General features: G+C 44.4%; 3 protein-coding genes and 1 pseudogene across 6 annotated transcripts; 2 read left to right on the forward strand and 2 right to left on the reverse strand.

Annotated features, from left to right (window-relative positions):
* The first annotated feature begins 9,686 nt into the window (after nt 1-9,686).
* On the forward strand, nt 9,687-11,875 carry CXCR3 (C-X-C motif chemokine receptor 3). Its single transcript, XM_044235376.1, has 2 exons — nt 9,687-9,743; nt 10,781-11,875. The coding sequence occupies exons 1-2, from the start codon at nt 9,732-9,734 to the stop codon at nt 11,873-11,875; spliced, it is 1,107 nt and encodes a 368-aa protein (XP_044091311.1). The 5' UTR covers nt 9,687-9,731.
* Nucleotides 11,876-14,135: 2,260 nt separating this feature from the next.
* GCNA (germ cell nuclear acidic peptidase) lies at nt 14,136-37,164 on the reverse strand. Of its 2 annotated transcripts, XM_044235484.1 has the most exons (12): nt 37,044-37,164; nt 34,125-34,179; nt 26,898-26,944; nt 26,464-26,500; nt 26,182-26,217; nt 24,252-24,334; nt 22,154-22,501; nt 20,885-20,960; nt 17,546-17,690; nt 16,020-16,158; nt 15,095-15,299; nt 14,136-14,829 (listed from the first exon to the last, which is right to left on the reverse strand). In XM_044235484.1, exons 2-12 carry the CDS (start codon nt 34,175-34,177, stop codon nt 14,583-14,585), a joined length of 1,416 nt encoding a protein of 471 aa, XP_044091419.1. In that variant the 5' UTR covers nt 34,178-34,179; nt 37,044-37,164; the 3' UTR covers nt 14,136-14,582. The 2 variants fall into 2 exon arrangements, with proteins under 2 accessions (XP_044091419.1, XP_044091420.1); XM_044235485.1 differs by lacking the exons at nt 26,182-26,217; nt 26,464-26,500; nt 26,898-26,944; nt 34,125-34,179; nt 37,044-37,164 and adding an exon at nt 25,009-25,510.
* A 2,159-nt stretch (nt 37,165-39,323) lies between these two features.
* Nucleotides 39,324-73,727, reverse strand: OGT (O-linked N-acetylglucosamine (GlcNAc) transferase). Of its 3 annotated transcripts, none has more exons than XM_044235553.1 (22): nt 73,482-73,727; nt 70,532-70,682; nt 69,423-69,666; nt 63,118-63,186; nt 59,727-59,843; nt 57,067-57,146; nt 56,249-56,444; nt 55,857-55,997; nt 55,159-55,259; nt 54,840-54,993; nt 54,648-54,749; nt 54,052-54,231; nt 53,241-53,399; nt 52,410-52,499; nt 50,266-50,391; nt 49,698-49,868; nt 49,482-49,598; nt 49,219-49,389; nt 46,817-46,969; nt 44,865-45,117; nt 44,444-44,567; nt 39,324-41,614 (listed from the first exon to the last, which is right to left on the reverse strand). In XM_044235553.1, the coding sequence occupies exons 1-22, from the start codon at nt 73,516-73,518 to the stop codon at nt 41,440-41,442; spliced, it is 3,111 nt and encodes a 1,036-aa protein (XP_044091488.1). In that variant the 5' UTR covers nt 73,519-73,727; the 3' UTR covers nt 39,324-41,439. The 3 variants fall into 3 exon arrangements, with proteins under 3 accessions (XP_044091488.1, XP_044091487.1, XP_044091489.1); XM_044235552.1 differs by having other exon boundaries at nt 70,532-70,712; XM_044235554.1 differs by lacking the exon at nt 44,444-44,567 and having other exon boundaries at nt 41,532-41,614; nt 70,532-70,712.
* Nucleotides 73,728-75,924: 2,197 nt separating this feature from the next.
* On the forward strand, nt 75,925-78,200 carry LOC122896611 (annotated as a pseudogene).
* Nucleotides 78,201-110,961: the final 32,761 nt, after the last annotated feature.

A 110,961-nucleotide genomic window follows, 5' to 3' on the forward strand; every position in this document is an offset into this window, starting at 1 on the left:
GAGTCAGTGCTGTGGACTCCAGCTCTGGATCACCTTCTGTCCCCTCCCTGCCACCCCCACCACCCCCACCTCAGCCAGCAGTCTCCCCCCAACCTGTTTCCCTGCACCTACCTGCTCCCAAACTCTTCCAAATAGCTTCCGAACCCCACCACCTCCCTCCTCCCCCTCCTTCTTCTTCTCCTCCTCCTCTTCTTCCTCCTCCTGTGTCCCATCCATCCCGTCTGGGGCCTCTTCCTATGCAAGTGCTTCTCCAGCTGTATTAGAAGCTACAGTAACTTTTAGATACTCTAAGTGTGAAAGACCTCTATTCACTAGCAAATATGCTACAGATACATCTGCATTCTGCAGAGGGTTCATCCTAAGCCATCCTCCAGAACAATCTAGAATTTTTTTTTAAATATCATTTGCCTGCCTGGTTTTTGTTTTTTGTTTTTTGTTTTTTTTTAAGACCCAGACAGGCTCAGCTTTGAGTTTACTGCACCAGTTGGTTTCCATGGTAACCACCGACGGTTCCAGACTCCTGTGCTTCATTTTTCTGTGCTGGTACACAGCTGTGGCTTGCTCCCTTGTTCCAAGAAGGGGCCCTGCCTTGGTTTCTCCCGAGCCTTGCCCCAGTCCCTGCCCAGGCTCAGGCACTCTGGAACTCTGGCTGGGGATACGCTTCCTGAGCAACACACCCCTCCTGTCAGGCCCAGGTAGGGGGAGAGCTTCAGGCTCCTCTGCTCCTCTTAAATTCACATCATGGCCTCTTCAAACCTGAGACAGTAGAAGAGGGTGGTGGAAAGTGTGGACCTTAAAGCCAGACTGCTTGGTTTGAAATCCAGGCTCTGTCACTTATTGGTCGTTGAACCATGGGTCAGTTACTTAACTTAGTTGCATCTGTTTCCTCATCTTTAAAATGGGAATATAAATAGAACCTACGTAAAAGACTTGTTATGAGGATATGTATGCGTGATGGTGCTTTAAACAGTGCCTTGCGGGCTTCCCGGGTGGCTCAGAAAGTTAAGCATCTGCCTTCGGGTTGGGTCATGATTCTCGGGTCCTGGGATCAAGTCCCAAGGCAGGCTGCCTGTTGAGTGAGGAGTCTGCTTCTCCCTTTCCATCTGCTTCTCTCCCTGCTCATGCTCGCTCTCTCTTGCTCTGTCTCAAATAAATAAAAATTTTAAAAATAAAACTACACCTGGTATGCTCTGTTACCTAAGTGGACCTGATTAATATTGTTGGTGCCTGTCTGTGTCATCATCAACAGGCATTTTGGCTAAGGCAACAATTAATGTGGTACCGTGTGAGCGGGGAAACTATGGGTACCACAGAGAATATTTGGTGTCTCCTCAAGCTCCTTTAAAGGCTTGATCCCCAGAAGCCAGGCCCAGCGCGTGCTACCCCCCACAGCTTGGAGAACACCCCCCCCCAAGGCAGGCTCCTTGCTTCGAAGGGACCTCTCACCCATTACCCATGAAGACTTGGGTGTGGAGTTCAAAACTGGTACCCAGGACCCATAGTCAAAGGCAGCAGCACTTTGACCAATTCTGCAACTCAGGGCCCAGGCTCAGGCCTCCCCATCTAGGGCGTGGGGTACCTCCATGCAAATGAAGCTGCCCCCATGGGTGTGGGCTGCGGGGAGCTAACAAGTCACACCTAGCACTCACTGCGGCCAGGCTGGGGTCTGAGCGTCTGTACCCGGACAGCCCCCTTTCATCCGCAGAGGAGCCCAGAGAAGTGAAATGACCCACCCAGGCTCACACAGCCAGCAAATGGCAGAGCTAGGAATCCAGCCCAGTCTGTCCCATGGTCTCTGTGATCACTTGCTCTGCCACACTGCCTCGCACGGGGCCAGGTCAGCTCAGACCAGCAAGCACCGATGCTTGCCCTGCGTGTGCTACTCAATGCCCTGGGCGGAGAGCTAAGGGGCTCCACACTAAGACGAAGCAGGGCCCTGACCAGCCGCAGGCCAATGCCATATCCTGTTGGGATTTTAGGAGATCTGTTTGGGTAGTTGAGGAATTTTCCAGAAGGCCCAGGAGTCCAGGCAGGTAGAGTCCTCACGGGATGGCGCCCATCATCACCAAGGGGCCTCGTGCAGGCTCCCAGCAGGGCAGCTTCAGGCACAACTGGGTGCCCTCCAAGGTAAGGAACCAGGGAGAGACACCAGTCAGCTGTGTGAGCCTGGGTCAGCGGGCTACCTCTGGGCTGGGCGTACCGGGGTTTCCAGGTGCATCTCTTCTGAGCCCAGCAGCAGCGAAGAGCCCCAGCCCAGACTCCAGGGGGAGCAGAGTCTGCCTCCCTCAACTTGGCGGGCCTCTTTCTGCTTGGGAGAAAGAACTCCAGGCTCTTATCTAGGGACACCCTGTGAAGGACGCATATCTTAACCCCTTCTCTTCAGCCACTTGAGCCCAGGATGGGGTCACCCTGAAAGCTCCAGGCATAGCCACTGTTCTTTGAGGGACGCTGAGTGGCTTGGAGAGGGAGCTCAAGGACCTTAAAGCTTCCCACCTGGAGAGCAGGCTGCACTTTCCTTCCTGGTTCAAGAGGCTACAGGGAGAGGAAACACGAGAGATTACAGAGCGGAGCTGCAGGGAAACAAACAGGGTTTCAGAGGGGAGGGGGTGGGGAAGGGGATAACAGGGTGATGGGTATTGAGGAGGGCATGTGGGTGATGAGCACTGGGGATTACATGTAACTAATGAATCACTGAACACTACGTTAAAAACTAATGATGTATTTATTATACAGTGGCTAACAGAACATAATTTTAAAAATGCAAATAAATAAATAAAATCCAACAGAAAAAAAAAAGAGAGCGAGAGAGAGTGCAGGGAAACTGGGAAGGAGTCAGGCCTGAGAGGTCACATGTAGCCCGATAGAGGGAAAAGGCAAGAAGCAGCCCAGGGTTCCGGAAATAGCGCCTGCCAGGGAGAAGCAGTGGGGACACAACTGTGGGAGCAGACGGCACTTTGGGGGAGGAGGCCGCCAGCCACAGCCAGGGAGCCTTTATTCCCCCTCACTGTCTTCACGCAGGTTTCCCAGCTTCTCGTGGGAATAGCATCAGATGCCGACCCCACCCTGTTCGAGGAAGATTCCTTCAGTAAGTTTTATTTCAGTAGAATATCACCGAGGGGAAAGTTGCCAGGAGAGCAGAGAGCTCCCTGACGCCCACGTCAGCAACCATTGGCATCTTACCTGGTTTGCCTTATTCTCTGTGAACCTTCTCTCGCTCTGCGCATATGCTTTCCAAGTTATATGTAAGTAGGTTGCGGATGTGATGGCCCTTTACCCCTAAATATCTAAGTGTGTATTTTCTAGAACAGAGACTTTTTTTACATCGCTGAAATCAGCAAAAGAGCACATCTCCAGGCCATATTCAAGTTTCACCGACTGTCCCAGATATTTAGCTTAATTTTATTTTCCTTTTGGATGGCTTCTTAATCACTCAGCTAATATGTGAATACAGTCTCTGTGGAAAACCTTACAGATAGAGCCAAAGTAGTCTTCTTGGCCCACCACCCTCGATCCCAGTCCCTCAGACCTTAAAAGGTATTATAGTGTCTGTAATGGGTAAGAGCATGAGGTCTTGGGCGCCTGGGTGGCTCAGCTGGTTAAGCATCTGCCTTCAGCTCAGGTCATGATGTCAGGGTCCTGGGATCGAGTCCCATGTCGGGCTCCCTGCTCAGCAGACAGTCTGCTTCTCCCTCTGCCTCTGACCCCACCCACCCCTCGCCACTTGTGCTCTCTCACACTCTCTCAAATCAACAAATAAAATCTTTTTTTTTAAAGATTTTATTTATTTATTTGACAGACAGAGATCACAAGTAGGCAGAGAGGCAGGCAGAGAGGCCGATGCGGGGCTCGATCCCAGGACACTGGGATTATGACCTGAGCTGAAGGCAGAGGCTTTAACCCACTACGCCACCCAGGCGCCCCAACAAATAAAATCTTAAAAAAAAAAACCAAGAGCATGAAGTTTCTGCCACTTGTTGGCTGTGCGGCTTTGAGTGAGCTCCTTAAACTCTGTTTCTGTCGTCTGTAAAACAGGGTTGATAAGAGTAATAATGTCAAAGTCACTACGTGGTTATAGCAATCAAATTAATTTGTCCCAATAAAGCTCTTAGAGTAGTGCCTGGCACATAGTTACGTAATCAGTGCATTTCAGTTGTTCTTTTTCTCCTGTTTGACCTTACTCTGTGGGGCAACCCAAGGGAACCCAACAACCAAACGGTGGGCCTGCCAATAACTTTTTGTTTCCAAGGGGTAGCCCAGCTCACCAGCGTGGAGGACATCCCCCAACCGTTCACGATGGGAGCAACTGGGACTCAGTTCAGGCTTCCACAGTCAGATTTGTGTGCATTACAACAGAAGAGCATCGCCACCTGTATACCTCTAGAGAGCGTGGGCTGGCCTCACAGCTGAGGTGGGCGCCCCAGGTACGGGCCAGGATGGAAACAGAGGCACCCAGAGCCCACACATAGGGAAGTTTCCAAGCCAGGCCTTCCAGGGCTGACCTGCAATAGAATGGTGATTTCCGGGAGCAACACAGATTCTCCTGGGGGCATCGCAAAAGGCGTCTGACCCATGGCTGGTCTTTGCTGGGTCCTCCAGGCCTCTTGTCATGGAGATTCTGACGTTTCTTCTCCCTGGTAGGTGGGAAGGAACAGGGCGAGAAGAATGGGGCTGTGATGAGCTTTGGCAAAGCTCACTCTAGGACACAAGATGCCTGGTTGGGACCGTCTGGTGAGGAAGGCGTGGCTCTTAGAAGAACCAGTCCTTAGGCAGTAGTGTGCTTTGGGGGGTGGGGCGCAGGCAGGGGTCTCCAGCCTCAGCAGTCAGAACAGTCCATTAGAAAGCAGCGTGAATAGGAAGGCCTACTGGCCAACTAGCCTGGGACAAGTCACTTGACCTCTCTGAGTCACCACCTCCATCCCTCAGAGGAGGTCGTGTGGGGTTGCCTGGGTGGCTCAGTTGATAGAGAGTCCGACTCTTGGTTTTGGCTCAGGCCACGATCTCAGGGTCATAAGGTCGAGCCCCGTGTCGGGCTTTTAAGATTCTCTCTCCCTCTCCCTCTGTCCCAAAAAATAAAAATAAGAGATCACGTGTATGAAAGTACGGGTTTGCTGAATGGGAGCTATTTCCACATCTCAGTTTCCAGGCATAGCTGGGGACGGGATGATGACTTGACTTTCTTGCCTTGGCACCTGCTGTTCTCACCACCTGAATCATCTTGACAAATGGCAGCAACAACACCCTCCAGCCTTAGTCCCAAAAATGATGAGGGCCCCTGCAGCTTGGGAAATCACCCTCATGGGCCTGGACTGCATACACCCTGGCCCACGGCCCCAGCATGCAGAATGTTCTTGCGTCCGAAGAGGGCTCAGAGCTGCAGGAAACAGAGATGGGGTTGGTCCCCAGTCCCGGGGCCTCCCTGTGGCTTAAGCTGTACTTCTCTGAGAAGGGCCAGCAGAAGGAATCCCCAAGTCCCAGCCCCGAATGGGGCAAACTCACAGCCCTTCCTGGGGCTAGCTAAGACCCTTCTTAACCATCTGTAAGAAGAGTCCAGCCACAGCTGAGGCCGCCACCTGAGTCCCACAAGAAGCTCAGGCCCCAGCAGCCTGGCGCTTTTGGAGCAGGGCTCCAAGGGGCATGGCAAGGCTCCACGAGGGAGGTCTCGAGAGGCAGCAGACACTGAGGGGAAGGAGAAGGAAATGGCCCCCTTCCCTGATCGGCCCAACAGAGAGCTGTAGAGGCCCTCCTTCCTGTGAGAGCCTGGGCCCAGGGCTCAGACCTCTGAGCCTCCCATCTCCCCAAACCACAGCCCAGAGGTGTGAAAAAAAGAGAAAAAAAAACAGGGGGATGGGTGGCAGAGAAGAGACAGGTGCACATTTCACACCTTGACCACAGGTGGGGCCCGGAGCAGCTTCGCTCTGACTAACTTCCTCTTCAAGCTTCCCCCCTGGCTGCTCGGGAGGGCAGAGGCAGGAGAGGCACATCTAGCAGAACTCTGGGTGCGGGCCCCTGGTGTGGTGGGTTCTCCCCCTCCTGCCGCGTGAGGGCTGGCAGCTTGGGACAGGAGAGGACCAAAGCCAAGGGCCGCCGTGGAAAGTAACCAGAATGAGGAGAAGCCCGCCGCTCACCAGGCACCTCCTGGGTCGCGCACCTGTGGGTGTCACCGGCAGTCTCCACAGCAGCCCCGACTCTCACGCGCATCCTGGGCTTACCCCTACCTTTCAGACAAGGAACCTGAGGCAAAGAAGTGAAATGCCAGAGGATTAGGCAAGGGCCCACCCTTCTGGAGGCCACCCCAGCTCATGGCCCACAGGGCAGCACACCCTACCCCGGGGGTTCCTCTTGACCCGAAAGGCTCCTTGTCACTCCCATGTGTAGCCAACCTCCCTTGCTCAACGTTCTCTGCTGCGCTCCTACCATGTGCTGGGCCCTGGCAGGGGCCTCGCAGTCTCCGCAAGCTCAGTTCATCTCCTTAACAGCCCTGCCAAAGGGACAGGTGCGAAATGGGTATGGCATTTGTCTGAGGTCACCCTCAGGCATGGTATTATTCAAGGACATCCTCAAGTAAGGGGTGGGGGGAGCCTGAGCCAGACCCAGTCAAGTTCAGAGTTCTTCCCACCCCATCACGGCCACGCCGAAGGCTACAGCCCAACTCAGAAAAGCTCTCTGCAACTTTTCAAACCTCATGTCCGACCTTCTCTCATTTCTCCACGCCGGCAGCCTGGGAAGGTGGGGTGCATGATCGCCATGTGACCAATGGGGACCGGGGCACAGGAAGGGGACCAGGGATGCCTAGACTTTGACACTGTACACGGACCAGTGACTTCCCAACCTCTGTTTGGAGGCCCCAAAGGGAGTTATTTACCCACTTCAGCCAACACAAGTTGTTTCCAAATCTATTGCTATTTTTCTGCATAATTTCATATAGAAAAGATCCTTTTAACACCAAAAAGGGGGATGAATGACATCATTGCAGAATATAAGACCCTTCTTTAAGTCGAACAGAGATTTTTTTACTCTCACTTAAAAGCCCAGTTGGTGGGAGCTCCTCATGGGCCGGCAGCCGGAAACAGGGCTCCCAGCTCCAACCCTCTTCATCACCCCGCAGGCAGTCAACCGCCAAGTCTGACCCATCCTAACTGCGAGGCCCCTGGTATCACTGGTCCTGCCCACCTGTGCTCCTCCTCCCGACGTCCCCCGGGGTCCTCAGCTCCCTCTGGCCCGGACCTTGTGGGCAACAAGCTGTTTAGAGCCAGGACACTCACATCGTCTGTCCACAGAAGGTGGAGAGGGGCTTGCTGCCTTGCAAGCGTGTGTCTCATCAAGAAGTTTGAGGCAGGGCACCTGGGTGGCTCAGTGGGTTAAGCCTCTGCCTTCGGCTCAGGTCATGATCTCAGGGTCCTGGGATCAAGTCCTGCATGGGGCTCTCTGCTCAGCGGGGAGCCTGCTTCCCTCTCTCTCTCTCTCTGCCCGCCTCTCTGTCTACTGTGATCTCTCTCTGTCAAATAAATAAATAAAATCTTTAAAAAAAAAAAAAGAAGAAGAAGAAGTTTGAGGCAGGGGCGCCTGGGTGCCTCAGTGGGTTAAAGCCTCTGCCTTCAGCTCAGGTCATGATCCTAGGGTCCTGGGATGGAGCCCCACATCGGGCTCTCTGCTCAGCAGGGAGCCTGCTTCCTCCTCTCTCTCTGCCTGCCTCTCTGCCTACTTGTGATCTCTCTCTGTCAAATAAATAAAATCTTTAAAAAAAAAAAAAAGAAGTTTAAATTCCAGGCCTGAGCCTAGAGGCTCTGGCGAAGCCCTCTGCCTGAAAACTAGACCCCAATGGACCTGCTTTGCCTCAATGTCTCTGTCTCTGTGCATCTCCTTTTTGTCTCGGTGGGAGATAGGGAAAGAGGAAACTGCTTAGCAGACACAAGGTAGGGGCAGTCTTTCCCTACGGATAAGGAGAACAGGGCAATAGGGAGGGGAGAAGGGGGCAGAGGGCCAAGGGCCGGGGTTGGGGAGGAGAAACCAGTGTAGCATGCAACCATGAAAGGCCTGATCGGCTCCACAAATGTTTACAGCTTTTCCTCCAAATCGGGAGCGCCCCGTGTACCCTTCCCTAACCCTATCCTCCTCCCTCTAACCCCAGAAACGACTACTCTCACGAATTTTTAGTGTCTCCTGTCCCTGTCTTGTTTTATTTTTCGTTAAGATTTTTTTTAAGGAATTTCTCCACCCAACGTGGGGCTCAGACTCACGACCCCAAGATCAAGAGTCCCATGTCCCACCGACTGAGCCAGCCAGGCGTCCCTCCAGCCCGTCTTTCAAACTTCTGGGACAAATAGCTGCATCCCAAACAACAGGGTATAGTTTTTTGCGTGTGGTTTCTCGAATTTACATAAGTGGTGTCTGACTCCACGTGATGTGTTCTATAACTGGCCTTTTCCACTATGCAGTCATTAGATTTTTCTAGCTGCAGCCATGTCAAAACATACCATTTCAGGTTGTTTTAAAAAATATTTTGTTTATTTATTTGAGAGAGGGAGAGAAAATAAAGCAGGAGTGGGGGATGAGGAGAAGCAGACTCTCTGGAGTCCGTGGAACTCAATCCCACGATCCCGGGATCACTACCTGACCCAAAGGCTGATGCTTAATCAGCTGAGCCACCCAAGCGTCCCAGCAGGCCTTCTGTTTTTAACTGCATGGATATATCCTAGCTTATCCACTTAAAAAGACTGAAAGCAGTGGGATGAGTGATAAAGAGAGATAGCCATGGTTTCATTCCCAGCACCAAGCCTTACTTGCTGTGTCTGCGGAAGGACTTTCCCCCCTGCTCTGGATTGGCCTTGGGGATAACACCCCCGCCTCACAGGGGAGTTGTGTGGTTTGAATGAGGCCGTGTTGGAGAGAGCGCCTATAACATTGTCTAGCACATACCGAGTTCATTATTAGTAGTTCCCTTTCTTCGTCCCATTGATTAGCAGGGAGGAGCAATAGTGGAAGACTAGATTCAGTGTGATGGATTGCTTTAAAAGATTTTCATTTTTAGGGGCGCCTGGGTGGTTCAGTCGTTAAGCGTCGGCCTTTGGTTTGGGTCGTGATCTCGTAGTCCTGGGTTCGAGGCCCTCATCGGGCTCCCTGCTCAGTGGGAAACCTGATTCTTCCTCTGCCTCTGCCCCTGCCCCACTCCTTGTACGCGCACTCACTTGCTCTCTCTCCAATAAAAAAATAAAACCTTTAAAAATACATAAATATTTTCATTTTTCAAGGAGGCTCGTCTTTTACAGACCGAAGACCTTTAGCCACGCAGTCTATAGTCACGCACGATCCGCTCCAGCCCAGGGCCCACGAACGCAAGTTCGGAGCATCAAGCATTGACTATCACAAGGCAGGAACAACAGTTTGTGCCCCTGGCAGCAGGGGCTGCCCCCCACTTTCCAGACACGGTGCTTCTCTCTCCAATCCCTCCCCTCGGAGGCCCTGCCCTTTCCCAGGCCCCAGGCTGTCTGGTCCCAGACTCCAGGCCAGCACCTGCAGAGCAGCTTCCCCTGGCCAGGCAGAGAATGTCTGGAGTAGGAACTCCCGTGGCCCAGGGTCTGGGGAGGCCTGGTACGGACAACCCCATGGAAGAGGTTGCTGCTGAGAATCATGCGAAACCCTCACTTCCTCTGTGTAACACAAGTCCCGACCACAAGCACCAAGGCTGAAGGGCAGGCAGCACGCAGGCCGGCAGCCGGAGTACCAGCCCAGCGATGGTCTCTGAGGTAAGTGCCGCTGCCCAGCAGGCCAGGAGGGACACAGCTACGCCACTCAGAGCAGAGAGCCCAGGGTACTGGGGGAGAGTCAGGGCTGGGTAACCCCCACCTCCCCCTCCTGAAGCTGGGGCCACCTGAGGGTTGGGTGAGTAGAGAGACCATGCAGAGTTTGTGGTAAATGGAGCCCTGGGCCAGGGAACTGGGAACCCACCTTGGCCCCTGGCTTGTGTAGGACCACAGGGGAGTCCCCTGTCTTGTCTGGCTTCGGCGCCTCATCTGCGAAATGCAGCAGGTAGAGGCTCACCCCTGACGGCCTCCATGGCTGCCTTCAGCTCTTGACTTGGAGCTTACTCTTGCATGCGGGACTCAACTGGCACTGAGAAGGCTCGAGGCTCTGGGGTGGTTTGCAGGGTGATGGGGTAAGGAATAGTTCTATTAGAGTTTGATTGGGGGAACCCCCAGTGGGTGGCGGGTGGCCTCCACGTTTGGGAAAGGAAGATCAGGAGCCAAAAGCATGTGAGGGGGGGGTGCTTCAATGATTTGTGGAGAGGCCCCACGGGGGCAGGAAGTTGGGGTCCTTAGGCAAAGACTGAGGAGGGAACTTGACTAAGAGAGGGGACTGCGGGGAGGTGCCTGGGGAGGAAGGTGGTAGAACTAGGCGTGGCTGGGGCAACAGAAGGCAAGTCGTGAAGGAAGAGCCAGGAGAGAGGCGAGGGGGCAAGGAGGGTTCTTGGCATGGGAGGACGGCTCTCCCTTGGGCCCACGATACCCAGGCTGATGGGGTAGTCCAGAAGGGTGAGAGAGAAGCAACCTTTGGGATAAGAAGTTACCCCTGCCTCCCAGGGGTGTGCATGGTGGCAGCAGTGGTGGCCACGCCTGGGCAGATGGAGTTCTGAGTTCCATTGGCGAGGCCTCTGAAGAAAGGCAGGAGCAGTGGCAGGGCATGCCCCTGGCCTGGGTCCTGCCTGATGGAGGAGCCCCTCAGAGAAATGCTCCCATAGTGACTGCAAGGCCTCACCCGATCCGCTCCCTGCCTTCGTCCGCAGATGAGCGAGCGCCAAGTGTTCCAAGCCTCGGAGCTTGCCTTCCTCCTGGAAAACTGCAGCTCTTCCTATGACTATGGAGAAAATGAGAGTGACTCGTGCTGTGCCTCCCCGCCATGCCCGCAGGACTTCAGCCTGAACTTCGACCGCGCCTTCCAGCCGGCCCTGTACGGTCTCCTGTTCATGCTGGGGCTGCTGGGCAACGGTGCCGTGGCAGCTGTGTTGCTGGGCCAGCGGGCGGCCCGCAGTAGCACTGACACCTTCCTGCTCCACCTGGCCGTGGCCGACATTCTGCTGGTGCTGACCCTGCCCCTCTGGGCGGTTGACGCCGCCATGCAGTGGGTGTTCGGGTCCGGCCTATGCAAGGTGGCCGGGGCCCTCTTCAACATCAACTTCTATGCCGGGGCCCTCCTGCTGGCATGCATCAGCTTTGACCGCTACCTGAGCATCGTGCACGCCACCCAGCTCTACCGCCGGGGTCCCCCGGCCCGTGTGACCCTCACCTGTGGGGTCGTGTGGGGGCTCTGTCTGTTCTTCGCCATCCCCGACTTCATCTTCCTGTCAGCCCAACGAGACGAGCGCCTCAATGCCATCCACTGTCAGTACGACTTCCCACGGGTGGGCCGCACAGCCCTGCGCATCCTGCAGCTGGTGGCTGGCTTCCTGCTGCCCCTGCTCGTCATGGCCTACTGCTATGCACGCATCCTGGCCGTGCTGCTGGTTTCCAGGGGCCAGCGGCGGCTGCGAGCCATGAGGCTGGTCGTCGTGGTTGTGGTGGCCTTCGCCCTCTGCTGGACCCCCTACCACCTGGTGGTGCTGGTGGACACCCTCATGGAACTGGGCGCCTTGGGCCGCAACTGTGGCCGGGAGAGCCACGTGGATGTGGCCAAGTCGGTCACCGCGGGCCTGGGCTACATGCACTGCTGCCTCAACCCACTGCTCTACGCCTTCGTGGGCATCAAGTTCCGTGAGCATATGTGGAGGCTGCTGGCACGCTTGGGCTGCAGCAGCCAGAGAGCACACCAGCGGCAGCCGTCGTCCTCCCGCCGCGAGTCATCATGGTCCGAGACCACAGAGGCCTCCTACTCGGGCTTGTGAGGCCAGGTCGGGGCTCTCCTTTCAGCACGTGGCCCCAGTGCCCCTGGGCTCCAGGCTCCTTCCTCCCTCTCCTGGTAGCCTCCTGCCCCACGTGCACTCTGGGGATGCTCTGGCAGCAGCCCCAGCACCCCCAGGGTGTCCCGGGAAGGTACCCTTGCCCCAGCCCTGCCCTTGGCTGTGGGGTCTATGCCCATTGCTGCTCCTTAGTTGCAGCGCCCCACTTGGAAAGTGGCTGTCTCAGGGCCTTGTTCCCTTGGCTGCCCAGAGCCCCACTGCCCCTCTTATCCAGTAACTAGACCTTGGCCATCCCCAGGTTTGGGGAGCACATAGCAGAAAGCATGGTAGAGAATGCCCCCATGGGGCCCTGGCCCAGGCCTCCAACCCAGCATCTGTAGCTGTGGTCCCCCAGACCTGTGTATTTGCTCCTGGTTTATTTTTTTATGTCTACAATTCTGCTTACAATGCTTCAATAAACAAGATAAGCAGGCCCAGGGTGTGTTTGTCACACATCATTATCCCCAGCCCAGCCCAGGCTTCAGGGATGCGTTTCCCGCTCTCCTTGCTGGACCCCGGATCTATGCCAACCAGTGCTGCTTGCATGAACATCCATGTTGAGCCTCCTCTGGGACCCCTGGCGCTCCTGCCCCTCACAGGGAAGCACCCAGGTGCATGGGTGTGTGCCAACAGTTGCCTGGACCAGCCAGCTGCTCTGTGGACATAATTTGGGGAAGGGCCTTCAGACACGAAGACCTAGTCCCTGCACTCCAGAAGTTTAGGCTAGCAGGGATGACATGGTGAGAAATGACAATACCAAACTGTCTATGCCACGAGGCAAATGAGTGGCTTGTGGACTGTGACCCTGGCATTCAGAGCCCTGTGGCCGGAGCCATTTAGAAAGGCTTCCTGAAGACAGAAATGAGCAGACTTTAATGAACAAGTGGTATTGCCAAGGGCAAAAAGATGGGAGACAGTATTTCTGGGCAGAAGGGAAGGCGCTGGCAAAGCGTGGGAAGGCTGAAAACTGCAAAGCCTACCAGACCCAGAAGTGCTCCCAGCTGGCTAGAGTTAGGGGTTCAGATAGGGAAGGGTTGAAAACAGTGAGACTCAAAGTTGGTTTAGGATCAAGTGATGGTATCAGAAAGTCCTACTAGAAGGCGGTAGCCAGCTGTTCAATTGAGAGGGTACTCAGGCTCCTTCGAGGATGGGAGCCAAACACTGAGACGAGAGACTGAATGACTTGTTAATAGTCATTAGCACATAAGCCACCTGGAGGCATGGGGAGGGGGTGCTATGGCTGAGGTGGAAGCGAGTAGGGGAAATGACCGGGGCTCCCCAGAAAGGTAGGTGGCAGGACTACTGAGTGAAGACCGTCCCTTTGCAGGAGTGGACCCACTGTGCTGTCAGTTCCCCTTCATTAAGCCACCAACGTGCCATGATCCAGTTTCGCAGGTCAGCTGGGCCTCTGCCAAGACTGCAGATGCGACTGGAGGCAGGCCTGCTAAGGAGGAACCTGAAGATTTATCTAGCTGGGAAAGCTCCTATAACCCCAGTGCCCACACCCAAACCCTTAGACTTGTGGTTAGGCTTCAGTCCGCCACCACTGAAAAACAAAGCACCTATGAAATAAAGGAACGATGGAAGGAAGGAAAAGGACAAAATGAGACATCCTGCCCTATAAAAGATTATCAATGATGTCCCATGATGCTAGATTAGTAATGAGGTTTGTGGCAGGCTGAGCAGTGGGTCCCCCAAGATGTCCACCCTCAAATCCCCAGAACTCATGAAAAGGTTACCTTACATGGCAAAAAGGTTGCTGATAAGCTGCCCTTAAAATAAGATTCTCTTGGACTATCCAGGTGGGCCCAGTGGCTTCACAAGGGTCCTTAAAAGTGAAAGAAAAGGAGCAGAAGGAGGGAGAGGGTGGGGGAGAGTGATGGAGAGAGAGAGAGAGAGAGAGAGAGAAGAGAGAGACAGATGTTGCTGGCTTGAAGGATGGAAGGGGGCCACAAACCAAAGAATGCTGGTGACCTCTAGAAATTGGACAAGATGAGGAAATGGATCCCCAAACCCCAGGGCATCCACAGAGAGAAACATAGCCCTGCCCACCCCTTGATTTCAGGATCTTGGATGAAGGACCTGAGGGTTGGTTCTGCGCTAGGCACGGGGTGTCAATGAACTGACCCCATTTAACAAGCAAATTTCAGAAAACATTTTATTTATTTTTTTTGTCTTAATAACAATTACATTGGCTCAGCACAGGCTTATTCAATGTCAAGAGCAACTAAATTCATGAAATATGCTTGTCTTTTATGTCTATTTAAGTATAACATGTTCTACCTGCCAGCAGCCCTGGTCTTAGAGCGCGGCCTTTAAAACTCAATCACCTCCAGCATCCTTTTCTCTCCACCTGCCCCTCTTGAAAATGCAGTTTGTGTCTGAATTGTGTTCTACATGTTAAAACTATGTTAAGAGTAATACCCAGAGTGGATCTGATCCAAAGGGCTTATGAGTACCTCAAGGGCACAAAATTGCTTAGTAGCAGAATCCTTGCCCAAGAACAATCATCGTTAACTCTATGAGGCTATAAAGAAATGGTTTAAATCCTAATATTCCTAATATTCATCATTTATCAGAAACAGATATTTTTCTAAAACTTCTTAGCAGTTAAGGGGGGGCTCAGCCCACAGAAATATGCCCCCAGATAACCTCAACGATCCTGCCTTCGCTTATCGGCATAATCCTTGCTCAGCCGTCTCATCACATCCCCATGGCTTATCCCTTCCGTCTCATGCTTAATCGTTCTATAATTCTCCTGCACATACTTAGCAAAGGGCCTCACATGGGGTGCAATGGGGGTTCCATCCTTGCGAGTTAGCGGCAACATGACCAGAGGCCCCTTGCACTTGGCACAGATAAAGCGATCGGTGTTCAAGGATCTGGTATAGCGGCCAACCCTAATGAGGAAAGAGACACCACACAGCAAACTGATCAGTCAGCAGAACTCAGCATGTTCTCGGAGCTGCTGGCTGGGGGCCCAAAGCAAGGCTCTCAGGCCAGCTCCAAGTAGCAGAGCATGGAGGAAGAAGACGCGGAGAGGAGCAGAGGTTTACTCCACAGGCAGGCCAGCCATGGGCTTGCTAACGAAACCACAAAGGGCCAGTTAGCTGGAGGCCACAGCAGAAACATAACCGAAGAGAAGTCTAAGGCAGAGGGTCTTACCTGGTTTTGCACCGAGTACATTCATAATGGATTCTGTAGTTAATCTTATAGTTATGGCAGCGGGTGACCATGGGAAGCTCCGGGTGCACCATGTTCGATTTCTTGGCGTAATATTTCCATGCGTCCCCATGAGAGTCACGGATGCCGTCAAGCAACCACGAGGCTGCGTGGCATATCTCATGGATCAAAGTGTCCCGGAGACGGTCTTGGAAGAGGGATGGAAAGAAATCATGAGCACCTGAACCACTGCCCTCCAGTCTGCTACCCAACCACCTGAGACCCTCAACCCTGCCACACACACGCCCCAGGTGGCTTAGTAGGAAAGCGACGTGGTGGTGTGCTGGAAACTGAACGGAGTGAGATGAAGAGTGAGGGGACAGGGCCCCAGACCTGGGAAGAGGCAAAGGAACGAGGATAGAAGGGTCATTTTGAAGATCTGGTGATTGGCTAGCTACGGGGGTAAGACCTTGAACCTTAGTTACCGGGTGAATAGACACACCGCCGCTGGCAACATGGGAGCTACCTGCAGAGAGACAGTTAGCCTAATTGAAAGACAGCCAAGCCGATAATCATGTCCTCTGAGCAGAGGCACCTGGGTGGCACAGTCCATTGCTTGATTTTGGCTCAGATCTCGACCTCAGGGTAGTAGGACCGAGCCCCATGTCAAGCTCTGTGCTCAGCATGGTCTGCTTCAGATTCTCTCTCTCCCTCTTGCCCTGCTCATGCTCTCTCTTTCTAAAATAAATGAATAAATCTTTCCAGAAAATTCTAAAAATAAGAAGTTAATGCCCCTGGAGCAAGGTGTAGTAGGCCCAGCTACCCAGGAAGGACAGGTAAAGCTGTGGTACGGGCTGTCAGGAAACACCAGTATGTAAGAGTCACTACACAAGGAAAGGGCGCAGCCAGAAAGCTGCCTGTCTGTCACCTGCGGAGTCGCAGACTTTCAGGGAAATCTCGATCTTCGCATAACGCTGCTTCTTAGGGTAACGGGTCTCACCCGTGGTGCATAAGCCAGCGGTCCTCAGCATCTTTTTATTCCAGCCAATATCAATTTTCTCTGGTAGCTGAGAACAAATCAGCGAGCAAAGTGAGTCAGCAAGCAGTTTCAAGCAGACCAAAGACTATTCATTCAAGAGCCCTGCAAGGGGAGCGCCTGGGTGGCTCAGAGGGTTAAGCGTTTGCCTTCGGCTCAGGTCATGATCCCAGGGCCCTGGAATCGAGCCCCGCGTTCAAACTCTCCATGGAGAGCCTGCTTCTCTCTCTGCCTCCACCTCCTCCCCCTGCTTGTGATCTCTCTCTCAAATAAATAAATAAAATCTTAAAAAAGAAAGAAAGAAAAGTTCTGCACATCTAAACATTCTGGGGAGAGTAAAAGCCAGGCTGAAGCCCAGGTGAAAATGACGCACAAGCCATCAGGACACAAGAAAGATGGCTGAGGGTACACGCACAAAGGACTTGAGCTGCCCCACATGGGGACACAGGTCAGGGGCAGCCAAGGAGAGAAGGGCAAACCCCACTGAGGCAGGAGACGGAGCCCCTCCCCTCCCAGCATAAGAATGCAGAGGTGAAACTTCACATGCACCTCAGTCCCCTCATCAGCCATGTGATGTGACACCACTGTCATGAGGAGTGACTTCCCCAAAAGCTGGGGAACCTGGTTGTGTCAGCAGAAATAATAAAAGTCTGAAAATCCTAACAACTGCCAAGGCTCTGTTCTAGACACTTAAGGAGTATTACCTTCCCTAGGCCTAACAATAATTCTGTGGGGGCATCTGGGGGGCTCCATCAGTTACGTGTCTGCCTTCACCTTGGGTCATGATCCCAGGGTCCTGGGATCGAGCCCTGCATCAGGCTCCCTGCTCAGCAGGGGAGTCTGCTTCTCCCTCTCCCTGTGCCCCTCCTCCCCCTGCTCATGCACTCTCTCTCCGACAAATAATATCTTTAAAAAAGAACATTAATTCTGTGAAGTAGCAGGTACTATTATCGTTCCCATTTTACAGATGAGGACACTTAGGCAAAGAGTGGATAAGTAACTTGCCCAGGCTCACAGAGCTCCTTCCCATTATTCTTCAACATAAAGCCTCTCTTTCCAGATACTCAAGGATCAGCATACGCCCTCTCCACCCCCCCCCCCACACAACTGCTGCTCTCTCTGCCTACCATCCCTCAAGAACCAGAAGTCTTACTTCCTGCAGGCAACCTTATTTCCTGACCAGTTGGGGCTCTCAGTGATTTTTCTGCCTCTGCTGATCTCCTGTGCTGGCAACAGTCTACCATGGAGGATTAGCCACAAACATGTGTGATTTCTTTCACCTACAACTGCATCATCTCTCCACGTAAGCTGGCACTTCTCCAGAGCCGGAAATACACAGCTAACACATCCAAACACCTCACAGCTCCCGAGAGCACCAGGGGTCCAGCAGGTGTTATCGAGTGCTCATTCATCAATACCTTTTTATTAAACACCGAGCTGTTAAACAGGGTGTAGATTTTCTGAACCAGGCTATCCTTATTTTGCTTGAATTTCCTTCCAGAATACTGCTTCGCGTTTTCCAGGTCACGCAGGAAACATCCAGGTATTTTGCACGTCGCTTTCCTGCGAAGGTAAGTTCAACTGAGTTATGTACAGCTGGAGGAAGAAATGAGAGAAGTGCGCACATGCAGGTCATATCCAGAGAGACTGGGAAAAGGTGCCGGTTCCTCTTCCTTCCAGCTCCTTATAGGAGAGCAGTCCCCAAAGTTCCACGCATAGCCTTTTTCTTTTCGCTATCTGCATTCTCAGAGATGTGAAGCCCGTGGCTTCAACCTCAGCAGGAGTGATCCCACTCCTGTATCCGCAGTCTCAAGCTCTCTTCTGGGGGATCCAGTTCCAAGTTGACAAGGTCCCCAGGCGCACCGCCAACTGATTAACCGGAGTACGTCCCCTGCTCAGTGTGTTTTGTTAGCGGACTTCTGTTATACCAGGCTGAAAACCTCAGAGACAGCTTAAAATCCATTTTCTCCCTTGCCCCATATTCAAATAAGCTCAAAAACCACAATCTCCTTCACATCTCTTCCAGCCAGACTTCCTTTGCACCCCACGGTCGCCAGCCTAGTTCAAGTTCATCTCCCCTCTGGGCCTTGCTGCTACAGTGTTCCTCTATGTTCCTCCCCTCCAGGCCCTTTTTCTTTCTTTCTTCCTCCACTCCAACCCCCCCACACACTATTCCGTCCCTCCCCAGCTTGCCATGACTGTCAAGGCCCAGGTTAATTGGGCCCCAACCTCTGTCTCCAGCTACCATTTCCACCATGGCCAAGGTGGGCAAGTTAAATGTTCTCTGGACAGGAACTGTGATTTCCCAAAGTCTGTTCATGTCTGGGCACAACCGATTCGCCCCTGAGCCCTAGAATGACCATGTCTCCAGCTCTCCTGAGAACCCCCATCCATGTAGTGTTTTCTCCTTTGCAGAGAACTTCTTGTTGCCTTATCTTACTTAATCCTCACCAACACCCTTCAAAGAAGCGATTGCTATTCTCATCATCTCTACTTGGCGGACAAGAAACCGAAGGTCTGAGGTCAGGTGACTTCGCCCAAGTTCACAGAGACCCTGGATCTTTGGACCCAAATCTTGGGGTCTTTCCCATTAGACCCCTACTGCCACCCCATCTTTTGAGGTCTAATTGCACTGCACAAAGAATAGTGCTAAGTACATGGAGGACTCACACCTGTAATAACAATTCATTTCACCCTTTCATCCTGGCCACAACCGCCCACAGGTCCCAAGAGATGAGCCCACTGAGCGGCACAAATGAAAACAGGAGCAAACACACGTAAGCTGAGTCTCTGACTTAATGGAACTCCTGAGATGGGGATTTTGCCGGGACACTCATGAATCCTGAAGTCACAAAAGAAGCCATCTGGGAGGGGGCTGGGGTGGAGAGAGGAAATCAGAACAAAACCAGGCCAAGGCAGCTCAAGTCAGGGTCCTCATCCCCCAGAGTCCGAGACTGGTGACGAACATGGTCTGCCTCAAATTACCTTGTACTGAAAGCAAATTTGCATCCAAAAAGGTAGCAGATGAAAACCCAAACCATCTGCAGACCTCAGCAGAGAAGGGGGGACCCCCCCCCCGTTGGCACCTATGTCAAGCAGGCCTTGTGGCTTGGCCTGCCTTCCCCTCAATGCCTCTGCCACTTCACTTGCAGGCAGAATACCTCCACATCAGAGGAACCAGCAAGACCCCAAATGGGTACATCAGACGCCATGACCAGCGAGCAGCCTGCACAGGAACAAGGCGAGGCACAACAGGAAGCCCACAGACTACCACAGGAAGCGCCAAGGCAACCGTGAGGAGTCCAAACACACTAGCCTCCCTGGGCTGATGCGGAGGACGCCGCCGCCCAGGGGCAGCTGACGGCCTCCTTCTGTCACACCACAGCAAAGCAATCTGGGAGCAGCCCAAGACACGGGCACCTGGAAGCAAAGGTAGCTCATGGCTGTTATCTAGGAACCCAGAGAAGACCCTTGGCTGGCCACAGATCCACCCATGAGAGAACATGCCAAACGACGAGAGCTGCATCTCTGAGCGACAAGTGCAGAAGAAGAGAGCGCCTCTCAGCTCAGGTTCAAGTGGCCCTGCTGTGCCCGTGCCTGCCATGTCGTTCTTCTTCTCCCCTTAAGATGCATTTATTGTGGGGCGCCTGGGTGGCTCAGTCATTAAGCGTCTGCCTTCGGCTCAGGTCATGATCCCAGGGTCCTGGGGTCGAGCCCCGCATCAGGCCCCCTGCTCAGCAGGAAGCCTGCTTCTCTCTCTCTCCCACTCACCCTGCTTGTGTTCCCTCTCTCATTGTGTCTCTCCCTGTCAAATAATAAATAAAACCTTTTAAAAAAAAGATGCATTTATTGCTTCAAGATCCAGGTATAAACAAAACCAAAACCAAACAAGCAGAGTCCTTCAAACACATTTCTTGTCTTGTAAGATAATTCGGATGTAAGTATGTATGACTCCTGAACACGAGGAAGAACGAAGAAAATTATGCCTACTACACCGTCTTTTTAAGGGGAAAGGTGAGAACGTCCTGCAATCTGAATGAAAAAAAAAAAAGTGTCAGTTTTCGGCTTCCTTTAAAGTATTGACATGTCTTTGGTCTAAGTGACCTGCTGTTCTCAGGACCAATCCCACACAGCCTAATAAAAATAAAGGCACCATGAGCCATCAGTTTCACCCTGATGTTTAAGCTTTCGAAATGTTCAAGAACATCGACAAGCTGTAGGAGTAACTGGAGGCAGCCAAAGCACCGTGAAAACCCGAAAGGCAATCTTGACTGCCCCCTCCCAATTCCAATAGATGGGGACATGTCCACTCTGCCTTCCCACCATCTCCCCTGTGACTGCTTTGGTTTTGTGCCCACTGGTGGCAACAAGGCAGTATGTAGTCTGAAGAAAAGTCTCATGTTTGGCTACACATGAGTTTTTGACCGGAGTTTAAGGACCGAGGAAAGGCCAGCACTGATGTGGGGGCCAAAGGGCTCTGGACCCACCCAGGGGAGCACAGGAATTGTGGTGGGGCGCCCGTGCAGGGCTCTGCTGGGGACAGAAAGAGGTGGGGAGCAGTGCAGTGTCTCCTCCTCCTTTCCTCCGTCCTCCTCCCAATTTATGCCTCCCCAATTCAGGGAATGAAGCCTTGTCCCCTCCCCAACCAGACTCCTCCATCCCCTGGAAGACCCTCCCACAGGTGCGGTGGACCACTTCACATGGACGGGACAACGGTACCATTAATTCCCACGCAGCTGAACACGAACGGTACGTACCCGGGGGTGCGTTTTTCAATTTTCCCTGCACCGGGCTTCTTCTTTGTAGGTGCACGTCTTTTGGAGACTCTCACAGCTGTAAAGATAATAGCTCATCTGTACCCTGAAAGCTGGGCCCATCCAGAACTGGAAGAAAGGTGCACCCAGGAGCATCCCCCACAGCCACACCCAGAGCACCATCTAGAAAAGGTCTGAAGCCTGCATACTCTCCACTGGTTGCTGACAAAGTCTCCCTGAGGGAATCCCAGAGCTGTCAGCAGAGTAAGCTGGGTATGAGGCTGTCATAGGTACAAGGACTATATAATGAGGTGATGTGAGCCTGCCGCTAGAAGTCAGATCGTGTGGGCAACTGAGGCACAGGCAGCATAAGGAACAGTGTAGCACACCTCATGCACTTGCCCTAAGGAAGTGGCTTAGGGGCGCCTGGGTGGCTCAGCCAGTTAAGCGTCTGCCTTGGGCTCAGGTCATGATCTCAGGGTGCTCAGATCGAACCCCTCATCTGGCTCCCTGCTTGGCGGGGAGCCTGCTTCTCCCTCTCCCTCTGCCCCTGTTCCTGTCCCTTTCTCTCTTCTCAAATAAAATCTTTAAAAAAACAATACAAGGAAGCATCTCAGATTCTAGGGTAGACCTTCACTCAGCATACAAGCCCAGCCTGTGTGTCTTTGGTTAGCCCCCATTTACTGTTAACTGCTCTAGCCAGAGACTTCTGTAACAGCAGTGTCATTCATTCGTTTACTGAAAAAAATTAATTAACATCGACTATGTGCCGAAGACCAAGCTAGACCCTGGGAGAGACTTAAAACTGAAGAGTCCTCCCACCCAGAGGCTCATCATCCACTGGGGGGTGGGGGACAGATTCAGAAACACATCATAAGACAGCTGGGTAAGTGCTTTAGCAGGGACAGGCTCTGAGAACTTTGGGATCCCAGGAGGGAGGAGCCTCTCTGATGTCCGGCTCCCTACAGGAACTGACAATTGGGCTGGGTCCCAAGAAAAATGGCATCTCCTTAGGATGAAAAGCACAGAGAGAAAGTGTGCCAGATCGAGGGAACAACAGTTTCTAAGACACAGGTGTTCCTCTCCCACTTCCAGAAAAATCTTTTTGCCTGGGATGGCTATCTCCCTTAGCCACCAGGAAACTGCTGAAAGGCCTAAGGTCAGTAGGCAGGACAGACCTCTCAAGGGCAAAGCAGGCCTGGCTGGTGCACAGGGAGAGGGGAGAGCAGGGCGGATTCGGGAGGTCAGGTGTCCTTGAGGTGACTGGCTTACCAGGTGTCACACATATATTCTTGGTCTTACTCTTCCTCTTCCGTGGCTGCTCCACCACAGGTGCAGGCTTGTCATCTGCAATCTCCACCTCGGCTTCGGCACCGCGTGGTGGCTGGCCCAGATTTTCACCAAGATTCAGCTCCCCAGCATCATTAGAGGAACCACTTTGGGAGACATTGAAGACCTCCATCTCTTTTTCCTCTGAGGCAGTTTGGCCCTGATCACACGAATCCTCGTCTATTATGAGCACAGGGCCCTCAAAATCACTGTCATCATCAGTAATAACTATTGGTGGCTCCTTGGTGGCAGGGTGCTCCTCGGTGTCTGATAACACATCCAGAATCTCATCTGAAATTCATGAGACATGGTCACATATTCATATACTCCCTCTGCCCATCCTGCACACTCAACTTCAGATTATCGAGCACAAATGAAGCAAGCTGGAAAGAGGGACGTTCAGAATCACAGTTAAGAATCTGTTATCTGGTTGTTGAGTGTGCTATTACAAACATTGGGGTGCATGCACCCCCTCGGATCTGTATTTTTCTATCCTTTGGTAAATACCTAGGAGTGCAATTGCTGGATTGTGGGGTTGGTCTATTTTTAACTTTTTTTTTTAAAGATTTTATTTATCAGAGAGAGAGAGAGATTGACAGAGAACATAAACAGGTTCCCCACGGAGCTGGGAGCCCGAAGCAGGACTCGATCCTGGGACCCCAGGATCATGACCTGAGCCAAAGGCAGCCACTCAACCAACTGAGCCACCCAGGCACCCCTATTTTTAACTTTTTGAGGAACCTCCATACTGTTCTTTGACGTGGATGGAGCTAGAGTACATCATGCTAAGTGAAAACAAGTCAGTCAGAGAAAGACAAAAACCACAGGAAAAATCATTGAGAGGGGACAGCTAGCAGAACGGTAGCAGACTAGGGTTGCAAGCCACCTCTCCTTTCCCTGCTCTGATAACGCAGGTTAGCCAGGAAACTCTGGCCAATGGTAGCTCTTTGGTAGTTAACAAAGAAGCAGCCAGCACTTTAAGGGTGCAGGTACCTTAAGGAGAGGCCTATGGGTCATGCCCTATCTTTGTCAGAAGTGAACAAAGATCAATAAAGTACCATCCCTAAGGCCAAAGAGGCTCCTAGTCTTGGGGCACCTGGGTGGCTCAGTCTGTTAAGCATCTGACTCTTAATTTTGACTTAGGTCATCATCTCGGAGGTTGTGAGATCGAGCCCCACATCAGGCTCCACACTCAGTGAGAAGTCTGCTTGCCTCTCTCCCTCTGCTCCTCCCCTGCTCTCTCAGATAATTAAGTAAATAAATAAAATCTAAAATTAAAAAGAAAAAGCTCCTCATCTTTCTACTTTTCACCCCCCTCCCCCACTGAATAGGTTCCAAACTGCAGGTATAGCTCCCTGCCTCTGGAAAGGTTTTTAAAAGAGCCTCTGAAACCACAGGGGCAAAGAACTGCTGTGGGATATGGGCTCCAAGAAGGACAGAAATCCCCAGAAAATATACGCAGAATGGGGAAAGGCAAAGACAAAGAGCTAGCTGGAGAAAGTAAGGGTTCCCCCGAGAAGTCACAGTGGGCTGACTCAGCACCATCACCTAGCTAAGTCTCTCCCCAGCTGGAAAGAATGAGCCCACGCCTCTCCCCTTCCCTCTCTCTGTCATTCCCACACACAGAGGAGGAGGAAAAGAATGGCGGGGATGGGTGCGGGGGGAGGGTTGAGAGGGGAGCTGAGCAGCCTTCATACCTTCCTAGTGTCAGCTCCTTTCTTCCCCAGCCCTGGTCCCTATATATAGGTAGGAGAGGTACCCTGTATGTAGGTGGCCAGAACTCTATGGAGGGGGATGACCAAGGTCTAAAGAGCCTAGAACAGTTGCTGCTATGTTTGGAAATTCACCAGGGAGGGGGTGTGTGTAGGGAATCCAGCCATATCCACATCCAGCACCCACGAGGGAAGAAATGGTGGCACCTGCTACTAAGTGGGTGCCAGAATCGAACGTTTGCTGACGCATATCCTGACGCGTACCCTAAAACCACTGTGTGATGGGGATGCCGATCTCAGCTACTTCCCTCCATTACGAGTATACTTGCCTTCGCTGCTGATGTCAGATATGTGAGCTCTGACATTATCACTGAAGTATTCGTCTTCAGAGTCAGAGTCAATCACCACATAGCTGAGTGAGGAGACAAGGAAAAACAACAGTGAAACGTCAGCACTACGGTCTTCTTTTCACGGCCTTTCCTAACGCCTCCACCATGAACCTGAGCACCTGAAAATGTTCTGTTGCCGTTCCCCTTCTTCAGAACTACTCAATCATTATTCCTGATTTTCCATCTTTCAACCAAATCACTAAATCTGGCTCTATCCTTGCGAAAGGAGCTATCTGTCAAGTACTGAGTGAAATGGGCTGTCCGAAGGCATGTATGCCAACAGTTCTGGTGCAGGGCAAAAATGGACTAGGCAAATGTTAATTTCTATCAGTTAGTGGCCATTTTCCTTTATCTTTACCTGTTACAGTCACAAATCCACTAATCCACTTCTACCATATTCACATTTAAGCTGCCAGGTTGAGGGGCCTTGGCTCTACTGTTGGTCACTCCCTCCTTAAAACTCTTTTTGGGACTTCCAAGCTACTGTTCTGTTTTGGTTCTCTTCCTGCCCCTCTGTCCACTCCTTCTCACTAACCTCTCTTCCTCAGCTCACTCCCAGGCTTTTTCCACAGTGCCTTCACACCAAGCTAATCAATTCCTAAGGACTGCGTGGACGTCACCTATCCGCCAACACAAGCCATTATATCCAGCCCAACTGTGTGCCTGACTTCCAGCTCCACAATTTCTAACTTCCTACCTGGTATCCCGTGGGTAGGGCTGACTTGCAGTCCACACGTGCAGGAATAGCCTTGCCCAGTGTTTATTGATCGCGTCTGTTCTGACGGGTCTGGCAGTCATCCTGACTGATCCCCGTCTGTACTCAACCGGTCGTTAAATGTTTTGAGGATCGGCCCTGCCTACAGGCCCCTCCATTTACACGGGCCCAAAACTGAACTCAGTTCAAGGAAAACTGAAAAGCTGAAAGCCCCCTCCTTCCCCAGTTTCACCCTTCCTCCAATATCCCACTTATAGTAGCCTCCAGGGACTAGACCAAGAGCTGTGGGCATTCCCAGCAGGCCCATTAGAACAGATTTTCTCTACGTATTTGTTCAACATCTATCCCTTGGAGGCAGGAAGAAAGCAACTTTTCTATTTAAAAATTGGACATTTAAATGTATTATCAAGTAAGGAATTTATTATGTATAATACTGGAAGCCACAAAGAAACTACAATAAAGCATCTGAAACCTAAATGATGACCGTGATGAGCACCAGATGATGGATAGAAGTGCTGAATCACTTTATTGTACACCTGAAACTAATAGTACACTGCGCATTAACTATATTGGAATTAAAATAAAAAATTTTTACAATTACCAACAAAAATACTGTAGGGAGTGCCTGACTGGCTCAGTCAGAGGAGTGAGTGACTCTTGATCTTGGGGTTCAAAGTTCGAGTCCCATATTGTGTGTAGAGATTATTTAAAAACAAAACAAACGAACATAAAAAACAACAAAGTCTTCAGAAAGATAAAAATAAAAAATAAAAAAATAGGGCAACCCTGTTGGGACCCCTCTCATTCTTGAGAGCTTTTTCTATCTTCACTTAATAAACTTATATTGCTTTACTCACAAATAAATATATAAATAAATATAAAAATATTGTCAAAACACAGAAATTTCAAAATTAAAGAATAAAATAAAATGTTAATGGCAGTGATGAAAAGATCCTGCATCTCCTGTGATTGTGGAAATGTTTACACTACCACATAAATTTGTCAAATTTCACCGCACTATACACCCCAAAGGGTGAATTTTGCCATTATGTAAATCATGTTTCAGCACACCTGCTATGGCAATTCGAGGAGTCAATGTGGAAACATCAGTTACCTAGCATCCTATTTTGGATTTATTCCTGAAAATTTTCTTACCACCTCCTACAGTCTGGCACATGGGCCCATAAGGACCTGAGGAGTAGAGAGTGGAAATTAGCGGACAAATCAATCACAAAGACATTCCAAGAAAGAAAGTGACCAATTAGATAACAGGCCTGGCAAAAAGATCTAATACTCTGAACCCGGCTGTGAGATCAGATACCTACTATGACCCTGAACATAGTGCTCAGAGAGGAAATGTGTTGTTTATTTGTCAATCTTCTTACCCACAACATCATTCCTCAACAAATGTCAAATGTTGCTAATTTTCCTACTCACCTAAAGTTCCTTTTCTGCTCCTTCTTTTTGGTTCCAACTAAATCAGAGAAGGAAAGAGTGTGTCAGGAAGCATTTGAAAGAGGATAATTACCCACATCTTTAACTCTCTAAAGCCTACGTCCAGAAGTTAGGGCTGGTTAAAATCGTTGGGAGGCTTATATCCCCCCACCCTATGTGAGCTAGAGAGGAAATAAAAGTCAGGATGCCTAGAATGAAAAAGGTCAAGGTGGAAAACCAAGCCCAAAGAACTGCCTCTGCTCCTAATAGCAGGGAAATGACCTTCGTCTCACAAATGTGGAGAGAGACCCTAGAGGAGACAGACCCTGGACCAGCTCACACCAAATGTCCCAAACCACATTTCAGTCATCTTCACAAAGACAGGGTTAAGTTACACCTTGAAACGGAAATAACCACTTTGAAGGGAAGCTACTTACAGGGCTCAAACTCTTCATCACTGCCTGAGTCCACAGTAAGAATGCAACTGTGAAAAATGAGATACGCATTGTTATAAAGGAAGGCCAATGAACATCGTTCGCAAGTCCATGAGCAGAGGATCTCACATGGAGAGGACCACCCACCAGAGCTTCTGACATGCATGAAAAGTTTTAGGGAGTTAGGAAATTAAGATCACAGCAGGGGAGGTGAAGAAAAATTAGGAGCTACAAGTGGCTCAGTCTACCACAGAATCGAAAATAGGGGAAGGATGTTCGTTGAGTATCATCAGATACCAGCAAGAAGCCTGTTTTTTGCCAAATGATCTATTTCTATGAAAGACATGAAAGGGGGGGGCGCCCAGGAGGCTCAGTCCATTAAGCATCCAACTCTTGGTTTCGGCTCAGGTCATGATCTCAGGGTTGTGAGATTGAGCCCAAGGCGGTTGCCACACTCAGAGGGGAGTCTGCTTGAGGATTCACTCTCCCTCTCCCCACAACCACTCTCTCTGTTTCTAAAATAACTAAGTAAATCTAAGAAAAAGAGGAAAAGAAAGATATGAAAGTGATTTCTGAGACAAGGGCCACCCATGAAAGGACTCAAAGATGAAGAGATTACAGGTAAAAATCAAAAGGACCAAAGAGGGAGGAGGTCCGCCTTGTAGGGCTTTACTGGTTTGAAGAGAGCCTACTGGGGCGTCTGAGTGGCTCCGTGGGTTAAGCCTCTGCCTTCGGCTCAGGTCATGATCTCAGGATGCTGGGATCGAGCCCCACACATCAGGCTCTCTGCTGAGCCTGATTCCCCTGTCCCCCCCACCAGCAGGCAGAGCATACTGCTCTGCCTCCTTGTGATCTGTCAAATAAATAAGTCTTTTTTTTTTTTTTTTTTAAAAAAAAAGGGCCTACGTACTGGGACTGTGGTCTACCTACATTGGCAAACGCTGAAATCCATTTCTTGGGGGGCAAACGAAGGGGGATTGCCCCAGCTGTAGCTGCTCCCTGCAGTGAACAGTGATGCTGGGCCCCTTGCTTCTCTGCCCCCCCACCCCCGTAATGCGCCAGGCTGCTGCATAGGACCTAATCACAGGTTATCTTAGTGTGACACAGAGCTCAAAGAGGAAACCAAAAAGCACTAAAGGTGGACCTAATAGTTGCATCAAGCTAACCTTTGCTGCTTCTTGAGGGTGTTCATTTTAACCTTGAGATTGGTTATCGGATTAACAATATATTGGACGGATAATATTTTTATATTGAGTTATAATATTGCATTGAAAATATTTTTTTTTCTGTTTTTCAAGATACATGCTGGCTCACCCTCCTCGGTTCAATTTCCTGCTCATGTATCTGTCACTGTACACTGGACTTACTCAGGAGTAGACCTCAAATTTGTTTTCCATGTTTGTAATTTAAATTCAATTAACATATAATGTATTATTGGTTTCAGAGTCAATTTTTTTTTTTAATCAGAGAAAAAAAAAAACACCTCTTGCTGGGTGTATGGTTTCCCAGGTATGGGTCAAAAACATGACCTTGGTTCTCTTTTCTTAAAGATTTTTTTAAAAGATTTTATATATTTATTTGACAGACAGAGATCACAAGTAGGCAGAGAGAGAGAGAGGAGAGAGAGGAGGAAGCAGGCTCCCTGCCAAGCAGAGAGCCTGATGCGAGGCTCGATCCCAGGACACTGGGATCATGACCTGAGCCAAAGAGGCTTTAACCCACTGAGCCACCAGGTGCCCCAAGATTTTTTTTTAATTTATTTGAGAGGATGTGCAAATGGGGCAGAGGGGTTAGAGGGAGAAAAGAATCTTTTTTTTTTTTTAAGATTTTATTCATTTATTTGACAGACAGAGATCACAAGCAGGCAGAGACAGGAAGCAGGCTCCCTACTGAGCAGAGAGCCTGATGCAGGGCTCAATCCCAGGACCCTGGGATCATGACCTGAGCCGAAGGCAGAGGCTTTAACCCACTGAGCCACCCGGGTGCCCCAAGATTTCTTTTGAGAGTACATGCGAATGGGCCAGAGGAGTTAGAGGGAGAAGAGAATCTTAAGCTCGACTCCACACTGTGAGCACAGAGCCTGAAGTGGGGCTCGATCCCAGGACCCCGAGATCATGACCTGAGCTGTAAGAGTTGGAGGCTCAACTGACCAAGCCTCCCAGGCACCCCTGGTAATTTTTAAAATATAGTATTTCTGCTCCTCCATCTCGTAGTATTAAAAACAAAAAAGTATCTTGGGCTAAAAAAAGACTAGTCAGTGGCCAGGCCACCAGAACTACTAATTGGACTTTGGTTGATCAGTGAGAAACCAGTCCTCCGCCCCTCGCATTATGTATTTCAGGAGTCCTTCCGCCTTCAAACCTGGAAACCTCTTTCGCTCTGTTAATGACCTTGTCTCCTAAGTCACCGGGAAAATAAAGCCATCAGAAAGGAACTGCCTCATCCTCCCACCAGCAAATCTACCAGCCTATCAGCAACTACCCCCAACCCTCTTATTTCTTTATAGTTAACAATGAACACAGTGTTCCCACCACCGCCTCCGGCCAAACCCTCCCCTACACTTTGGATCTCATCCCCCTCCCGCCTTCTCAAGGATTTTATTCCTCCAATTTCCCATTCTGTGTTGCACTAGGGTCCCCTCTATCCTGGATCATTTGTTCTACTATCTTAAGACCCCCACATCCCCCAATTTTATATTTCCAGCCTCCAACTCTCCACTGAGCTCCAACTGTCTGAGTGACCTCTTGGACATTTAATACACATTTGAAATGTCACATAGCCAGTACATTATTCTCGATTTCTTCCCTCAACCCTGTTCCTAAAGCAGACTGACCAATCTCGGTCAATGGCACGACCATCTGCCCAGTAACACAGACTAAAAACTTAGGGGTCATCCTAATTCCTCTCCTGATCACACATCCAATCCATCAGCAAGATTTGCTGGCTCTACTTCTAGTATACATTTCTTTTATTTTTTTAAAGATTTTTATTGATTTATTTGACACAGAGAGAGACAGCAAGAGAGGGAATACAAGCAGCGGGAGTGGGAGAGGGAGAAGAAAGCTTCCCGCCAAGCAGAAAGCTCGACACAGAGCTCGATCCCAGTACCCTGGGATCATGACCTGAACAGAAGGCAGACGCTTAACAACTGAGCCTCCCAGGTGCCCCTGTAATACATTTCATCTCATCTAAGCACAAGTACCACTAAGAAAGAAAAAAAAAAAACACTACCAAATGATGCAAACTATCAAATGTATAATGGATCCCAGTTTCAAAACTGTGGGGGAAATAGTCTCAGAATTGGGGCACCTGGCTGGCTCAGTCATTAAGCATTTACCTTCGGCTCAGGTCATGATCCCAGGGTCCTGAGATCGAGTCCGCATCAGGCCCTCTGCTTGGCAGGGAGCCTGCTTCTCCTCCCTCTACCTGACACTCCCTTGCATGTGCTCTCTTTCTGTGTCAAATAAACAAAATCTTTTAAAAAAAAAGTCTCAGGGGCGCCTGGGTGGCTCCGTGGGTTAAGCCTCTGCCTTCAGCTCAGGTCATGATCTCAGAGTCCTGGGATCGAGCCCCACATTGGGCTCTCTGCTCAGTTGGGAGCCTGCTTCCCCGCTCTCTCTGCCTGCCTCTCTGACTACTTGAGATCTCTCTCTCTCTGTCAAATAAATAAATAAAATCTTACAACTTTACTATTACCACCCTCCTCTATGCCACCATTGCCTCTCACCTAGACTTCTGTAAATAAGTTTCTGGGCCTCAGTTGTAAAACACACACACACACACCACTCATTTTGGGGTGCCTGAGTGGTGCAGTCAGTGAAGCACTGGACTCTTGATTTCAGCTCAGGTCATGATCTCCAGGTCGTGAGATCAAGCCCCTGCCAGTATCTACACTCAGTGAGGAGTCTCCTTGAGATTCTTTCTCTCTTCCTCTCCCTCTGCCCCTTTTCCCTCACTTTCTCTCTCTAAAATAAATAGATTTTTTTTTAAAAAGAACCACTTACCTTATACAGCTACTATGAAAATTAAGTAAGATAATGTCTGCCCTCCTACAGGATCACGTACCTCTCCCACATTGCGGCATTTATCATACTATACCGTAATTGCTTCTTTACATGTTTCTATCTCCCATCCCAGACAGTAAACCATACAAGGATTCGGAAGTCAGTACTCAACTATCGGGCTGAATAAAAGAATGAATGAATCTCAAAAAGGGTCCCTTTTATTATTTTCCATCCTCCCACCCACACACCCATAGAACCTTATTTTTAAAAGACTTGGCCTGAAAGATCTCACCAATAAGGTTCTCCATTTAAAAAATTAATTACACATGCCATTTACACAAACCTTACATGAAGGTTATGTGAGGTACTGAGTGAGCCCAAAGAAAAAACAAACACACACACAAAAAAACAGTCATCTGCATTAATGAAAACACAGTGCCCAGGTCCTGAGACACAGTGGCCCTGACTTGCAGTGAGGGTGGGTGGGGAGACTGGCCAGTCAATAACCAGCCTCAAGGGCCACCTCCACCTAGAACTCCAGGATCTGCTCTATCCCAGCTGTGGCTTCCAGAACTTGGGTCTCTCAATTCTTCATCAAATGCTAGAGGAAGGACTCCTGTTAACCAGCTTTGCAAGGGGAGAACTAATAATGCAGACTGCCTGTTTACTTCTCAGGAGAACTAATGCCAACCACCCGCCCAGGTTATTATTTGGGGCAAGAGAATGAGAGTCAGCAGGAGAGCTGAGAATTTTACCCTGTGCATATTTGAAAACACACATTAATTATTCAGCTGAATCCTGCAACAAGCATCTTTGTCCATTTAATTACTTTTATAAAGTGGATTTATAAAGTTGATTCCCAAACGTCAAAGTCATCAAAAACATGACCAATTTTATGACTCTTGGTATATTTGCTTAATCATTTGCAAAGGGTTAGATCAGTGCACGGTTCAGGAGCATTACTATAACAGGATAATTTTTCTTCATTTGCTAATTTAGTAGGTAAATAACATTGAAATTTTCATTTCTTTTTATTACTTACGATGTGTATTTTCCAATGTTTATTTGCTGCATTCTTTTACTAATCCCCCCTTCCATTTTAATGACTATCAATGTTATAATGTTTACCAGATAGCTTTCTGAGTGATTAAAAAACACTGGAAAGAGGAGAGGGAGAGGAACACTTTGTCCCTGTTCCTCCAAGAGTCCCATTCACCAGGAATAAACAATGTGTCTTATTATTCTTCTAGAAAGTTCTTAAACATAAGCACATACCAGCACAAATCAAGTGCACACATCTTTTAAAATAAATAGTATTATGCTACACAGATTGTTCTGTCACTGGAAGTTTTTCACTTTACGTATGTTAGTAGTCTTTCCATTACCAGAACATACATTTCTTACCATTTTTTTTGGACGAACAATAATTCATTCAACTACACCCTTAGGTCACTTAAACTTTTTCCAAATTGGTGCTATTACACAATCCTGCAACGAACATCCTTGTGTGTATTTCTCTGTGGACGTGTAATTCAATCATACATCCTTCGTTCCCAGAACTGAACCAAGACAAAGTTTCAGCCTGTACATGTCTACATATGACGAAATAAATATGAGTTATAGGAAGAAAGGATATGGGAGAAGGGGAAAATGAGTCAAGAGCAACTAAATGTAAACACACAGAAAGGAGGGGCGCCTGGGTGGCTCAGTGGGTTAAGCCGCTGCCTTCGGCTCAGGTCATGATCTCGGGGTCCGGGGATCGAGTCCCGCATCGGGCTCTCTGCTCAGCAGGGAGCCTGCTTCCCTCTCTCTCTCTCTGTGCCCGCCTCTCTGTCTACTTGTGATCTCTCTCTGTCAAATAAATAAATAAAATCTTTTAAAAAAAACACACAGAAAGGAATGTTATGACATAACCACATTTACGCACTTTGGTGTATGTGAACATACACACAGAAATTAAATAAAATTCTTCTAACAGGGAAAGAAAAAGTCCTAGTAATTACTGGGTCAAAGGACATGGGCATTTACAATTTGGATATTTCCAGATTGCCCTGCAAAAATGTTGCACCAATTTATATTCCCACAATGACTGTAAGAAATTGCCTATTCTCCTACAAATTCACCAACTCCAGTTATTATCATTTTTTAAATTTTTGCCAACCTGATATATGAAAAAGTATAAGTATAAAAGTATAAGTATCTCATGAAAAATTTTTTCATTAAATATAAGTTAAGGTGAATAAATTTTAATGTCTATGGGCCAACACTATTTTTTCCCTAAGAACTATCTTCTGATATCTTTGGCACATTTTCCATATGTGTGTTCACCTTTTTTTAAATTGTTGACCTGTAAAAGTTCTTTGTACATGAAGAATAACAACACTTTATCATGGGTAATGTGAATACTTTTCCAGTTTGTCATTTTTATACTTCTGTTTGATATCAAACGGAGGCTTCCCCCACTCCAAAATTACTGGAAATGAAATCTACCTGTTTTCTAACATTTTTAATGATTTCCTTTATTTTTAAATATTTTACCCATGTGTAATTTATTTTGTCGTAAGGAGAGATGAAGAATCCAATTCTCATTTTTTCCCAAATGGTTAGCCAATTATCTTCAAATTATTTGTTGATAAATCCATCTTTTCCCCACTGATTTGAAATGTCATTATCATGAACTAAGTTTTCATATTTGGGTATTAGGGTCGATTTCCAGACTCTCTGTTCTATGGCTTCTGCTTTCTCCCATATTATAAGCTTACATGCTTATCTGTGAAGGAAATCAAGGCAGCGTCCCAGAGAGAAGACTTCAGAGATAAGACAATGATTTTAAAATACCCCCTTATCATGGAGAAGATAAACACTTCATCTGTGTACCTCTGGAGGGCAGCACAGTGAACAATGGGATAGAAGCACCTAAGACAAGTTTTAAGTTCACTAAAATGAAGAACTTTCTAGAAATTACACATATTCAACAATGCACTATGTTGTTTCATGGAGTTTTATGCTCCTGGGCACTAACAGAGACGTTATATATATAACAGCATTTGTGCATTGATTAAGAGGCTGGATTCCTATATGATTCTAAGGTTCCTTTTTACAATTCAGTCTATAACCAAGTTATACACTCCGCAGACTCGAAAGAAACATACACTTTTTGAGAAAGTCATTTGGCCAGCACAAGTATAACTACACTAAGAGAAAAACAGAATTTTTCAAGTCTCACCAATCATCATCCTGGATCTTAGATTGGCCAGCTGCTTCTTCTGACATGTCCATGTCTACAGTCAAAACAAAAATATACTCTTTAAAGAACACCAAAACTCAGAACCAACATTTCTTTTCTCTTTTTTGTAGGCCCCATGCCCAGCATAGAGCCCAACACAGGGGATTGAACTCACAACCCTGATATCAAGTACGGAGATGAGATCCAGTCAGTGGCTTAACTGACTGAGCTACCCAGGTGCCCCCGGAACAAACATTTCTACATTCTGCATTTATCTTTGAGCAGCTTATTCACCCTAATTTGAGGCCAAAGCTCTGCACTGTGAAACGAGATGTATTTAAATGTTTGTTGCAGGCTTTTCCTGGCTGGAGAAAACTAGAGCAACACCCTCTCCCACCATGCCCTGCCAAGGTTCTCTGCAGACCAATCAGAAAGCCCAAAGCACATGGCAGTAACTTCAACTGCATCTTATAGCGATGCACCAGGATAATCCATTCATTTATTAGTCCCCAGAGAAATTTTCTCCCCATTGTAAGGATTTACAATGCACTAATCCCCATTTAGGCCCTGGCCCATGACTATCTTCTCTCAAAAGGGATTCCCACTACCCCCATCTCCACTGGCCCACCACTCTCCCCACACCTGCTCTCTACTCCCTCTCCCTACTCCCACCTCAAGCCCCAGAGTCTTCCACCTATCTGGCTTTGACCCCTCTACACTCTGCCATCCCTCCACCTCTCTATTCCTATTCCCAGGCACTCTTACATAGGCCAGCCCACTACATACCATTAGCCAACCTCTACTCTCCCCATCCCTTTACTGTACCCACCGCACCAATGGTCTTACATGGGACCAGGTCACCCCCATCCCCAACCGCTCTCCACCCTCCCCCAATGCCTTTATCTCCCTATGCTAGTTTTCTGCCTCAGCCTGTCTTGCATAAATACAGCCTCAAAACCTTCACTTAACCCTGCCAAGACACCCCTACTCCCTCTTTGGGTCCCCAGGAGGCCTTACACCAAGAGGCCAAGACCCCGCCCCCAAGACTTCCGGGGCCAGCCATTCCCGCACCAATTAGGTCTCGACACCTCCACTTGCCACCCCCCCTCCTGCCTGCACCTCCCTCTACCCCACGAGGTCTTAGACCCAACAGGCCCAGACCCCACCCCCAACACATTCACGCCCAGCCAGTCTTGCACCAAGGAGGTCTCCAAACCTCCACTTGCCACCCTCACCCTCCCGCCGCACCTCCCCCAACCCCACGAGGCCTTAGAGCCAACAGGCCCAGACCCCACCCCCAATACTTCCGGGGCCAGCAAGTCTGGCACCAATCAGGTCTCGACACCTCCACTTGCCAACCCCCTCCTGCCTGCACCTCCCCCCACCCCAGGAGGTCTTAGAGCCAACAGGTCCAGACCCCGCCCCCAGCCAGTCTTGCACCAATCAGGCCTCGACACTGCCACTCATTCCCCCCTTCCCCACAACTCCCCCTCCACCTCCCCCAACCCCAGAAAGTCTTATACCAACAGGCCGACTTCACTCCCTACACTTCCACGGCCATCCAGTCTTGCACCAATCAGGTCTCTACACCTCCACTCACCACGCCCACCCTCCCGCCTGCACCTCCCCCAACCCCAAGAGGTCTTAGAGCCAACAGGCCCAGACTCTGTCCCCAACATTTCCGTGGCCAGCCAGTCTTGCACCAAGGCGGTCTCCACACCTCCACTCGCCACCCTCACCCGCCTGCCGCACCTCCCCCCACCCCACAAGGTCTTAGAGCCAACAGGCCCAGACCCCGCCCCCAGCCAGTCTTGCACCAGTCAGGTGCTTCGGCACTGCCACTCATTCCGGCCCCCCCACAACTCCCCCACCACTTCCCCGAACCCCAGAAAGTCTTACAGCAACAGTCCCAGACTGTGCTCCCTACGCGTCCGCGTCCAGCCAGTCTTGCACCAATCAGGTCTCGACACCTCCACTCGCCACCCTCCACCCTCCCGCCTCACTTCCCCCCAACCCCATACAGTCTTGCACCAATCAGGCCTCGACACTGCCACTCACCACCACCACCCTCCTCCACCTCCCCCAACCCCAGAAATTCTTGGACAATGGGCCCAGACTCCGCCCCCAGCCAGTCTTGCACCAATCAGGCCTCGAAAACTCCGCTCACCACCACCCCTCCTTCACTCCCCCTCCTCCCTCTCAATCCCAGAGTTTTTACACCAACAGGTCCAGACCTCCTCCCAGCTCAGCCCCCCAGCCAGCCTGCCCGCAACCAGGCAACCAGTCATACGCCAATCCGGCCTCAAAACCTCCAATCCGCCCGCCAGCCTTCCAGGATCAGGCATCTAACACCCCCACGCCCTCACCAGCCCTCCACCTCCCCTTACGCTGCAATCTCAGCCAGTTCTTCTTCCACTGCTCAGGTCTAGGCGACCCCCACCTACAACCGTACACCACGTACCCAAGCCCCTTCTCCCTCATGCACCCAATGGGATCTCCACAAACCCCCTTCCTCATCTTGGCTTCAGTGGAGTTAATATCGCTAAGAAAAAATTAAAATAGCTTTTTCCAAAAGCCTTTTTTAAAGTAGAAGTCGGCAAAACATTCTGCCATAATCTCAGTCCCAAAGTTCCTAGTCCGGGCATGCGGCGGTCTTGATTTTAATTAAGCCGGCTCAACTAGGATGAGCTTCAAGACTGTTCCCGCTTCAGTAACCACTTGAGCCCCACCAGCCGCCTACCTGCCCGGGGCGCCTCTAGCGTGGCCGATCGTCGCTTACCCCCAGCTGGTGGTCGATGCCAAGGGAGCTCCTGAGCAACTGCGAGGGGACGCCAGGCGCGAGACCTTTTATAGATCTCGGGCTCAACGTGGGGGGTGGGGGGATAGGAACTGACGTGTTCTCGTTCTCCCTGTACCCACCTATCACAGTGTGGTGTGTGGTGACGGGGCAAATTTAAACTTCGCGCCCAGGAACTCAAATTTGGCGCCCAGCTGCAGTGCTTCCGGAGTCAGGTCTATCACTTCCACGGGTGTTGCTTATTTTGTCACAGAAAGCGCTATTTCGCGCCGAGCTCTAGTCCCCATGCCGGCTTCTGTAGTTTGCCGATCCCTTAATTAACTTTCGGGTGACACGGAAGAACTGGGCTGAATCTTCCCCAAAGCTTCATCTTTGTGAATGTGGATAAAGCAAGCCCCGTTCCTTGCCGAAATCACCCAAACCTCTAAGCCTGTTTGCCTGCCCCGCCTACTGTGAGCTAGGGGGTATAGGGGAAGGCCACCTAGACCCCTAAATAAGAACAAGGCACCAATCCAACAGCACCTGGCAACACTTGCTTCCAGAACCCTCCAGACCCTGGAAATAGAGGGGTTGGTTACTTGAAGCTTTTTGGCACTCACTCCGAACACACCAAGAAAAACAAACCGAGGGGCGCTTGGGTGGCTCAGCCTCTGCCTTCGGCTCAGGTCATGATCCCAGTGTCCTGGTCCTGGGATCAAGCCCCAAATAGGGCTCTCTGCTCAGCAGGGAGCCTGCTCCCCCTCCCCCGCCCGCCCCCCGCCCCGCCTCTCTGCCTACTTGTGATCTGTCAAATAAATAAATAAAATCTTAAAGAAAAAAAAAGAAAAAAACAAACAAACCGGGAAGTAAATGCTTTCTAGACAATGTCGTTTCTCCGGCAGACGCCCCTTAAGTTTCATAATTTAACCATGTGCCCAAACGGAACACAAAACCTCCGTGCATGTAGAGATATTAATAATACTGCATTTATTTCATGCTAGGCACTGTTCCAAGTGTTTTATATGTACTTAATCTTTAAAACACCTCAGAAAGTAGGCAATGTTAGCACTGATTTTATAGAGATCACACGGCTACAAAGTGCCAGCGCTGGGATTCGAACTTCAGCAATGGGAGCTCCAGCCCCGCATTATAGATTACTCAAAAATAAAATCTTAAGGGACGCCTGGCTGGCTCAGTCGGCTAGGCATCTGCCTTTGGCTCAGGTCCCTATCTCAGGGTCCTGGGATTGAGCCTCTCCACCCGCCCCCCCAAACCCTCACGCAAAATCGGGCTCCAGGCTGAGCATGGAGCCTGCTTCTCTCTCTCCCTCTGCCCCTCCCACTGATCGTGCATTCTCCCTAACAAAAATCTTTAAATAAAATCTTTTTAAAAATCTAAACTCTTAAGCACCAAACTGCCTATATACATAAAGGTACTTTCTGAATGAGTCAGGAATTGGATAAGAGGGACTTATCATTATTATACAAACAACAAACTTGAAAGTTTACCTCTACAAGCTCCTTCTATAAAAATGGGAGCTACATAACTGTGCCTCAGAGGTTTGGGCAAAGAATCTGAACATTAGCTGTGATTAATATTAAGAGGCATGTGCTTCAGGTAAAAAAGGGTTAGGACAGGAATCAAATCTTGTTACCCAAGCTTATTCCAGATCCACAAGCAACTTCTACAGACTTTAGGCAGGAGGAGCTGAAGTGGACTGAAAAGGACAGAAAGAGGGGAGGAGTGAGAACCTTTGAATAGGATGCCTGACACCTTTCTTCCCCACCACCTTTTAGGAAACAAACACCCATCTACATCAGGACTTTGAGGGTCAAAACCCACAGAGCTTGGGAGGTAAATTAGCTGGAAAAAAAAATTTTTTTTTTTAATTTAAAGCTCTATGCCCCATGTGGGGCTTGAACCCACAGTCCCAAGATTGAGTCGCATGACCTACCAACTGAGCCAGCCTAGCACCCCAGAAGTATTATTGAAAATTTTTCTTTTATTATCTCTGAGAAAACAGGTAGCGAAACAGTCTGTTCTGGTCCCTGCTACTCTGATATCCTCCCTCATACCTGTGGCAGAGTTCCACCACCACACAGAACACGACTAGTTCACACGAAGAATAAGACTACAGCTGTAGCCGAAGCCAGAGCAGTCACAGTCATTACGTAAGCCAAACAAAAACCACCATGAATGGGTGTGCTGGGAGTCACAGGCTTTGTCATCCTCTAACGGATCCCAAGCCCACCCCTCTTCCACACCTGGCTGAGAAAACAAAATAATTCTTAAGATCACAGCTCCACCAGGGAAATGTGGTCCTCCAGTTGTTTGGAGATGTTCCAATAGAAGTTTCATCACTGGGTGACCCTGTTTTTCTGTCCAACACTCAATCTCACAGAATACAAAATACATCAGCCATATTAAGGGCAAATCATTCATTTATTGTTTAAAGATCGCAAGACAACATCTGGATTTCTGTAGCACAATTTAAATGTTTTACTTTTCTGATAAAGCAGAGTATAATAGAAAAAACAATTAGTTTCCAGTGATATATCTATAGCTCTATTCAGAATTAAGTCTTCCACAGACATGTTACCTGGAAACAAAAGCCTATTACAATAAGCAAAGCTTCAACCAGAGCGGCTACTTTTCGTGCCAGGAAAAAAAAGTTCATCCCTATAGGAGGAATGATGTGCTATGTAAAATGGCTGTAAGGTCACAGCCTTGAGGGCACTGGAAGTATATTCTCCTATTCCACAGTAAATAGTTTGGTGCATTTCAAACATCAGTTTATCTGCAACCATGCTGGCAACCTCTGACTGGTAGTTCCATCGGGTAAAAAATAAATTAAATCCCTATACTGATGTTTCTTGATTTACATTTTTTAAAAGGTACACAGTTCATTTAAGATGTAATTCTGGCAAGAATTACATTTGAGACTCCTTGCTCAGATTTTGGTTAACAGTAAGAATCTTTCAGAAATTCAAGTTCTTATTAATCAATAATTTGTCAGCTAGGATACATTCAGGCATCAGCTGCAACTACAGAATAGGTGCACTGCCTCAGCGCTTTGGAAAGACATTATAATCTAGAACACTACTAGCAGACAAAAAAATATCTGTTACTGGAGAGCATAAGTACAGTACAGCAACACAAAACATATATTCATATGTCGGCTTGTTTAAGCCTCAAGCCCTCGATCCTTTGTTGAAATTCAGTAATTGTATTCCTATGGGTTTTAATACCAAGAACTCAAGCTCCAGGAGGGCTAAAGTCTAATTTGTACTCCAAACCAAGTAGCAAAGCCGCTTGCTACTACTGAGGCTGATCTGTACAGACTTCAATACCAAGTCCAGAAGACAATTATTACATAATACCCGAGAAGGTCTGAAAAATAATTACTCATTTACATAGCTGGTCCTTCAGAGCGTTTTACCTCTAACATGTTTTTTGATGAAAGTTATTTAATGTATCGAAGATAACTGTGACTTACTGATCAAATACATGAATACTTATACTTACCTGGGATTTCATTTCTGCTGAAAGAAATAGGAAGAACAGGACTCACTTAAAAAAAAAAAAAACGAGAAAGGAAGGTAAAAATCTTATCACACACTATCACTTTTGGAAGCAGCATAGAGGGGCAGTCAAAGGTAAAACACTGGTGAAATAGGTCAAAACTAGGCCCCCCAAAAATCTATATTATTATCATCAATGACAGTACCACAACTATGCCCTGCATAATTAATAATCACTCCTAAGAATTTTCATTTGGCACCAGATGATGTGTTTAAGATAAACACTCTGGGATATTTAAAATCAGACTTCGTTTTGTTAGCTGAGTTATAGGAGAAACTTTAAAGGAGGGGAAGGGAAGAGAAGGAAATGGGAAACGGACCAGAAAAAATTTTTTGAGTCATCATCTAAACCAACAAAGCACTGATAGCTCCAAACATTAGGTCAGACACTAAAACGACTGATATAGGCTCAAGTGGTTTATAAAACCTATAAAAAAGACTACACCAGCAAAGTCCCCATTAATTTGTAGAGTTCAGAAACTAAAACAAGGAGCAACATTTTAGCTTAAAACCTTATCTCAAGAGAATCATATACACGTCACATGAATAAAAATACCTGAAACCAAACATTTTTAAAAGCTCCAATACCCAAAGTATAAAGAAAAAAATTAATTCAGAAGACTCAATCAATCCATGGAATCACAAAACGGCTGGACAATCTGTATCTCCCCTCCACACTAACCATCCCATGGAAGACCAAGGGAGATCAGACCTTCCAGACCTATGCACCACCTGGTTGCTGCAAAATTCTGTGTAGATTCCTTGTGGAACAGCAGTTTCCCATCTTGTGTCTCTCCCTATCACGCAGGAAGCAAGTCTGGCTGTGCTATTCTATTATCGTTTGTCACCCATCTGCAACATGATACCGTACAGATAAGCAAAAGTACATTATCTAGTTCCCTTTCCCCAGAAGGTTGAGGCTCAGGTATAGGGGCAATCTCCTGTGCATAGTCTTTATTTAGGCCGACTCAGTGACTTCAACAGGCTTAATCATGTGATCAGGTTTGTTGCCAGCTGCATAGTGCTCCCACATCTGTAGATAGAGCCGCTCTAGTTCCATTGTGTATTGTTTGGTGTTGAACAGAGGGCTAGATATTCTCTGCTTCCACACTTTGCCACGAATTTTCTTCAGGCTAGGCAATAAAACAAAAAAGAACCAAGCTTACAAATCAGAGCAGAAAAATTCAGAACAAGCCCTCACAAATTCCTAGTCACCTTTGTGGTAAAATACATGACTGTACTTCACACTGTGTTCTCTTCTGACTGGCCACGCTGACCTCAATGCTGAAAAAGGGAAGGATCACAGCTAACGTAACGCTAACACTTAGAATAATCAAGTTCGACTCCACGTCCTCTGAAAATATTCAGTTTTTCCTAAAGAAGTATATCCACGAGATCCCATGCTTTCTCCATTTCAGCTCACTTCTACCTTTAAAAGAAAGAATTGGCAATCACACATGTCTACTCCCATGTACCAGTTAGAATGTACACTGCTTATCCTTTTCGTTAAGAGATTTAGCAATGTGTGTGTCAAGAAACTTAAATGTTAACAACCCTCTGACTGATCAGTAACACTTTTACATCTATCCAAAAGGAAATGATCAGAGATGCAGGCAAACCTGGCCATGCAAAGATGGTCACTGAAGCATCATTTACAATAGCTAAGCCACAAATGTGAAATGAAGTTTTCAGTTTATGAATATTTTAATGAAATAGGAAAAATACTCCAAGGGATAAGAAATATACTATCTCTACTGCCATAATTTTCCACTTACACGTGAATTACTTATTTAGATATTAGCAAAAAGTGTTCCTAATATCACCAAGAACATGGTTTTATTCAAAATAGGGAAAAGAAGCAATCAGTCCTTCACTGGGAACAGACAGGTAAAGAATTCTCAATTCCTCTTCTGAATATGTAATTTGTGATGAGATTCTTCTTCTATGGAGAGAATTACTACCTCAGAGGGAGAAGCTGGAACACTCTTATGCATTTTTAAAAGCAATTAATAAAAAAGTTTTAAAGTTTTTGTGACAGAACTAGTAAAATGGCTATACATTATGTTGGCTTCAACCCAACCATGACTATATTAATGCTACCTTTCAAATAAATGTACTTCTGTGCTCTATTTTTCTAAGTTCTGTATGTCAGCGGGAGAATGGTTGAACTGTGCTACATCCATACAATGAAATACTACTCAGCAATAAAAAAAAAATGAAGTACTGATATAGGCCAACATCAGGGATCAATCTCACAACATTATACTAGATGAAAAAAAACCTATAGAGTGCATACTGTATGGTTTCATTTGTATATGGTTCTAGAAAGGCAAAACTAAGTTATGGGGAAAAAATTTCAGGACAGTAGTAGTTGTCCTGAGGGTTGGTGTGAAGGACCAACTGAGAAGGAATGTGAAGGAACTTTCTGGAGTGATGATAATGTTTCCATATACTGTTACAGGTTTGGGTTACAAAGGCAGGTCTTAAAACTCCAATTTAAGATTTATGCATTCCACTGTATATAAATTCTGCCTCCAAAATAATATTAAACTCTAAGGATGTACATTCTTAAGTATACAGGAGTATGGAGGTCTGTAATGTACTTCAAAATGTATCATATAAGATGGATTGCTATATGGCTAAAGGAATAAAAAGAGGAACAGATACGTAATAAAGCAAGGATAGTAAAGTGTTAGTGGTAAAATCTAGGCAGTAGGTACAGAAGTTTATTGTAAGACTGAAAACTTTTATAACAAAATCTTGGAGAAAAGTATCATATGAAATCAACCAAGCTCCAAAAAAATTTTTTAAATACACTAAAACTAAAACATTTACTGTAGTTATCTCTAGAATGATGGACACAAACCTTAATTTTTTTAATGCCTGAGCTCAAAATTTTCAATCATTCTTCTTAAATATATATGATATTCAATGAAGATTTTGAAAATATAAATGCTTAACATCTTCTGAATGCTTACCAAGAACTTTTGTTAAGTGCTTTACATGGAACACCTTTTTTTTTAACCCTTACATCTCTGCAAGGTAGGTACTATCATGCATCCCCATTTTGCAGATAGAAAAAGCAAGGCATGTAGAGACTAACTTGCCCAAGGTCACAAACCTTATAAGTGGGAGGGCGTGGATTCAAACCGCCAAGCGGTCTCTCTAAAATATGCTACTTCTCAGAAAAACAAGAAGAAAAAAAATTACCTAGAATACCCAAAGAAAAGCCTCATTTAAGAGAGAAACACTACTTCATTGTAGGCTAAAGCACCACTTATCTAAGCACCACCCCCCCTCTAATTCCCACCCACTTAGGGCACTGAAGTTATGCTGGCATTTTCCCTTAGGCTACAATGAAGATGTAGCACCCTAATAGGGTCAAAGGTCTGGCTGTTTTCCCTACGACTCTTCAAATTTTGAGGAAGGGTTGTACCAGTTTACTCACTGTCTGAAATGTATGAAAAAGCCAGCATCTGGATGCTCCCTCATCCCTTGTATCATACTAAAAATATTTATTTTCTGGCAAATAATGGCTATACTACAATGTTATTTTATATTTGAAACTTTCTCTTATTAACCATTTGTATTTCTACTTGAGTGAGTTGTCTGTTCATTTCCGTGTTTAGTTTCCTTTTAAGGAATTTAAGATATGAATGTTCTTTGGTCTTTATATAACCAAGCTATTATTATGTGACACAGAAACAAAGATTTTCTTTCCCTCTTTGCTTGCATTTTCTTGACTCACTTTTATTCAGCCATTTACTCTACATAGTCACACCTATTGATCACTACCTTTTATGGAAGTTCAGAAGTTCTCTCATCTAGAGATCATACAACTAAATCACCTATTTCATATTATCCTTATTTTATGATTTCATTGTGTAACATCTATATCCTCTCTAAATTTTCCTTATCTATCTCCTTTACCATAAAATTCGTTCATGGAAAAGTTTACTTACTATTCTAGGTCAGTTCCCAGTTTCACAGCTATGTCTTCATATTCTTGTCTATTTTTAGCAATAAGCTCAAGACAACCTAAACAAGTGAGCTGGGAAGCTGCAACTCGAGAAGCAAGAGTCTCTCCTGCAAAAAAAAAAAAAAAAAAAAAAAAAAAAAAAAAAAAAAAGGAGAGAAAAAGAAAAGAGAACAGACTGCACATCTGAGGATGTAAACAGCAGTTATTAATGTTGTTTGTTATGTACCCCATACAATGCAGATGAGGAGAATGGAACGAAGTGCTTATACTTGGAACAAAGCTCATTTTTTATCATCTTGCCCTAAGTGCTGCTTCTAGTACACACAATTTCACCTAAAAAATGTTTCCCCTAAAGGAGGTTTTAAAGGAAAAAGGAAGATTCCAATGATTTATGGGCAACTCACCTGGCATAGTGACCATGGGTGTTCCTGCCCAGAGAACATCCATCCCTGTGGTGTGTCCATTACAAAGGGGAGTGTCCAGGCAGACATCGGCCAGCTGGCCTCTCCTGACATGTTCCTCTTTAGGAGCAACAGGTGAAAAAATGATACGGTTTTGGGGAAGGCCCATGTTTTGCGCATACTGTTGAATATTAGGTTCTCCTACTGCTGGAAACCGCAACAGCCACAGCACACTATTGGGAACACGCTTTAGAATCTAAAACAGGGAAAATAAGAATAGGGTTTTTTTTTAAAGATTTTATTTATTTATTTGACAGAGATCACAAGTAGGCAGAGAGGCAGGCAGGGAGAGAGTGGGGGAAGCAGGCTCCCCACTGAGCAGAGAGCCCCATGTGGGGCTCGATCCCAGGACCCTGGGATCATGACCTGAGCTGAAGGCAGAGGCTTTAACCCACTGAGCCACCCAGGTGCCCCAAGAATAGTTTTTAATAGCAGTTCTGCCCTTCTCAAGAAAGGCTCTCATAGAGCTCTAATAATTCTACCCGGCTATTCTTGTCACCCAGATAGCAGCCTACAATGAACTCTGTCTTTCCCTCATAGATGAATCGGATCAACTGAATTACAGGTTCCTGTTGTGCTTAGCTGTCCCCAGAGTTCAAAGAAAGAGAAAACTGACGTAAGACACAAAACAAGTTACTAATTGGCAAAATCTGAGGCAGCTGTGTCCTCTGGGAATCATTATTGACAGTGGTTTTTGCCGATGAGCGAGAAATTTTCCATTTCAAATTTTAAATCCCCCAGCATGACACAACAAACAGGATTAGCTCACACTTGCCTGACTACATGCCTAATCAAGATCAGGTGTCCGCAGACTTTCTGTAAAGGACCAAAGAACAAATATTTTTGGCTTTGCAACCACATGGACTCTGTCATAACTACTCAATTCTGTCCTTGTCACTGGAAAACAGCTACAGACAGTATGTAAACAAGCAGGCGTGACTGTGTGTATAAAAGTTACAGAAACAGGGCGCCTGGGTGGCTCAATACTGAGCCTACCTATACTACAATACTGGTAGACTATCACACATGGCTGGATGTGGACATGATGCTTTTGCTATCAGTTTAGACCATGGGTTGGTAAACTATAACCTGTAAGCCAAATCTGGCATATTGTCTGCTTTGGTAAATAAAACTTAAATAGAACATATTTATACTCCTACATTTACATAATGTCTATGGTGCTTGCCTGCTCCAAATGGCAGAGTTAAGCAAACACAACAGAGTATGAACTACAAAAAACAAAAATAATTACCATCTGGCCCTTTAAAAAAAAGTTTGTTGATCCCTGGTTTTGAATACATAAGTTAAAAAGGTTCTTAATGTGATATTTATACATTGGAAGGAAAAATCAAGAAGCACCTGGGTGGCTCAGTCATTAAGCATCTGCCTTCGGCTCAGGTCATGACCCCTAGGGTCCTGGGATTAAGTCCCACATTGGGCTCCTTGCTCAGTAGGAAGCCTGCTGCTCTCTCTCCCACTCCCCCTACTTCTGTTCCCTCTCTAGCTGTGTCTCTCTCTCTCTGCTAAATAAGTAAATAAAATAAAGTAGGGCTGCTGGGTGGCTCAGTTGGTTGGGCATCAGATCATGATCCTGGAGTCCCAGGATCAAATCCCGCATCAGGCTCCCAGCTCTGTGGGGAATCTGACCTTCTCCCCGCTCATCTCTCTCTCTCAAATGGATAAATAAAACCTTAAAAATTAAAATAAAATAAAAATACTGTGTCAACTATACTCAAAAAAAATTTTTTTAATTAAAAAAAAAATGGCTGAAAAATCTACTCTTGTAGAAATGAGCACAACAGCTCCTGAATGGAAGTGGAGGCCAGCCTTAGCAACATGGTCTACATAATCTCTACCAGTATCTAGACATGAATAATTAATCTACCCATACTCACATTTGCCCACATCTGTAAAGTAGAAGGGTCGATTTTGTATAACTGATTAAAATTACAGTACACAATGGCATCTTCTGGTAACCCATACTGAGAACGTGTGGTTACAATAATGGTACGAGGAACCTCTTCTCCAGTGGCAGCTTTATTGTTGATCTGGAACATGAAAAACAGTACATGTTTATATTTAAAGCCATTTATATTTAAAGCCAGCAGCATCTGGTATTTTTTAACTAATGAAGAATCCTTGGGGTGCCAGGTGGCTCAGCAGGTTGGGCATCTGACTCCTCTGATTTTAGCTCAGGTCGTGATCTCGGGGTTTTCAGACTCCGAGGCCAGCGGTGAGTCAGCTTGAGGATTTTTTCTCTCCTCACTCTGCCCCTCCCCCAACCTGTTCTCATACACACATGCACATGCTTTCTCAAATAACTATCTTTTTTTTTTAAGATTTTATTTATTTACTTGACTGACAGAGATTCCAAGTAGGCAGAGAGAGAGGAGGAAGCAGGCTCCCTGCTAAGCAGCCTGCTAAGCAGGGAGCCTGATGCAGGGCTCGATCTCAGGAACCTGGAATCATGACCTGAGCAGAAGGCAGAGGCTTTAACCCACTCAACCACTCAGGCACCCCTCAAATAACTACCTTAAAAAAAAAAAAGAAAGAAACCTTCAGATGCCAAATAGTATAACCATTAAAAGTTACGTCATTTGAACTATGAAAAAATATTCATGACATATTAAGTCAAAAAACGGAAAATGTTACAGTATTATCTTAATGGGGGGGGGACCACTCCACACCTTCAAACTTACGACTCAAGCCAAAAAGTTCTTTTCAAAACTTTATTATTCCAACAGCAAGCTTTGCTTATTTTCTTAAGATTTTATTTATTAATTTCACACACACACACACACACACACACACACACACAGCTAGAGAGGGAACAGAAATAGAGGGAGAAAGAGAAGCAGGCTTACCATGGAGCAGGGAGCCCAATGTGGGGCTCGATCCCAGGATCATGACCTGAGCTGATGGCAGACACTTAATGACTGAGCCATCTAGGCACACCCCTTTTCTGCTTATTTTTAATGAATGAAATGTCCTTTTCTAAATCACACCCACCCTTGAAGGCTAAATTTATTCCTCCAAATGATCTCTCCTGCATCTCCTCACACTGATGGTCACTATTTTTAAGTATCTACATATACAATTAATTACAGCCTTACCTTACAATTCCCACACATCTCGGTACTGCCTTAAACTGTTATTTAACTATTCCAAGTATGCATGGACATTTCATACATTTGGGCATTGTGTTCTAAACTCAAAATTCTTTGTCCCTGTGCATTTCAAGAATTATACACTTTTTTTCCTTAAGTCAAACATGTCTGTCCTATTTCAAATGGCAGTTAATCAGAGATTAAGAGAAAACACACCATCTTTTTAGCCCAATACACACTGTAAGTGACTATTATCAATTTCTTTGCTAGAAACAAGAGCTAGCCTGAGAGAAAAGAGTTCATTTTGAGCACCTTTAGTATAAACTATTACACCACTAAAACTTTTAACTCCTGAGAAATCCTTGCCTTATAATCTTGACAGAGCTACATACTTACTCACTCCAATATACAATATATATTTACTGAACACATGGTACATTACTGTGACTAAGACATGGACCCTAAAGGAATTCAGTTCAACAGAGAATACATAATACAACAATGATAACATGCTGTGCTGGATATAAAATACATCCCAGGTATTACAGAAGCAGAAAAGACAAGTAGCACAGAACAGGAAAGGTGTGATTAGCAGATTAGTGATAAGGACAGGAATGGATTCCTGGAGGAACTATCTGAACTAAAAAGTCTTAAAAGGAAGGAAGACTTAACTAGGGAAAGAATGAGTAACAGAAGCAAGAAACTGTATTAAGTACAGATAATTATTCACTGTTGATAAGAAGAAAGCCACAGGCAAAGAGTAAGAACATACTGTTAACCAAGTAGACCCTCATTAAGTGACCTACTGGCTGAATCCAAGAGACTTAAAATAAAACAAATTGAGGGGCACCTGGGTGGCCGAGTTGGTTAAGTGTCTGCCTTTGGCTCAGGTCATGCTCCTGGGATCGAGTCCTACATCAGTCTCCCCGCTCAGCAGGGAGCCTGCTTTTCCCTCTCCTCCTTGCTTATGCTCTCTATCTCTGTCTCTCGCTCTCTCAAGTAAATAAAATCTTTAAAAAAATAAAATAATAAAATAAGACAAATCTATGTAAGATGCCAATTTCCACTGGACTCAATTCCTCAACTATGAAACAGGGATAATGATGCTCATACCTCCTGGAGTTATTATGAGACTTAAAGGGGATAAAAGAATACCTGGTGGTACATATTATGTTCTATTCTCTCCTCACCTGGGTAGTTGCTAGTCCATTGCTAATACTGAACCCATTAATTGTTATCTGAATTTGCCCTCTGTTAATCATCTCGATAACTGCTTCCGCAATGGTATTCATAGGAATAACGGGCATATTAAGAGCTGTATTACTGCTGTCACCATTGTCTCCTCCATCAGGACACTTCATCTGTAAGGAAAAAATGACAAAATGTATCATTAGGGCTAAGATCCCAAATGCAGAGAACTTCATTTCAATGACAATATTGACCAGGTTCTGACCTTGACAATTTTCACATCCGGCAGACTATCAAGAAATGCTTTGAGGTCGATGCCATTAAGAACAATCCGATTATCATAGATGTGACCATTGGACTTAAAATCGATGACTGCTTTTTTCTAATTAAAAAAAAAGGTTTGAGACAAATCTTTTAGGATTCTTAGGGACAACAACAAAGAAATGACTACAGTTCTTCGCAACATCCACATAGCACCTACCTTCAAGTGAGGGAACATATTAGCATGATCACCAATAAAGAAAGTATGGGGCATATAAGCCAGTTTCTCAGAATACTGCTCAGCAACTTCAGCTGGTGACGTTTCCTGATCAGTGATGATGTAGTCCATGAAAAGTGCACCACTAGTCCCAGGGTATCCCAGCCACATGGCCTAGAAGAAAAAAGAAACCAGGCCAAAACCTAAAAATTTTCATCCCAAAAGAGTTCAAAACTAAATAAACATACAAGAAGGGTTGACTTCTTTAGCCAAGACGGATGATGTAGTATCTCAGACTACCTTTTGAAGTGTTAAATGTTTTTCCAATTTACAATACCAAACAACTGTTTGTACTCAACCATGAATTGCGTGTCTCTAATCATGTGCCTGTGCATATTGTATTCGACACTCAAAATTCTTTATCCCTGTACATTTCAAGAACTGTATTTTTTTTCCTGAAGTCAAGCATGTCTGTTATTTCAAATGCCAGGTAACTGGGGGGTCGGGGTAGCAGAAATCACTCTTTTTAGCTCAATAAACATTGTGAGCAATTACTATTTAGTTCCTTTACCTGAATAGGAGCAGGCCTGAGAGCAAAGAGTTCATTTCGAGCACCCTTGGTATAACCATTCATATTTACAAGGATGTGTATGCCATCCTGATGGATGCGATCAGCTGCTTTTCCATTGCATGGAATCTGTGGAATAAAAAAAAATAAGAACTATGTGTAATCTCAAACTAATTCAATTAGCTTTAATGGCAAATAGAATTCAGAGTCATAGGTGCAAAACACAGTAACACAAATTACATTAATGCAGCATTAAAATGTGGCTAAGTGCCATTAAAATGGGCCCAAAACATTACAGAAAAAGAATACGCAGGAAGCGGAGTTTACTCTATATTGAACCTATGAATAACAAGACTTCATAGAGGACTGGTGTTTGAAATGGGCCTTCAAAGATGAATAAGGCAGTTGGACAGAAGAGAATCTCAATAGAGAACAGAATGAATAAAGAACCAGAGTAAAGTGCATGGCAGATTTTGCAAATGCTGAGTCGATCACTTCTGTCTGGTTTAAGGTATATATGAGGGCAAATGGCAGGTGAAAAATATTGGCAAACATGGCTGTGCTCAGACTTAGAAAGACTGTGAAGGCTGGGGTGCCTGGGTGGCGCAGTCAAGCGTCCAACTCTTGATTTTGGCTCAGGTCATGATCATAGGTTCATGAGATGGATCCCTATGTTGGGCTCCATACTCAGCATGGAGTCTGCTTGACATTCTCTCCCTCTGTCTCTCCCCACCCCAACTTGAGCCCTCTATCTCTAAATAAATAAATTTAAAAAAAAAAAACAAAGAAAGACTGTGAGGGCCCTGCTGAAGAGTTTAGACTCCACAGTCAATAAGCAGTGGGTCCCTGAATATCCCAGATGTGGAGGACAGTATGCTTCTTGGTCAGAGTCTAAACACTACATCAGAAAGGGTTAAGTAGGGGACGCCTGGGTGGCTCAGTTGGTTGGACGACTGCCTTCGGCTCAGGGCGTGATCCCGGAGTCCCGGGATCGAGTCCCACATCAGGCTCCCAGCTCCATGGGGGAGTCTGCTTCGCTCTCTGACCTTCTCCTCGCTCATGCTCTCTCTCACTGTCTCTCTCTCTCAAATAAATAAATAAAATCTTAAAAAAAAAAAAAAGAAAGGGTTAAGTATACTCCCAAAGCAACAGCTACATTGCTAAAAATGTTGGCACACACTATTTACTAAATGACAAGATCTCACAACCCTTCTGCTGGAACTTGAATGATTCATGTATCAATTACTAGATATACCATACACTGCATATCCCTTTTAGTCACCAAAGTGACCCACAGAATCTATAAAGAAAAACCTCTAGACCAAGCAAATTAATTCCTCCACAAGTTTCAATCTTAATTCTGTTTAAAGATTTTATTTACTGGGCGCCTGGGTGGCTTAGTGGGTAAACCTCTGCCTTCTGCTCAGGTCATGATCTCAGGGTCCTGGGATCGAGTCCTGCATCAGGCTCTCTGTTCAGTGGGGAGCCTGCTTCCCCCTCTCTCTCTGCCTGCCTCTCTGCCTATTTGTGATCTCTGTCAAATAAATAAATAAAATCTTTTAAAAAAAAGATTTTTATTTACTTATTTCACATAAAGACAGACAGTACAAGCAGGGGGAGCAGCAGGCAGAGGGAGCAGATTACCCCCTGAGCAGGGAGCCCAATGCACTCGATCCCAGAACCCGGAGATCATGACCTGAGCCAAAGGCAGCCGCTTAACCAACTGAGCCACCCAGGTGCCCTCAATCTTAATTTATCATAAAACTGATGCTCCTAAAAATAACAACAGAGCAAGTACAGAAATAAAGTTAACCAAAGGCAAATGCCCACAAAAACAGATGAACCATGATGAACCCTAGAATTCCTCTATTTTCTTTAAATAACCTATTTATTCCTCTTCCAAGGCAGCATTTCCTGAAGAGTTTTATGTCCAAGCACAAATAGATCCCATTTTGATTTCATCTGCAACGTCAGCACAATCCACACTGATTACAAATGTAAATGATCAGAGAAATAAGATCGCAGTAATTATCCATATGTAATGGCTGATGTTAAATACTGGTCATGAAAAATACAAGCTATACACCAATAGTTTCATTCACTATTTGTTTTAAATTTAAAGCCTGAAGTGTAGGAGTTTCGCCTACCTGAGAGAGATCAATGAAATGATTGGCTTCTGCCATCACTTTCACTCTGAAGTTTGTGCCATCATCTGGGCTCAGGGCGTAACAGAATACCTGAAGGGCAGCACACAATGTATTTAAAAACCTCAGCTTAACAAGATACAGAAGCAACCACCTATATGTCCATCAAGAGATGAATGGATAAAGAATACACAGAGAGTGTTGGCATACACGCATGCATACATACAACAGAACCAGAGAAAACAATGAAATCTTGCCATTCACAACAACATGGATGGAACTAGAGAATATTATGCTAAGTGAAATAAGTCAGACGGAAAAAGACAAGTACCATATGGTTTCACTTACATATGGAATTATAAAACAAACAAATGGCCAAACAAAAAATACACAGAAACAGACTCCTAAGTACAGAGAACAAAATGGTGGTTGCCAGAGGGAGGAGGTGAGGAGAATGGGTAAAATGGTGAACAAGATTAAGACGTACAAACTCCACCCCTGTGACTTATTTTCTAACTGGAAAAGTACAGCATAGGGAATTCAGTCAACATTTAATGACTTCATATGGTAACAGACAGTAACTACACTTACTGTGGTGAGCATTTCATAATGAACGAATGTGAATCACTATGTTGTACACCTGAAACTAATGTAATATTGTATGTCAACTGTATTTCAATTAAAAAATTAAATGTAAAACTAATCTTGGCTCAAATCTTTCAAAAAGACACTGACTGACCTTAACACCTAATGGTAATGATAAAGCCAGAAATATTTATTGTTGTTTTTTTTTTAATAAAACAAATAGTGTCTCTAGGGAAATACTAGTCTTACCTCAAATTTATCAGGATTGTGCATGCCTGGAATAGACTGCATAAGGTGAGAAGTAGGATGATTCCCAAAGTCAGAACTCACATATCCTACACGCAGCCGACCATCACTAAGCTTCAAGTCTTTTGGATGTTCATATGGTGGCTTATGAAGGACATTAATCTACCAACAGAAACCAATGCCTGTTAGTGCAGTTGAATCTATACATAAATCTTCATCTAGGAAAACTGATAAAAAACAAAACAAGCCTGTACTTTCCATCTGTTGGGAATGGTTTGCCCAGAATACTTAAGTCATACAGCCAATTCAATCCAATCTTAGCAGTTTATATAATATGCTTCATACTCTAACCTGTTCCTGAGGCCTAAGAAGTAGCTTGAGCAAATCTAAAACTTGGAGAAAGCTCGAGGCAGTGTGGACAGAGCATGACATACCCTGCATTTTAGAAAATTCTATAAGGAAGCATTTCTAAAACACAGAATTACATCTAGCACTCTAATCCATTCTGCTGAGCAAACTGTCATCTTTGATCAAGTACTGCTCTAATTCTCAAAGCAGAGTATAAAATACCAAACACTTTTATTAAACACCATGGTTTTCAAACACCAGTCCTCTACTGTTAGAATTCCACCCTAGGGGATGGAAGGGGTCATGATTGAGACATGGTGTCTCTGGGGTATCTCGTTTCTCAGCGTGGGTTGTGTTCACCTTATAGTAAGTAACTCATGAAACCACATACATATGACTGATTCACGTCATCTTCTGTATCTGTACTTTATTGTGAAACAGAAAGATTGAGACAAAACAATCGTACCTTATCCAAGCAGAGGTTTCCATGCCTCTCAGCAATAGCCTTCCTGAAGCCGTGAGAAAGAGGGTATAGCATACTATGATGAGGGTGCACAGAAGGCAACCTGTTCTTCTCTAGCTGGTCAGCCACAATACTGACCAACTTCTTCATTCGCTCATCATAGTCTGTCCAATCACAGACAATCTAGGGGAGGCAAGAAGCAGTTACTACCCAGAGGCACCTAGGTGGCTCAGGTGATCGGGCATCTGCCTTTGGCTCAGGTTGTGATCCCGGGGTCCTGGGATGGAGCCCCATGTCAGTCTCGCTGCTCAGTGGGGAACCTGCTTCTCCCTCTCCCTCTGCCATCTCCGCCCCACCCCCCAGCCTGTGCTCTCTGGCTCTCTCTGTCAAATAAAGTCTTGGGTGGGGGGAGTTATTTCCCAGAAAACCCTATTCCAAGATTTAACATTTTACATGACTTTGGCCTAATATAACTTCAGATAACCCTTTAGAAAACAGTTTGTTTAAAGGTCTCTGGCCAGGCTTGGATTAATGTGGCACATAACAATTAAAAAGTGATTGCCACACCGAAACCCAATTACTGGCCTGTTATTCTTTACCTGCAGGCAATGAGCCAAGTTACAATAAGCATCAGGAAAATCAGGCTTCAGTTTCAGAGCAGTGCGGTAGGAAGCAATCGCTTCTGGAATATTCCCTGAATCCTAGAAATAAGTAAAGTGGGATGGTTAAAAGTTTTGCTAGAATTAAACATTAGGTGCTTAGATGCATGTATTATAATCAACAGTAGTAACCTTATGAATGGAAGCCAAATTGCTGTGGGCATCTGCAAATGCAGGGTTAATCTGAATGGCACGAGTGTAACACTGCAAAGCTCCCTGAACATCCTGCATCTCCTTTAGAGTGTTTCCCATGTTCGAGTAGGCATCAGCAAAGGTAGGACTAATTCTGAAAGAGAAAAACGAAGATTTTCTTCTTCTAGTACAAAAAGCTTTAACTCCCTGTAATATTAGTCTGTGGTTATTAAAAGTCATCTTAACACAAGCCAAATATGCCACAGGCCAAACATTTAAAAATGTAAAAGAAAAAAAAATTAGACAGTGAGGAACTTACCGAATAGCCTCTTTATAATGCATCAGAGCTTCCTGAAGTTTTCCCTGCTGCTGCAGTACACTTGCTAAATTTGAATGAGCAGCAGCAAACTCTGGGAAGACCTACAGAGTCAAGATGACATCCGAGGTTTAAAAAAAACTTCTAAACCAGCAGTAAAAACTTACCACGGTAAGAACTTTGCTCAAGTATCTTTAAAATATCCCTACATTTCTGTCTACCTTCTCCAAGTCTCCTCATTCTTCAAAATCAAGTGACTCAAATTCTACCTCTTCCTTTACTTTTTACCTCTCATTTCCAAAGGTGCGGAGGTAAGACTCTCCTCATCCAGCTTATGCCGATTACTCCAGCATCTCTCTTTTCTAAAATCTCGGTCTCTTATTAAACTCCTACCACAACCACCACCCACCATTACAGCCATCAGGCACTGAAATTATGTACTTATTTGTAACCTCTCTTGAACTGTTAACTCAGTTTAACTTTTCCGTGTAGCTCTACCTGCCCATAAAATAACAAACTCAACATAGAGACTTCCCTGAATGTCACACAAGACTTCATTCACACCTTAGATACTCAATTACTGGTTCAATGAATGATTCAACCACTGCTTTTACAAAAGAGGTGGATGACATGGCAATCTTTAACTGCCTTTCCTCTACTAACCACAGAAAAAATATCCAGCCACACCACCCTGAACATACTTCCAATGCTTTACGATATAAGCGAACAGCCTCTTCAATGTTTCCCTGTTCTCTTTTGATATTGGCTAGGTTATTCAGAGAGTCTGCATGGGTGGGACACAGCCGGAGAGCTGTATTGTAACAATCTTCTGCTTCGGCAACCTAGAAAATGAAACAAATTATTCAACACCTATACAGAGGAAGCACAGAGCCACCACAGATGTTATTCTAACAACTGCTTAATTAAGCCTAATGGCTGATAATATTCTAGAAAGTAAGTATTTTTGCTATGCTCTCAACCAAAACTTGAAAGTAAAACAATTCACCACTTCGATACTTAATAGCAATAGGTACAGAAACAGCTTTTTAATCCTACCAGGTAACAAAGAAATAGACTGAATAAATGTCCTTACACTGCCCTTCTCTTTGAGTGCATTGGCTAGGTTGCAGTAGGCATCAGGGAAATGTGGTTGCAGTTCAATAGCTCGCCTGTAGGTGTCTATTGCCAGATCTATCAGGCCTTGCTCATAGTATACACAAGCCAGGTTGCCGTGCACCACTGCATGATTTGGACTCAAGCTTAGGGCACGAAGGTAAGCTGCCACAGCTCTGTAAATAAAAAAAAAAATACAAACACACACACACAATGCAACTAACTTTTAATGGATGCTTTGTTACAATTAATTCAAGCTATACCAAAGTATATCAATTAATTATAATTATAATTCATATAATTATAATTTATAATTATTAATTATAATTCATTCATTTAACCTCACATCAACATTCCACCTTAATAAAAATGTATTTTTACACTGAAAAATTTTCTATTTCCACATAAGAAATCAGCTCTTCCCTAACCAAAAAAAAAAAGAAAAGAAAAGAAAGAAAGAAAAAGAGAGAGGTCAGAAAGTCAGGAATTTACTTAGCCTTTGGAATCAGATTAAAGAAATAATTTAGTCTAAAAGATAACCACTTCAACAGGTTTACAATAAAAGAAATTTCAATTAAATTCCCAGTGAGAAGGATAATGGCTTGGAGGAAAGCCAGCAACGAAAAGTCAGGCAACGATGCCTCTAAATAAAAGGTAACACAGCAGACATGATGAGGGAAAAGTAACATACTAGAAAAGGAAAATGTCTTTCAATGGACTACTGTCATCCTTTTAGTCCAAAGGCTCAAGTGCCAATACAACACTCAAGAAAATGTATCAAACAGAACATTCTCTCACCTGTCAAATATCCGTGCCTCTTTCAAGACATTTCCTAAATTGATATAAGCATCCAGAAAATTGGGGTCAAGGGTGACAGCCTAAAAATTATAAGACAGCTACTTAGAGACAAGTTAAGATTTCAGATTACACTTGCCAATTACAATTTTTTATTCTGAGATAATTTTAGGCCTCCAATTACATATTCCAGTATAGTTAAATCTTATTTCTTTCACTTAAAAAAAAACCCATATAGGGGTGTCTGGCTGACTCAGTCGGAGCATGCAACTCTTAATCTCAGCATTGTGTGTTTGAGCTCCACACTGGGTGGAGAAATTATGAAACAAATAAACTTTTAAAAACCGTTATTTTAGTACCCACTCATTATTCACAAACCTCAATGTTATCAAAAATAACTTGTTTAATGGGAGAGCACAATGTGTCCTGAAGGGAAAAATTTTAAACTGGGTCTGCTCCAATTTTACTGAGCTAAATACTTCTAACAGTGGGCCCTATCTTATTCAAGTTTAATTAGCCTAACTCTTCTAGGAGTGCCTGGCTGGCTCAGTTTGTGCAACATGTGACTCTTGATCTCAGGACTATGGGTTTGAGCCCCATGTTGGGTGTAGAGATTACTTAAAAATAAAATCTTAAAAGTGCGCCTGGGTGGCTTAGTCGGTTAAGTGTTCAACTCTTGATTTTGGCTCAGTTCATGATCTCAGAGTTTTGAGATCAAGCCCCACATCAGGCTCTACGCTGGGCTTGGAGCCTCCTTAAGATTCTCTCTTTGTCTGCCCCCTCCCCACCTCAAAAAATTAAATGAACAGGGGTGCCTGAGTGGCTCAGTGGGTTAAAGCCTCTGCCTTCGGCTCAGATCATGATCCCAGGGTCCTGAGATTGAGCCCCGCATTGGGCTCTCTGCTCAGCAGGGAGCCTGCTTCCTCCTCTCCTCTCTGCCTGCCTCTCTGCCTACTTGTGATCTCTGCCTGTCAAATAAATAAATTTTTTAAAAAACTAAATGAATAAAAAATAAAATCTTTAAAAAAAACCCTAACTCTTCTAAAACATAATAGCAGGAAGAAGCAGCAGCAGGCTCTAACTGAAAAGGGAAATATACAGCTCATTAATAAAGTCTACATACTCAGTAAGACCTTAGTAAGATATGTAATTAGAGCTATACACTCAGTCAGATACATAACTTCAAGGAGATACTAACCATTAAATGGTTTTATCCAAATAAATCTGAAGTTGTCTTAAAATATGGCCAGATATAACCAGAGCAGGGATTCTCAACCCTGGCCATAACATTAAGAATTCACCTCCTAAAAGGGTGCCTGGGCTCTCTCACGTACCAGTTAAATCAGACCCTCTGAAGATGGCACCAGGAATTCCTATCTTTTATAAGCTCCTCACGTGCAACCAAGGTAGAGAACCACCGAGCAAGAGGTAGGTACTCCTATAGTGTAATAAATGCAAACTTTAACTGAAATACTGAAAAGGTAAAGGTAATGAGTAATTGTGAACATATTAAAGAGTCATAAAGAACACTTCCTCTTCTCTTAGCTTCTATCACAAAGTACCTAGTGTCTGGTTACGTCTTCTTTGCTGCAGATAAACGCCTAAATCTATTAATGGTGAAACTCTGATTGTATCATTCCTTTTTCATTTACTAGCTGGAACACTGCTATGAATAGAAACTTCCCCCATCAACTACTGGGTTACCCTAAGGTCCAGTTCACACAGAAGGAAGACAAATGCTTTATTCTTCCTACTTTAGTCCATTTTCAAAATGAATTACTCCTTATCTTCCAAAGGTAACAAATGAATTTCTTCTTAGCATATTTATAAACTCATGAATTTACACACATTTGACAAGTTTCAAATATATCTCAGTTAATATTCCAGCTGATGCTCAAGTCCCATCTTTAGCCAGCATGAGCCTCTTCCGGTTGCCTTTTTGAGTCCTCTCGACATACTCTATCAAAGATTCCTTGCTTTCTGGTGTGACAGGGCACTCCAGATTAATTGTCTACATTTCCTACCCCAATCTGGAATCAGCCTTTTGACCAAGAAACCCTGCTTCTTTAAAGTTGCCCTTCTTAAAAAAAGTGTTTTTAATTTCCAAAATACATTTTCCATGCAAACCTGGAAACTGCCGGTTGGGTGGGGGGGGCACCTGGCTGGCTCAGTCAATGGAGCCACGAGCGACTCTTGAATCTAGAGTCATGAGTGAGAGCAAACCCCACATTGGATGTAGAGAAAAAAAAATAAAATAAAATAAAATAAAATCTTCAGGGACACCTGGGTGGCTCAGTGGGTTAAAGCCCCTACCTTTGGCTCAGGTCATGATCCCAGGGTCCTGGGATCAAGCCCCACATTGGGCTCTCTGCTCATCAGGGAGCCTGCTTCCTCCTCTCTCTCTTTGCCTGCCTCTCTGCCTACTTGTGAACTCTCTGTGTCAAATAAATAAATAAAATCTTAAAAATAAATAAATAAAATAAAGTCTTCAGAAACAAACAAAACTGGAAACTGCCACATCATATACCATCCAGCAAATGCTATAATGCTGTCAAAGAAACAAAGATTAAGTGACTGATGAAGTAAAGGCCTATTATTTGGTTCTAAGTAAAAACACCCTGCACACATAAGCACTTCCCAAGTACCAATTATTAATGACTAACCTTTTCAAAGTGATGAATTGCAAGCCAAATCTCTCCTTGTGCATTGAAAACACAGCCAAGATTACTCCAAGCTACTGCAAAGTTCGGTTGCGTCTCAATTGCTTTCAAATAACATGCCTTAGGAGGGGTTAATGAAAGAAGATGGGAGGGGAAGGAGGTAAAGGGAAAAGGGAAAATTTGTAAAGGGAAAAAAAAAGATTGGGGGGGGGAAGAAGGTGATATCATTATTCCTTCTCTGACCAGCCAAAAGTGACCCTGCAGCATAGGCTCGCTTGCGCCAAAACTAATGCGCTGCCACAGCTGGCTGCTCCTGCGCCTGCGCCACCAGAACCCAAGTGCAAACCACCATGTTCAGTTCTGCTGACCAACAACCGACCCTTTATTCTGGGACTTATCTGGGAAGTCAGTTGCCTTAATACTCTATGCTGGACTTCTCTTATCTGAACACCTAAGGGCTTCTGCTAGGTTTTCAAGTCTGCTCTAGAGGGTGACACAGAGAACCAAATTTCCCACCCCATCACCCCCTCACCAGTTTCCCAAAGCGTGCCCTACAAAATGTTACCAGAGCTCACTGGGAAAAAAAAGATTTCATGATCAAATCAATTAGGCGAACAGAAAACTGGTTTCTTTGCTACAGAACTTGCCTAAGCCTTTAACAGTTTATATGGGACTTCCTCAACTTAGTTGACCATGGAACTCTTTTTTTCCGTGGACATATTACTAGAATGCTACAAAACACACTTTGGGAAACACTGCTCTAAACAATACTGTTCCTCACTCACATCAAAACTATGCTATTGAGAAGAATGTCTTTCTGCCACATCAGGTATAAGAAAGCCAGGCTATCCATCCTCACAACGACCAACTCCCAAGGGGGACCAAAGCTGAAACCTCGTATGATAGGATTGCACCTAGGTTGAGGTCCCTGTAATGCGAGCGCAAACATCGCTTGCGCAACCTAACAGCAACGCACTGCGCGATCGCTGCGAACTGCTGCGCTACATAGAACACCCCTAGACGCAGCAAACGGCCAACCAGATCCATTAATCTACTAGACAGGCCCAGAGAGAATATTTGTTTAATGAGATTAGTTGGACTCGAGGTATGTTAAAACCCAATTTTATCCAAAAAAGGCTACACAATAGGACTGAGGGAGCCAGTCAATCAGATTACTCATCTAGTCAACCGTTCACAGGGGCTCATTTGCACGCATTGCGCATTAACGCTGCGCAGCCTTTGCGCTACTGCAGGGTCACAGCGCATCATCAGAAGAGCAGAATGCTGCAATCCAAACAAAGAAGAAAAAAGGAAAAATGAACAACAAGAAGAGTTAGAAGCTTTTACTAGTAAATTATCTCTAATAATTTTTAATATCAATTAACTTTTACTTATCTTTGACAGAATTGTGGCTATAGTATAAAACATTCTCTTACATAACTTGCTCGTAAATAAAATTATTTTAAGCTGTTTCTGAAGCCACAAGACAGAAGATTCAGGCATGGAGGCAAATTGTTTTGCTGTGGCAGTTACAAACCCGTTACCATATTTCTCATCATGTGACTTTTCGGTGCGTTCCTTGCTGGAAGAGGAGGAGGTGTGTGTCTGCCCTAGATCCAGGCCTCGAGCTCCCTTCAGCGAGGCACCTTACGCATGGAATAGGAGGTTTCACCCACCTGAAACCTTCTAAATACAATATCAATGGTGAAAAACCAAAAACAAGAGAGAAAATAAAAACAAGATCATTAGTAAAAGTTCAACAAAGCAATTGAAATTCTTTGGATGTCTATTACATATGGGAATGAGGACAGTCTCAAGTCTGTAACATGGGAAACATGCAGAAGGGAGAGGGTTAATCAGGGCTATTGCATACAGCAGGGATTTTTGCTGGAAGAAAGGCTCTTCGCTTTCTACAAAGACAACTTAATTTTGCTTCCATCTACTAGGAATATGCTGGCTTGAATTTTCAAATGCACTGATTACAAAAGAAATACATTGCATTTCACTCAAGAGTATGTTCTTGTTCACTAAGTTCTCACAAAAACAGAATAAACATTTTTCAAACTAGGTGTCTCCAGAGCTCTGAAATAAAGAAGTCAGCAACCTAAGGCAGGCGCAATGTCTCAGCCTAAACCGATCTCTAAAGCTGCAGTGAAGTGCAATTCATGTTAGCTGTCCGCTTGGTGGGGTGACAATTAATAGGAGCTTATCAAATATTTGTTCTATAAATTACCAATTAGATTTATCAGCTAAGATTGAAATCCATTACAATTCATTAGCTGGAAACCTACATAAAGGTTAATCCAAAGTGTCAGCAGAATTTATGAGCTACGCACTTAAAACTAGTGCCTTTTAACATTAGATGGTGCTGAAAAGCCTTCGCCCTCCCTAGATGAAGCAAACAGACAGCTACGCTGCGCATACACTCCACGCATTAGCATGCGCGTGGGGCTCAGAGCAACAGGTGGGAGTTTCAGAAGCATTCTGGTTTCTCCCCACTCCTCACCCCTGCAGCGCGGTTGCGTAAGGTGGCTTGTAACAAGACAATTTCATTTGTAAATTTAATTTACAATTATACCAAAAGCTTTAATAACCCAACCTGGTGTTCAAATTCATTATTTGGAAACAAAGAATGCTAAAAGCCACCTTTCCACTTTGGCAAGTTTTCTTTCGATCAGTCCATTTCCCAAACAAACCAGCTTTGTCCTTTTTTTTTTCTTTTTTTTTGAAAGAGGTAGGGTGGGGAGGAACAAAAGAAGGAAGTAAGGAAGAAAAGAAGGTAGACAAATAGGTTTGGAAAAGAGGAAAAAGGAACTTAGGGGAGGGAGTAGGGACAAGGGGCAGGATGTTCCAATTATTAATTTGCAATCATTTTAACAGCCTTTCTTCCACTGTAAAAAGGGTAAGGAAGATGAAGGGAGGAAGGTTAAATAAGAATTTTAAATGCCAGTATTACAGGGTAACATTTGGATGAAATTCTTCTCCACTTACAAGCCACAAAGGACTTAGAAGAGCAGCATTTTCAATGGCACCTGCATCATATAGGAGTCTTGAGCCAAATCATAGGCGCTCTGCTTGTCACCAGCAGGCAAGCCTCAGATTTGAAGGAATAGTTACTTATTCCCACATAAGATCATGACGGAGCCCATTGTTATAAAGATGATCTAGCTCAGCAGAAAGGCTCCAAAATGTTCAGGCTCTTGCTTTACCCCCAGACTTAGAACAGATATGCCAAAGCCTGGCCCTGCTCTAGTCTGAGGTGATTCATGCCATCAGTTTTCCTCAGTTTCATAGGACTGTTTTTTGGAGATAGCTCAATGAAGAGTTGAAGACTTGGCAAAAAGTACAAGTTTTCATAACACTGATGTTTCAATGTATTCTATCAAACACCTACCTTGGCTTCTTCCAAGCGACCCAGGGCTTTGAGCAGGTTCCCCAGGTCACTGCGAACACAGTACAAATCCTAGAAACCAGGAGATACTCCTTAATTATACTGTCAAAAAGACCTTGAAATTACTTTTACGCATCTAAACTTGCTGTCCTTTTATTCTGCCAACTAAAGATACTGCTTGACAAATTACAGAACCATAACCCCACATCCTCAATTCCAAATTCCAAAAACTTCCAAAAACTTATCTGATGATTAAATCTGACCAGAACTGGCACAAAGCTATTTAGAGAATTCATTGATCCCACTTAGTGTGAATACTCAAACATCCGCTGCAGAAACATGTAAGTGTTTTACTAGAAGGTACTGCTCCAGACTCACCTGAGAGTTTTATACATGGTATTACCATCTTTTGAAAATCCTAAAAAATTTCGAGTTTTGAAATGCATCTGATCCCACCAGTTTCAGATAAGAGACTATGGGCCTTGGAACTGGAAATTATTATGCTAACTGAAATAAGTCATTAAGAGAAAGACTAAAATCTCACTCATATACGGAATTTAAGAAACAAAACAGGGTGCCTGGGTGGCTCAGCGGGTTAAGCCTCTGCCTTCGGCTCAGGTCTCGATCTCAGGGTCCTGGGATTGAGCCCCGCATCAGGCTCTCTGCTCAGCAAGGAGCCTGCTTCCCCCTCTCTCTGCCTGCCTCTCTGCCTACTTGTGATCTGTCAAATAAATAAATAAAATCTTTTTTATAAAAAGAAACAAAACAGAGGATCATAGGGGAAAAGAGGGAAAAATAAAGCAAGACAAAATCAGAGCAGGACACAAACCCTAAGAGACTCTCAAACATAGGAAACAAACTGAGTGCTGCCAGGGGAAAGGGGAGGTGGGAGGATGGAGTTATTGGGAGGGCAAGGAGGGCACGTGATGTGATGAGCCCTGGGTATTATGTAAGACTGATGAATCACGAACTCTACCTCTGAAACTATACATTATATGTTAACTGAATTTAAATTTTTAAAATGCAGGGGGAGACTAGGGGCTTTACTGTAGCTTCTCCTCTCCCTAAACGTCAGTCACTTTAAAAAAAAAAAAGCACCAAATATTTGTTCAACTATTTTGTTCAAAGGTTATGATGAATCACTCCAGTATCAAGGGCCAAAAATTTTCCATAGTGAAAAAAAGTATTTAGCTGTGACTGGTGATCAGCAAACCTACCCTTGGGCTGTCAGGCATATTTAGAAACCTTGACTTCGTTTCAGCATTAGACAGAAGGATTATCATCCAACCAAAGCTTCAATCCTGGCACCTGCCACTAGATTACTCATTAGTATTAAGTGCCATTAGAATTGAGTGGGTGAATAATGAAAAGCAGTTGACTCTGCTTTTTTATTAGCAACGCCATTGTGTTGTGAGTCATCTGACTCACCATTCCGTTCATCAGTATGAAAGACTCATCAGAACAGTGAGCTTAAATTTTTATTTGTCCTTGTTTGCCTTTGTCATTCAAATCTACCAGCTAACAAGCACAGACAATGGCAATAGGGAGTAAGCTTATCATTTCAAACTGTTCCACAGAGGGGGAAAGAGCCTTATTAAGTCCCAGTAAGAGAAATTTTGCCAATTGCACCAAAGTATCATCATATACGCTATTCTATGCACAATCGTATTATGGTTTCCAGAATCAGGTGGTTAATTTTACTGACAAACAGCTTTTGTGACTGTATACTACCATCCATCAGGTGAACCAAGTCAGCCAGCAAACAGACTGCCACAGAACAGCCTACAGTTGACCATATTGGGTCAGTTCCATGATCTACCTGATCTGTCCTGTCTGTCCATCAAGCAGTGACTGGTGTTTGGGGAGAGAAGGACTGTCTCCCGTGACCTCACGTACAAAAGGCTAATACTAATCCTTTAAAAAAAAAAGTCACAGGTATCATTAGTCTTATTACAGATTTATCCTCCTCTAATGACTCTAAGCATTTTTAGCCCTATTTATACTCAGAAATAATGATTCTATAATCTTGCTATCTACTTTGTATAATTGTTCTTCCTAAACTTTAAGGGTTACCCTTCGGTTTGGGCCAACCATTAACTAAACAATCCAATCTGCTCATAAAAGCTCTATTACTACATCTGATTATTGCAGTTACTTACCTTTGGACTTTTACCAATTCCTATGTCTCTTCTGAGCCATAATAATCAAAATCTTGCAATAATTCTCCAACAGTGACCCTAATGGGCTATATATTTTAGCCAACTGTTGCCTACTTTTACCCTCTAATGTCTATAAACTCTTGGATGGATGCCATCCAAGTGCTGACAGTGCCTACCTATATTTAATAATACCATCTTGATCCATTACAGCATACTAAATCAAGTTAACACAATGCCCACAGTTAAAAACAGATTATCTTCAAGATCACTAGCAGATAATCAACAAGGCAGTTTTAGAAAAAGGTAAAACATCTCATATTAAATATAATACTGAAACATCTCATATTAAATATAAATATAAGTTGCCCATTTGGGAATCCAAACGTTTATGCACAAACAGCAGATTTCTAGGAAATCCAAGGACACAAGTATTCTCCCAAAAGTTCGAAACCTAAGACTGCTTCAAAATGAGTACGAATTTCCTACAGAGGGGCACCTGAGTGGCTCAGTGGGTTAGAGCCTCTGCCTTTGGCTCAGGTCATGATCTCAGGGTCCTGGGATTGAGTCCCGCATCAGGCTCTCTGCTCAGCAGGGGGCCTGCCCCCCCACCCCGCCTCTCTGCCTACTTGTGATCTCTCTCTCAAATAAATAAATAAAATCTTTAAAAGATAAACAGAATTTCCTATATAACCACCCCTCCCAAAACAACATTTATTTCCTGCCTTTCTTCCTAGAGTTCCAACCCCTACCCACATCTATCTATCCACACTTACACACATACACATGAAGCAAGAATCAGGTTGATAAAAACATACGGTAGTTCTCAATTGCCTCTCAATTTAAATTTAAACTCCTCAGCCTCTACTCTTTCTGAATCTTCAAACTGACTCTCCTCTACTACACTCACTTCTTGTTACTACTTGACTCACCACTTCAGCCAAGGAAGTCTACTTGCTATTTACCTTCCTACAGAATGCTTAGGTTATAAGCACCCACTCAAGAAAATCTTCTGATTAATACTCTCTAACAATAATCATCCAAGGAACCTAACGCCCTTTTTCTCTTTACGGGTCAGCTCCTCTCTCATATTAGGAACCTTCAACTTTTTCTCCCCGGCATATCACCCCAATTCCTAATAAAGCACTGCACACACAATAAGCACTCAAATATTTAAATGTGACATTTGCACAGCAAACATAATAAAAAGCAGAGACAAACAGAAATATATGGTTTTCCACAGCTTGGCTCACAACAGTAACAAATTACATGACAGTAATATGATAGTCAGGATGCCAGTAGCTCTCAGCATTATGCATCCACAATCAAAGCCAAAGCAATGTTTCAACAACCAACAGAGCTCCTTAGAACAACTTGGGGTTATAGCCATTTTACAAAGGACAATTTTATACGTAATTCATAAAAGGAACTGCTGGGTATGAGGCAACTTTAGTGAACCATCATAGAGATTAACCGCTGCAATAGCACCTTTAAATACAATGGACTAAAATTTCAGTGAAATTATTAAATCATCCAACATTACAGAAGACAGTTAAGAACATAAAAATATGAAACAGCTCCAGGTCTTAAAATTTCTATAATCAAGTCACAGAATAACTTCTACCATTAACTAGAAAGGATCAACACTGCTGAAAACAGATTACCAAGAATACTACCATAACATTTTACCTTTTCACTGCTGCAAAACCAAAATAACATGATTTTAACTATTTTTCATAGGCCAACTATTTCTATGATTCAAGACAACAATGCATTGCTAACAAGTTGTGACTTAGGAACAGACTATAGACTGTCAATACTGAACTGACAAAGGCATTTGACACTAAGCTGAAGTCTAGTTAAGGTTAGATATCCTTCAATAAGTTAAAACATTACTGGTATACTTAAGGTGAAATCACAGCAGTCTGCACAATCCTTTTTTCACTCTTACTGGTGAAGGCACAGAAATAAAGCAGCGACTTCCACTAGTAGAAATAGAATCACATGGGAATTCATAGCTGTTCAGTGCCTTTAAGGAGGTAGTCCCACGATATATTTTAGGACTGTTTTTACTTCTTTGGTGAGGTCCAACAACAAGCTTTCTGTTAACAGGTTAGATACTGAAAAACACGGTTCTGTCTCCCACTTTAGTCTTCCCTTCTCCTTTAGGTTTTCTACTCTTGCAGTTTGGTATCAGGTCAGCAGCAATGACTGCCCTGCTACACACGTAAACAAGTGAAAACCTGAGCGCCAAGGGGATCAGAGTTCAAGATGTGGAGCCACAGCTATATAAGAGGGCAAGAGTGAGTTTATACTCAATCAACAAGAGAAGGGTGGAACCAACCCTGATTAATAAAGGGTATGAAGTTACTGTGAAAACTAGGTGCACAAGTGAACTCTGAGCCCTGGCTCTGAAGAACAGGGTCCAAGCATGGCAGTACAGGGCTCCCCCCATAATTTCTTGTGGAAACTAGCCAATAAAAATCACAAAAAGCCATGCAAATCTACATATCTGTTCAGAATACTCAATGCATGTAAGAAGTTAGTTTCACTGACTACTTCCAAGAAGAGTCACTGGGAGACTTTTCACTGTATCCATACAAAAAGCAATGAAAAAATAATAATAAATATTAAACTCTTAAAATTACTGGAAAAATAATCATTAACAGATGTCATAATGAAAAGTGATTTCAGATCTTTTGCACAAACTACTAAATTAAGCTGCAGTTTCCAAACCTGTAAAATAGGGATTAAGGATAGTAGGATACAATCAATGGTTTTCAAACTGTACACATCATCCCTTTTTTAATCTTTTATTTCTTCTCTCTTCCGTGTTTACTTTCAAGATATTCAAGCTCAAAAGAAATGAACATAAGAAAAAAACCTGACTCTTAAATCTCTTAAATACAGAGAACAAAGTGGTGGCTGGGGGGGGGGTTGGAATTGGCGAAGGGGATTAAGATACACTTATTGTGAGGAGCACTGAGTAATGTATAGAATTGCTGAGTCACTATACTATACACCTTAAACTACTGTAACACTGTATGTTAATTTTATGTGCATTTTTTTAAAAAGACCGTTACCAAGAGGAAAAAAATTATATTCAGGCTCAGGTTTTAATATCTTACTTCTCCATTACTGACTGTGTGATCCCAAGAAAGTTACAGGACCCGACTCTCCTGACTCTCTCTTTTAACTGGTAAAACTGGCAATAATACTATCTACTTCAAAGGATCATAAGCATTAAGACCAATATCTGAAACAACTGGCACAGTATTTGAGCTCATAGCGGATTTTCAATAAATGGTAGCTAACATAATTAACTTAACTAACATAAATAACTTCCAGACTTGTTGCAAAACTAAATGTGGACCACTTAGCTTGGTTATGTACCTTTCATTTTTCCTGGAGACCTACACTCCTTCTATCATTACCTCCTAAGTTTATATCTATCTGTAGTTCTTTCTTAACTACATCAAAAGTTCTGAGGGCCAGTCTTACTTTTTTTTATCAATCTTTGAGAGACCCTAACTCAATGTGAACTTAATGTCTGCCAGCTGGGCCTCACTTGTCCGCCAGAGAACATCAGCAATTTAGCCCCCCAAATTTAAAAACTAATCAAAAACCTGGCTTGGATGCTATTGCCTCAATTCTACCACTTGTAATTATGTTGAACAAAAACAGAATAAGCTACTGAGGAACACATTTCACAGCCTAGTTTTCATGTTACTGACCCACACAGTGGCGTCCTGTTTTAACTATTTCCTATTACAGATTAAGGCCCTTCATCCAGTATGCCTTGAAAATCAATTAACTGTTACAAATACCTATCAGAACATATCTAAATTTAATCAAAACAACCCCCCCAAAATGTCGTATGTTCTGCATTTTTACAGTCATTATAAAGATAGGTGTAGAACTTCTTGCAATAAGGGTAATTTTTATGCTTTTTAAATGTAACTTGCTAGATAAAACTAATTTTTTAAAACATAATGCAGATCCAGTCCAAGCAATTTCACCATTTTAAGTCATCAAACATTTCCAAATTCTTAACTTCATTCCATCCAAAAACCTATTTAATGTCTGAAATAGCAGGCTATTTCCCTGTGGGCTTTTGTAAAGGGAAATAATAACCATTAAAATGTTACTCACAGGATTGTACTGAAGAGCAGAGACGTAAGCTTGTACTGCCCCTTCCATGTCACCTGCTGCTACCAATGCCGCTGCCAGGTTAATATAACCATCGATGAAATCTGGTTTGAGACGCAGTGCGTGCCGGTAGTGCTCAATTGCTTCCTGTAACTGCCCTCTTTCCTTGTACACGTTCCCCAAATTCGAATAGGCTTCTGCCAGAAGGGGGTTCTGTTTAATTGCCAGAGTGCTAAAGTGAGCAGATCTGGAAAAAGCGAAAAGTGTTGATACATGGGTATGCGTGTCACAGAGAGAAGGTATGGCCCACACGCAACTCAGTTTCTGAAGCTCCTGTGCTATTACTGCTAACTGTGTAACAAGACAGTATCTTTCAACTACTGTAGGGTAGGAAATATTTTGGAAATCAAAGTCTTCCAAAAGTAGAGGGATCCCCGATTTCAAGTTGGAATCCTTTTTTCTTATGAGATAAAATTCTTACCAAAGTCTTAGCAAACTGCCACATTGTAAAGACATGAACACTAAGATCAAAAATGAAAATGCTATGGGCATGACCCTCATTTCCATTTGTTGATTAAAATGTAATGGCACTCATCTTTTAATGTCTAAATAAGCCAGAATGGCAATTTATTAAAAGGGTAAGATAGATTCTTCCCTTTTGATTAATTCAACTGATAAGCTAAAAGTAGCATATCATAACGATTTGTGCATCTGCAACTTGAACCACATATGCACCTCCTACCACAGCAACATACACCATCATTTCTGAGCATCTCCATTCCTCAAACTGACACAGCTTACAAAGGTGAGACAGGATGCTCAGATGGAATAAATTATTCTTAGTATACCTGAACAGAGTTAAGAAGGCAGATGTAGGTGGGAAAATCTAGAAAAGGTCCCTAGTCATACTGAGAATATAAACACCACCATGAAAGAAAGGAGAAAAACTGGCAGCTGGGCATGTCCCAAGTGGGCAAAAGAGCAGATGTGCGTTGGTGGCTTAGTTGAAACCCAGTACTGGAAAAATTTCAAGTTCAAATATTTAAGTATCATTTTTTTAAGCTCAGCACCCAGAGGCAGCAATCACCAGCAGGTATCCCCACATCTCCTACCTGTCCAGCCTTCGACACTGGAAGTGTATAGATGAAAGTAATAAAAGCACACCAGTATTGTCTGGCTCTTGTCTCCAGAGCTGCATGCAGTGTCTCTCAGCTGCCTCAAAATCTCCTGCCTGATATTCTCGATGTGCCAACTCAGCTAACCCTTGGAAGGAAAGCATACGTTTCGTTGGTTCTGGAGAATCATCAAAACATTTGAGGGAAGGAGGGGGGAAAACAAAAAGTTAGAAATGCAAACAAAAAAATGTAAAAATATGGTATATTAAACTCAAAGATGAAAACGCTTGAAACTATGTAAAGCACTAGAGTGTTCTGCACTAATTTATACCTCGTTAACATCAGGTGCAGAATTGGCATTTTTAGAATTCACCATTAACTTTTCTTTCCCAGACCAGAGAGAAACATTTACTTCCAAATAAGATTATATTTTATGAACAAAAATACTCTGTACTTTTAAATCATAAGACAGAGGTAGCATCTAAAGAGTCACCAAACATTATTCCCTTAGTTAACATACAGAAACAAAATATACAACATGATTTGCAAGGTCACAAAGATTTAATGTCAGAACCACCTACTGGAAACTTAATAAACACTCTGTCCCATGTTTCAAGTTGCATTTGTGGGGGGTGGGATACTGGTAACAATCTCTCTCTTCAACTGACTGGGAGCACCACCTGTGTTTTTAACTCTTGAAATTACAAGAATGTATTGGTAATTTCTCTACTTTGTTTTTTATTAAGGGATACACTTGAAACCAGCACTAAGGGGGAAAACGTTAAAAGCCAAGGTGCTATTTTTAAAACAGCTGATAAACAACATGAATTAGTCTCTTAGGAGCCAAAATATTTAAAGGGGTCATCAAACGTTTTAAGAACCAAGACTATATTGCTCCTCTATTCCCAATTCACAATGGAGACCAAGTTAGCTAAATCCCACCCATACTGGTTTAAAACTAGCATTTTCCAAGAGCTCTGACACTGACTAAAGGATTAAGACATTGCAAACAACCCTAAATAAACCAAGCAGTTACCTACAACTGCAATGATTTTTAGGAAGAATGGGGAAATGCTCAAATATAAGACCATTCAATAAAGTGGGGCAGAATGAGTAACAAATGAAAGCACTGTGTAAGTGACTTAATTCAGATACATAAAGGGTACAGCTAAAGCCCAGAGAGGGGGAGAGAAACAACCACAGACTGCCTGTCTCAACTGTAAACAATTCCTTAAACAATGATACATTACTAGGAATTTGATCATGGCACTTTCATTAGGAGGTTGGAATGGGAAACCATGTACAAATTACTTCAATTCTACCAAGGTCACAGTGACAAGCTCAAATTTGAGCCTTGTACCCCAACCCTTAGAGCTGGCAAGTGATCCATATACTCAGGAAAGCAAAGTAAATTTCCTGACAGAACGTAAAGCTGACCACTACACAATAGCAGAGACATGCATCCAAATCTGGGTGAGGTGGTATCTCAAGTAGAAACTAGTGAAATAATGACATTTTAGACAAGTCTCTGGAACTTCCTAGCCCCTCATTTCAACACACTATCAACTTTCAAAGCCCCTTTATCTGCTAATATTAACACTTGAAATGACAACTTCCTCAAAGTAACATAGAAAAGGGCAAGCTCATACAGACTCTTACATCTTTTAAAATCCCTGGAAAGAAGGGGAACACTGATCACGAGATCCCACTACCCACAATCTCACGGATTAAGATCAACGAAGGATTCTATTACTTCCTGCACAATGTCCAAAAATAATAAAACCCCTGACACATCTCAACTGGGAAACAACAAAATAACCTCGTGGGAAACCTTAGAACCACAGCTCAGTTTCCCCCCCTTCCGCCCCAAATAGCCTCAATATGGAAAGGCAGCTGAAGGACACTCCTATAATTTGGTCCTCTTATTTTTAGTACCGAATGCTCCCGACTGAATTGTCTAAAAGGGCAACCGCCTTGCACTTGTGCAGCTACACTCCAGTTGCTTTACAAACTCTTCAAGCAAGGATGAAAACTTAAAAAAATACACACCCTATGAATAAAGAGACACTAAGCTAAAGAATGGGGACGGAAGACCCAGAGGCGGCGGCGGAGGAATACACGGAGAAAGTAACACAAAGCAGGAATTCGGCGGGCAGGGTGGTCAACGCCAGAGCACCCGCACCAGGGTGGTTTCTCCCCGAGGGTAGGAAGTGGACCGCAGGGCTGGCAACCTCGCGAAGGGAAGGGTGTGGTTCCCCGCGGGAGGGGAGGGAAGACGGGATCGGAAATCCAGGCTGGGGGCAGCGGGTGGAGTTGGGCGATGGCAACAGGAACCCCTGGAAATTTCCAATCTAAACCGGGGCCGCTCGACCGAAACACCACCAAAAAGGCGCTGCCCAGCGGGGTGCTGCTCAGTAGCCCCTCTTCTCGAGGTTACTTACAGCACACCAAGGAGCTTCTGCTTGTCCTCGGGTGATGCAAAGTGAGGACATGATTACATTGGAATGGCACCCCCGCCCTAGATTGACATAGAAGAACCAAATCTGGCTAAGGGGAAAGGGCTGGAGGGGGAAGAGAAGGGGGCGGTGGGCTGAATTCGGGGAGAAAACGACTGCGAAGGAGAGTGAAAGGGCAGGGATTCCAATGCAGTCCATTCTGAGACGTTCTAAGCGCGCACGTGTGGCAGAGGCGTCCCGAGAGAGTCAGCAGCTAGAAAATTGATGGGGTTAAAAAAGCAAAAAATGGAAGCAGAAAGCAAGCAAGAAAAGAGGAAATGTTCGAGGAGCGGACAGCGGAAAACCCGAACAGATGCCGGTAGACGACGAAAAGCTCAGCAATGCCACTGATGTAATGAGGATGGCTAGGGGTAAGGAAGGGAGTGATGAGAGGTCGAGGACGGCGCGAGACCCCAACGGGGCGTCTGCCAAGGTAGAACGGACACCGGTACCTGTGCTGTCGGCCACGTTGCCCACGGAAGACGCCATCTGGAGCTTCTTGAAGGAGAACGAGAGGAGGGTAATTGACCCGCTGCCGCCACTACTGGCAAGAATGTTTCTAGAGGTAGTAAAAAGAGGGCGGCAGCCGTACCAGTGTTTTGGCAGGCTTAAGCGGCGGCAGCAGTTACAGGCTTCGAACCTTAGGAACTCTGGTTGGCCATCTACCTCTCACGGTCTTGAAATGGCGGCGACGGCTCCTCGGCCGAAACAACACGGGCCGGAACTACTTTCTGTTACAATCAAGTACCAGCGCGGAAGTAGCGCGGTAACCAGCGCTACCGACAAAATGACTATAATCAAAGTCGCTGGCTCCTCTGTAACCTTCCGCCCAGGGCCCATTGCGACAAACACGATTGTGTCGAGAGCGCATGCGAGCAACCCTGTCAACCCTACTCGCGCTTAGGGCACCGGCTGGGGCAGGAGCGGCCAAGTTTTTCAATAGCGAAGCGGAGGGTTAAAAAGAAATCCGTCTACACGACGGATACATTTTTGTCAGAGTTGTGCGGTCTGTTACCTAGCCGGTAGTGAAGGTTTTTGGTACCAATGCCAGAGGCGTCTAAAAAATTCCATCAACTTTATTCGTGTAAAAATTGATAGTTACAAGGTTGATGGACCAATCTGAGCAAGTGAATTTAAAGGTTTCTATTTCAAAGACTGAGCTGTTGTTCAAAACGATGGCGGAGAAGGTTATAATTGGAACGAGTCTCAATTCTGATTCCACCCACTGATCTCAGCACTTTGGATGAAAGACATTGATACTCTCACCGGGCCGAATGAACCTGAACATCTCAGATCGTAGGCATACAGTTCAAAATTTCAAAATCGTTTTGGTGTGCAGCGTAGTTCTGCCCACGGTCTTCTGGGCAAATGCTTCATAACTCGGGGACATGCTGAGAGTTTGCATTCCAAAGGCAACCATAAAAATGTTAAAGATGATTCATATTCGTCAAAATTCTTGACTCTCTTCTGAATTGTAATTTCACTTCCCCCAATAGCTTTGCAGATCCTAACAATCGATGATTACATTTAGCTCAAGGCAGCTCAACAATGACATTAATTCACTTGCCATCTACCTAAAACCACACATCCAGATTGAGTCTGAATTGCTTCCACTTCCCTGAACAAATCAACCCTTATGATCGTCCTGTAGTTTCAAGTCCATTGTTCCGATATTTTGTAACATTGGTATTAATTTATATCTCCTTGTTGAAAGGATTTGAGTTACCTTGTCACATCAGCAAGAAATTTTTATAAGCCCATGGAGGCAACAAGTTGGATCTCACAGAGCTTTTTTATTTCAAAAAGTCATCCTTGATCTAAGAAAACAGGTCAGTGAATTTCTTCAAAACGTTTCTACTGCCTTGTCATTTGACTACATTAAAAAAAAAAAAGCCTAAGCCTACAAGTTCTGCTTCAATTTCTTCAGCACAGTTCATAAACTGTTAATTATGGATATGAGTGCAGAGAAAATTCATGCTGATAATTTCTTCCATCACATCTGATGATTAATAGTCACATGCAATGAAAAAGACCAAGTTCAATCCACAGACTCTCTCTGGAAATTGGGTACCAACCTCTTCTCTCAGACTGGGTTAACTGGGAAAACGTTTTCTACCGGTTCTCATTACAGGTGCCTCATCTGTGGCAAATAAACTCAGCTTTTCAGCTTTTAGAACAGACTTCTCAGATTCCACTGGCAGATGTTTAGGCCTTGCTGATTAGCAGGTGCTAGCTAATTAAGTAAAACTCTTTTTGTTATTCAATGTTAGGTCATGTTCCCTGTGAGGCAGGCTATTGGGCTTATCCCTACTTGTGGTCTAAGTTTCCTTATCCCGAGAGAGAGAGAGAAGAGTCAGAGGATATTATGATACATTTTGCTGCTGTGAGAGGCTGGATGGTGAGGCTCACAGTGCTTCAATCAGGAAAAATCCCAGCTGAAGTCTCAAGAACCCGCTCCAGGTACCTTCCGGGCATAGCACCTGGAAGGTTTCGTCTGAAGGACTCGCTAATGGGACAAACACACCGTCTTTGGCCAATCATGTAAACATTTCCTAGCACATCCCTTTGTGCAAGGCACGGTGGGGGACACGGCAATCGCAGGAGATCTTCGCCCCCAGGGAACTTGAAGCCCAGTTAGGCAGACACAAAAAGCCACTGGAGCATAAAACGAGACTATTAGGTGCTAGAATATCTGGAGAGAGAACGGTCTCTTCTGGCTGGAGGCCTGACCTGGGCATGGAAGAGGGTGCTTTTGTGTATTCTCGTTCACCCTGATTTCTGGCTATTTTTTCCCTCCCTTTCAGGGGCAGCGAATCTAAATTCAGAATCGTCTGAAATAAATCAGCCCCGTTTTCCACCCGAACCCCAAACTTTGCCTGCATGCTAACATCGCTAATGACGTATTCGGTTTTTGTTACCGTGCAGCGAATTGCCACCAGTTTCGCGGCTTCCAGCCGCACGCATTTCGCAGCCCTCGCGCCGGCTTTGGCAGAGGGAGCGGGAGTCACGCTCTGGCCGCCGCCGCCACCACCCGCCGCGCTGCTGCCGCTGGAAAATGGCTCCAAGGGTTAAACGAAGCTGGAGAAACACACGTGGATGGACGCCGCACCGCAGGGTTCTCCGGCTGTTCGGGAATAACATTCCAGAGAGGGACTGAGCCCTCCGGGGATTAGAGAACGCGTCATCACGAAGAAAAGTAGTCTTAAAACCTTCCAGAAATCTTTGAACCTGAATAAAAGTAAACGAGCCCCTGACTTCATGATAGGACCCTAAGCATCCCTAAGCCAGTGTTTGGAAACCACGATTCCTTGTTTGGTAGCTGCTAAGGGAGGGATATGACCGGCTGTGCTATCAACAGTGGGGATGAAAAGGGTGGAAAAATAGATCAAAGAGTCAAAGCTTAATGGGCACATGAAAAAGGCTACTTTCTACAGAACAAAAGCAAAAAGACAAGGGGAGCACACCCTCTGGGGGCTCCGCCAGATGAGGATACCTTTTCCTCTCCTCAGCACCTAGAGTCTTGAAAGATGTGAGAGCTCAGAGGCCAATGAGGTCCACTTCCCTTAGCAATCATGACTATAGTCCTACCCTGTGGCCTCTGGACCCACGAATGCTGAAGAGAGGTGTATCAAAATGGAGAAGGCGAGAGTCACGGCTTTGGTTCCTTCCTCCAATCCAAGTCCAGCATGGAAGGATGTTTTTTGTTGGTGGTGGTGGTTTTTTTTTTTAAGATTTTATTTATTTATTTGACAGATCACAAGTAGGCAGAGAGGCAGGCAGAGAGAGAGGGGGAAGCAGGCTCCCCACCAAGCAGCGAGCCCGATTCGGGGCTCGATTTCAGGACCCTGGGATCATGACCTGAACCGAAGGCAGAGGCTTTAACCCACTGAGCCACCCAGGTGCCCCACGCAAGGATGTTTGAAAAGATTTTCAGTCTTCAGCCCAGCACTGTGTGCCAAGAGCAAGATAATTCATAAAGGAGCTTGGAATCCCAGAATGGAGACTTGCAACGTCACCTCAATGAACACGTGTCTGTAGTTAGTGGACATACACCTCAGTACTGCATTTGGTATTCTGGATCCTTCCAATAGAAGTTCCAGCACTGCCTTCTAAAGTGTTTGGGGGAGGGACAGGGGAAGCTTTCTCTGAAAATGGAAGTCAGGTAGACCAGGGCCCTACAGTCATTGCCCCCAGGGATCTTTGGGGATCAGTCTGTGAATGGCTTGTTGACACCATAGTCATCACATTGCAGAGTCCAAGAACAAGACATGATGATGTCCCCCCACACTCACCACTGCTGACTCCAGGGCAGAATAATCAAATCCAAAGGAACTTCATGGACTCACGGGCACAGATGTCCTTGTGTCTAAAATTATGGGCTATCGGGGTGCCTGGGGGGCTCAGTCGGTTAAGCATCTGCCTTCAGCTCAGGTCATGACCCCAGGGTCCTGGTTTCGAGCCCTATATCAGCAGGGGGAGGGAGTCCCTACTCAGTGGGAAGTCTGCTTCTGCTTCTCCCTCTGTTGCTTCCCCCACCAGTGCGCTCTCCCTCTCTCTCTCTCTCTCTCAAATAAATTTTTTTTAAATCCTTAAAAAATAAAATCAAATTATGTGCTATCATTTGAATTTTGATCCTGACTCTGCTCCTGGGGTTGCAAGAGTTTATGACTCAATGAAAAGTAGTGGTCTTACGGTTGTGACAAGCCTTATAAAGATGATACTGGGAACCAGTCACATGCTGGGAAGCAGAAGGAAATCTAGTAAATGTGCCAGATGGTTCTTTTCTTGTTCTGGATAGTTCTGATGACTGTTATCTTTTAAGCTGGAGCTTTTGCTCCCATGGTAAAAACACTTCACACTAGAACTGGGCTCTCAAACGGTAGGTTTCACTTTGATGAACAACCAGATGTGGATAGACAGTTTCTGATCTAATTAAACATTCAACCAGGGACTCTAAAAACAGAGCTTTGTGTTGTTATTCAGGGCCTTCGTTGCCTAAATCGCTATTCACCCAGTCAGACTTACCAGTTGAGTATCGTGATTTCATGCAGGTGCTTTCTATGTAATACCTGTCTCAATTTATTATGTTTCTGTATACCAGAAGAGACTTAATTCAAAACCTGCCTTTGCTGAATAAAATGAAGGATTAGTGACAAGAGCAGCATTCATGAAAATGAGGAGAACTCTGCATCCTGCACTTTGAGTTCAAGAAAAAAAAAATGAAATCCAGTTTGCAAACTTGCATTGCTATTAAAACCTTCTGCAGGGGCGCCTGGGTGGCTCAGTGGGTTAAGCCGCTGCCTTTGGCTCAGGTCATGATCTCAGGGTCCTGCCCCGCATTGGGCTCTCTGCTCAGCAGGGAGTCTGCTTCCTCCTCTCTCTCTCTGCCTGCCTCTCTGCCTGCTTGTCATCTCTCTCTGTCAAATAAATAAATAAAATATTAAAAAAAAAGAAAAAACCTTCTGCAGCTACAACTCTCAGAGTTTTTGATGAAAAGAGTAATCAATTTGTTTAGGGGTGGGGAAGGGTCAGCGAGATGTCCTGAGTTTGCTTTTGGTTCTTTAAAATGGAAAGTCTTGGGGCACCTGGGTGGCTCAGTGGGTTTAGCCTCTGTCTTCGGCTCAGGTCATGACCCTAGGGTCCTGGGATCAAGCCCTGAGTCGGGCTCTCTGCTCAGCAAGGAGCCTGCTTCCCTCTCTCTGCCTGCTTCTCTGCCTACTTGTGATCTCTGTCAAATAAATAAATGAAATCTTAAAAAAAATTTAAAAAATCGGGGCGCCTGGGTGGCTCAGTGGGTTAAGCCTCTGCCTTCAGCTCGGGTCATGATCCCAGGGTCTTGGGATCGAGCCCCACATCGGGCTCTCTGCCCAGCAGGGAGCCTGCTTCTCCCTCTCTATCTGTCTGCCTCTCTGCCTACTTCTGCCTACTTGTGATTTCTCTCTCTGTCAAATGAATAAATAAATAATCTTTTTAAAAAATTTTAAAAAATAAAATGGAAAGTCTTGAGGTTTTAGAAGTGTGAATTATCTTCCATCATGGACCAAAAAAAAAAAAATCACCACGTGAATTAGCAGATTCTCCTTAATCCACCACCCCCCACCATCCTGCACTGCTGTCCACTGTGATTCCTATGCATTGAGAGCACATTGCACGTGTATTCGACCCACAGTAAAGCTGAATGAAAGTTTTGGGTTAAAAATTGTTTTCTCCTTAAATGGCCTATTTTCAAAAGGTAGTATGAAAGAGACATTTTCATGTGATAAAATGCAGAATTTACATACACTGAAAATGATTTTTAATCTCATAGTTTAGAAAGATTTAGAATTGTGAATTAACAACACTCTTTTCTTTTTATTTTATTTTATTTTTTTAAAGATTTTATTTATTTATTTGACAGAGAGAAATCACAAGTAGACGGAGAGGCAGGCAGAGAGAGAGAGAGGGAAGCAGGCTCCCTGCCGAGCAGAGAGCCTGACGCGGGACTCGATTCCAGGACCCTGAGATCATGACCTGAGCCGAAGGCAGCGGCCTAACCCACTGAGCCACCCAGGCGCCCCAACAACACTCTTTTCTCAATTATTTTTTAGATTGTGCTAATTATCTGGTTGTGAAAAGTTGTATTTTTCCACTGCCTTCATTTTCATCTAGTCGTTTGTATATTTTTAATGACCTTACATTTTAAAAAATCTTAAAGAAATGTACGCCACCAATTTAGAAATTGTTGCCTTTCCTGCCATTAAACTCTGATACAAATTGGCATAACATATAAAGACCCATGGAACTAGAACTATTATTAAAGAAATAATACATGATGTTAGATTTCCTATGATAGCAATTTTTCGTGTTACTTTCCTTTGCCAAATATTTTATTTTTTTTAAGATTTTATTTATTTATTTGACAGACAGAGATCACAAGCAGGCAGAGAGGCAGGCAGAGAGAGAGAGAGAGAGAGAGAGAGGGAAGCAGGCTCCCTGCTGAGCAGAGAGCCCGATGTGGGACTCGATCCCAGGACCCTGAGATCATGACCTGAGCCGAAGGCAGCAGCTTAACCCACTGAGCCACCCAGGCACCCCCAAATATTTTCTCTTAATTTCTTCAGCTGAGTCAACAATTTCTTGGATGGAACCTGATTATACAACTCATTTTCATAAACGGATTGGATGCTCTTACAGCAGTAAGCTTTATATCGAGTTTTTGATTGATTTAGATACAAGGGAAACACTGTATTGCAGTTGGATTCATATTTTTCATTAATGTACTCACTAGTAAAATGTGCTAGACTTGACCCCTGCCCCCACCAAACACTCTAGTTCAAAAAATGTGGAAAATGTGAAGCATTATAAGAAAAATACTGGGGCGCCTGCATGGCTCAGTGGGTTAAAGCCTCTGCCTTCGGCTTGGGTCATGATTCCAGGGTCCTGGGACCGAGCCCCGCCTTGGGATCTCTGCCCAGCAGGGACTTGCTTCCTCCTCTCTCTCTCTCTCTCTCTCTCTGCCTGCCTCTCTGCCTACTTGTGATCTGTATCTGTCAAATAAATAAATAAAATTAAAAAAAAATAAGAAAAATACTAAAACCATATCAGATATATGGAAGCCTTATTGCCTACCATATATAGTGCTGCTTTTTAAAAATTTGTTTGTGGGGCGCCTGGGTGGCTCAGTGGGTTAAGCCGCTGAGTCCTGGGATCGAGTCCCGCATCGGGCTCTCTGCTCAGCGGGGAGCCTGCTTCCCTCTCTCTCTCTCTGCCTGCCTCTCCATCTACTTGTGATTTCTCTCTGTCAAATAAATAAATAAAATCTTTAAAAAAAAGTTTGTTTCTTTATTTTTAATTTAGCTAAGTCTTGGCTAATGTGGAATCATTAGTTAATCATTTTACCTCTGATTCAGTATGGGGGGGTATCCCTAATATTTTTTAGTTATTTTGAAATGCAGAATGTTTACTCAAAGCACAATGCTGTAATACAGTGTTCTGAGATAGCCCAGTGCAGAACATGTTTCCAGATACACAGCCTTAAAGATAGATATGTTTGTCTATCTTTAGATGTGTTTATCTATCTATAGATAGAAATGTTTCTAAGATGAAAGATGTAATTCTAGATGTTTCTTCCTTTGTCACTTTTCTCTATCTTTATGTGAACACAAGGGTAGAAGTCTTAAATCAATCCCGTGACTTTGTCATTCAAATGTATCTGTTCCCACTTTTTTCCCTATTTGTGTTCTTAAAGTCGGAATTGAGGTATTACCAAGGAAAGGCACAAAGCCATAATAGCACGGTACTGTGTGTTTTGACTAAAAGGGAAAAAGGTTAATTAATTTTGGTGGAGCGCTGAATGTACCTTGTTAGGGAGGCTCCTTTTTCATTTTCTGATATATTTTCACCTAATAACATGGAACATGGGATGTTGTAATAATATAATTTAAGGTTTCACTGCAAACTATTTGAATTACAAAGATTATGAAGTTGTAAACTTGTTGTCAAATTAGTGTAAGACATTTTAAACTACTTTTTTTTTGCAAAGCTACTTATTATTTTTAAATAAAATAAAATAAAATTTTCAACAAGATACTAGCTGGTAGGATCCAACAGTACACTGAAAGGATTATTCACCACGACCAAGTGGGATTTCCTTCTGGGCTGGGCAACCAATCAACATGATACACCCCAATAATAAAAGAAAGGGCAAGAACCATATGATTCTCTCAATAGATTCAGAAGAAGCATTTGACAAAATGCAGTATCATTTCTTGATCAAAACCCTCCGCAATGTGGGGATAGAGGGAACATCCCTCAACGTCATAAAGGCCATATACAAAAGACCCACAGCAAACATTGTCCCCAACAGGGGAAAAACTGAGAGCTTTTCCCCTAAGGTCAGAAACACAACAGGGATGCCCACTCTCATCAGGGTTGTTCAGCATGGGACTGGAAGTCCTAGCTTCAGCAATCAGACAACAAAATAAATAAAATGTATCCAAACCGACAAACAAGTCAGACTTTGATTTTTCACAGACCACCTGATACTCTTTGTGGAAAACGGGAAAGACTCCACCCCAAAATTGCTAGAACTCATACAGCAGTTCAACAAAGTTGCAGGATACAGAATCAACACACAGAAGACTGTTGCAAAGCGACCTATTTTTAAACAACGTTTTGAAGTCCAGTTGACAGACAATGTTACATTAGTTTCAGACATAGAACACAGTGCTTCAACAAAACTATACATTGTGCTATGCTCACAACAACTGTAGCAAATATCCTTCACCACAGGGTGCCATGCCAATACCCACGGACTCTATTCCCCATGCTATACCTTATGCTATACCTTTCATCCATGCCACTTCCTCATTCCGGGCCGAAAGCCTGTACCTCCCACACCCCTTCACCCTTCTGGCTCTTCCTCCCACCCCCTTTCCCTTCTGGCAACTACCGGTTTGTTTCTGTATTTATGACTCTGTTTGTGCTGTTTTTGTTCGTTCATTTATTTTGTTGGCTTTTGTTTTTATTATTTTTAAGATTTTTAAAATTTATTTTGCAGAGAGAGACACAGCAAGAGAGGGAACACAAGCAGGGGGAGTGGGAGAAGGAGAAGCAGGTTTCCTGCCAAGCAGGGGGCCGTGGGATCACGACCTCAGCCAAAGGCAGCTGCTTAATGAATGAGCCACCCAGGCACTCCTGGCTTTTGTTTTTAGATTCCACATATAAGTGAAATCATATGGTATTTGTCTTTCTCTGCATGACTTGTTTCACTTAGCATAATATCCTCTAGGGCCATCCATGTTGTCACAAGTGGCAAGATCTCCTTTTTGTGGCTGAGTACTATTCCTTTATATATATTACATATATGTATTCATAAATTTTATATTATACATAATTGTATAATATAGTTATATATAATAAATACATATAATTTAATATAAATTAAATTACATGTGATATAGAACTTTAATATAAATTATATAATAATTATATAATATATAATTATATATACATACATATTATATGTGTAATATATGTATGTCACACCTTCTAGATCTATTCGTCTATCAGTGGACACTTAATATAGAGAACAAACTGATGGTTTCTTCAGATGGGAAGGGGGTAGGGGGATGGGTGATTTGGTGATAGAATTTAAGGAATGCATTTGTCGTGATGAACCCTGGATGACGTATGGAAGTGTTGGATTGTTATATTGTACACCAGAAACTAATGTAACACTGTATGTTAACTATACTGGAATTAATTATTTTTTTATTTTAAAAGATAGACACTTGGCTTGCTTCCTTATCTTGGTTATTGTAAATAATGCTGCAATAAATTACACACGGGAGCATATATCTTTTCAAATTAGTGTTTTTGCTTTCTTTAGGTAAATACCCAGTAGTGGAATTACTGGATCATGCGGTATTTCCGTTTTTTAAATATTTTTAAGGTTTATTTATTCATTTGAGAGAGAGAGAAAGAGTGCTAGCAGGGTGAGGAGGAGAGGGAGAGAGAGAGAAGCAGACTCCCCACTGTGCGGAGAGCCTGATGTGGGGCTCCATCTCATGACCCAAGATCATGACCTGAGCCAAAATCAAGAGTCATGCTCAATCGACTGAGCCACCCAGGCACCCCTCTATTTTTAATTTTTGAGGAACCTCCATACTGTTTTCCAGAGTGGCTGCACCAGGTAACATTCCCACCGACAGTACACAAGGGTTCCCTTTTCTCCACATCCTTGCCAACACTGGTTATTTCTTGTCATTTTGATTTTAGCCCTTCTAACCAGTGTAAATTGATATCTTGTTGTGGTTTTGATTTGCATTTCCCTGATGATGAGTAATGTTGAACATCTTTTCATGTGTCTGTTCACCATCTGGATATTTGTACCATCTTCATTGGAAAAGGACTTATTCAGGTCCCTAAACAACTTAAAATATATCTAGGATGAGGTAAAAGTCTTTATGCATCTATATTCGATGGCAGCTATTGTCAAAGAGGCACTGTGTATTAATAAAAACTATTACAGTAACTTCTCCATGTTTCTAGAAGCAATGGCATGTATTATTTTTGGTATCATGGTACACAAAAGTCTTTGGACTTGTCCTGAACCTCATTTCATCACGTGTTCATAGCCCGGTTCTCAGGTTCTCCTCATGTGATACCGTGTACATAAAATCTAGCTATTTAGCGTTAAGTTAAAATTGCTCTTCTTTTTTAAAGATTTTATTTATTTGACAGAGTGATCACAAGTAGGCAGAGAGGCAGGCAGAGAGAAAGGAGGAAGCGGGCTCCCCGCCTAGCAGAGAGCCGGATGCAGGGCTCGATCCTAGGACCCCGGGATCACGACCTGAGCTGAAAGCAGAGGCTTTAACCCACTGAGCCACCCAGGTGCCCCAAGTTAAAATTATTCTGATTTTCATGTAAATGTTTTATTTTTTTATCTAAGTGTTTCAAATTTTTTATTTTGTGTCCTTTTGGGGAGGACAAATGTTAATAATGTTCTATTTAGGAAGCCAATTTTTATGTCTTTGGATACCCATAATATACAGTATGATAAAGAAAGGTGCGGTTGTTTTGCAATGATGAGGATAGAACTAGAGGATGTTATGCCAAGCAAAATAAGTCAATCAGTGAAAGACAATTATCCTATGATCTCACTCATATGTGGGATTTAAGAAACAAAACAGAGGATCTTAGGGGAAGAGAGGGAAAAATAAAGCAAGACAAAATCAGAGAGGGAGACAAACCGTAAAAGACTCTTAAGCACAGGAAACAAACTGAGGGTTCCTGGAAGGGTGGCGGGTGGGAGGATGGGGTGGCTGGGTGAAGGGCATTAAGGAGGGCACGTGATGTGATGAGCACTGGGTGTTATATAACACTGATGAATCACTGACCTCTACCTCTGAAACCAATATTACATTATATGCTAATCAAATTTAAATAGAAATTTTTAAAAAGATGCCATTATAATGCCATCTGAAATTGTTAGGATCTATTAATGTATCAATAAAAATCAAAGTAGGGGCACCTGGGTGGCTCAGTCGTTAAGCATCTGCCTTTGGCTCAGGTCATGATTCCAGGGTCCTGGGATCAAGCCCCACACCAGGCTCCCTGCTCAGCGGGAAGCCTGCTTTCCCTCTCCCACTCCCCCTGCTCTTGCTGTCTCTCCCTCACTGTAAAATAAGTAAATAAAATCTTCTTTAAAAAAAAATAAAAATATGGGACGCCTGGGTGGCTCAGTTGGTTGGACGACTGCCTTCGGCTCAGGTCATGATCCCGGAGTTCCGGGATCGAGTCCCGAATCAGGCTCCCAGCTCCATGGGGAGTCTGCTTCGCTCTCTGGCCTTCTCCTCGCTCATGCTCTCTCTCACTGTCTCTCTCTCTCTCAAATAAATAAATAAAATCTTTAAAAAAAATTTTTTTAAATAAAAATAAATAAGTAAATAAAAATGGAAGTATTTGCCAAGAAATTACGTTTATAAACAGAAAGAAAGGGGTATTGCCGTATTTTCTGCTTTTGTATAGAGAGCGAGCCATTTGCTGTAGGTAGCACTACAAAATGTGAAAGTTTAGCTTTCTGGGATACTGGAACAGTCTAGTTAAAAATGGAAGACAGGGCGCCTGGGTGGCTCAGTTGGTTGGGCGACTGCCTTTGGCTCAGGTCATGATCCCAGAGTCTCAGGATCAAGTCCTACATTGGGCTCTCAGCTGCATGGGGAGTCTGCTTCTCCCTCCAACCTCCTCCCTTCTCATGCTCCCTCTCACTCTCTCTCTCGAATAAATAGATAAAATCTTTTTTAAAAATGGAGGAGAAAAAAGGGAAAATTTCAACCTCTGGTTTGTTCTAAGTACATTTGGAGTATATTTTTGGATTCTATTGAATGGTAACTTAAAGGACATATGTAAAAACCCGCACTTGACTTTTAAATATGTGCTTCTAAAAATCTGAGATCAAGACAAAAAGAAAAAAGAAAAGAAAACAAAACAAAAAAAATGTGTCCCTTCACCATAATATAATAAAGTCAAATACCATAAAATCAAACTGGTTTTTGTCCAATGTTTCTTCAGAAAACCATGATGAAAGGCCAAGCTATTATCAGGCTTATTAGAAAACTACTGTGCATTTTTATAAATAATAAAAAAGCTACAGAAAGAATTTAGAAAATTTCTCTCTGTGTGTCTGTCTCTCAGTCTAAGAAAAACTATTCTCCTTTTATTTAGTGCAATAATCTGAACATTTAGAGGGTCAAATTTGTCACAAGAAATGATTATAGAACTAAAAATATTTTTTAAGGAAACCGGTGACTATCTTGCTCTTAAATAAAGTCCCGTGCCAAAGACTAAATCATTGGCATGTATGAAGTAAACTATCAAGTATGCATTGTAATTTCTGAGTTAGTATTTTTTTTTCTGAATCAGTATTATTGAACAGAATAAATTACTAAAATCTTAAACACACACAATATGCACAATATCTACTTTTACAGGTCTAAATATTTTCTTTAAAATACTTTCAGAGGGGCACCTGGGTGGCTCAGTGGGTTAAAGCCTCTGTCTTCGGCTCAGGTCATGATCCCAGGGTCCTGGGATCAAGCCCCGAATCAGGCTCTCTGCTCAGCAGGGAGCTTGCTTCCCTTCCTCTCTCTGCCTGTCTCTCTGCCTGCTTGTGATCTCTGTCTGTCAAATAAATAAATAAAATCTTTAAAAAAATACTTTCAGAAGGGTAGCTGGGTGGCTCAGTTGGTTGGGCTTCCAACTCTTGGTTTTGCCTCAGGTCATAACCTCAGGGTCCTAAGATCTACCCCCACATGGGGCTCTGTGCTCAGTGGGGAGTCTGTCTGCTTAAGACTTTCTCTCCCTCTGCCCCTCCCCCACCTCTAAAATAAATAAATCTACAGGAAAATACTTTCAGAAATGGCGATTTTAATTACTGTACATTTCACATTATTTATAAGAGATTGCTTTATGAGTGATTCAAAACTATATTTTATATACATTTAAATTTTAATGACTTTTAATCAGATATGAAGTCTTAATTGGAAAATGAAATCATACTATCAGCAATACACAGTTTTGCTGAAAAGTCTAAGAAGGAAAAAAATCTCCAGTTTCTTTTTTTTTTTAAGATTTTATTTATTTATTTGACAGAGAGATAGAGCACAAGCAGGCGGAGCAGCAGGCAGAGGGAGAGGGAGAAGCAGGTTCTCCACTGAGCAGGGACCCTGATGTGGGACTTGCAGAAGGCAGCCCCTTAACCACCTGAGCCAGCAGGCATCCCTCCAGTTTCATAAATAACATTAGATTTCTAAAATAAAGTGTTGGTACACCAGTAATCACAGATTTAATTTAATATTTTTTCAATCCTGTAAAATTTTTTTAATATGCATCTTTTTTTTTTAGGCTTTAAATGACCTCCACACCCAGTGTGGGATTTGAACCCACAACCCTGAGATCAAGAGTCGCAGCCTCCATCGACTGAGCCAGCCAGGCAACCCTATAAACATCCCTTTTATTAATCAGTCATGACATGCCAAAATGTGTAGTTGCTAAAGTGTTACAAATTCTACATGTAGCGGTGATGAAACGTTCTTACAGAATTTTGTAATAAATACACTTATTGGGTTAAAGAGATTTTAGAATCATGATGGAGTGTCATGAAAGTAATATTTTCATTCCAGACTGCTATAGTTTACACTTTTTATGTATGTCTCAAGTCAGATATGTATCATTTTTACATAGAACCCCACAGAATGAATTATCCCAAATCTGTTGATTGTAATTTGTGGTTTGGTTTATAAACAAATAAAAGTAATTTCTTGTACGTTTCTGGAAGTAAATGGTGTAAGAATTTATGTATCTGCTTCTAGATACAGTATATTAATAAAAATTTCATTCAAAACACACATTTATGTTTTCATAATTTTTTCTTATTTTTAAAAGATTTTAATTATGTATTTGTCAGAGAGAAAGAGAGCGAGCACAAGCAGGGGGAGTGGCAGGCAGAGGGAGAAGCAGGCTTCCCACCAAACAGGGAGCCTGCTGTGGGACTCGATTCCAGGACCCTGGGATCATGACCTGAGCCAACAGTAGATACTCAACCCACTGAGCCACCCAGGCGCCCCTTTTTTCACAATTTCTATGAGTCAGGAATAGGGAATAGTCTCAAGTTGACTGAGTCCTCTGCTCAGGGCCTCAGAGGCTGAAACGAAGATGTCAGCTAGGCTTCAAACTCATTGAGGTGTAGGGTTCTCTTCCAAACTCGTGGTTGTGGCATGATTTAGTTTCTTACAGTCACAGGACTGAGGTTCCCATGTCCTTGATGGCAGTCAGCTGAAGGGCACTCGCAGCTCTCAGAGACATCCCACATTTCTTGCCATGTGGCTCCCTCCATCCTCAAAGTCAGCAGTGCTAGTCTCCCTTGTATCAAATTCCTCTCACGCTTTGAATCTCAAAGGGCCCAGTCCCTCTCACTTCTTAAAAAAATTTGATTTAAAAAAATACTTAATCTAAAAATTAACATCTTAACCATTTTCTTTTCTTTTTTTAAAGATTTTATTTATTTATTTGATAGAGATCACAAGTAGGCAGAGAGGCAGGCAGAGAGAAAGAGAGAGAGGAAGGGAAGCAGGCTCCCTGCTGGGCAGAGAGCCGGATGCGGGGCTCGATCCCAGAACCCTGGGATCATGACCTGAACCAAAGGCAGAGGCTTTAACCCACTGAGCCACCCAGGTACCCCAACCATTTTCTTTTTATAGATTTTATTTACTTATTTGACAGAGAAAGAGAGAGCACAAGCAGGGGGAGCAGCAGGCAGGGGGAGAGGGAGAAGCAGGGAGCCCAACATGGGGCTCGATCCCAGGACCCTGTGATCATGATGTGAGCTGAAGGCAGATGCTTAACCGACAGAGCCACCCAGGCACCCCATCTTAAAACCAATTTAAGTGTGTAGTTCAGTCGTGTTAAATATATTCACATTGTTGTGCAGCAGATCTCTAGAATTTTTTCATTTTGAAACACTGAAACACTATATTCACTGAACAACAGCTCCCTATCTCCCCCCTCCCCCAGTCCCTGCTAACCACCATTCTACTTTCTGTTTCTATGAATTTGCTGCTTTAGATACCTCGTACCAGTGGAATTATATACCATATGTGTCCTCCTATGACTGAAGAGCCCAATTTTTTTTAAGATTTATTTTTAAGCAATCTCTGTACCCAACATGTGGCTCAAACTCACAACCTGAGATCAGAAGTCGCAAGCTCTAGCGACTGAGCCAGCTAGGTGCCCCAGCCCAGTCCCTTTTAAAAGCTTGCCTGATTAGGTCAGCTTACTTAGGATAATTCCCATTTCTTGAAGTTAGCCGATTTGGGGTCTTAATTACATCTGTACAATTCCTTCACAGTAGCATCTTGATTTTTTTTTAAGATTTGGTTTATGTATTTGACAGAGATAAAGAGAGCAGCAGGCAGAGGCAGAGGGAAAAGCAGGCTCCCCGCGGAACTCGATCCCAGGACTCTAGGATCATGACCCGAGCTGAAGGCAGACACTTAACCAACTGAGCCACCCAGACACACCCCCCTCCCTGCCTCAAGATTGGTTTTTGATGAAATAACAGGGAGGAGGTGTACATTCCCCAGAGGGCCAGGATTGGGGGCCATGAAAGAATTCCGCCTACCACACATGGCAGAGTGACCCAGAAGAAGAAGTGAGGGCTGCCTGGTGCGTGTCAAACACCCTGGTTCAATTTTCCTGTACAGCATTCACCCCTTCCACTTGCCGCATGTGTGCAGTAGGGTCATAGAGCAATGAGAAAGAGTGAAACAGCCCAATCCCATAATGTTCAAGATACCACGTTCTTGTCTCGGATTACTTGAAGGATTTGGCGGAGGGAAGCAAAAGCAAGTAAGGAAAAAGCAGTCAGCTGAGACCAAAAGCCTTTGATAATTATATCCCTTGCCCTCTAAGGCGAGCAGAATCAGCCCCATTCTCAAAGGTCCTGACAGCTGCCCCGGGATGGGGAGCTGGGCCATGAAAGCCGAAACGGAGAGGATGAAGCTACCAGGCTTCATACTGCACACTGAAAGGAACACGTATTGTATCAAAATAGCTCTGGAATTCCTCTCCCCCGCCCACTGCCACTCCCCCTGGGTCCTGGCTTAGGCAACTACAGCAGCCCACTCACTGGTCTCTAGCCCTACCTGACCTTAAGGTTCCACGCTTCACCTGAGACAATTTAAAATACCAATCAGAGGGGCGCCCAGTGGCTCAGTCTGTGAAGCCTCTGACTCTTGATGTCTTGCTCTTGTCACCATCTCAGGTTTGTGGGATGGAGGCCTGTGCTCAGGGGGGAGTCTGCTTAAGACCTCTCTCCCCTGCCCTCTGCCCCTCCCCATCACTCGCAGTCTTGCTCCGCTCTCACTCAAAAAAAAAAAAAAAAAAAGCTTTAAAAATAAATAAAATAAAATAAATGCAAATCAGAATTGAGTCAATACTCTGCTGCAAAGTCCTCTGGGGCTCCTCCCGAGTCAGCTCCTCCCGCTGCTCCAGCCGCATCTCCTGCCATTTCCCTGTGCTCACACTCATGCTGGTTCTGGCTGCCTGAAGACATCAGGCTGTTCCACACTTCCAACCATGCCTTTTCCCAATCTCCTTCTATCAGGAATGGCCATCCCCTCCATCCCAGTCTACCTAGACAATCCTTTTTTTTTTTTTTAGATTTTATTTTATTTTATTTTTTATCTGAGAGAGAGAGAGAGAGCACAAGCAGCAGGAGCAGCAGATGGAGGGAAAAGCAGGGAGGCTCAGCAGGGAGCCCCCACCTCGGGGCTCGATCCCTGGGATCACAACCTGAGCCAAAGGCAGACATTTAACCCACTGAGCCACCCAGCACCCCCTTCTCAACCTTTCTTAACCCCATGCTTGATCACCTGAACTACATATACTCTAACCACCACTCTCAATCCCCTTCGCATTCCCATCGGCTGAACCAGCCCTACAAACCTCTCACCTTGGGTCAGTACTGAAAACCACCCTCTCCCCTTCTTTTGAAAGGGCCTGTAGACAAAAGGACGAGGCTAATACAAAGCGAATGTCAAGCAAAGCTTTATTTCGCACCAAGCATATAGAATCAAACTGACCGGCCAGGTCCGTCTCTTGCAAAGAGGCGACCCCTCCCAGACTCACAGACTACATTTTATAGAGTAAAGGCCATGTGGTTGAGCCTGGCCACACACAGGTGGCCAATGGAATTACAGTCTACCCCATGATGGTCATCTAATTCAGCCTATGGCCTTGGCTAGAATTTGTCTGGAGCCCAAAAGGCGGGGCTCACACTCCTTGGCGGGTAATACGTGCGCTTTCCCTTGATTGGGCGTTTGCACCTGGCCTGGCTCATCCTTGGCGGGTAGGGAGGTAATACGTGCCCTTTCACTGATTGGACGTTTCCATCTGGCCGGACACGTCCTTGTACGTGGGCTCCGTTATCAGGGGCTGGTCAGTCATATTTCACCAGTTCTGTTTCTAAGCACTTTTCTCTTGGGGGGAAGGGGCAGGTTCAATCTAAGTTTACTGCATAAACCACAAAATGGCTCGCTCTGGCTAAGTAGGCCCTTACACTCTAACCATGTGTTTTCACCCTGCTGCAGAAAATCCACAAAACCATGCAAACTGGGCCACTGTAAATCCCTGGTCTTCCGCCTCAGCTGAATCTCTCTACAAACAACACTGCATTCACACCCATCCTGATCTCCACCGCACTTTCTATTCCAGGCCCACCCATCCCCCCTGTGCCCTAAGTGCCATATTTTTTCAATCTCCTTCAGAATCCTCCTCCAACAAGTATCCCTTCTTTTTCTGATTTCAATCAGTGGTGCCTCGTCCTCAGCCTTAAACATGTGTTTAAACTCTCATTAAGAGCAAAACAAAACAGGGGCACCTGGGTAATTAAATTTAAATTTAAAAAGTAAAATGTATTTGTTTATTTTTAAAGATTTTATTCATTTCAGAGAGAGAATGAGAGAGAAAGAAAGAACACGAAGGGGGGGAGGGTCAGAGGGAGAAGCAGACTCTCCACGCTGAGCAGGGAGCCCGACACAGGACTGGATCCTGAGACTCCAAGATCATGACCTGAGCTAAAGGCAGAGTCGCTCAACCAACTGAGCCACTCAGGTGCCCTAAAAAAATAAAATTTAATCAGAGAGGGAGACAAACCATGAGAGACTCTGGACTCAGGGAAAGAAACTGAGGGTTATAGAAGGGGGCTTGGGAGATGGGGGAACCGGGTGATGGGTATTAAGGAGGGCACAGGATGTGATGAGCACTGGATATTATATGCAACTAATGAATGGTTGAACACTACAACAACAACTTGTACTATATGTTGGCTAAGTGAACATAATGAAAAAAATAAAAATTTAAAAAAACAATATATATATATACACACACACACATACACATGCCTGGGTGGCTCAGTCTGAGCCTTTGCCTCAGGTCATGATCCAGGGGTCCTGGGATCAAGCCCCTCATTGGGCTCCCTGCTCAGCAGGAAGCCTGCTTCTCTCACAATCCCCCTGCTTGTGCTCCTTCTCTCGCTGTGTTTCTCTCCATCAAATAAATAAACAAAATCTTTAAAAATTATATATATATATATATATATGAAACAGACATCCTGCTCCCTTCTGAGAGAGAAAACTTTTGCTTCTAGGAGGTTGGAAGTAAAGGATCCTGGTTCTGACAGAAACTGTTCTGTAAAGTTAACGTCTTTCCAAAGGCCAGCTAAGCCCTGTTATCTCCAGTTTTTACAGCCTAGAGCTGTCTCTGAGTTCTAGGCTTCATCCCTTTTGAAGTGTTAATACTTAGGGAAATAATGCTCATCTTCCTGACACCTTGGGAGCTTCTCCAGGGGACTTAATCCTGGCTGTGACCCTTTGACTCTCTTAGGGAGATAAGAGAAGTTTTATTATCCACTCGGATCAGAGCAGTTAGCTAGACAAATGGCTAAAGATAGCCTCATGGTACGTGAAAAGTGAAATGTATCTAGGGGAAACGAGAGCAAATATTTTCGATCTGTATTATTATTATTTTTTAAAGATTTTATTTATTTATTTGACAGAGAGAGAGGCAGTGAGAGAGGGAACACAAGTAGAGGGAGTGGGAGAGGGAGAAGCAGGCTCCCCGCCGAGCAGGGAGCCCTATGTGGGGCTCGATCCCAGGATCGTCATATGACCTGAGCCAAAGGCAGATGCTTAAAGAATGAGCCACCCAGGCGCCCCTGATCTGTATTATTGTATACATCCTGGGGGCTAGGGTTTTTTACAGGGTCACTGAGAAACCTGGGGAAGTTTTATTTCCCACACCAGGACTCTCTCTTACATCTTCTCATGTCACTCTGCAGGCTCTCTGGACCATCCCACTCAGTCCTGTTTTAGCGGCTACCTGTGTGTTAAGAACCTCAAATATCAGGGCGCCTGGGTGTCTCAGTGGGTTAAGCCTCCACCTTCAGCTTGGGTCATGATCCCAGGGTCCTGGGATGGAGCCCCGCATCGGGCTCTCTGCTCAGCAGGGAGCCTGCTTCCTCCTCTCTGTCTGCCTCTCTGCCTACTTGTGATCTTTCTGCCAAATAAACATTAAAAAAAAAAACCTCAATATCTCACCCCCCACTAGACATCTGTATGTGCGTGTTCCACAGACACCTCACAGTCCCTATGTTCACAATGGAAAACTCGTCATCCTTTTTTTAAAAAAAGATTTTATTTATTTACTTATTTGACAGGGAGAGAGAGAGAGAGGGAACACGAGCAGGCGGAGTGGGAGAGGGAGAAGCAGGCTTCCCGCTGAGCAGGGAGCCTGACAATGCGGGGCTCTATCCCAGGACCCCGGGATCATGACCTGAGCCAAGGCAGATGCTTAACTGACTGAGCCACTCAGGCGCCTCACCACCCCAAAACTCTTGTACGCCTTATGCTACTTGACTGCAGCACCATCTGGGTCACACTTGTGGCTGTCCTCATTACTTGAATAGCCTTTCTATCTATAGAAGAATTTCTGCCTTATGAGCTCTGCCTACCTCATGTAAGAGTCAGAACTCTTCACCAGCCTCCCTTGTGGACAGGACACCATCCGGGAACTTAGGCTCCTCCAATCAGAAACACCTGCTGAGACTCAGCTTTGGAACTGAGCAGCGGGCTGAAATCAAGTCAGATGCAGGCACCTGGGTGCCCCAGTCGGTCAAGCATCTGCCTTCAGCTCAGGTCATGATCCGGGGGTCTTGGGATCGAGTCCTGCATCAGGCTCCTTGCTCAGTAGGGAGCCTACTTCTCCCTCTGCCTGCAGCTCCCCTGCTTGTACTCTCTGTGACAGATCAATAAAATAAAATCTTAAAAAAAAAAGTCAGACGCTTAACTGACTGGGCCACCCAGGCACCCCATAACAATTTTGAAAACATGTTGACATTTAATAAGTCTAAACATGGTTATACCATATGACTCAGCAGTTCTACCCCTAGAATATACACTAGAAAAAATATTGCATAAATATACCCTTTCTCTTTTTTAAAGATTTTATTTGAGAGAGAAGGAGAGAATACAAGTGGGTGGGTGGGGCAGAGGGAGAGGGAGAGGAAGAGGCAGGCTCCCCACTGAGCAAGGAGACCAACATGGGACTCGACACCAGGACCCCGGGACCATGACCTGAGCTAAAGGCAGACGGTTGACTGATTGAGCCACCCAGGAGCCCCTTATTTTAAAATTTTAAAGATTTATTTATTTATTTTAGAGAGAGAGGGAGCATGTGAGCAGGGGGAGGGGCAGAGGGAGACGGAGGAGGGGGTCGGGGGAGAGAGAAGCCGACTCCCCACTGAGTGCAGAGCCTGATGCAGGGCTTGATCTCACAACCCTGAGATTGTGAGCTAGGCTGAAATCAAGGGTCTGATGCTCAACCTCCTGAGCCACCCAGACATCCCCCTCCATTTATTTCAGTAGACTTAATTCTTTTCATGCAGTTTTACATTTAAAGAATAATTGGGCAGATACTACGTAAAGTTTGATGTACCCAACTTACTCTCTCCACCTTTACCTATTCCCACTCACAGGTGCATGGTTTTCCCAATTAGGAGCATCTTGCAACAGCATGGTACGTTTGTTACAATTCATGAGCCAAAAATTGATAGTTATAGTCTAATAAGTTATAGTTTACATTAGGGCTCCCCCTTTGTGTTACACCTTCTATTGGCCTTGACAAACATATAATGGCATTTTCCCATTACACTATCATAAAGTATGTGTCACTGCCCTAAAAACCCCCTGTGCTCTACCTACTCAACCCCTCTTCCTTCCTCTCACTGAACCTCTGGAAACCACTGACCTTTTTATTACCTCCATAGATAAACTCAATTTTTTTGAAAAGTTTTCTATTTGCAAAAAAACTAAGAAGACAGTACAGAGTTCCCGTACACCCAACATCCAGCTTCCCTTACTATTTTTTTTAAGATTTTATTTATTTGACAGACAGAGATCACAAGTAGGAGAGATGCAGGCAGAGAGAGAGAGGAGGAAGCAGGCTCCCCGCAGAGCAGAGAGCCCGATGCAGGGCTCAATCCCAGGACCCCGGGATCATGACCTGAGCTAAAAGCAGAGGCTTTAACCCACTGAGCCACCGAGGCACCCCCAGCTTCCCCTACTATTAACATCTCACATGACTATAGTACATTTGTTATAGTTAATGAACCAATATTGATACATCTTTATTAGCCAAAGTCCACACTTTATTCAGACCTCCTTAGTTTTTACCTTGTTTGGTTCCAGAATCTCATCCAGAACACCACATTACACTTACTCCTCATGTCTTCTTGGCTGTAATGGTTTTTCTCCAACTTTCTTTGTTTTGATGACTTTAACAATTCTTTTTTTAAAAATATTTTATTTATTTATTGAGAGAGAGAGAGAGACAGGATGAGGAGGATGAGGGCCAGAGGGAGAAGCAGACTCCCTGCTGAGCAGGAAGCCTGATGCAGGGCTCGATGCCAGGACCCTAAAATCATGGCCTGAGCCGAAGGCAGAGGCTTAACTGAATGAGCCACCCAGGGACACCTTGACCTTAAGAATTCCAAGGAGTGCTGGTCAGGTGTTTTGTAGAATGCCCCTTAATTAGGATTCTTCTGGTGTTTTTCTCCTGATGAGACTGAGATTATGAGTTTTCAGAAGGAAGACCACAGATGTAAAGAGCTATTGTCATTATATCATAGTTACAATACATAATATGATGGGGCACCTGGGTGGTTCAGTCGATGAAGTGTCTCCCTTCGGCTTGGGGGACTGCCCCTCATTGGGCTCCATGCTCAGCAGGGAGCCTGCTTCTCCCTCTTCCTCTGCTGCTCTGCCTACTTATGTGTTCTCTCTGTCAAATAAATAAATAAGGGGTGCCTGGGTAGCTCAGTGGGTTAAGCCTCTGCCTTCAGCTCGGGTCATGATCTCAGGGTCCTGGGATCGAGCCCCAAATCGGGCTCTGCTCAGCAGGGAGACTGCTTCCCCTTCTCTCTCTCTGCCTGCTGCTTCCCCCTGCTTGTGATCTGTCAAAAAAAATCTTAAAAAAAAAATAAAACCTTAAAACAATACATACTATGAACATGAGTTTTCACTACTGATGCTGACCACCTACCCGAGGTAGTGTCTGTCAAATTTCTCCCATATAAAATTGCTCCTTCCCCTCTTTCTTTTTTTTTAAAATATTTTATTTACTTATTTGACAGAGAGAGAGATCACAAGTAAGCAAAGAGGCAGGCAGAGAGAGAGGAGAAGCAGGCTCTCCACTGAGCAGAGACCCCAATGTGGGGCTTGATCCCAGGACCGTGAGACCATGACCTGAGCTGAAGGCAGAGGCTCAACCCTCTGAGCCACCCAGGTGCCCCCCTTCTCCTCTTTCCACACTGTACTCATTGGAAGGAAGTCCCTCTACACACCCAAGCACGACAGAGAGAAGTCAAGCTCCATCTCTTTGAGGGCAGAGTAACTACAGAGATTATTTGGAATTCTCCCATCCAAGTACTAACTAATGATCTTCCGAGATCAGCAGGGTCGGGCCTGGTTAGTACTTGGATGGGAGAATTCCAAATAATCTCTGTAGTTACTCTGCCCTCAAAGAGATGGAGCTTGACTTCTCTCTGTCGTGCTTGGGTGTGTAGAGGGACTTCCTTCCAATGAGTACAGTGTGGAAAGAGGAGAAGGGGGGCACCTGGGTGGCTCAGAGATCTGCATGGGACATTTGTCTTTTCTCTTCTTTCTTTATTCAATCACTTATTTATATCAGTATGGGCTCATGGATCTTTATTTTATACTTTACTCCACTCTCGGTTCTTATGCTCAATCATTTTTACTTTCTTTGTTATGCAATTGACAGCATTCTGGCATCAACCAACCATCATTCATTCGATATCCCTAGCACGTGTTCCTGACACCGGGAAACCTTCCCTGGGACCTGCAGAATGCTTTCCTTCCTGTCAAAAGCAACAGGCACTCTAAGTATTTACTGAAGTTGGTCTTCCCCCTTGAGGTACAGATAAAAGGGAGTGCCTTTGGGGAGTGTCTCTCTATGCTTATCAGTGAAATGAGGACTTCCCAGGCTGGATGGAGAAAATACTTCAGAAGAAGCATTAGTCACAGTTCAACCAGAGAAAAGAACCAGTAGAAAACATATATTAAGAAATTTATTGCAGGGGCCTGGGTGGCTCCGTCGATTAAGTGTCTGCTTTCGGCTCAGGCCATGATCCCAGGGTCCTGGGATCGAGTCCTGCATTTGGCTCCCTGCTCAGGGGGAAGTCTCCTTGTCCCCCTCCCTCTGCCTGCTGTTCCCCCTGCTTGTGCTCTCTCTGACAAATAAATAAATAAAATCTTTAAACAAACAAAAAAAGAAATGTATTACAAGAAATGGGCTTACATAGTTGTGGGGGTTGGTTAGGCAAGTCCAAAATCCAGAGGGCAGGCCATCAAGACGGGTAGGCTGGAACACTTGGGCACAGGCTGAAGCTGCTGTTCACAATGAGGAATTTCTTCTTCATCAAGGGAAGCCCCAGCTCTGCTCTTAAGGCCTTTCAATTGATTGAATCAGACCCACCCAGTTTTTCTAGCATAATCTCCCCTTTTGGGGGATACTCTCCTTGATGAAAGATAACAGGTTATGGATTTTTTTAAAGAGTGATCTACTTTATTCAAAGTCTACTGATTTAAATGTTAATCACATATAAAAATACCTTCACACCAACAGCTAGATGGTTATGGATTTTAATCACATCTACAAAATACCTTTGCAGCAACACCAAGATAAGTCTGACTCAGTAACTGGGGACCATAACCTAGCCAAGCTGGCACATTAAAAAAAAAATCACTAAGGAGGAGGAGGAAGAGGGGAGAAGAGGCGTAGGAAAGGAGAAGGGAGGGGCACCTGGGTGACTTAGTCATTAAGCATCTGCCTTTGGCTCAGGTCATGATCCCAGGGTCCTGGCAGGGAGCCCCATGCGGGGCTCCCTGCTCAGCGGGAAGCCTGCTTCTCCCTCTCCCACACCCTCTGCTTGTGTTCCCTCTCTCGCTGTGTCTGTCTCTGTCAAATAAATAAATAAAATCTTTACTAAGAAAAAAAAGGAAAAGGGAAAAGAGAGTAAGAAGGAAAAGAAGGAGAGGGAGGAGAAAGTCATAGGGCAAAGAGAAAAGGGAGAAGGAAGACACCAGGAGGTCAGCAGAGGATTTCCATGACTGAAGTTATAATGATACATAGAAGAACACGAAAAGAAAAACACACTGAACCAGCCATGTTACACCCCAGATATGAAGAATTCTCCATGAGGGATTTGTAGGTACTCACTAGACAAGATGTTTTATCACATACTCCACAGAAGAAGAGGGAGGATTCTGTAAGTGGAAACAAAAAGAAGTGGAAACAGTTGCCCTTGGCAGGAATAGCAGAGACTTCGTGGAAGTGGATGGCTTGCTGCCACAGTGTTCAAGAGATCACTGGATAGAGCCTCTTTGAGGCCAATCAAAAAGGATAGTGTCATGGTCTTTGATCTAGAAATTCCACTTTGAGGGATGTTTTCTATATTTATTTATTCTCTCTAGAGTGTGTATTTGTTCATATACATATATATATATTCTGTAAACATGTTTAAAATGACACACATACAAAAAGAGTCACTGAAACATTGTTTGCAAGAGCAAAAGGTTGGAAGCAACCTAGGCGTTCACCAGGAGGGAAGTGGTTAAAACAAACAATGGTACAGTTAGCATGTAACAGTATGTAGTCACAGAAACAAAGAGTGGCTCTAAGTGGACTAACTTGGAAAGAACTCCAGGATGTACTATGAAGAGAAAAGCCAAGTGCAACATCGTGGCCACATAGTGCTACAATTTGTGGGGATTTTTTAAAAGTACAGATATATGTTGACAAATGTATAGATTATTTGGAAGAATACATAAGGAACTGACAACTGCTATTGCTTCTAGGGAGGGTAAGTGAATTGGAGGAAAGAAAAGGAAGGGAAATTTACTCTTTCCACAAACCTTTTTTGTAGATTTCAATTTTTGTACTATACATTATGTGTACAAAAATGAAATACTGTATATAAAGCCACTCTCAAAGGGGATGAGATGCTGTTTTTCCAAACTGTGAATCTGGAGTGTGTCAAAGAACCTCTGTCAAACTTTCTGAGCTCTGTTTGCTCCCGGCGCTTCCCACAGGGTTGAATAGCACTTCTACAACTCATTTGCAAAGCACTTGTATGGAATGGTGCCTAGCCAAAAGCTGAAGCTCTTGAGAGCAGAAGGGAGCATTTCTACCTCTTCATCCAGGTGAAGGCAGGGGTTTTGGGAGAGCAAGGAGGGTATGAGCAGAAGTGAATGCATAGCTCTTTGATAGCATTAGAAAAATCAATTTGGTGGGGGGGGGTGCCTGGGTGGCTCAGCAGGTTAAGTGTCTGCCTTTGGCTCCAGTCATGATCTGGAGGTCTTGGGATCGAGCCTGGCATTGGGCTCCCTACTCAGCAGGAAGCCTGCTTCCCCCTCTCCCTCTGCTGCTCCCCGTTTGTGCTCTCTCGCTTGCTCTGTCAGATTAAAAAAAAAATCTTAAAAAAAAATAAAAATCAATTTGGCCTTTTGGTCCAGATTGAAGATATTGGAATGGCAGCATTTTAGCTATAGAATGAGGACACTTCATAAGGGTTAGAAAGAGTATTTACTTGGAGACATACCAATCTAATTTTATAGATTTTAAGGAGAAAAGAAAGTAAGAGTTAGAAATATGTTCAAGTGAAACTAAAATTGGCTGCAATGAAGCACATTAAGAATGGCATTATAGAGGGGAGCCTGGATGACTCAGTGGGTTGTGTCCGACTCTTGATTTTGGCTCAGGTCATGATCTCGGGGTTGTGAGGTTGTGCCCCACATCGGGCTCCACGCTGGGTGTGGAGCCTGCTTACGATTCTCTCCCTCTCTCTCCCTCTGCCCCTCCTCCTCCGACCTCTTAAAAAAAAAAAAAAAAGAATGGCATCAAAGAAAAAAAAATTACAGTAGAGTAGGTGTTGCCAACTTCACAAGATTGGGGAGGAGCTAATATCTTATATGAGAGCTCCAGATGCTCTATTTAATCCACGTACAGCCCCAACCTGTTTTCCCCTCTGTTTCCTTTTCTCAGAGCCTCTTCCACTATGCCCTCTGGAGCCCCTGTTTCATGAGAAACAAACTACACTACACCCTGGTTTTCTTAACTGCATGTTCCCTTTCATCCCCTGCCTTCACTGAGGCTCTTTCCTGTGGTCTTCTCCAGAAGAAGACTACTTCTTATCTCATACTCTGAATACCAAAGATGGGGAGGGGAGGACGAGGGAAGCTTTCTCCTTGCACCCCATGGTGAAGTTCACCAGTCACAAATAAACCATTTCTGTCCCTTTGAGAGTCATGGCACATCTGGCTGTATAACTCTCTACACAACCTTAAACTATCATTCCAGGACCAAGGACAGGAAGACTGCAGCAGAGTGGGAGGACGCTAGGCTTGCGTCGTCCCAGGAATACAAGTAAATAACTATCATATCATCCTAAATACCTCAGAAACTGACATGAAGGTTGGCAGAACAAACTTCACAACTAAAGGTAGAGAACAGGCCACACTGAAGAAAGTAGGAAATGCAGAGACCCAGCTTGGGAAAGAAATAGATTGTAGCCATTGCAGTGGAAAAGGACCAGGGTCACAGGGAAGGGCAACAGACAGACTATCAAACAGGGGAGTGCAGCGGAAAATGAATCCCCATAGCAACTGGCTCGAAAAGTGAGAGGGGTCAAACTTCATGACCTCTGGCAACCAGGAGGGCTTAAATTCTGGTGTTTCATTTATCTTAAAGGTTTTATTTTTTTACTTGAGAGAGAGAGAGAGAATGAGAGAGAGGCAGAGCATGAGAGGGAAGGAGGTCAGAGGGAGAAGCAGACTCCCTGCTGAGCAAGGAGCCCAATGCGGGGACTCCAGGATCGTGACCTGAGCCGAAGGCAGTCACTTAACCACCTGAGCCACCCAGGCACCCCAAGACTGTAAATATTTATGCACCCAACACAGAAGCACCCAAATACATAAAACATAAATAACAAACATAAAGGAATTAATTGATAATAATACAATAATAGTAGGGGACTTGAACACCCTACTTACATTGATGGGTAGATCATCCAAACAGAGAATCAACAAGAAAACAATGTCTTTCTTTCTTCTTCTTAAGATTTATTTATATGAGAGAGAGAGAGAGGGAGAGCAGAGAGAAAGAGTGAGAGGGAGAAGCAGACTCCCCACTGAGCAGGGAGCCCAATGAGGGCCTCGATCCCAGAACCCTGGGATCATGACGTGAGCTGAAGGCAGACGCTTAACCAACTGTACCACCCAGGTGTCCTGGAAACAACGTCTGAATGACACCCTGGGAAAGACTGATTTAACAGATATATTCAGAACATTCCACCCTAAAACAGCAAGATACGCATTCTTCTCAAGTGCACATGGAATGTTCTTCAGAACAGATCACATTAGTAGGCCACAAAACAAGCCTCAACAAATAACAGAAAGTTACAAGTCATACTATATATCTTTTCTGACCATAATGCTGTGAAACCTGAAGTCTCAAACCACAAGAAAAAGTCTAGAAAGACCACAAATACATGGAGGTTAAACAACATGCCACTAAACAATGAATGGGTCAACCAGGAGATAAAAAGAAGAAATTAAAAAAGTAGATGGAAGGGCGCCTGGGTGGCTCAGTCAGTTAAGTGTCTGCTTTCGGCTCAGGTCATGATCTAGGAGTCCCAGGATCAAATCCCACACCCAGCTCTCTGCTCAGCACGGAGTCTGCTTCTCCATTTCCCCTTCACCCTGCTCGTGCTCTCTCTCTTACTCTCAAATAAATAAATAAAATGTAAAAAAAAAAGTACATGGAAATGAGCAGATATTAAATGAAACAAGAACACAATGGTCCAAAACCTCTGGGATGTGGCAAAAGCGGTTCTAAGAAAGAAGTTTATAGCAAAGGGGCCCACCTCAAGAAGCAAGAGAGATCTCAAATAAACCACCTAAACTTACACTGAGAGGAGTTAGAAAAAGAACAACAAGCAAAACTCCAAAACAGCAGAAGGAAGGAAATAATAAAGACTAGAGCAGAAATAAATTACATAGAAACTAAAAAAAACAATAGAACACAACAGGGGATGGTTCTTTGAAAAGATCAACAAAACTGATAAACCTCCAGCCAGCCATATCAAGAAAAAAAGAGAAATGACCCAAATAAAATCACAAATGAGAGAAAAATAACCACCACAGAAATATAAACAATTAAAAGAAAATAGTATGAAAAACCATATGCCAACAAATTCGACAACCTGGATGAAATGGATAAATTCCTTCGAAACACATAAGCTACCAAAACCAAAACAGGAAGAAATAGAAAATTTCAAGAGACCAATTACAAGGAAATAAATTGAATCAGTAATCAAAAAACAAAGTTCAGGATGTGAACGCTTCACAGGCAAATTCTACTGAACATGTAAACTATTCCAAAAGGCAGAAGAGGAAAGAAAGCTTCCAAATTCACTCTATGAGGCCAGCATTGCCCTGAAATCAAATCCAGATAAAGATACTACTAAAAAATAGAACAGGCCAATATCCTTGATGAACATGGATATAAACATTCTGAACAAAATACCGGCAAACTGGATCCAACGATACATTAATAAAAAGCATTCACCACGATCAAGTGGGATTTATTCCTGGGTTGCAAGGGTGGCTCAGTATTCGCCGATCAATCAGTGTGAAACACCACATCATTGGGGTGGTGACTTCAGGCCCCTATGCTGGGCTCTGTGCTCAGCTTGGAGTGTGCTTGGTGTCCCCTCCCTCTTCCTCTGCCCCTCCCCACTGCTCACGTGTGCATTCTCTAATATGAATAAATCTTTTTAAAGAGAAGTCTTTTCAACAAAAGGTGTTGGGAAAACTGGACAGCTACATGCAAAAGAATGAAACTGGACAATGTTCTTACACAAGGCACAGAAAAAAATTCAAAATGGACGAAAGACCTAAATGTGAGACCTGTAATCATAAAAATCCTAGGACAGTACAGGCAGTACTTCTCTGACATTGGCTGTAGCAACTTTTTTTTTCTAGATAGGTCTCTTGAGGCAAGGGAAATAAAAGCAAAAATAAACTATTGGGACTCCATCAAAATAAAAAGCTTCCACACAGTGAAGGAAGCCATCAACAAAACACAACTGCAACCTATGGAATCAGAGAAGATACTTGCAAATGACATATCTGATAAAGGGTTAGTATCCAAAATATATAAAGAACTTATAAAACTAGCCACCCCCAAACCAAATAATCCGATTAAAAACTGGGCAGAAGACATGAAACATTTCTCCAAAGACATCCACATGGCCAACAGACACATGGAAACCTGCACATCACCATCAGGGAAATGCAAACCAAAACTACATTGAGGTATCACCTTACCCCTGTATAATCGTTAAAATGAAAACCACAAGAAACAACAGGTGTTGGTGAGGATGCAGAGAAAGGGAAACCCTCTTGCGCTGTTGGTGGGAATGCAAACCAGTACAGCCACTCTGGAAAACAGTATGGAGTGCCCTCATAAAGTTAAAAATAAAGCTACCCTACAACCCAGTCATCACACTATTGGGTATTTACCCAAAGACTGAATGTTATTCAGCCATAAAACAGAATGAAATCTTGAGCTTTACAACAACATGGATCGAGCTAGAGAGTATTATGCTAAGTAAATAAGTCCGTCAGAGAAAGACAATTATCATATGATTTCCTTCATATGTGGAATTTAAAACAGAACAGGGCACCTGGGTGGCTCAGTGCGTTAAAGCCTCTGCCTTCAGCTCAGGTCATGATCCCAGAGTCCTGGGATCCGGCCGCATCGGGCTCTCTGCTCAGCGGGGAGTCTGCTCCCCCCCCACCCCCGCCCCTCTGCCTGCCTCTCTGCCTACTTGTGATCTCTGTCAAATAAATAAATAAAATCTTTAAAAAAATAAAACAGAACAAATGATCAGATGGGAAAAAGAGAGAGAGAGAGAGAAAGCAAGAAAAAGATACTTAGCTATAGAGAACAAACTGATGGTTACCAGAGGGGAAGAAGGTGGCAGGCATACGGAGCACATTTGTCATGATGAGCACCAGGTGATTAAATAAAAAAAACTTTTAAAAAGGACAGAGGGGGGCGCCTGGGAGGCTCAGTGGGTTAAGCTGCTGCCTTCCGCTCAGGTCATGATCTCAGGGTCCTAGGATGGAGCCCCACATCGGGCTCTCTGCTCAGCAGGGAGCCTGCTTCCCCTGCTTTCTCCGCCTGCCTCTCTGTCTACTTGTGATCTCTCTCTGTCAAATAAATAAATAAAATCTTTAAAAAAATAAAAATAAAAAGGACAGAGGAACCAAACGCAGTTTTGTTCCTCATGTCAACAAGCCAAATATAAACATTTTTTGAGATAGTGTGGGAGATTTGAACACAGATTCATAATAGTATCAGGGATTATTGTTATTCATGGTGTGTGATGAAGATAATTATTAATTTTTAAAGTTTCTATCCTTAAGAGGTACATACTGAATACCTTATTGGCAAATATGATGTCTGGGATTTTCAAAAAAAACACTACAGCAGCCCTCCCCAAAGGGGAGGGGGGTAGATAAATAAAGGCTAAAAAAATGTTGATAATTGTTAAAGCCAGATGGGGGCTTCATTAGGGTTCATCATACTTTTCTATTTTTAAATACGTTTAAAACTTTCTATAGTGAAAAGTTAAAAGTAAAATGCAACTTACTGTCCTGGTTCTGATTTTCTCCCTACTGAGCAATATTCCGATTGCAATGTCTTCTCATCTCAATTTGTCATTTAGTGGACAATATCCTTGATGAGCAGAAATGAGTCCTCATCTATCTGTTAAATTTCTTGCAGCTGATTAATAATTTAGTAAGTGTTCATGTATTGCTTTCAGGTTTGGACATAGCATCAGGTTGGTGAGACTAAGGTCATGGGCTGGGATATGTGCTACCGATAGTCAACTAACTAGATGATGAACTGGATGTTGCTGAATAAACCTACTCTCTCTCAGCAGTTTGGCACTCACTGTTTTACCAGCATGCCTTGCTTTTCTACTTGAACTTCACCACCAGTAGGCTGGGATTTAGGAATCCATCAGCTATGGAGTCAGAATGAAGGAAGTTCCCTCTCCCTTCTCCTACGCATTATTGTTATTGAAATTAAATAGTTGAGTAGTAAAATAACAGTTAACACATATGGAGGGCTTACTATGTGCCAGACATCATTCTAAGCAATTCAACAGATGTTATTTCATTTCATCTTTATGATGATCTGACATTTACAGAAGAGGAAACTGTGAAGGCCCAAGGTGGGGCAGTGTCGGGGGACTTGCCTCAAAAGCCAGAGTTAGAGCACAGGAGTTTGACTTCAAAGCCATGTTCTTAGGCACTGTGATGTATTATCTTAATTTGAAAAAATGTCAGAAGTCATCTTGTCTAGTTATTTTGTAAATCATGCATGTGGGCCTCTCTGAACTGCCTTCAGGCTCCAAAGCAGGATATCACAGACTGGGTAGGGAAATGCATTCCCGGAAAAATGCATAAGCATAGCATATGTTGGAAGACAGCAGAGGTCATGAAAATTCAGTTATTTCGTAATGAGTACTGGGGGGAGGGGACAGGGCAGCCTAGCCTCTTTTGCTGATACATTTAGAGACTATCATCTCAGCCCTGAGGCTCTAAGACTTGACATCAAGGGAAAGCTCCAGGCAGTCCTTGTCACATGACTCCAACCAACACAGCTTGAATGTTAATAATTAGAGGTTTGCGTGGAAAAACCTGCATTTTATGTTATGAGATGAAGAGAGCTCTTGTACTAAAAGTCAATGGACTAAACTGGGATATAAAGTAGGTAATAATCAAGTGGATGTATGACTATGTAATAACTTACTTCTAAATAACCATTTGAAAAGTTATCACGTGGGGCCCCTGGGTGGCTCAGTTGGTTAAGCACCCGACTCTTGATTTCAGTTCAGGTCGTGATCTCAGGGTCCTGAGATCGAGCCCCACATCAGGCTCTGCACTCAGCTGGGAGTCTGCTTGAGATTTATCTTTCTCCCTCTGCCCCTCCCCTGCTTGCACATGTGCGAGTTCTCTCTCTCTCAAATAAATAAATCTTTTTTAAAAAGTGATCATGCTAGGATGCAGTTAAAGGGAACAACTTCTGGTTTAATTATAAGAGAATCTCCTCACCTTGTATATATTTTTTTTAAGATTTCATTTATTTATTAGAGAGAGAGAGAGAGAGAGAGCACATGCACAAGCAGGGGGAGAGGTAGAGGGAGAAGGAGGCTTCCCTTGGAGCAGGGAGCCTGATGTAGGCCTTGGTCCCAGGACCCTGAGATCATGATCTGCCAAAGGCAGATGCCCAACCAACCCAGCCACCCAGGCGCCCCCTCATCTTACCTTTTTAAGAATTATATTACATTTTCTGGCAAATATATTCTGTCCAGTCTGATATTTATTGCTCAAAGTTAGAAGAAGCCATACTCAACTGGTGAGCTGAGAGTTAAATCCAGTAACTTACGATTTTAAATTAAAAAAAAAAAGAATTGTAAGAAGAGGAAACAAGAAACAAACATTTTAAAACCCCCAATTTTATTCTAACCTTGGATACTGGAAACACATCAAGAAACTTGGAGAAGAGCTAAAATGAAATTGAAATTACAAAGTTAGTGGTGAACCCACTGAAAATAAAAATTAAGTAAATAAATAAAAGGGCACCTGGCTGGCTCAGTCGGTGGTGTCCCACTTGATCTCAGGGTTGTGAGTTCAAGCCCCATGTTGGGCGTAGAGCCTACTAAACATAAAAATTTTAAAAGAAATGAAGAAATAAATAAAAGTTAGTGGTGAAGAAAATCTTGTGCCTTTTCCACATCTACAATAGTTTGGGTGTATTATAGTACTTGGAAATGTCTAGAGCTCTCAAATATTTGTGTTTTCAATTTGATTATGTCATGAAGTGTTCATTTTCTTTAAGATTTATTTATTTATTTGAGAGAAAGAGAGCACAAGCAGGGGGAGCAGAAGGTAGAGGGAGAAGCAGGCTCCTCACTGAGCAAGGAGCCCGATGTGAGGCTTGATCCCAGGACTCTGAGATCATGACCTGAACCGAAGGCAGACGCTTAACCGGCTGAGCCACCCAGGTGCCTCAAGAGTTAATTTTCAATGAAGAGGAGTCAAGTAAATGGAACAGTTCAATTTTCTGGCCCTGCCATAATGGGAGATGAAGTTGGTATGTGGTTCTGAAGGTTTTCAGCTTCCCCCTACCTTTTCACATTTTCCCTGGTAACAGTGGCTCACCAAGGCACTGATTTTCAGCTAAGGGCATAAAACAGCTCAGGGTGATTGATGCAAGCAGATCTGAATGTGGGGAAGAAGATTCACAGGAGAATGAGCGTTTGGAAAAATCCTCTTGGTAATTCTGACAAACCATCCTTTCTTGAGGACTCCTACTTAGTCTGGAAAACCCTAAGAGTACATGGTGTTTGGAATTTAAGATCTCACTTTAAGGAGTTAGAATTCCTTACACTGGGAAGAAATGTAATTCTCAATGTTTGAACTCATTTTCTCAGAATATATAATAAACCACAGCTAATGTTGACTGTGGAAGATGTGACAGGCACCGTGCTGAGTAATTTATATGTATCAGCTCCTGTCATTTTCTCCACAGCCCTGTCAGACAGCTGAGAAAACGGACCTTTCGCTAACTGCTCCAGGTCACACAGCTAGGAAGTCATGGAAGCCTTAAGTGTGACATTTAAGCCTGTATTTCAAACCACCATTACATTGTCTCCAAGACATTTGCATCTGAAATGAGGGTTCTTGTTGGAATGCTCTTTTTTCCTTGTCCACAGACAGACTCTCTTGGAATGCAGAGTCAGAGCTGGCATGTAGAAGGTTAGAGAAAGTGGAATGACTTGTAAACTTACCTCAAGAGAATGAAAATATGTTGTCCCAACTTTCCTTCCTCTTGTAACACCGAAATCTGGCCTGTAACTTGCTTAGGATTCTTTCTTAGGATTTAGGAGTATTTAAATTATGCTCTATTGTTTGAGATTTAGATACCTTTGGAGAGAACATTTCTTTACACCTCAGGCCACACCCCCTTCAAATTAACTTCTTAACCAGGAGTCCAAGAAACATCTTATATACAGAACCTTATATATATATTTACATTTTTTTCTGGAGGAGGAGTTCAGTGCTTACCACATTTTTTTTTTCTTGAGAGGGAAAGGGGGTGAAGGGCAGTGGGAGAGGGAGAGTATCCCAGGCAGGCTCTGCCCAGCATGGAGCCCGACATGGGGCTTGATCCCACGACCCTAAGATCATGACCTGAGCTGAAATCACCAGTCGGATGCTTAACCGACTGAACCACCCAGGTTCCCTTTTATATTTTCAAAATTGTCCATACCCCACCTCCCCGAGCAAGTTAAGATTCATTATTTCAGGGGTGCCTGGGTGACTCAGTCACTTAAGTGTCTGCGTTTGGCTCAGGTCATGATCTCAGGGTCCTGGGATCGAGCCCCGTGTCAGGATCCCTGCCTAGCGGGGAGCCTATTTCTCCCTCTCCCTCTGCGGCCCACACCCTCTTGTGCTCTCTCTCTGTCAATAAATACAAATCTCAAAAAAAGACTATTTTAACCACTGTTTGACAGACTGAAAGCTGCTTGATAAAGCAGAACAAAGATAAAAGCTGAAATTTTCTTTTTTTCTTTTTTAAAGATTTTATTTATTTGACAGAGAGAGAGATCACAAGTAGAGAGGCAGGCAGAGAGCGAGAGAGGGAAGCTGGTTCCCCGCTGAGCAGAGAGCCCGATGCGGGACTCAGTCCCAGGACCCTGAGATCATGACCTGAGCCGAAGGCAGTGGCTTAACCCACCAAGCCACCCAGGCGCCCCCAAAGCTGAAAATTTCTTATTGATAAGGAATCAGTTGTATTTGAATTTAAGTACTTAGGCCTAAGAATTTTTGCAAAATTGGAGAAATTTCATCTAATTGTCTAAATCAGGGATTGGGGAAGAGGTGGAGAGTCCTCCCTACTACTTGGGAGGCTTTAAAAATAATCCTCCTCCCAAAAAATGAAACCAGAACCAACCAGAGAAGGAGACAAACCATAAGAGACTCTTTTTTTTTTTAAGATTTTATTTATTCATTTGACAGAGAGAGTGTGTGTGCTAGAGAGTGCAGGCTGGGGGGAATGGCAGAGGGAGAAGCAGGTTCCCCACTGAGCAGGGAGCCTGATGCAGGGATCCCAGGACCCTGGGATCATGACCCGAGCCAAAGGCAGACGCTTGACTGACTGAACCACCCAGGTGCCCCGAGACTCTTTCTTCTTCTTCTTTAAATATTTTATTTATTTATTTATTTGTCAGAGAGAGAGAGAGAGAGAGAGCACGCGCAAGGGGGAGAACACAAGCAGGCAGAGCGGCAGGCAGAGGCAGAGAGAGAAGCAGGCTCCCCACTGAGCAAGGAGCCAGATGCGGGACTCAATCCCAGGACCCTGGGATCATGACCTGAGCCGAAGGCAGCAGCTTAACCAACTGAGCCACCCAGGCGTCCCTCTTCTTCTTCTTCTTCTTCTTTTTTTAAAAATATTTTTCATTTATTTATTTGACAGAGAGAGACACAGCAAGAGAGGGAACAGAAGCAAAGTGAGTGGGAGGGGGAGAACAGGATTCCTGATGACCAGGAAGCCCGATGCGGGCCTCAATCCCAGGATCCTGGGATCATGACCTGAGCCAAAGGCAGAAGATTAACCGACTGAGCCACCCAGGCGCCCCTGGGTGCTGGAGTGGAGTGGGGTAGGGGAATGGGGTGGCTGGGTGATGGACACTGGGGAGGGTATGTGCTGTGGCAAGCATTGTGTATTGTGTAAGACAGATGAATCCCAGACCTGTACCACTGTAACAAATAATATAACTTATGTTAATAATAAAAAAATAATAATCCTTCTCCCAGGGATGCCTGAGTGGCTAGGTCATTAAGCATCCGCATGTTGATTTCACCTCAGGTCATGACCTCAGGGTCGTGAGATTGAGCCCTGTGTCTAGCTCTGCACTGGGAGTGGAGCCTGCTTAAGATTTCCACCCCCCTCCAAAAATAACAGGTTCTTTCTCTCCCTATCCCTCTGCCCCTACCCCTCATGCTAGTGTAAGCACACACTTATTCTCTCTCTCAAATAAATAAATAAATCATAAAAAACACAGCGTTTAATACACTTACTACTACTGATGTACTTTCTTCTGACACAGCTGGGAAAATGAAGCAACTATTTCTCATTTGCAAATCCTTTTTCCTGCCTAATTATTTAACTATTTCT

This window comes from Neovison vison, chromosome X (assembly GCF_020171115.1).
Source record: "Neovison vison isolate M4711 chromosome X, ASM_NN_V1, whole genome shotgun sequence".
Lineage (NCBI taxonomy): Eukaryota > Metazoa > Chordata > Mammalia > Carnivora > Mustelidae > Neogale > Neogale vison.

Bases quoted from the DNA above. Each gene is read 5' to 3' on its own strand.
- OGT (XM_044235552.1), bottom strand. From the start codon at position 73,518: ATGGCGTCTTCCGTGGGCAACGTGGCCGACAGCACAG. The intron at 63,187-69,422 runs GTGAGTAACATT...CCTGGTTTCTAG, and splicing joins CTGCTCTTCAGTACAATCCT to GATTTGTACTGTGTTCGCAG. The intron at 54,232-54,647 runs GTAAAGAATAAC...TGCCTCCCCTAG, and splicing joins ACTTGGCTCATTGCCTGCAG to ATTGTCTGTGATTGGACAGA.
- GCNA (XM_044235484.1), bottom strand. From the start codon at position 34,177: ATGGACATGTCAGAAGAAGCAGCTGGCCAATCTAAGATCCAGGATGAT. The intron at 24,335-26,181 runs GTAAGAAAATTT...CTCCTCACTCAG, and splicing joins GTGCCAGACTGTAGGAGGTG to CTATGTGGTGATTGACTCTG. The intron at 22,502-24,251 runs GCAAGTATACTC...CATGAATTTCAG, and splicing joins ATCTGACATCAGCAGCGAAG to ATGAGATTCTGGATGTGTTA.